Source organism: Salvelinus namaycush, chromosome 14 (assembly GCF_016432855.1).
Source record: "Salvelinus namaycush isolate Seneca chromosome 14, SaNama_1.0, whole genome shotgun sequence".
In the NCBI taxonomy this organism is placed as follows: domain Eukaryota; kingdom Metazoa; phylum Chordata; class Actinopteri; order Salmoniformes; family Salmonidae; genus Salvelinus; species Salvelinus namaycush.
In genome coordinates, this window is record NC_052320.1 from 1,989,822 (window position 1) to 2,134,000 (window position 144,179).

Below are 144,179 nucleotides of genomic sequence, written 5' to 3' on the forward strand. Positions count from 1 at the left end.
GGCAAACGGCCTTCTCTCATCAACCCCCGGCCTTCTAGCTGCTGCCGAACCTACTGCTGGCAAACGGCCTTCTCTCATCAACCCGGGACTTGTCTCGTCATCATTACACACACCTGGTTCCAATCCCTACTCTATCACTGTATATATATATACTCCCTCTGCCATTTGTCGATCATTGTAAATGTTACTTGTTTTCCTTAGAGGAATCTCTCCTACTATTTCCTGAGTACTTTATACAGTGGGGCAAAAAAGTATTTAGTCAGCCACCAATTGTGCAAGTTCTCCCACTTAAAAAGATGAGAGAGGCCTGTAATTTTCATCATAGGTACACTTCAACTATGACAGACAAAATCCAGAAAATCACATTGTAGGATTTTTAATGAATTTATTTGCAAATTATGGTGGAAAATAAGTATTTGGTCAATAACAAAAGTTTCTCAATACTTTGTTATATACCCTTTTTTTGGCAATGACAGAGGTCAAACGTTTTCTGTAAGTCTTCACAAGGTTTTCACACACTGTTGCTGGTATTTTGGCCCATTCCTCCATGCAGATCTCCTCTAGAGCAGTGATGTTTTGGGGCTGTTGCTGGGCAACACGGACTTTCAACTCCCTCCAAAGATTTTCTATGGGGTTGAGATCTGGAGACTGGCTAGGCCACTCCAGGACCTTGAAATGCTTCTTACGAAGCCACTCCTTCGTTACCCGGGCGGTGTGTTTGGGATCATTGTCATGCTGAAAGACCCAGCCACGTTTCATCTTCAATGCCCTTGCTGATGGAAGGAGGTTTTCACTCACAATCTCACGATACATGGCCCCATTCATTCTGTCCTTTACACGGATCAGTAGTCCTGGTCCCTTTGCAAAAAAACAGCCTCAAAGCATGATGTTTCCACCCCCATGCTTCACAGTAGGTATGGTGTTCTTTGGATGCAACTCAGCATTCTTTGTCCTCCAAACACGACGAGTTGAGTTTTTACCAAAAAGTAATATTTTGGTTTCATCTGACCATATGACATTCTCCCAATCTTCTTCTGGATCATCCAAATGCTCTCTAGCAAACTTCAGACGGGCCTGGACATGTACTGGCTTAAGCAGGGGGACACGTCTGGCACTGCAGGATTTGAGTCCCTGGCGGCGTAGTGTGTTACTGATGGTAGGCTTTGTTACTTTGGTCCCAGCTCTCTGCAGGTCATTCACTAGGTCCCCCCATGTGGTTCTTGGATTTTTGCTCACCGTTCTTGTGATCATTTTGACCCCACGGGGTGAGATCTTGCGTGGAGCCCCAGATCGAGGGAGATTATCAGTGGTCTTGTATGTCTTCCATTTCCTAATAATTGCTCCCACAGTTGATTTCTTCAAACCAAGCTGCTTACCTATTACAGATTCAGTCTTCCCAGCCTGGTGCAGGTCTACAATTTTGTTTCTGGTGTCCTTTGACAGCTCTTTGGTCTTGGCCATAGTGGAGTTTGGAGTGTGACTGTTTGAGGTTGTGGACAGGTGTCTTTTATACTGATAACAAGTTCAAACAGGTGCCATTAATACAGGTAACGAGTGGAGGACAGAGGAGCCTCTTAAAGAAGAAGTTACAGGTCTGTGAGAGCCAGAAATCTTGCTTGTTTGTAGGTGACCAAATACTTATTTTCCACCATAATTTGCAAATAAATTCATTAAAAATCCTACAATGTGATTTTCTGGATTTTTTTTTCTCATTTTGTCTGTCATAGTTGAAGTGCACCTATGATGAAAATTACAGGCCTCTCTCTAAATACTTTTTTGCCCCACTGTATGTTGTGCTTTGGGTTCGCCCTGTGCCTTTTCATTCATGAAGATATATTTTTGAGAACAACAGCGTTTGGGTTTAGTCCCGCTTTGATCTATGGCTCTTAAATCAATCGATCAGTTCTAAACCTGTGACTGCCTCCTGCTCTCCTGCCTCCTGCTCTCTACACCAGTGACACCGTCTACTGTACATGTCTATTGTCTTCAATATATTTTGAAGTTTATCTTGTTGATATTATACCTTTTAATCCTTTTATTCGGACGATCCTGAGCTCATTTATTAAGGCAATGTTATTATAGCTTAATTACAGAGTCCCTTCATTGTTGCTTTTCCTTTCTACCAGGCCTCAGTATGGAGAGAGCAAACACCGTTAGGAAAAAAATGAGAAGAACTCTACCAGAAAACTAGAGGCAGTTTCTCCACTTTGACCCCTGCTTACCCTGACTCCTAGATTCCAGCGCTGAGGAGGACTCCCTTGGGGAGTCCCTGGCCCAGTTGGCTGTGTTAGTGAAAGAGGAGGAACACATGAGTGTGTTGCTTAGAGGTACCAGAAGCGAAGGAGGAGCTGGATGTATTGTCAGAGCAGTCACGAGACTTGGAGGAGACCCTGGTGCAGTTGGCTGTGTTGGAGGACGTGCTAGTGGAGGAGAAAGAGGGAGGTGGAGGAGGAGCTGATTGTGTCATCACAGCAGAAGCAGTTCTCATGGGGAGAAGGAAATCAAGTTGAGGAGCAGCGCCGTCACACTCAGGACCAACCACAGCTGAAGGAGAGAGGTGGAGGAGGGACTCCGGACCAACCACAGCTGAAGGAGAGAGGTGGAGGAGGGACTCAGGACCAACCACAGCTGAAGGAGAGAGGTGGAGGAGGGACTCAGGACCAACCACAGCTGAAGGAGAGAGGTGGAGGAGGGACTCAGGACCAACCACAGCTGAAGGAGAGAGGTGGAGGAGGGACTCAGGACCAACTACAGCTGAAGGAGAGAGGTGGAGGAGGGACTCAGGACCAACTACAGCTGAAGGAGAGAGGTGGAGGAGGGACTCAGGACCAACCACAGCTGAAGGAGAGAGGTGGAGGAGGGACTCCGGACCAACCACAGCTGAAGGAGAGAGGTGGAGGAGGGACTCAGGACCAACCACAGCTGAAGGAGAGAGGTGGAGGAGGGACTCAGGACCAACTACAGCTGAAGGAGAGAGGTGAGGGAGGAGGGGCTAGTGGAGGAGGATGTGCTCGAGGAGAAGGAGAGAGAGAGGTAAGGGAGGAGGGGAGAGAGGAGAAAGAGAGAGGGGGGAGGGGCTAGTGGAGGAGGACGTGCTAGTGGAGGAGAGGGAGGAGGGGCTAGTGGAGGAGGAGAGGGAGGAGGGGCTAGTGGAGGAGGAGAGGGAGGAGGGGCTAGTGGAGGAGGAGAGAGGTGAGGGAGGGGCTAGTGGAGGAGGAGAGAGAGGTGGGGAGGAGGGGCTAGTGGAGGGTGAGGGAGGTGAGGGAGGAGGGGCTAGTGGAGGAGGAGAGGGAGGTGGGGCTAGTGGAGGAGAGAGAGGTGAGGGAGGAGGGGCTCATAAACCCTCTTTACTGTGCTAAGCCTGATTGTTAAAGCATGAGGAATAGGAGTTATTACATGTTCATTGATCACCTCAAATCATCATCTGAAATGGACCAATAACCGTGAATAGAATGTACAGATGTTTCAATTCAGTTACGAAATTAATAATTTATACACGAGGAAGGTGAAAACAGTGTGTGTGTGTGTGTGTGTGAGGAGCTGCAGAACGAGCTGGAGGCCGTGGAGGCAGAGCGCCAGTCGTGCCAGGTCCGTCTGATGCAGCAGCAGTACAGGGACCATCTCCCTCCATCTATTGTCCCCATGACCTATGTAATGAAATGCATCTCAAATATGCCCCTGACGGCCCAGTTACATCCACTTTGAAGTAAATGTTGTTTTTTATTACTGTGCTTCAGTACAGGTTAATGTTTTAAAGATGTTTCTAGAAGCCCTGTGTCTTGTGGCTGACTGTGTGTGTGCTCCTGCTTCTGCACCTGTCCGTGGTGATGGGTGCCACCTTGTGGGCGTGACTCCCTCCTTTCAGGGAGCAGGTCCAGGACCTGTACTCGGCTGTAGAGCAACACATAGAGGGCTATCTACTGCAGGCAGCTTCAGCACAACACTCTGGCTGTTTCAAGCCTATCTGACCACAGCTCTCTGGCTGCTTCAGGCCTATCTGACCACAGCTCTCTGGCTGCTTCAGGCCTATCTGACCACAGCTCTCTGGCTGCTTCAGGCCTATCTGAACACAGCTCTCTGGCTGCTTCAAGCCTATCTGAACACAGCTCTCTGGCTGCTTCAGGCCTATCTGACCACAGCTCTCTGGCTGCTTCCGGCCTATCTGGCCACAACACTAGCCTGAGTCCCAGGTGGGTGTATGCTCTCTTGCCAACTCAATTACAGAGGAGGCTATCTTGCCAGGTCAATGAAATAGGAGGTTCTCTTGCCAACTCTATGACAATGGAAGCTGTCTTGCCAACTCTATGACATTGGAAGCGCTCTAGCCAACTCTATGATATTGGAAGCTGTCTTGCCAACTCTATGATATTGGAAGCTCTCTAGCCAACTCTATGACACTGGAAGCTGTCTTCCCAACTCTATGACATTGGAAGCTCTCTAGCCAACTGTACGACATTGGACTTGGCAAGACAGTACGAAGAGATCTGGGACTCAGGCTACCACAGCACAGCTCAGGAATAGGAGTTTGTTTGGTGTAAATTAGGAGTTTCTCTTCAGGTATTAAACATTTATTTAATTTGTATCTCAGAACTGTTGGGTTCCTTTATAGATGAATGACGACTGAGAATCCGTTTTTTTCATTTCAACTTTAAAGAAGTCACTGCGTATAGCTTGATTTAGAGTACTTAAATGTTTACAATATGTTACACATTAAGAAAACTCAAGGACTAAAAGTACAATATACTGCCAATATGCATCAATATGTAATAATTGTTCAATAGCTGTGTTTAAAATGATTAGATTTGGCAACATATTTTACTTGGACAAAAATCAGTGCAGTTCATGAAAATCAGTTTATAAGTTTTCTGTTTGTTTGATAAAGAAAGTTCTGGATGGGTGTTTCCACACTTTAATGTTAATTATTTTCTGTACATTGTTTTCTAACATCTCATCTACAAACTACTCCTTTTTGTAGAACTTGAATAAAATGCCTGTAAGGTTTAATAATATGCCGAACCATTTCCAATGAGTTGTCGTTTTTTTGTTTGTTGCCTTTGTTGTAAACAGTTGTAAAATATATATATTTTTTAAATTAACTCTATTAAAAGACATTAAATCAAAGGAGGAGGAGGCTGGAGAGGCCGACTGCTTCTGTTGTGGAGTCTCTGCAGCAGGATCTTTTGAAATACAAATTATTTATGAAACAATGATACTGTCACTGTGTGTCACGTTCGTCGTATGGAGGAAGAGAGGAGGACCAAGGCGCAGCGTGATAGTAATACATTCTTCTATTTATTTACCGACACGAAGAACACTTGACAAACTATACAAAAAACAACAAAACGAACGTGAAGCTATATACGAAAAGTGCAGACACAGGCAACTTACACATAGACAATAACCCACGAAATCCCTAAAGAATATGGCTGCCTAAATATGGTTCCCAATCAGAGACAATGATAAACAGCTGCCTCTAATTGAGAACCAATCTAGGCAACCATAGACATACAAACACCTAGACTAGAAAACACCCCATAAACATACAAAACCCCTAGACAAGACCAAACACATAAATCCCCCATGTCACACCCTGACCTAACCAAAATAATAAAGAAAACAAAGATAACTAAGGCCAGGGCGTAACAATGTGAAATACATAGGCTAATGTTCTCACAGAAAAGAGACTCACTGGCAGGATAGCTGCATTCATACCTCACTTCTAAATATTTTCCAAATTGCCGGACATGGATCCCCAAAAACAGAGTTTGTTGGAGAGGCTGCACATTGGCTGTGGCCATTACACCTATCATTTTTTTTAAAACCGAGCTGCTATGTACAACTGGCAGACTGTTACCCAGTGTGTACGAACTGACACGGGACATCCATGGACGTTAATCATTGATTGAAATGTGGATGGTCTGAATGTCCATAGAAGTTGATTATTGGGCTTGATTTGATATCTAAACTCAGCAGAAAAAAGAAACGTCCTCTCACTGTCAACTGCGTTTATTTTCAGCAAACTTAGCATGTGTAAATATTTGTATGAACGTAAGATTCAACAACTGAGACATAAACTGAACAAGTTCCACAGACATGTGACTAACAGAAATTGAATAATGTGTCCCTGAACAAAGGGGGGTCAAAATCAAAAGTAACAGTCAGTATCTGGTGTGGCCACCAGCTGCATTAAGTGCTGCAGTGCATCTCCTCCCCATGGACTGCACCAGATTTGCAAGTTCTTGCTGTGAGATGTTACCCCGCTCTTCCACCAAGGTACCTGCAAGTTCCCGGACATTTCTGGGGGGAATGGCCCTCGCCCTCACCCTCTGCTCCAACAGGTCCCAGACGTGCTCAATGGAATTGAGATCCGGGCTCTTCGCTGGCCATGGTAGAACACTGACATTCCTGTCTTGCAGGAAATCACGCATAGATTGAGCAGTATGGCTGGTGGCATTGTCATGTTGGAGGGTCATGTCAGGATGAGCCTGCAGGAAGGGTACCACGTGAGGGAGGAGAATGCCTTCCCTGTAACGCACAGCGTTGAGATGGCCTGCAATGACAACAAGCTCAGTCTGATGATGCTGTGACACACCGCCCCAGACCATGACGGACCTACCACCTCCAAATCGATCCCGCTCCAGAGTACAGTCCTCGGTGTAACGCACATACCTGCCTTACAATAGGCCTACAAGCCCTCAGTCCAGCCTCTCTCAGCCTATTGCAGAGAGTCTGAGCACTGATGGAGGGATTGTGCGTTCCTGGTGTAACTCGGGCAGTTGTTGTTGCCATCCTGTACCGATCCTGTGCAGGTGTTGTTACACGTGGTCTGCCACTGCGAGGTGGTAACAGTTGGTATTAGTTATACGCCATGTATCCCAAATGCCATGTGAGCAAACCCAACTATGTGTCCTTCCATAGTTGGCTTGACCTTTATGGTTCCCCAGTCTGACCTTTATGGTTCCCCAGTCTGACCTCTATGGTTCCCCAGTCTGACCTTTATGGTTCCCCAGTCTGACCTCTATGGTTCCCCAGTCTGACCTCTATGGTTCCCCAGTCTGACCTTTATGGTTCCCCAGTCTGACCTCTATGGTTCCCCAGTCTGACCTTTATGGTTCCCCAGTCTGACCTTTATGGTTCCCCCGTCTGACCTTTATGGTTCCGCAGTCTGACCTTTATGGTTCCCCAGTCTGACCTTTATGGTTCCCCAGTCTGACCTTTATGGTTCCCCCGTCTGACCTTTATGGTTCCCCAGTCTGACCTTTATGGTTCCCCAGTCTGACCTTTATGGTTCCCCAGTCTGACCTTTATGGTTCCCCAGTCTGACCTTTATGGTTCCCCAGTCTGACCTTTATGGTTCCCCCGTCTGACCTTTATGGTTCCCCCGTCTGACCTTTATGGTTCCCCAGTCTGACCTTTATGGTTCCCCAGTCTGACCTTTATGGTTCCCCAGTCTGACCTTTATGGTTCCCCAGTCTGACCTTTATGGTTCCCCAGTCTGACCTCTATGGTTCCCCAGTCTGACCTCTATGGTTCCCCAGTCTGACCTTTATGGTTCCCCAGTCTGACCTTTATGGTTCCCCAGTCTGACCTTTATGGTTCCCCAGTCTGACCTCTATGGTTCCCCAGTCTGACCTTTATGGTTCCCCAGTCTGACCTTTATGGTTCCCCAGTCTGACCTTTATGGTTCCCCAGTCTGACCTTTATGGTTCCCCAGTCTGACCTTTATGGTTCCCCAGTCTGACCTTTATGGTTCCCCAGTCTGACCTTTATGGTTCCGCAGTCTGACCTTTATGGTTCCCCAGTCTGACCTTTATGGTTCCGCAGTCTGACCTTTATGGTTCCCCAGTCTGACCTCTATGGTTCCCCAGTCTGACCTTTATGGTTCCCCAGTCTGACCTTTATGGTTCCCCAGTCTGACCTTTATGGTTCCCCAGTCTGACCTCTATGGTTCCCCAGTCTGACCTTTATGGTTCCCCAGTCTGACCTTTATGGTTCCCCAGTCTGACCTTTATGGTTCCCCAGTCTGACCTTTATGGTTCCGCAGTCTGACCTTTATGGTTCCCCAGTCTGACCTTTATGGTTCCGCAGTCTGACCTTTATGGTTCCCCAGTCTGACCTTTATGGTTCCCCAGTCTGACCTTTATGGTTCCCCAGTCTGACCTTTATGGTTCCCCAGTCTGACCTTTATGGTTCCCCAGTCTGACCTTTATGGTTCCCCAGTCTGACCTTTATGGTTCCGCAGTCTGACCTTTATGGTTCCCCAGTCTGACCTTTATGGTTCCGCAGTCTGACCTTTATGGTTCCCCAGTCTGACCTTTATGGTTCCCCAGTCTGACCTTTATGGTTCCCCAGTCTGACCTTTATGGTTCCCCAGTCTGACCTTTATGGTTCCCCCGTCTGTGGTAAAACAATACATTTACTGGAAAAGTCCAGAATCGTCTCACAAATGACAGAAATGTCATAACTTCCAGAGCTGGTTTATCCAGACACATATTAAACCCAGTCCTGGACTAAGGAGCCCTTTCATTTGAGGAGTCCTTCTTAGTCCAGGACTGGGTTTAATTTCATCTGTCCTGGAAATCGGCCCCAAATGTTCAAAACAATACAGCTGTTTACAGCTGAAACAGGCTCCTATCAGAACTTACTACGATCAAGAGGAGCGGAATTCCCTTCACAAGCTTGAACAATCTTATCTGAAAATCGTGACAAAAATAAACAAAAGTCGTTTTTTCACATATTATGTATACACTTGTATGGTGCTGTAAAAAATGGATAAGAGTTTCAAGTGGTGAAGGGCCCCTTTAAGTATTTTTTTTTAAATTTTTATTAAATCCATTTTATGTTGTAATGTATCTACTTGTTGAGCTTTTATTGTTTGATAAAAAAAATGCTTAAAAGATCCTGTATTGTAAGCTATTTCAAATATGATCGTAGTAAAATGAATCCACATCGTGTTTCATGTTAGAAGCGTACAATTATAAATGTAATGCAACAAACAGATTCTCTCTAAACTGGCAAAAATAAACACTAAAAGTGAGAAAAATACACGTTTTGTCAAAGAACAAGAAACGATTTACTTAAAATATGCACAAAAATATATACTTTTACTTAAAGACCAGTTTCCTTACTCAGCGCTAACAACGGGATACTACACACTTGATTGTCTAGTAATCATTGACAGAATTGGCCATAGACCCACAGTGTATTCCTTATTATAGTGTCTGAGTGGTAATTCACAAACACTACAAAGTGAAAGATATTTTTTTTTACTAGATGAGCTGAAAACACAACTATTTCCTTGTACCTTAACTACCCCTCTGAAATCTTAAAATGTAACGTCTAACGACTACAATGCAAAGGGTTAAAATATTTTGTTGGGTGTTCTCGGACAGGGGCTGATCATAGTTGGGGGTCCTTGACATGAAAAAGATTGAAAACCCCTGATCTAGCTCACAGATTCAGAAGAATGATTGCCAGTCTTTTATTCATAGTCCTAGTATCACAGGGCTCTCTCTGGTCTATTGATGGTCAGTACTCCACCTTTGAGACAATAGTCGGTCAGAAGCAGAAGTTTCTGAATGGGTGATGGGAGTCCATTGAGCCACTGTGTTCAGTGGTATAGCAAACGTTTCCAGATAGAGCTCCATTCTGAATTTCCCACTGACACAGCACAACAGACCCTGCCCTCTGCCCCTGTCTCCGTCCCAAATGGCACCCTGTTCCCTATATAGTGCACTACTTTTGACCAGAGCCCTATGGGTAAAAGACAGTAGGGGCTAATGGAATAGGGTGCCGTTTGGGACGCAGACCTCATGTCTTTCACCCTCGGTGTTACCTGTATGTCCCAATATACCACAGGACAGGACATTCAGGAGACGGCTCTTCAATCCACTAGGGCTGACCTACCTGAGAAACTGGCACAGAGGGTAAGAGATATTCTGATTTCATATGAGTAATATTAATGATGTCTAATTTGATGAATATTACAGATTATTACACAATGTGAATTACATATTATACAACGGAAATATAAACTTTAAGCTACACAGCTGATCTAGTACAAACTTAGTTATGGATGATTATCTATAACCCCAGACAATTACAGGTCCAAGAATATGTTTTTATGTTGTCACAATTCAAACATAATTTTGAGCAACTCTACTGTTTTACCGTGTTTACAGAATTCCTATTCAAAACAGAATGAAGTGGCCAGTTCTTGTGACGTGTTTTGTGGGACTGTGGCATGTTGCAATGTCACTGAAAATTTGTGCCTTCAACGTTCAGAGCTTTGGGGAGGCGAAAGCCAACAACAAAAAGGTTATGGGAATTCTGATCAAGGTAGGTGTAAGAGACAAGAACTGTGAAGATAGCTACAACTAAACAACTAAACTAGACAGCTACCACTAAACTAGACAGCTACCACTAAACTAGACAGCTACAACTAAACAACTAAACTAGACAGCTACCACTAAACTAGACAGCTACCACTAAACTAGACAGCTACCACTAAACCAGACAGCTACCACTAAACCAGACAGCTACCACTAAACTAGACAGCTACCACTAAACTAGACAGCTACCACTAAACTAGACAGCTACCACCAAACTAGACTGCTACCACTAAACTAGACAGCTACCACTAAACCAGACAGCTACCACTAAACCAGACAGCTACCACTAAACTAGACCGCTACAACTAAACTAGACAGCTACAACTAAACTAGACAGCTACCACTAAACTAGACAGCTACCACCAAACTAGACAGCTACAACTAAACTACACAGCTACCACTAAACTAGACAGCTACCACCAAACTAGACAGCTACAACTAAACAACTAAACTAGACAGCTACCACTAAACTAGACAGCTACTACTAAACTAGACAGCTACCACTAAACTAGACAGCTACCACTAAACTAGACAGCTACTACTAAACTAGACAGCTACCACTAAACTAGACAGCTGCTACTAAACCAGACAGCTACTACTAAACTAGACAGCTACTACTAAACTAGACAGCTACCACTAAACTAGACAGCTACCACTAAACTAGACAGCTACCACTAAACTAGACAGCTACCACTAAACTAGACAGCTACTACTAAACTAGACAGCTACTACTAAACTAGACAGCTACCACTAAACTAGACAGCTACCACTAAACTAGACAGCTACTACTAAACTAGACAGCTACCACTAAACTAGACAGCTACAACTAAACTAGACAGCTACCACCAAACTAGACAGCTACTAATAAACTAGACAGCTACTACTAAACTAGACGGCTACAACTAAACTAGACAGCTACCACTAAACTAGACAGCTACTACTAAACAACTAAACTAGACAGCTACTACTAAACAACTAAACTAGACAGCTACTACTAAACAACTAAACTAGACAGCTACCACTAAACTAGACAGCTACCACCAAACTAGACAGCTACCACCAAACTAGACAGCTACCACCAAACTAGACAGCTACACTAAACTAGACAGCTACTAATAAACAACTAAACTAGACAGCTACCACTAAACTAGACAGCTACCACTAAACTAGACAGCTACCACTAAACAACTAAACTAGACAGCTACTACTAAACAACTAAACTAGACAGCTACAACTAAACTAGACAGCTACCACTAAACTAGACAGCTACCACTAAACAACTAAACTAGACAGCTACCACTAAACAACTAAACTAGACAGCTACTACTAAACAACTAAACTAGACAGCTACTACTAAACAACTAAACTAGACAGCTACTACTAAACAACTAAACTAGACAGCTACTACTAAACAACTAAACTAGACAGCTACTACTAAACAACTAAACTAGACAGCTACTACTAAACTAGACAGCTACCACTAAACTAGACAGCTACCACCAAACTAGACAGCTACACTAAACTAGACAGCTACTACTAAACAACTAAACTAGACAGCTACAACTAAACTAGACAGCTACCACTAAACTAGACAGCTACCACTAAACAACTAAACTAGACAGCTACCACTAAACAACTAAACTAGACAGCTACCACTAAACTAGACAGCTACAACTAAACAACTAAACTAGACAGCTACAACTAAACTAGACAGCTACTACTAAACAACTAAACTAGACAGCTACAACTAAACTAGACAGCTACTACTAAACAACTAAACTAGACAGCTACAACTAAACAACTAAACTAGACAGCTACAACTAAACTAGACAGCTACTACTAAACAACTAAACTAGACAGCTACAACTAAACTAGACAGCTACCACTAAACTAGACAGCTACTACTAAACTAGACAGCTACAGCTAAACTAGACAGCTACTACTAAACAACTAAACTAGACAGCTACAACTAAACAACTAAACTAGACAGCTACAACTAAACTAGACAGCTACTACTAAACAACTAAACTAGACAGCTACTAATAAACAACTAAACTAGACAGCTACAACTAAACTAGACAGCTACTACTAAACAACTAAACTAGACAGCTACAACTAAACAACTAAACTAGACAGCTACAACTAAACTAGACAGCTACAACTAAACAACTAAACTAGACAGCTACAACTAAACTAGACAGCTACTACTAAACAACTAAACTAGACAGCTACTACTAAACAACTAAACTAGACAGCTACAACTAAACAACTAAACTAGACAGCTACAACTAAACAACTAAACTAGACAGCTACAACTAAACAGCTACTACTAAACAACTAAACTAGACAGCTACAACTAAACAACTAAACTAGACAGCTACAACTAAACAAGACAGCTACAGCTAAACTAGACAGCTACTACTAAACAACTAAACTAGACAGCTACTAATAAACAACTAAACTAGACAGCTACAACTAAACTAGACAGCTACAACTAAACAACTAAACTAGACAGCTACAACTAAATAACTAAACTAGACAGCTACTAATAAACAACTAAACTAGACAGCTACCACTAAACTAGACAGCTACAACTAAACAACTAAACTAGACAGCTACAACTAAACTAGACAGCTACAACTAAACAACTAAACTAGACAGCTACAACTAAACAAGACAGCTACTACTAAACAACTAAACTAGACAGCTACAACTAAACTAGACAGCTACAACTAAACAACTAAACTAGACAGCTACAACTAAACAAGACAGCTACTAATAAACAACTAAACTAGACAGCTACCACTAAACAACTAAACAAGACAGCTACTACTAAACAACTAAACTACACAGCTACCACTAAACAACTAAACTAGACAGCTACCACTAAACTAGACAGCTACTACTAAACTAGACAGCTACCACTAAACAACTAAACTAGACAGCTACCACTAAACAAGACAGCTACTAATAAACAACTAAACTAGACAACTATGTGAAAACAAGAATGAAGAGGGACCAAACTTACACTACATGTACCAAACTAGCATTGAATTAGAACGTCACAACCAGAGTATGTGAGCTGAGCGGGGCTGGAGCAGAGCAAGGAGCAGAGTGCCCAATTTGACTGGAACCTGGTGCGAGATTCCCAAAGGCTGGAGGTAGGCCTTCTCGCCCGCTACAATAGGCTCCAGTGTCGCTTACTTCAGGAGCTCAGGGCATGCCCGCCCCAGCATGCAATTGTAGTCTACTTGTGTGCTGCTAATAGCCAACTAATAGTTTAGTTGTTTTCATAAAGAAACCAAGAGCAAGAGAGGGAGTGCGGTGATGTACTGTCCACTGTTATGTGTAAGACTTGGATGCCACCTGCTGGTATGGTGCTAAACTGTTTAGTTACAAACTGGATTCCGTTGTTCGGGATATGACAGTTGTTACACGTTCATGAAACATCCACAACTAAAGAATCATTGTGGAATCTGAAAATACACTTATCCCAAAAGTATGATGGTGTACTTACTGCGTGCACATGCTAAAAGAACGGAATGAGGTGGGTAGTAAGTGTAAGTAACTAAGTGTGTCATTGTAGCAAAGTATTTATAAGCTAAAAATCATATCTCTTAAACCAGGTGTCACCAACCTTTTCTGAGTCAAGATCACTTTCGAAATCAAAAAGCAAGTTGGGATCTACAGCTCAGTTGTTTTTTTTACATTAACCTGACACAAACAGTTTTGTAAGAATGAGGTTTGGGCAGTAGGCCTAATACATTATCACAGCATATTGGCTATATGATTGGCCTGCCAATATTGTTAATCAGACCATAATATTTTTCAAAACTCGAGCTTTGATAACAAAATAGATCAGTTGGTTTAGCACTTGTGAGGCACTGTGGAGCATGAATTGAAATAATTCACTTTTTTATTTTACTGGACTGATGGTACCTGCATCTGGTGGTCAACGACGTCAAATCACCACGTCAGTGATCTTCAGGTCGAAAAGTCGGAGCTCTAGAAAGATGCCCGAGTTTCCGACTTGGAATTCCGAGTTGGATGACCGTTCAAAACGATTTTTCCCAACCGCCTCTCACCGTCCCTGCTCTCTCCTTCCTTTCCTCCGGTGAGACTGACCAGAGAGAGGGGACACCGTCTTCCACCTGATGGCGAAACTCGAGTCGCACCGCATCTGCCTCATGCACAAATTCATGTTGTTCCTATGACCAGAGAAAGTGAAATATTTCTTAATATTAAAATCGACACGACGAGCTGCTAATAATAAAACGCAGGGCTATCGGTACTTGGCTACTCATTCAGCTGCAGCCCGAGCGGAAGTACGGAGAAGCGCGTTTTGTAATAGTGTTGAAGATGAACTCACTCGTAAAAACAGCAGCTCTTTGATGTATTCGTTGACAGTCTCTCTGTGGTCATAATTTGAAAGGTTATTACATAGGCTGTTAAACTTGGCTGTGGCCAGGGTCATGGAAGCTCTATAGCCACGATGATTTGAGCTATCCGATTGGGCAGCCCAGTAGGTGCACTCGATTTAGTCACAGATCTGCCGGTCCGCCGGGTAGGCGGAGTTTGTCTCATGGGAACACTTTGCTACCCGGTGCGCAGGACTTTTGAATCAAGTGCACCTACCGTCAACAGCTCAACACGATTTTTAAAAAGGAGCGCAAGCCTTTATCGTTCGTTGGCTTTTCTACATAAATATTTGGTGTTCGACTAGGAATGCCTTAAAGATCGACCGGTCGATTGGCGACCACTGTGTTTAACGTTTCGTTCATTTTCTAAACAATAGGCCATAATTGATTTTGGCCCAATGAGCCTGACATATTCCCACGCTCAAGGAGATTTCCGTTTTGATTGAGTTATTTTGTCTAAAAACCTTTAGGCCTACCTATAGAAATGTGTAAAAACAACTCTGCATCTCTGCCTAGCCTGGCAAGACTGGCCAAAAGGCTCTTTAGCATCCCCAGTAGCTCTGCAGATGTGGAGAGAACACACAGTCACCGCTGCTAGCCGGTGTTGTGCCGAAAGTCCCCCCCCCCCCCCCCCCCGCCAGAATTCCCCCCTTCGCGTGAACGCGCACGCACTCAATTCTTCAGTGATGCGACTTGCTTGAAAGATGAGATTTCTGTTCATGTTAGGCTACGTTTCATTTTAATATCATTCTCCCCTTCTAATTGTCTTAATTTTGTGGCTAGAGTCAAATACTTTCTGTGGCACACATCAGAGTCAAATACTTTTTATAGAACAAACTTCGCGTCAGGATAGGCAACCGAAATGAATAATTAATGTATGTGTGCGTGTTATATTAAACATAGAGGAGGGAGTAAAATGTAAGCAAGCAATAAACATTTCAGAACAACTACTTGTGGAATAAGACATGGGAGAGATTACGAATTTTGTCAAAGATATACATTTATAGACTAATACACTTGAAACAAATAGCCATCACAACACCTGTTCTCCAAGCACCATCGCATGAGCCTGACGTCACAGACTGGTCAAACTCGTGTTTCTAAAAAGGAATTCCCCCTGTGCACATGGAGCGTTTTTAGTGGAGGCCTGGAGCGGTAGGAAAATACAAGAAGCACCATGAGCGATGCGCGTGATTTCCAACTGCTCATCTCGGCTCACGTACTCTGGTCACAACTATTCTGTGTTCATTATTATGGTATTTTGATATCTAACAATATAACCAAAAGCTGTTTCCCTCCCCCTTCCCAGATTCTTGCTCGCTGTGACCTGTGTTTGATCCAGGAGGTTCGAGATACAAAAGGTGAAGCCATACCTACACTGGTGAAAGATCTTAACAGGTACATAAACACGGGGGGATCTTGAAATTGCTTTGTTGACCTTTTTAAAATGTGTATTATGTTTTTAGATATGGATGATGCAGAGAGAGTGAGTCCGGTTAACATGTTTACTGAAGTAATATGGCAACAATACAGGCTTATATATACAGGCGGGGTCCACCATTACAGAATGAATCCTTTATAAGATATTTACAGTATGTACAGATTGTCTTATCATGGTTAGGGTTCTAATCGTCACCTGATGTCTGTTTGTCATTCCACCATCAGCTTTGACAAATCACATGCATACTCCTACGTGGCGAGTAAGAGACTGGGGAAGAAAACGTACAAAGAGCAATATGTCTACATTTATAAGTAAGCCATTACATATTTACACAGGCTTTACATGAAACTTTACATTTTAGATAAGAATCTTTAAAACACTGCAGCACTCCTCATTTCTAGTATACTCTCTCTCCTTTGATTGGTCGGTTGGTTGATTGATTAATTGTCTTGAATCATCTCTAGGAAAGATGTGCTGCAGGTCCGAGAGCATTGCCAGTATCCTGAGCTAGAGGGAGGAGAGGGGACGAATAACGACACTGAGGTTTTCTCCAGAGAGCCTTTCATTGTCCGGTTTCACTCACCCACTACCTGTGAGAACCTTCAATATATCAATCACTGTCTTAACTTATAATGTGATATCATCTCAAATCATGCAATTTGGAGACAGGAACATATGTAACAGTATAGCTTTACGGCGTCCCCTCGCCCCGACCCGGGCGCGAACCAGGGACCCTTTGCACACATCAACTACAGTGACCCACGAAGCATCGTTACCCATCGCTCCACAAAAGCCGCGGCCCTTGCAGAGCAAGGGGAACCATTACTTCAAGGTCTCAAAGCGAGTGACGTAACCGATTGAAACGCTATTAGCGCGCACCACCGCTAACTAGCTAGCCATTTCACATCTGTTACACATGCCATGTGTTAAAGGATTTTAGGATACCTTAGACAGATAGTCCTAGCCTGGTCTCACATCTGTTTGTGCTGTCTTGCCAGCCATGTGACCATATGGGTTGTCAAGACAGCACAAACCAGTGTTGTTTTCGTGTCTACCTAAAGCGAGACCGATTCAAGACCTAGACCGGAGGGGGGCGAGACCGATTCAAGACCTAGACCGGATGGGGGCGAGACCGATTCAAGACCTAGACCGGAGGGGGCGAGACCGATTCAAGACCTAGACCGGAAGGGGGCGAGACCGAGTCAAGACCTAGACCGGAGGGGGGTGAGACCGATTCAAGACCTAGACCGGAGGGGGACGAGACCGATTCAAGACCTAGACCGGAGGGGGCGAGACCGAGTCAAGACCTAGACCGGAGGGGGGTGAGACCGATTCAAGACCTAGACCGGAGGGGGACGAGACCGATTCAAGACCGGAGGGGGGCGAGACCGATTCAAGACCGGAGGGGGGCGAGACCGATTCAAGACCGGAGGGGGGCGAGACCGATTCAAGACCGGAGGGGGGCGAGACCGATTCAAGACCAGAGGGGGGCGAGACCGATTCAAGACCGGAGGGGGGCGAGACCGATTCAAGACCGGAAGGGCGCGAGACCGATTCAAGACCGGAGGGGCACGAGACCGATTCAAGACCGGAGGGGGGCGAGACCGATTCAAGACCGGAGGGGGGCGAGACCGATTCAAGACCGGAGGGGGGCGAGACCGATTCAAGACCGGAAGGGCGCGAGACCGATTCAAGACCGGAGGGGGGCGAGACCGATTCAAGACCGGAGGGGGCGAGACCGATTCAAGACCGGAGGGGCGCGAGACCGATTCAAGACCTAGACTGGAGGGGGACGAGACCGGTTCAAGACCGGAGGGGGATGAGACCGATTCAAGACCGGAGGGGGGGGCGAGACCGATTCAAGACCTAGACCGGAGGGGGGCGAGACCGATTCAAGACCTAGACCGGAGGGGGGTGAGACCGATTCAAGACCTAAACCGGAGGGGGGCAAGACCGATTCAAGACCGGAGGGGGACGAGACCGATTCAAGACCGGAGGGGGACGAGACCGATTCAAGACTGGAGGGGGACGAGACCGATTCAAGACCTAGACCGGAGGGGGGCGAGACCGATTCAAGACCTAGACCGGAGGGGTGCGAGACCGATTCAAGACCTAGACCGGAGGGGGGCGAGACCGATTCAAGACCGGAGGGGGATGAGACCGATTCAAGACCGGAGGGGGATGAGACCGATTCAAGACCGGAGGGGGATGAGACCAATTCAAGACCGGAGGGGGATGAGACCGATTCAAGACCTAGACACCTTGAACAGAAAAGTGTGAGTTCAACTCAAGACCATGATTGTAATTTTGTCAAATCGTCAACATAATAAGACTTCAACATGTCCAGGATTTCCATGTTCATATTTCAGAAGAACATTTGGATTCTTCAGACATACAGAATGGTGAAAATAATTAGTTCTTAACTGATTCCCCTAGTTAAATAAAGAACAATTATATCGGTCTGATGTGTTTTACAAAAAGTGCACTCCTATATGGAGTGCGCTGGTATTATGTGTAACAGTATAACTTTAGACCGTCCCCTCGCCCATACCTGGGCGCGAACCAGGGACCTTCTGCACACATCAACAACAGTCACCCACGAAGCGTCGTTACCCATCGCTCCACAAAAGCCGCGGCCCTTGCAGAGCAAAGGGAAACACTACTTCTAGGTTTCAGAGCAAGTGACGTAACTGATTGAAACGCTTCTAGCGCGTACCTGCTAACTAGCTAGCCATTTCACATCCGTTACATATGGGCGCTGTCTTTACAGCATCACGAGCTCGTTACACACATCCTTGGACGTGTCGCTTTTGGTGATAGTGTGAAAGTGATTGTGTTAGGCTACCATAGGGTTGTGTAAACAGTGTGGTTGTTGCTTTCGGTATTTTATTAGGATCCCCATTAGCTGTTGCATAAAAAGCCGCAGCTTCCTGGAGTCCACACAGAACATGAAACATGACATAGTACAGAACGTTAATAGACAACAGCTTAAGGACAGAACTACATAAGTTTAAAAAGACATCCATATCAAAACATACATACAAACTGTCTAGGTCAAATACGGGAGAGGCTTTGTGCCATGAGGTGTTGCTTTATCCATTTTTTGAAACCAGGTTTGCTGTTCATTTGAGCAATATGAGATGGACGGGAGTTCCATGCAATAATGGCTCTATATAATATTGTATCATGACACAAGGTGAGACCCAGATGCAGACACAGGAGGCAGATGGTTGGAGTCTTACAATGTTTATTAATCCAAAAGGAGTAGGCAAGAGAACGGTCGTGGACAGGCAAACGGTCAAAACCAGATCAGAGTCTAGGAGGTTCAGAGTAGCAGACAGGCTCACGGTCAAGGCAGGCAGAATGGTCAGGCAGGAGGGTACAGAGTCCAGAAACAGGCAAGGGCCAAAATCGTGAGGACTAGAAAAAGGAGAATAGCAAAAAGCAGGAAAATGGGACAAAACGCTGGTTGACTTGTAAAAACATACAAGAAGAACTGGCACAGAGAGACAGGAAACACAGGGATAAATACACTGGGGAAAAATCAGCGACACCTGGAGGGGGTGGAGACAATCACAAGGACAGGTGAAACCGATCAGGGCGTGACAATATTGTAGCTTTCTTGAATTTATTCTGGATTTAGGGACTGTGTTGTTGGACTATGGGGACTATGTTGTTGGAAGCATTATCCCTGTGGGTGCTATCTCTGTTTGAGTGGCAGCTCGAAGCTCGGGTCAGCCTCAGGCCGGTGTGACTCCTTTCGGTGCATTAAGTGATTCTATGTTTCAGTTCTTTTCATGATTTTTTAAATTTGGTACAACGTGTTGGAAGGTCCAATAGCCACGGTTCGCCACTGCCCAAACATGTCTATATATAAAGACTGTTACAATTCCCCCGGGGGGGGTCTCTCCTTACTAATAGTGAATGCGCAACTTTCAAACAATTCCCCCCACTCTTCCCTACCAGCCAGATGATGTGAGCTGAGTGGAGCTGGAGCAGAGTGCCCAATTTGACTGGAGCCCGCTCCAGTAGCGCTTACTTCAGGAGCTCAGGGCATGCCCGCGCCAGCATGCAATTGTAGTCTAATTGTGAGCTGCTAATAGCCCCTTGCTTTAGCTACTGTCATAGAGTTCGCTAAATATTTTCATAAAGAAACCAAGAGCAAGAGAGGGAGTGCGGTGATGCACTGTCCACTGTTATGTGTAAGGCTTGGATGCCACCTGCTGGTATGGTGCTAAACTGTTAGGTTACAGACCGGATGCCGTTGTTCTAACCGTGGGATATGACAGTTGTTACATGCTGGCTACATGAAACATCCACAAGTAAAGAATCAGAGAAGACACATGTCAAAAGTATGATGGTGTACTTACTACGTGCACATGCTGGAATAAAGGAATTAGGTGGGTAGATAACTACGTGTGTTATTGTAGAGAAGTATTTATAAGCTAAAAAATCATATCTATTACATTTTTCGTTCATTTTCGTTCTATTATCTATACAATAGGCCATAATTGATTTTGAACCAATAGGCCTGGCATATTCCCACGTTCAAGGAGCTTTCCATTTGATCTGCCCAGCCTGGCAAGAGAGGCCAAAGGGGTGTTTCGCATCCCCAGTGTATCTGCAAGTCAGTGTATCTGCAAGTGTGTAGAGGAAATTCTCCGCTGTTGGCCGGTGCTGTGCCGAAAATCTCCCCCATGCTAGAATTCCCCCCTTCTAATTTCCTTAATTTTGTGGCTAATACTTCAATACTTAGTCCAATACTTTCTGTGGCTCACATCAGAGCCAAATACTTTCTATAGAACAAACTTCGCGTCAGGTTAGGCAACCGGAATGAATAATGAATGTATATGTGTTATATTAAACAAAGGAGGGAGTAAAATGTTGACAAGCAATAAAATGTTGGCAAGCAAGTGCGCCATATACACTTGAAACAAATAGCCAAACCGAAAACTGCAGACAGAAATGCTTTCTAAGATCAGTGAAATGTAGGCTAAACTGACAGCTGAGTGAAGAGCAGAAATCTCAACTAGCAAGCAAGTCGCAGCAATGAAGAACGCGAAGGGGGGAGGGGGGATTCTGACAGGGGTTGATTTTCAGCACAACACCTGTTCTCCTTGCACCGTCGCATGAGCCTGACGTCACAGACTGGCCAAACTCGTGTTTCTAAAAATGAATTCAAGATGAAGGAAAAAAGAAACCGCACACTGCTCTTGATAGTATCACTGATCTTTAATAAGCTTTACGTATCGGCCTTTGTCAGAGCTTTTGAGAGTTAAAAAAAAAAAAAAGTGCACCCTTATGTAGACCTAGCCCCACCCACATCCGTGCCACGCATCGAAAGGGGTTGGAGGCGAAGGAAAAACAAATAAGTGCTACCAAATATAACAATATGCATTTTATAAATATTCAAATAAAGTGTGTAAATAAGATGTATTAAACACGTCTGTAAAACCACAATGAGGACATAGACCTACCGAGCAAGTTTTCATTAAACGTCAGAGTCATCTGAAATAGGGGCAAAATTCATGTTCAAATTCACAACATAACATACATAGGCATTTCATCATTAAGTCCTTTAGGAAATAATGTCTGGAGGGTGAAAATCCCAAAACTTTCTCTTTTACTCAGAGTATTATTAATATCACCTCCCCTGTCTGATATCTTAACTTTCTCTATGCCACAAAATCTAAAAGGTAGAAATGTCATGCTTTAGGTCATTAAAATGTACTGCATCCAGTCGTTTCTCCTGATTGAACTTTTGTGTTCCCTGATTCGCTGTTTGAGAGAACGAGAGGTTTTACCTAAATAGCACAGCCCACATGGACATGTAATAATGTAAATAACATGGGTGGTGGAGCACCTAATAATGTAATCTATTTGGAACCGTTTTCCTGTGTGTGGGTGGCAGACATATTCACACGTCATCATATTGTTGCACTGTGCGCATCCTCTGCATTTAAAGCTACCATTTGGAAGAGGGCGTAAAAGAGCCTGATACCATCAAGAACAGTGTGAGGTTTCTTTTTTCCTTCATCCAGTATACAAGAAAGTAGCTTTCCCAGCATTACTCCTGAACCTGTATAAGCACACATCAGCAACACCTGATCTGGTGCTGTGATTGTGTGCATCCCTAACACGAGGAAAGTAACTCACTTAAATATCTGGGCGCAGGACCATAAATACTCCTGTAAACCAAACCTAGTCTAATGTGGGACACCCTAGCCTCAACAGGCAGCCAGTTTAGTTCCTGAAAGCAGCTCCTTTCTATGTGAGTACGTGGACTCACCTTCAATACTACCCTGATCAACTTATTCTGGGCTATCTGGAGCTTCCCCTTCATACATTTAGATAAGCCCCCAAACCAGGAAGTACTAGCATAGTCAAAATGGCATTGAATGAGGGCAGTAGCTAGCACTTTCATGGAGTCCTTATCAAGCAGCTTGGACTTTCTAGCCAAGTCACAGCCTATATGCGCAATGTATAGACTATAATTATTTAATACAACGACATTTTGTTTAAATGCTGCGCGCTTTATGTCCCTACCAGCCAATTATGTCGCACTCGCAGATACTTCACAATGTATTTCTTTGTAGGCTATAGCTTTGAACTAATTGAAATAATATAGCCTGAATAATTCATTTGCGTTCCTTCTTAGGCTCCCTGTCTGGCTCCTGACCTATCTAGAGTGTTTATTTAATTTATCCTTTATTTAACTAGGCAAGTCAGTTAAGAACACATTCGTATTTACAATATATATCGTATTTATTTTATTTTTAGTATGGACCCGTTTTTAGCAGAGCATTAGTAAAGGACATGGAGCTGTGCGCATGAGTGATGAGTTGTATTCCCAACCGCTCAACTCCGCTGAGCTACCAGAAAGAGAGAGACAAAGTTTTGAGGATATTTTTCAATGAAAGTAAAGAACAGTAATATAACGAGTAAAGTAGGAGGCCCAGGTTTCAATAGGCGTTAAGATATTGTTTCATGAATGTGTCTATATTGGGCTCCCGAGTGTCACAGTGGTCTAAGGCACTGCATCTCAGTGCTAGAGGCGTCACTACAGACCCTGGTTTGATCCCGGGCTGTATCACAACCGGCTGTGATCGATCGAGAGTCCCATAGCACAATTGGCCCAGCATCGTCAGGGGAGGGTTTAGCTGGGGTAGGCCTTCATTGTAAATAAGAATTTGTTCTTAACTGACTTGCCTAGTTAAATAAAGGTTAAATAAAAACATATATATTTGGCCCGGTGAAGCAGTTTTATGCGCTGACTGAATGAAAGCTGATAATTACTGTATGAGTTTTTTACTCCTTCTACTTCACCAGCTGTCAGCTGCAGCTCTGTGGTGAGAAACATCTCTGTTCCCAGGGGGGAAACCCTATACTATCCTGGAGCACGAGTACAGGACATTACAAGGCTGCTTCCTACCATTCTACGACAGCTGCTGGGGGCCGACGTTGTCGTAGTCCATGTTGGGGTCAAACGACATTAGGAGGGCTAGCTCGGAACTGCTGAAAATTGATTTTAAAGAACTGATTCTAGGTCTGAAAGATTTTTCTTTTTAAAGCGGCCAATTATTGCAGGCCCGATACCGTCGCTGGGCCGCTGCTGTGAAATATTCATCAAGCTACTGGCATTAAGTCTACTGTAGCGTTGTTGGCATAACTTCTATAAATAACACTTTTGGAAACAGAAGATGTTGTACAGAAATGATGGAGTCCATCCAAATCATCTTGGCTCCTGGACCCTGTCCTCGCATTCCAAGGCTGCGTTGAGACAAGGACTTATCAGTGACCCAAGCCCTGCTCAGATAATCCCTACCATTGTGTCGCTGAGTTGTCATAGTGCTGCTGCAAATGTACATTGTCCCAGGGGCGTTGGCAATAATGTAAGTAACCTAATTTATGTCTCCTCTTAACTCCCCTGAATACCTCTGTCAACCCTACTGTCACGTTCCTGACCTGTTTTCTGTTGTTTTTGTATGTGTTTAGTTGGTCAGGGCGTGAGTTGGGGTGGGCATTCTATGTTATGTGTTTCTATGTTGGGTTAAATGTGTTGCCTGATATGGTTCTCAATTAGAGGCAGGTGTTTGACGTTTCCTCTGATTGAGAACCATATTAAGGTAGGCTGTTCTCACTGTTTGTTTGTGGGTGATTGTTCCTGTGTCTGTGTCTACCACACGGGACTGTTTCGTTTGTTCGTTCGTTTGGCTAGTCTTTCCTGTTCGTGCGTTCTTCGTGTCTATGTAAGTTCTCAAGTTCAGGTCTGTCTACATCGTTTTGTTGTTTTGTATTCTATTCAAGTGTATTTCGTGTCAGTGTTCGTCTTGTTAAATAAATTCTTTATGTCTGCATACCTCGCTGCGTGTTGGTCCGATCCATGCTCCTCCTCATCCGAGGAGGAGGAATATGACGAACGTTACACCTACAGATATTGTATGCAGTAATCTTGCGCCTATGAACCTGAGTTATACTGTTAGCACTGAGGCGGTGGGCCCTATTAGGAGGTCCACTGTGTGCAGCTCACCCTGCACTATCAGCTCAAACAAAAATAACACTGTCATGTCTACCTCTAAGTCTCCCTGTAAAGCGATTAAAAACAATCAAGATTCCCAGAAAAGTGCTAAAAATAGAACACTTATTTAACTAGGCAAGTCAGTTAAGAACAAATTCTTATTTACAATGACGGTCTACCGGGGAACAGGCTTGTTCAGGGGCAGAACGACAGATTTTTTACCTTGTCAGCTCGAGGATTCAATCCAGAAACCTTTCGGTTACTGGCCCAATGCTCTAACCACTAGGCTACCTGCCGCACCAAATTAACATATGTAGCCTCATAAACAAGGCTCATGAATTCAATAACTTGCTAGTAACATATAACATTCTGACTATCTCTTAAACTCACTTAGATAATAGCTTTGATGATACAGTGGTAGCAAAACATGGTTTCAACATCTTCAGAAGAGACAGGAATTCCAATGGTGGAGGTGTTGCCGTTCATGTTCAGAGTCATGTTCCTGTCAAGCTTAGAGAGGATCTCATGTCAAATGCTGTAATATGGTAACAGGTTCACCTGCCTCACCTAAAGCCCATTTTTGTAGGAGGCTGCTATAGACCACCAAGTGCTAACAGTCAGTATCTGGATAATAAACTCAGCAAAAAAATAAACGTCCTTTCACTGTCAACTGCGTTTATTTTCAGCAAACTTAACATGTGTAAATATTTGTATGAACATAACAAGATTCAACAACTGAGAAATAAACTGAAAAAGTTCCACAGACATGTGACTAACAAATGGAATAATGTGTCCCTGAACAAAGGGGGGGTCAAAATAAAAAGTAACAGTCAGTATCTGGTGTGGCCACCAGCTGCATTAAGTACTGCAGTGCATCTCCTCCTCATGGACTGCAACAGATTTGCCAGTTCTTGCTGTGAGATGTTACCCCACTCTTCCACCAAGGCACCTGCAAGTTCCCGGACATTTCTGGGGGGAATGGCCCTCGCCCTCACCCTCCGATCCAACAGGTCCCAGACGTGCTCAATGGGATTGAGATCTGCTCCACAGAACGAGCAGTATGGCTGGTGGCATTGTCATGCTGGAGGGTCATGTCAGGATGAGCCTGCAGGAAGGGTACCACATGAGGGAGGAGGATGTCTTCCCTCTAACACACAGCATTGAGATTGCCTGCAATGACAACAAGCTCAGTCCGATGATGCTGTGACACACCGCACCAGACCATGACGGACCCTCCACCTCCAAATCGATCCCGCTCCAGAGTACAAGCCTCGGTGTAACGCTCATTCCTTCATTGATAAACGCGAATCCGACCATCACCCCTGGTGAGACAAAACCGTGACTCGTCAGTGAAGAGCACTTTTTGCCAGTCCTGTCTGGTTCAGCGATGGTGGGTTTGTGCCCATAGGCGACGTTGTTGTCGGTGATGTCTGGTGAGGACCTGCCTTACAACAGGCCTACAAGCCCTCAATCCAGCCTCTCTCAGCCTATTGCGGACAGTCTGAGCACGGATGGAGGGATTGTGCGTTCCTGGTGTAACTCGGGCAGTTGTTGTTGCCATCCTGTACCTGTCCCGCAGGTGTGATGTTCGGATGTACCGATCCTGTGCAGGTGTTGTTACACGTGGTCTGCCACTGCGAGGCCGATCAGCTGTCCATCCTTTCTCCCTGTAGCTCTGCCTTAGGCGTCTCACAGTACGGACATTGCAATTTATTTCCCTGGCCACATCTGCAGTCCATTCTAGAGGAATGTAGGAATGTATCAATGGGAGGCAAACAGTACTACATAGAACCATGACTACATGTAACTCTATTCCACATCAAATAACTCATGCAAGCAGTAGAATTTGCTTTTTTTTTTTAAACAGATAAAAAATACACCTTATGGAACAGCAGAGACTGTGAAGAGACACACACACATGATAACATACGCACTATACACACATGTACACATGGATTTTGTGTTGTAGATATGTAGTAGTAGAGTAGTGGCCTGAGGGAACACACTTTAATGTGTTGCGAAATCTGTTGTGAAATGTAATGGGGATCCATAATAAATACAAATACAAATATTCCGCTGGTCTCGGGAGGAAATGACAAGTCCTCACTGTCCGAGACCGAGTCAAGACTGAGTAAAAATCTGGGACAAGGGATCTGGGACAAAGCTAAGATAGTCCTATCAAACTCCCAAAATTATAAAATGATATGAGAGGAATTTCTTTTAAATCTCTCCTTCTGCAGTGGTGAAGGATTTTGTCTTGGTGGGCCAACACACCTGTCCCAAAACGGCAATGAAAGAGATCGATGAACTCTACACTGTTTTCAATGGGATCTGCAAGAAGTGGAAGACTGAGGTTAGTTGAGTTTAAATCATTGATATCACATAACTCCTCAGATTTCTAGCATCTTATTCCTTCCTCTTCCCTTGATAATAACTAACTATTCCATCGAGGTCAATTTACTGTAACTTCCTGTTTTTTGTGTTTATTTGTTTGATACTGTTCATTTGTCTTCCTCTAGAATGTGGTGATCTTAGGGGACCTGAACGCAGCCTGTAACTACATCACCATCAAGGGCTTTAGAGCTGTGCGTTTGAGAAGCGACCCCAAGTTCCGCTGGCTGATTGGAGATGAACAGGATACAACCGTCCGGCAGAAGACACACTGCGCTTACGACAGGTCAGTGACCCATACAATAGAATCATTGTACAAGACTTGGATGTGTGCTGGCGCATGTGTTCTGTATGTTTATCTGTGGGCGAAGAAGCTTCTTCTTCTTACTATGATCATGATATGCCTCCTCTCTCTATACGTCATACTCCAGGATAGTTATCCATGGAAAAGAGATGATGTCTGGGATAGTTCCAGATTCAGCTAAACCCTTCAACTTTAAAGAAGAGTTCCACCTTACTGAAGACGAGGTAACTTAACTTCTCAGACATTTGAAATCAGTTGATATGTAATGATATAAGTTTAAGTTAACCTGTATTCTTTTGATTGACCGATTTGATTATTTGTTTGTTTACATTTAGGCCTTGGAAGTCAGCGACCACTTCCCAGTAGAAGTTGACCTGAAGCCCATCCATCGCTATCTCCTGCGCCATGAACTTTAGACCCCACTGCACCATCAACATGACCAACAATCATGTTTTTACTCCCAATTATTTCAGTTGTATTTATTTATTTCAATTTATTTTAGGTACTTAAATTAAATTATGTAGGAGTTTAGAAAAAAATGATAGTGATTTTTGTTGGAATTTATACTGTACCAAACTGTATATACTATTAAGGAAAATAAACATACTGTATCTTTGTCTGCAGAGACTAATAAACGTAATTTATTGGATATCTAACTATTGTGATGTAGAATGAATTCTACTTTGGATTAATCCCTAACTCAGACTAACATAAGGAAATCAGTCAATTTAAATAAATTCATTAGGCCCGTATCTATGGATTTCACATGACTGTGCAGGGGCGTAGCCATGGGTGGGCCTGGGAGGGAATAGGCCCACCCACTTTGAAGCCAGGCCCAGCCAATCAGAATGAGTTTTTCCCCACAAAAGGGCTTTATTACAGACAGAAATACTCCTCAGTTTCATCAGCTGTCCGGGTGGCTGGTCTCAGAAGATCCCGCATGTAAAGAAGCCGGATGTGGAGGTCCTGGGCAGGCTTATGGTAGAGAAATTAACATTAAATTCTCAGTTAACAGTTCTGGTGGACATTCCTACAGTCAGCATGGCAATTGTACGCTTCCTCAAAACTTGAGACATCTTTGACATTGTGTTGTGTGACAAAACTGCACATTTTTAGTGGCCTTTTATTGTCCCCAACACAGGGTTCACCCGTGTAATGATCATGCTGTTCAGCTTCTTGATATGCCTCACCTGTCAGGTGCATAGATTATCTTGGTAAAGGAGAAATGCTCACTAACAGTGATGTAAACACATTTGTGCACAAAATTTGAGAGAAATAAGCTTTTTGTGTGTATGGAACATTTCTGGGATGTTTTATTTAAGCTCATGAAACATGGGACCAACACATTACATGTTGCGTTTATATTTTTGTTCAGTATAAATTAGGGCCTGCCCTATACAGACGATGCTTCATTTGATAGAGCCAGACACAGGCAGGGTGGAAGTGGTAGCTTACATCTCGGAGGGAGGGAGGGAGGGAGGGAGGGAGGGAGGGAGGGAGGGCTGGGGCTTGTGTTAGACATCGGAAAGTAAACCACAGCACGGCTTATGTGCTAAATCTACGGTGAGTACATCAACATCTTCCTACGTGTGACTTTATTTATGAACAACCAAATCCTTTTAACAGACTTGGATTTTGTGACATTTCAATTTGCATATTTTATTTATTTTGTTGTTCTCTTTGTCCTGTCTGTCACTACTTGTCGATGTGTTTTGATCTATTTCTGCATCCCCTATTTTGACAGGAAGCTAGTTGAAGCAATAACAGACGAAAAAACCTCACACACTCTCTTCCTGTCAGAAATCAGAAGAATTTTGTTGTAAAAGATGCTTTCAAATGTTGCCAAAACGTGTCTCTTGGTAAACTGAATAACTTAAAAGGCACAGAAATCTTATGACATGTAGTTTGACTTAACCTATTACCTAGAGAAGATGGAACAGAACTTTGCTGATTTGCTAACGGATGCATTTTCAGGTGAGCATTATGCAGGTCGAAGCTAGAGCACTGCAACTTCACTGACATTTAGTACAATCATTTCCTGAAAGTTACAAGAAATATATTATTGCTTGGGGTTTTCTGTCTGTCATTATTCGCCATGTTGATGTTGTTGTTACAGATACATCCCTCCCATCTTTCCCTGAAGGAGGGTTCGACTTTGAGCCTCTTTATTTTGACGAAGCCAAGACAGAAATGTCCTCTGCAAGATTACCAGTGCTGAGAGAGGAAGAGGAAGATGTGGATGAAGGACAGGAAGAGGAAGAGCCTGGTGGAGAAACTGGAACTGTACCTGACCATATCTCAGTGAAGACATATGATGTGAGTTTGACTGAAGAGGATACACAACATATTGATGATGAGGAGAAGTGGGAGGAGGAGGGCAAGGAGGAGGAAGAGGAGGAGGAAGAGGAGGAGGAGGAGGGCAAGGAAGAGGAGGAGGGCAAGGAGGAGAAAGAGGAGGGCAAAGAGGAGGAGGAGGGCAAGGAGGAGGAAGAGGAGGAGGAGGAGGGCAAGGAGGAGGAAGAGGAGGGCAAGGAGGAGAAAGAGGAGGGCAATGAGGAGGAAGATGAGGAGGAGGAGGGCAAGGAGGAGGAGGAGGAAGAGGAGGAGGAAGAAGAGGAGGAGGAGGGCAAGGAGGAAGAGGAGGAAGAGGAGGAGGAAGAGGAGGAGGAAGATGAAGAGGAGATGGACTCAGGAGAAGAAGACGACACAGGAATAGAGAACATTGGCTCCCCAGGGGGTAGGTCTGTGGTTGTTCACTACGACAAAGAGAATATAGAAAATATCGTAACTACAGGACAACCTTTTGCCCAAGAGGAGAGGGAAAACCCTAACATCAGAAACATAGAGCAAGGTGCTTACGAGAACAGTGATGAGAGTTGTTTTGAGGGTGTTACTGAAGATGACACCATGAAGATCACAGCAGATATAAGTGAAGGGATTGAAGAAGAGGAGAGACCGACGGCTGAAGAAAACCAAGAGAAATCATCTGATTCAGACCTGGAGGTCCTGACAAGCTCTATCACTGAAAACCAGAGAGAAGAGGGAAAGAAAGAAGTGAACTTACTCTCCCCACATTTTCCCCAGGAGAATGAAGAGGAAGAAGAGGAAGATGAACATGGTGCTCCAGAGATTGTTTCTGATTGTCCTGATCCCGCAGCAACACAGAATCTGCAATCTCTTATGGTCAATACCTTTGTGGAACACCCGCTTGAGGAGAAAATTAAGGACTTCCTAGGGGACGACCACCAAGAGGCGGGTGAAAGCTTTGCAGATTACCCCTCTGACTTCTCTCCAAGTGAATACGACAAGGATGGAGGGAAAGGGAGAGAGCAAAACAAAAATGGGAGCACACTGTCTAGTCCCTCTGATGGTTATTTAAAGATAGATGAGAATGTCTACCCGGAGGGAGAGATAACCGAGCAGAAGGATAGCCATGTACAGGGAGAGGAAGACGAAAAGGAAGATGCGAGACCTGCTATCTCTCTGAGCGTAGAAGGCAAACAAGATTTTGCAGATTGTGCGATGTGTAATATCAATATTGACAGCATGGGCAAGATTATTGAAGACAATCTTGAAGCTGATAGCTCCAGTAAGGATGAGAAGGATGAAGACCCAGAGAAGCATAATGAAGAACACCCAGCCCTGCCAAGATACCAGGGTATTCCTCAGAGAGACTGCGGATCTGATGTTTCACCTCTACCTGACAGGGAGGGTGGAGAGGAGAACAGCTCCAAGCAGAGTGTTGCTGACCTGCATCTTTCAGACACCATCTCCGATGTCCCCACTTTTACCCTTCACAGTGAGGCTGGACCCAGTACAGCAGAGGTAACCAGGTGTAACAGGGGTAAGAGGAGTACAGGCAACATGTCATCATCTGACTCTGAGGATAATTTTCCCGGAGAATTTTGTACGTTGGAGACTGAACTAAGAAAGAACAAAGGGGAAACTTGCATTTGGGGTAAAGAGGAGTATCTTGGAGAAATCCCGCCGGAGCTAGAAGGAAAGTTGGAGAACCACCTTCACACCAATATAAGCTGGGACACAGGGGATAATAACGTGGACAGGAGTGGTTTCATTCTAGATTACAAGTATGAGGGGAGCGGAATCACAGTCGGAGAGGAACAATTTGCAGATGATGAAGAAGAGGAGGAGAGGAGTTGGAAACAAGAGAGAGTGAGAATCGAGGCATTCTACAAGTTTTATAATGACGAAGAGGAGAAGGAGGCCATGGAAACGGAAGGTGCTTTTTCAGGGAGGAAGCCTAGAGTTCAGTTCTGCATGGATCCCCTGCCTCAAGTCATTGAATATACAGACAGGTAAGGGAAATTGCCTCCATAAAATTACTCAAGACACTCGCCAACCAGGAAATGCCTATTTCTACTTGAACAAGACATGTTATTTGTACTGTCACTGTGGTAGATAGATAAGTGAAATAATTTCCTATATTACTGTCTGTCTACTACGTTCTTAGCAGCAGTGACACGGATTTGGTCGACAGCTCATCTGACAGAGATGAGGACCTGGATTCTACAGCAAGGCTTGAAGTGAGATCTCTCTCTCTCTCTCTCTCTCTCTCTCTCTCTCTCTCTCTCTCTCTCTCTCTCGCTCTCTCGCTCTCTCTCTCTCTCTCTCTCTCTCTCTCTCTCAGCCACCAGCAGCACATGACAATGCAGTGTGTCTATTTCAGGAGCAGCGGGAGCCTGAGAGTCAGAAGCCACAAGGAGAACTACAAGATCTCAGCAAAATACCTCGGACACACAGCAAGAGAGACCGAGTAAGTCTTTAACCCACAACTTTCTGTAAAAAGGGCTTCATGAAATTGATGGATTCCTCTGACACACTGTGTTTGTGTAGTGTCTGAGGGTGCTGAAGTTCCTGCTGAAGATGGCCCTTTTGACATTGATTGGACTTTTGACATTCTGGTGGACAACAGACCTACTGGACTTGGACTGGTGATCTGGACCAAATACAGTTTTTGCTAACGACTGTACTAGAGGTCGACCGATTATGATTTTTCAACACCGATACCGATTATTGGAGGACCAAAAAAAGCCCGATACCGATTAATCGGCCGATTTTTAAAAATGTATTTGTAATAATGACAATTACAACAATACTGAATGAACACTTATTTTAACTTAATATAATACATCAATAAAATCTATTTAGCCTCAAATAAATAATGAAACATGTTCAATTTGGTTTAAATAATGCAAAAACAAAGTGTTGGAGAAGAAAGTAAAAGTGCAATATGTGCCATGTAAGAAAGCTAACGTTTAAGTTCCTTGCTCAGAACATGAGAACATATGAAAGCTGGTGGTTCCTTTTAACATGAGTCTTCAATATTCCCAGGTAAGAAGTTTTAGGTTGTAGTTGTTATTATAGGAACTATAGGACTATTTCTCTCTATACGATTTGTATTTCATATACCTTTGACTATTGGATGTTCTTATAGGCACTTTAGTATTGCCAGTGTAACAGTATAGCTTCCATCCCTCTCCTCGCCGCTACCTGGGCTCGAACCAGGAAAACACCGACAACAGCCACCCGCGAAGCAGCGTTACCCATGCAGAGCAAGGGGAACAACTACTCCAAGTCTCAGAGCGAGTGACATTTGAAACGCTATCAGCGCGCACCCCGCTAACTAGCTAGCCATTTCACATCGGTTACACCAGCCTAATCTCGGGAGTTGATAGGCTTGAATTCATAAACAGCAGAGCTGCTGGCAAAACGCACGAAAGTGCTGTTTGAATGAATGCTTACGAGCCTGCTGGTGCCTACCATCGCTCAGTCAGACTGCTCTATCAAATCATAGACTTAATTATAACATAATAACACACAGAAATACGAGCCTTAGGTCATTAATATGGTCGAATCCGGAAACTATCATCTCGAAAACAAAACATTTATTCTTTCAGTGAAATACGGAACCGTTCCGTATTTTATCTAACGGGTGGCATCCATAAGTCAAAATATTCCTGTTACATTGCACAACCTTCAATGTTATGTCATAATTACGTAAAATTCTGGCAAACTAGTTCGCAATGAGCCAGGCGGCCCAAACTGTTGCATATACCCTGACTCTACGTGCAATGAACGCAAGAGATGTGACACAATTTCACCTGGTTAATATTGCCTGCTAACCTGGATTTCTTTTAGCTAAATATGCAGGTTTAAAAATATATACTTCTGTGTATTGATTTTAAGAAAGGCATTGATGTTTATGGTTAGGTACACGTTGGAGCAACGACAGTCCTTTTTCGCGAATGCGCACTGCATCGATTATATGCAACGCAGGACACGCTAGATAAACTAGTAATATCATCAACCATGTGTAGTTATAACTAGTGATTATGATTGATTGATTGTTTTTTATAAGATAAGTTTAATGCTAGCTAGCAACTTACCTTGGCTTCTTACTGCATTCGCGTAACAGGCAGGCTCCTCGTGGAGTGCAATGAGAGGCAGGTGGTTAGAGCGTTGGACTAGTTAGCCGTAAGGTTGCAAGATTGAATCCCTGAGCTGACAAGGTAAAAATCTGTCGTTCTGCCCCTGAACAAGGCAGTTAACCCACCGTTCCTAGGCCGTCATTGAAAATAAGAATGTGTTCTTAACTGACTTGCCTAGTTAAAAAAGGTGTAAAAAAATTAATAAAAAATCGGCGTCCAAAATTACCGATTTCCGATTGTTATGAAAACTTGAAATCGACCCTAATTAATCGGCCATTTTGATTAATCGGTCGACCTCTAGACTGTACTGTATTGTCAATATGCCTGAAAATAATTAGATAATAAAGTAGCAGCAGCTAAGTAAAAAATGCTTACTTGTAAAGAGAATACTATCTCCTTATACTGTAGTTACTGTCACTTTCATTTTCATCATGTCTTCATCTGTAACATGTCTTCATCTGTTTGATGGATAATAAAAAGGGGTCTATTTATATTCCCATTTAACTTTAAGGTTCAGTATTTTATATATTGTTTTACATCAAAGATACAGAAAGCTTTTCCACACAAATATAAGCCTTATTGTCTAAATTCTCTGGTACTATGTGACTCTTGCCAGAGCATAAGATATACCTAAGAACCTGCTGTCACGGGTAAATTATTATTTTAAAAAAAGAAAAGAGGAACCTGAAACAACGTTGTAACAATCATATAAATAGAATGAATCAAACGGACATCCGCCATTCAAGTCAATGACGGTATAATGATCGGACTGGTGGTCATTGGGAGTGTACCCACCCATGGGAGCAAAGCAGGAAGTGCACCCATCAATATAAATCAAATTAATTTTATTTGTCACATGCTTTGTAAACAACAGGTGTAGACCAACAGTGAAATGCTTACTTATGCTGTGATTAGCTAATCTCATGCGTTAGAAACACGTCGTCGGGTCTAAAGGTCGTCTCGCACCGAACTGCGCATGTGCAAACCGTCAATTCAAATGCACTCCTTCGATAAAATGTTGTTTTTGACGAAAATGAAAAACTGTTTGTTCCCGTTTCATAAGCGTTCCCGGAAGTCTCGCGATGTTACCCTTCCGGGTTTTAGAAACTTTGTGGTTAGAGGGTCCAAGGCCGTTCTATTCATAATATTTCTATGGTAGCAATGTGTGGAAGTGGGTGGTGCCAGAACATTGTTGATTTTTGCAAATTAAACTGTAGTTAATGTAGCCAGTCAACACGAGTAATTTTCCGTTGCAATCAAAGAGCAAAATATATAGCCGACAGTATGGCCACACTGAGAAGTAAGTCTGACCAAGAAATCAGGGAACTGTTGGACGAGTATGAAATTAAGCACGGACCTATCGTTGGTAAGACATGCTTTCATTTTTCAACGTTAACGATAGCTAGATATGCTTACCCAGCCCTTAGCTGAATAATGTTTTAGCTAGCTACTGTAGCTAATAATTCCTAGCCTACTGAGTAGGCTAATAGACTAACGTTATGTCTATGACCAGACGGTCTCAAATGTATTGATGATATTATAATAGTCATGTAGCAATGGTTTCATTGCATTACTGAGCCACATCTAACATTTCTGCATTTTTGGAGACACTACAAGGCCCCTGTATGAGAAGAAGCTAAAAGAGGCCATGGCCAAAGACAAGAAAGTCACAAAACCATCCTCAGACAAAACCTTCTACAGAGAAGAGCGTAAGTTATACATACATGATAGCACAATGCTACATTATGCATACATATACTATCTTTAGACTGAGCTAAGTGGAAATCAGGAATTATATTTTTGTCGTTTAGCAGATGCTTTTATCCAGAGCAATGAAGGTTAAGTGCATTGCTCAAGGGGCACAGCGACAGGTTTTTAACCTTGTCGGCTCGGGGATTCGAACCAGCGACCATTGGGTTACTGGATCGACGCTCTAACACCTAGGTTACCTGACTGAATGTTTGTTTGTTTACTTTTTCTTCATTTCAGAGGAAGAAGTCACTTATGTTACCTATCGGACACCAGTAAGTATTCAACCTTGGGTTGATTAATTTGTTCGGAGTTGCTTCTACATTGTAAATAAGAATTTGTTCTTAACTGACTTGCCTAGTTAAATAAAAAATAAACACATTTTATAGATGGAAAATCAAACAGTCTTACCATCAATATTATTCTGTTTCTCATATTTGCAGGTTATAAGTGAAGTGCCTTCAGGAGATGGAAAACCCTACATGAGGTCAAGACCAGAGTATAGTGAGAGGGACTTTGTGGATGAGTACGTTTGTTCACAGATTTTTATGTTATCCAGTGTTTTTTTTTATGGTCAGTTGATTTTAAGTGGACCAATAAAAACGAATCCACTTATTTCTCTATCCTTTGCAGCAAACTCTATTCAAGATCAAGACCAGAGTACAGCAGCGGAAGACAATACGTTGATGAGTGAGTCTCGTTTTGAAAGATTTCAAATTGTTTATGTATAATAATGTTTTCATAGTTTGGTCCCAGATCTGTTTTTTTTTTATGCCAAGTCCTATGGTCGTTGTCATGCCGACAAGAACCATATGACAAACAGATACTGAAACTATGCTAATGTTCAGGGATGTGATTCCTGCTTTTCTGACATTTATCCTCCATTCATATTCCGTGCCTTCCGAAGGTATTCATACCCCTCGACTTATTCCACATTGTTGTTACAGCCTGAATTCAAAATTGTTTAAATATTTGTGTTTTTTTCTCACCCATCTACACACAATACCCCATAATGACAAAGTGTGAACACGTTTTGAGCCATTTTTGCAACTGTTTTAAATGGAATACAGAAATATCTCATTTACATAAGTATTCACACCCCTGAGTCAATACATTTTAGAATCACCTTTGGCAGCGATTACAGCTGTGAGTCTTTCTGGGTAAGTCCTAAGATCTTTGCACACTGATTGTACAATATTTTCCCATTATTCTTTTCAAAATTCTTCAAGCTCTGTCAAATTAGTTGTTGATCATTGCTAGGCAACCATTTAAGTCTTGCCATAGATTTAAGAAGATTTAAGTCAAAACTGTAATTTAGGAATATTCACTTTCTTCTTGGTAAGCAACTCCAGTGTAGATTTAGCCTTGTTTCAGGTTATTGTCTTGCTAAAAGATGAATTAGTCTCCCAGTGGATAGCAAACTGAACCAGGTTTTCCTCTAGTTTTGCCTGTACTTAGCTCCATTCAGTAAACATTTTTATCAACAAAAAAAACTCCCCAGTCCTTAACGATTACAAGCATACCCATAATATGATGCAGCCACCACTATGGTTGAACATATGGAGAATGGTACTCAATGTGTTTTGGAATGTTTTCTATTCTGTACAGGCTTCCTTCTTTTCACTGTGAATTAGGTTAGTATTGTTGCTCTATCCTCAGTTTTCTCCTATCACAGCCATTATACTCTCTTTTAAAGTCACCATTGGTCTCATGGTTAAATCCCTGTGCGGTTTCCTTCCTCCCCAGCAACTGAGTTAGGAAGGATGCCTGTATCTTTGTAGTGACTGGGTGTATTGATACAACATCCAAAGTGTAATAAATAACTTCACCACGCTCAAAGGGATATTCAATGTCTGCTTTTTTTTTAATGTTTACCCATCCACCAATAGGTGTCCTTCTCTGTGAGGCATTGGAAAACCTCCCTGGTCTTTGTGGTTGAATCTGTATTTTGAAATTAACTTCTCGACTGATTATCTGTATGTGTGGGGTACAGAGATGAGGTAGTCATTCAAAAATCATGTTCAACACTTACTGCACAGAGTGAGTCCATGCAGCTTATGTGACTTGTTAAGCACATTGTTACTCCTGAACTGATTTAGACTTGAAAACTTATTGACTGGAGATATTTCAGCTTTTCCTTTATTATTTGTAAAATAAAAAATAAAATAAAAAATAAACATTCCACCCTCACATGTGGTATTGTGTGTAGGCCAGTGATACAATCTGAATTTAATACATTTTTAATAACATAATGTGGAAAAAGTCAAGGGCTGTGAATACTTTCTGAAGGCACTGTATATACAGTTGAGCATACAAAACATTAAGAACACTCTTTCCATGACAGCATTCACCTAGTCAGTCTATTGGTCACTTATAAATCCACTTCAATCAGTGTAGATGAAGGGGAGGAGATGGGTTAAAGAATGATGTTTTTAAGCTTTGAGATTAAATGAGACATGGATTGTGTAGGTGTGTCATTGAGGGTGAATGGTCAAGACAAAAGATTAGTGCCTTTTGAACGGGTTTTGGTAGGTGCCCCAACCCACCGGTTTGTCAGGACTGCAACGCTGCTGTGTTTTTCCACACTCAACCGTTTCCCGTGTGTATCAGGAATGGTCCACCACCCAAAGGACATCCAGCCAACTTGACACAACTGTGGGAAGCATTGGAGTCAACCACAGGAGGTTGTTGGCACCTTAATTGGGGAGGACAGGCTCGTGGTAATGGCTGGAGCAGAATAAGTAGAGTGGTATCAAATACATCACATGGTTTCCGTGTGTTTGATGCCATTCCAGCCAGTATTATGAGCCATCCTCCCCTCAGCAGCCTCCACTGCAATCAACATGGGCCAGCATCCTGGCGGAATGCTTTCGACACCTCGTAGAGTCCACGTCCCTGATAAAATTGAGGCTGTTCTGAAGGCAAAAGGGGGGAGGGGTGCAACCTAATATTAGGAAGTTGTTCACAATGTTCGGTATACTCAGTGTATATGGAAACTGACCTATCCCTTAGCTAAGAGCCTGCTTTTCTATGTTCTGATCACATACCTGAATGTAGTCATGTGAGACTAAACCCCCCCCCCCCTGTTTTCAGGCCCCATGTCTACAACACACCATCATACTCCTCTTACTCCAAACCAATGCCTGTGGTGAAGGCTGGAGGTGTCGTTGTGAAGGAGGAAATAACAGAGAGCTCTGGGAAACTGGTCCCTCTCTGGATCCAGTTACTGGTCTTCCTGATCGTAGCAGGGTTCCTGTACTTCATATTTATCAACATGGAGTCCGTAGAGAGTAACCCCTTTAACAGAATCCAATAATCACATTTTTCCAAAATCTGGGATGTGTTCATTAGGCAGAACATTTTTAAGAAAACAGTCCAAAATGGGGAAGTACTAATAATAAAATCGCAAATTTTCCTATTGGACAACATTTTTAAAATGAATGAATATGTCCCAGTGTTCAAATTTTGACATATGTATTAAGGCAAATCCCATGCCTGTCATTCTTTGTGCTTGTGGTTTATATAAAAAAGGTGACTGACATTGGATTCTGCCAAAGGAAAGCCAGAACATTTCCTCCCGTCCAGACTCGTATTTAGCTACTAGATGATGTATAGTATTCTTTTATCATACAACTATGTTACCAAAATAGGGTGCTTCTACTATGGGTAATAGTGATGACACTTTCTCACAGTACTGTCTTCATCATCTCCCAAAAAATGTAGTGTCCACAGCTCATAGTAAATACATTTACATATATATATACACTGCTCAAAAAAATAAAGGGAACACTTAAACAACACAATGTAACTCCAAGTCAATCACACTTCTGTGAAATCAAACTGTCCACTTAGGAAGCAACACTGATTGACAATAAATTTCACATGCTGTTGTGCAAATGGAATAGACAAAAGGTGGAAATTATAGGCAATTAGCAAGACACCCCCCAAAACAGGAGTGATTCTGCAGGTGGTGACCACAGACCACTTCTCAGTTCCTATGCTTCCTGGCTGATGTTTTGGTCACTTTTGAATGCTGGCGGTGCTCTCACTCTAGTGGTAGCATGAGACGGAGTCTACAACCCACACAAGTGGCTCAGGTAGTGCAGTTCATCCAGGATGGCACATCAATGCGAACTGTGGCAAAAAGGTTTGCTGTGTCTGTCAGCGTAGTGTCCAGAGCATGCAGGCGCTACCAGGAGACAGGCCAGTACATCAGGAGACGTGGAGGAGGCCGTAGGAGGGCAACAACCCAGCAGCAGGACCGCTACCTCCGACTTTGTGCAAGGAGGTGCACTGCCAGCGCCCTGCAAAATGACCTCCAGCAGGCCACAAATGTGCATGTGTCTGCTCAAACGGTCAGAAACAGACTCCATGAGGGTGGTATGAGAGCCCGACGTCCACAGGTGGGGGTTGTGCTTACAGCCCAACACCGTGCAGGACGTTTGGCATTTGCCAGAGAACACCAAGATTGGCAAATTCGCCACTGGCGCCCTGTGCTCTTCACAGATGAAAGCAGGTTCACACTGAGCACATGAGCACATGTGACAGACGTGACAGAGTCTGGAGACGCCGTGGAGAACGTTCTGCTGCCTGCAACATCCTCCAGCATGACCGGTTTGGCGATGGGTCAGTCATTGTGTGGGGTGGCAATTCTTTGTGGGGCCGCACAGCCCTCCATGTGCTCGCCAGAGGTAGCCTGACTGCCATTAGGTACCGAGATGAGATCCTCAGACCCCTTGTGAGACCATATGCTGACACATGCACATTTGTGGCCTGCTGGAGGTCATTTTGCAGGGCGCTGGCAGTGCACCTCCTTGCACAAAGTCGGAGGTAGCGGTCCTGCTGCTGGGTTGTTGCCCTCCTACGGCCTCCTCCACGTCTCCTGATGTACTGGCCTGTCTCCTGGTAGCGCCTGCATGCTCTGGACACTACGCTGACAGACACAGCAAACCTTTTTGCCACAGTTCGCATTGATGTGCCATCCTGGATGAACTGCACTACCTGAGCCACTTGTGTGGGTTGTAGACTCTGTCTCATGCTGCCACTAGAGTGAGAGCACCGCCAGCATTCAAAAGTGACCAAAACATCAGCCAGGAAGCATAGGAACTGAGAAGTGGTCTGTGGTCACCACCTGCAGAATCACTCCTGTTTTGGAGGGTGTCTTGCTAATTGCCTATAATTTCCACCTTTTGTCTATTCCATTTGCACAACAGCATGTGAAATTTATTGTCAATCAGTGTTGCTTCCTAAGTGGACAGTTTGATTTCACAGAAGTGTGATTGACTTGGAGTTACATTGTGTTTTTTAAGTGTTCCCTTTATTTTTTTGAGCAGTGTATATTGTATCAAATCAGAAATACACTATATACACAAAAGTATGTGGTCACCCCTTCAAATTGTTGGATTGGGCTATTTGTTGTTGATGGGTATAAAATCGAGCACACCGCCATGCAATCTCCATAGACAAACAGTAGAATGGCCACTTTCAACGTCAGTTCCTCAAACTTTTGCCCTGCTAGAGCTGCCCTGGTTAACTGTAAGTGCTGTTATTGTGAAGTGGAAACGTCTAGGAGCAACAACAGCCCAGCCACAAAGTGGTAGACCACACAAGCTCACAGAACGGGACCGCCGAGTGCTGAAGCGCCTAGAGTGTAAAAATGGTCTGTCCTCGGTTGCAGCACTCACTACCGAATTCCAAACTGCCCCTGGAAGCAACGCCAGCACAAGAACTGTTCGTCAGGAGATTCATGAAATGGGTTTCCATGGCCGAGCAGCCACACACACACAAGTATAAAGCTCACTGCCATTGGACTGAAGCAGTGGAAATCAGTTCTCTGAAGTGATGAATCACACTTCACCATCTGGGTTTGGCGGATGCCAGATCGCTACCTGCCCCAATGCATAGTGCCAACTGTAAAGTTTGGTGGAGGAATAATTGTCAGGGCTGTTTTTCATGGTTCTAGGCCCCTTAATTCCGGTGAAGGGAAATCTTAACGCTACAGCATACAATGACATTCTAGACCATTCTGTGTTTCAAACTTTGTGGCAACAGTTTGAGGAAGGCCCTTACCTGTTTCAACATGACTATGCCCCTGTGCACCAAGCGAGGTCCATACAGAAATGGTTTGTCGACATTGGTGTGGAAGAACTTGACTGGCCTACACAGAGCCCTGACCTCAACCTCATCGAACACCTTTGGGATGACGCCGACTGCGAGCAAGGCTTAATCGCCAACCTCACTAATCCTTGTGGCTGAATGGAAGCAAGTCCCTGCAGCAATGTTCCAACATCTAGTGGAAAGCCTTCCCAGAAGAGTGGAGGCTGTTATAGCAGCAAAGGGGGGGACCAACTCCATATTAATATCCATGATATTGGAAAGAGATGTTCGACGAGCAGGTGTACACATACTTTTGGTCATGTAGTGTATTATGATTTGGTAATGGCTATTTGTGTAAATGTCCTGACACAATGTGCTATCTAGTTGTATAGTCTGGCTTAGTCAGCCATACGCAGTATCCTCGGATTCTCTTTGCGTCCTGGGGGGGGTATACTACAAAGCAGCAACAATGACTCTTGCCTAACTATTGTGAAAAACTGTATTTGGAAGATAAGCTTGAAATGGGCATGGTCTATTTGAATCAAAAACACAAGTTAAGCTTTCTTCATGAACAAGAAAATCAATTGTTATGTTTGGATTGTTTAAATTACATTAAAGTTCTAAATTACAAGGTTCTAAATGGCATTAAAGTTCTAAATTACAAGGTTCTAAATGGCATTAAAGTTGAAAATGAAGTGCCTTAGCATTTTGACCTGTTAATGGTTCCATTCACACTATTATACAAATGCAATTGTTGTGATAGGTCGTATTGTCATTCAAATGTTCCGTGTGTGAGGTGGTTCTGTTAGATGTCTTATGGTGACATCACGAGAACATGTTTCTACACCTGCAGTATCATTTTGTAATACTCACTTTGACGTTTACCAGACACTTGTCTGTTTTTATCAGAGATCACTTTGGTCACACAAGAATGTTTATTGAGCATGGGCTGCATCCCATATGGCACCCTATTCCCTATATAGTGCACTACTTTTGTAGTTCGCGTGCACTATATAGGGAATAAATAGGATGCAGTCTACAAGTAAATACTTTTCAGCAAGACAGTAACTGTTCACATATTTTGTATCCAGCCATTTTGAGTCATTCCTATGAATCTCCCAACTTTTTAAATAAATGTTTCTGTATCAAACAGGATTTCTGTCATTTCTTTCTTTAACTTATTGAATACAGGTTAGTAGAGAATAAAATGTGATCACAGAATATAAATATTTCGTATTTATTCCCAGCAACATACGGTGAACAGAACTTACAGCGATACCGGCGAATGTGGTAACTGAGTGAAATATAAAACCCTGGCACCCATAGAATCTAGATACTGAAAGGCAAACTTTATCTACTAGAGATGGACATCAGCTAGTCAGTCTCTACTAGAGATGGACATCAACTAGTCAGTCTCTAGTGGAGATGGACATCAGCTAGTCAGTCTCTACTAGAGATGGACATCAGCTAGTCAGTCTCTACTAGAGATGGACATCAACTAGTCAGTCTCTACTAGAGATGGACATCAACTAGTCAGTCTCTACTAGAGATGGACATCAACTAGTCAGTCTCTACTAGAGATGGACATCAACTAGTCAGTCTCTACTAGAGATGGACATCAACTAGTCAGTCTCTAGTGGAGATGGACATCGGCTAGTCAGTCTACTAGAGATGGACATCAACTAGTCAGTCTACTAGAGATGGACATCAACTAGTCAGTCTAGTAGAGATGGACATCGGCTAGTCAGTCTCTAGTGGAGATGGACATCAGCTAGTCAGTCTCTAGTGGAGATGGACATCGGCTAGTCAGTCTCTACTGGAGATGGACATCAACTAGTCAGTCTCTACTAGAGATGGACATCAGCTAGTCAGTCTCTAGTGGAGATGGACATCAACTAGTCAGTCTCTACTAGAGATGGACATCAACTAGTCAGTCTCTACTAGAGATGGACATCAACTAGTCAGTCTACTAGAGATGGACATCAACTAGTCAGTCTCTAGTGGAGATGGACATCAACTAGTCAGTCTCTAGTGGAGATGGACATCAACTAGTCAGTCTACTAGAGATGGACATCAACTAGTCAGTCTCTACTGGAGATGGACATCAACTAGTCAGTCTCTAGTGGAGATGGACATCAACTAGTCAGTCTCTACTAGAGATGGACATCAACTAGTCAGTCTACTAGAGATGGACATCAGCTAGTCAGTCTCTAGTGGAGATGGACATCAACTAGTCAGTCTCTAGTGGAGATGGACATCAACTAGTCAGTCTCTACTAGAGATGGACATCAACTAGTCAGTCTCTAGTGGAGATGGACATCAACTAGTCAGTCTCTACTGGAGATGGACATCAACTAGTCAGTCTCTAGTGGAGATGGACATCAGCTAGTCAGTCTCTAGTGGAGATGGACATCAGCTAGTCAGTCTCTAGTGGAGATGGACATCAGCTAGTCAGTCTACTAGAGATGGACATCAGCTAGTCAGTCTCTAGTGGAGATGGACATCAGCTAGTCAGTCTACTAGAGATGGACATCAGCTAGTCAGTCTACTAGAGATGGACATCAGCTAGTCAGTCTCTAGTGGAGATGGACATCAACTAGTCAGTCTCTAGTGGAGATGGACATCAACTAGTCAGTCTCTAGTGGAGATGGACATCAACTAGTCAGTCTCTAGTGGAGATGGACATCGGCTAGTCAGTCTCTAGTGGAGATGGACATCAACTAGTCAGTCTCTAGTGGAGATGGACATCAACTAGTCAGTCTCTAGTGGAGATGGACATCAACTAGTCAGTCTCTAGTGGAGATGGACATCAGCTAGTCAGTCTACTAGAGATGGACATCGGCTAGTCAGTCTCTATTGGAGATGGACATCAACTAGTCAGTCTCTAGTGGAGATGGACATCAGCTAGTCAGTCTCTAGTGGAGATGGACATCAGCTAGTCAGTCTACTAGAGATGGACATCGGCTAGTCAGTCTCTATTGGAGATGGACATCAACTAGTCAATCATAATGGGATGAACGAGTGACGAATTTCCGGGCAAGGGCGGTCTATTTAAAAATCATTCCTTCCTCCCTCGCCCTCCAAGTGTATACTCGTCAGTTGTCATGACACGTCATCAGAAGTGTCCACTTAATTTGAGTGCTGAGGGGATAGGGTGCTTTTCGGTCTTCAACCCGACATGTTGTCATGCATTTTTTTCCATTGCGAAATACTGCACCAAACATCTTAGTTAGATGTAAAAATTACGCGACTAAAGTCTCCTGAGCAAAAACGTCAAAAATACAGATTTCTTGAGTTACTGTATCTTAGATTAATTCAGACTATTTTGAGGAAGTGTATACTGGCTACGGCGTCTCAAACTGGACAAACAGTACTACTGCCTCTTGTTTTTCAAGCGAAGGTCTTTTAAGGGAGTACACGACCTCACTCGTTCGGTTGGCCTAGCCGACTTCGGCTAACCGAACTGAAGTATGCTGAGGCCTTAAAGTTAATCTTTCTTCAGTCCAACAAGTGTTTGCTGTTCTCTTGTTGACGTCAATAGTGAAATAGTTTAACTGACCGTCAGTCTTATTCAACCATCATTTAACAATTAAAATCATTGGCATTGGAACTTAGTGCTCAGTCGAATTCATGTCCAGTCTCGTCAGTTGTAGCTGATTTTTGGCATAAGAACTGGCCTAGAAAGGCCAAAGTGTCCAATAGGGTCATTGTAGTCATTGTCCTTTTATAGTTAGTTGATTGTAGTGTTCATTACAGTGTGCCTGGTATATGGATGATGGCTTAACAAATCTACCTACAAGTGTTGTCATGTTCTAATGCAGGATTCTACCAGGTTCTAGTAGATGTCGTGTGTATGGCTCCTATGTAGTGCTTTGGTACTTGTCTTGTGTCACTATCTCTGTCTGTGACCCATCCCTGAGGAAGGTTGTCAGCTCAGGAATGTCTGCATTGTGGGTTCCATCTTGATGGTTCTCTCACAAACACATGGTCCTTCTCTTTATCCAATATATCTGCCCAGCTCATCATCCCAAGGCAACGTACATGTTGTCCACACCTGTTGGTCATATCAGACATGTTAATAGACACGTCAGTCTGTTAGTGGTTATACAGGATGATTCTTCTAAATTAACTTGACAGTGGTAAGCAAAGATGGCCAGGAATCCAAACTGATAAGCCCAGTTTCACCAGTGTTTCTATCCGTAAGGATTCCAGCAGAGTTTAAGTCAAATTATTTTCAATGAGGGAAAATATGAAATTGGGTTTACTTTCTGAGTTGACTGGAATTGAAATGGAACTGACCCCAACCTGGATTCCAGGATAAAAGCTAGGAGTGGGACGATACAAGACAAGGACTCACAGGTTCTGGTCTCTAGCTCTAGCGCCAAGGGGTTCTCCTGTCTCTTGCAGAGCTTAACTCTGGCAACGATGATGATGATGATGACGACGACGAGAGCCACGAGGAAGGCCAGAGCAGAAGCTAGGCAGCTGATCACCATAGGGCTCAACACTGGGTCTGGGTCTGAGGGGCACAGAACCCAGATGGACAGACAATATGAGAAGTGATAAATGTTTTATATTACGGTTAATATCGTCCAGGTCTGAGGGTGGGTGGACGCAACCAATGATGTACACAAACAAACATGAATATACACTACGTGACCAAAAGTATGTGGACACCTGCACGTCGAACATCTTCCAAAATCATGGGCATTAATGTGTACTTGGTACCCTTCCCCAGATCTGTGCCTCAACACAATCCTGTCTCGGAGCTCTACGGACAATTCTTTCGACCTCATGGCTTGTGTTTTGCTCTGACATGCACTGTCAACTGTGGGACCTTAAAAAGACAGGTGTGAGCCTTTCCAAATCATGTCCAATCAATTGAATTTACAACAGGTGGAAACATCTCAGGGATGATCAATGGAAACAGGATGCACTGGAGCTCAATTTAGAACCTCATAGCAAAGGGTCTGAATACTTATGTAAATAAGCTGTTTATGTTCAATACAGTCTCAGTCAAAAGTTTGGACACACCTAATCATTCAAGGGTTTTTCTTTATTTTTACTCTTTTCTACATTGCTGCTACTCTCTGTTTATCATATATGCATAGTCACTTTAACTATACATTCATGTACATACTACCTAAATTGGCTCGACCAACCAGTGCTCCCGCACATTGGCTAACCGGGCTATCTACATTGTGTCCCACCACCTGCCAACCCCTCTTTTTACGCTTCTGCTACTCTCTGTTCATCATATATGCATAGTCACTTTAACCATACCTACATGTACTTACTACCTCAATAAGCCTGACTAACAGGTCTGTATATAGCCTTGCTACTCTTTTTTCAAATGTCTTTTTACTGTTGTTTTATTTCTTTACTTACCTACACACACACACATACCTTCTTTTTCCCCCGCACAATTGGTAAGTAAGCATTTCACTGTAAGGTCTACACCTGTTGTATTCGGCGCACGTGACAAATAAACTTTGATTTGATATAGTGAAGACACTATGAAGTAACACATATGGAATCATGTAGTAACCAAAAAAAATGAGTTGAATGAGTGTTGAATGAGTTCCCACATATGCTGAGCACTTGTTGGCTGCTTTGCTTTCACTCTACGGTCCAACTCATCCCAAACCATCTCAATTGGGTTGAGGTAGGGTGATTGTGGAGGCCAGGTCATCTGATGCAGCACTCCATCACTCTCCTTCTTGGTCAAATAGCCCTTACAGCCTCCCGAGTGGCGCAGCGGTCTAAGGCACTGCATCGCAGTGCCAGCTGCATCACTACAGATCCTGGTCGATCCCAGGCTGTGTTGCAGCCTGCTGTGACCTGGAGACCCATAAGGTGGCGCACAATTGGCCCAGCGTTGTCCTGGTTAGGGGGGGGGGAGGGCTTGGCCGGCTGGTGTGTCCTTGTCCCATTGCGCTCTAGCGACTCCTGTGATGGGCCGGGCGCAGTGCACACTAACACGGTCGCCAGGTGTACTGTGTTTCCTCTGACACATTGATGTGGCTGGCTTCCGGATTAAGCAAGCATTGTGTCAAGAAGCAGTGCGGCTTGGCAGGGTCGTGTTTCGGAGGACACACGGCTCTTGACCTTCGCCTCTCCCGAGTCCGTACGGGAGTTGCAGCAATGGGACAAGACTGTAACTACCAATTGGATATCATGAAATTGTGTAGAAAAGGGGGTAAAAATATAATTAAAATATATTAATATAAAAAAAATAGCCCGTACACAGTGTTGGGTCATTGTCCTGTTGGAAAACAAATATTAGTCCCACTAAGCCCAAACCAGATGGGATGACGTATCACTGCAGAATGCTGTGGTAGCCATGCTGGTTAAGTGTGCCTAGAATTCTAAATAAATCACAGACCGTGTCAACAGCAAAGCACCATCACACCTCCTCCTCCATGGTTCACAGTGGGAACCACACATGCAGAGATCATCCTTTCACCTACTGTGCGTCTTACAGCGGTTGGAACCAAAAATCGCACCTTTAGACAGATTTCCACTGGTCTAATGTCCATTGCTCGTGTTTCTTGGCCCAAGCAAGGCTCTTCTTATTGGTGTCTGTTTCTATGCAACAATTCGAAGGCCTGATTCACACAGTCTCCACTGAACAGTTGATGTTGAGATGTGTCTGTTACTTGAACTCTTCATTTGGGTTGCAATTTCTGAGGCTGGTAACTCTAATGAATGTATCCTCTGCAGCAGAGGTAACTCTGGGTCTTTCTTTCCTGTGGCAGTTCTCATGAGAGCCAGTTTAATCTCGCTTTATGTTTTTTCAAAGTTTCAAAGTTCTTGAAATGTTCCGGATTGACTGACCTTCATGTCTTAAAGTAATGATGGACTTTCTCTTTGCTTATTTGAGCTGTTCTTGCCATAATATGTACGTGGTCTTTTACCAAATAGGGCTATCTTCTCTATACCAACCCTACTTTGTCACAACACAACTGATTGGCTCAAACACATTAGGGAAAGAAATTCAACAAATTAACTTTTAACAAGGCACACAAATCTTGAAATGCATTCCAGGTGACTACCTCATGAAGCTGGTTGAGAGAATGCCAAGAGTGTGTAAAGCTGTCATCAAGGCAAAGGGTTCCTACTTTGAAGAATCTCAAATATAAAATATATATTTTAACACTTTTTTGGTTACTACATGATTCCATATGTGTTATTTCATAGTGTTGATGTGTTCACTATTATTCTACAATGTAGAAAATAGTACAAATAAAGAAAAACCCTGGAATAAGTAGGTGTTCAAACTTTTGACTGGTACTGTACATTTGCAAAAATGTCTAAAAACCTGTTTTTGCTTTGTCATTATGGGCTATTGTGTATAGATTGATGAGGATTTTTTTTTTTTTTAAGAAAATGTATGAATCAATTTTAGAACAAGGCTGTAACGTAATAAAATGTGGAAAAAGGGAAGGGGTCCGAATACTTCCCGAATGAACTGTACATCTATGGACACAACCGAGATGGACAGACAGTCATTATATGGACATTGAGAAATTGTTGCAGTTTTAAAGTAAGTTTGCTGCAATTCTACACATTTTGCCATGGGGAGAAATGTTTGCAGTTTTTAATGATATGAGTGAGACTGACTAACAAAATCAATGGGGGGCCCCCCGGGCCAGTAATTCAACCATGATAACAAGTTTAGATAGCTGGCCGCTAAACTAATTTAGCAATCCCCCCTAAAAAATATTGCTGACATGGCTAATTGACTGACTATCAGTGACATAACAACAAACAAACTGCTGATGCACACCAACATTTTGAAATTGCATATTTTCTATTCTACTATTTTGAGGGAAATTGATCCGAGGGCTTCAAAAGGGGAACCGCCAGTTGCCCATCCCTGCCGTAGATGCTGACTGGCCTGCCCTCACCTCTGATGGAGACAGGGAGCGGTTGGCTCTCCCGGGACATGAAGGTTCTCCCGTCCAGCTGGACCATATAGAGGCAGTAATAGCAGCCCTCGTTGGAGAGCTGTGCGTTTGAGAAGCTGAAGGTGACAGCGGGAGTGAGGGCGGGCAGCGACTGGTGTACCGTGTCGTTGGAGCGGATCAGACGCAGCTGGAAGGAACCTCAATAAGGAAATAAAACAATCTTTAATATTGTGTTATCCTGGATAGATTTAGTAAATGTAGCTATGTACTGCTTGTTCTTGCCTATACGGGCCAGTTTTCCGGAGACAGCTTAGCACTAGACTGAAAAGCTTGCTTATTGGAGAATCTCCATTGAAAGAGCTATTTAGTCCAGGCCTAGGCTTAATGTCCAAGAAACCAGACAAATTAGTATTTTTTTTTTTTAAATGGTAAAATAAATCAAAATCAATTAATGTATCAATCAATTAAGCTACCTCCAGGATACTGCTTCTCAGTGAAGCAGGTGATGTTGAAGCTGTGGCCTTTGATGACAGAGCCTGTGGGAGCCTCGTTGGACGTGTTGTACCAGCGAAGAGGGGTGAGCAGCTCCACTGACGAGATGGGAGGGAGACAGGGGGTTGTGGATCAATTTGACCCGTCATACAGGACAGATCAAAACGAAGTCAGACTTTTTTTTTTTTTGTTACTGGAAAAGATGTCAGGATCTCATGACAAAACCAAAATGATAAAAGATGAGTTCAGTAGGGAGAACAGAGTGAAACGAGGCAGTACTACCTGTCCTGAACTCGTCCAATAAGAAAAAACAAGTTGTCCCTTTTTATGTTGCAAAAACATTTCTCTACGTTGTGCCCTAATGAACTTTAAAGCATACTGTAGCAAATCCCTTTTTCCTCTTCCATTGGAGCAAATCCTTCCTCTAACTGAACAGGCCCTAGATGACTCACCCACAGTGATGTTGATAAAGTTGCTGGGTGGAGAGGTGAGCGTGGAGGAGGAGGGAGAGATACCCTTGATCCCGTACAGACAGCTATAGCTGCCCTGTTGAGTAGTCTTCAGGATTGACAGAGTAAACTCCACCCTAGACTGGGCAAAGGTCACCCACTGAGTCATCAACGGGGTGTCTATGCCCCTCGTAGACAGGTTGAAGTAATTCAGGTGGTGGCCCGGTACCACAGTGCAGCTGAAGCGAACCGCCTCCCCGGGAGATAAGACGGTGTGAGGGGAGAGCAGGGACAGGGTGGGCATCAACAGTGCACCTGTCAGGGAGATAGATACAGTGCTTTCAGAAAGTATTCATACCCATGGACTTATTCCACATTTTGTTATGTTACAGCCTGAATTCAAAATGGATTCAATATTTATTTTTTTTCCTCACCAATCTACCCACAATTAAAAATGTTTTTAGAAAATGTTGCCTATTTATTGACAATGAAATACTGAAATCTCATTTACATAAATATTCACACCCCTGAGTCAATACATGTTAGAATCACCTTTGGCAGAGATTACAGCTGTGAGGTCTTTCTGGGTAACTCGAAGAACATTCCACAACTGGACTGTGCAACATTTGCCCATTATTCAAACTCTGTCAAATTGGTTGTTGATCATTGCTAGACAACCATTTTCATGTCTTGCCATAGATTTAAAACCTCTACAGGATGGGTGGGTCCCCCACGGGACGGTTGAGCTAACTGTCACGTTCCTGACCTGTTTTCTGTTCATTTTGTATGTGTTTAGTTGGTCAGGGCGTGAGTTGGGGTGGGCATTCTATGTTTTGTGTTTCTATGTTTAGGTCAGGTGTAATTAGCCTTATATGGTTCTCAATCAGGGACAGGTGTTTGACGTTTCCTCTGATTGAGAACCATATAAAGGTAGGCTGTTCACACTGTTTGTTTGTGGGTGATTGTCTCCTGTGTCCGTTTATGTTACCACACGGGACTGTATTGTTTGTTTGTAGTATGTACCTGTTCGTGCGTTCTTCGTTATATGTAAGTTCACATGTTTTAGGTCTGTCTACGTTCGTTTGTTATTTTGTAGTTTGTTGAAGTGTTTTCGGTTTTCGTCTTTACTTTAATAAACTTCATTATGTCAAATTATCACGCTGCGCTTTGGTCCAATCCCTACTCCTCCTCTTCATCCGAAGAGGAGGAGGACAGCCGTTACACTAACGAAGGCTAATGCGATTAGAATGAGGTTGTAAGTAACAAGAACATTTCCCAGGACATAGACATATCTGATATTGGCAGAAAGCTTAAATTCTTGTTAATCTAACTGCACTGTCCAATTTACAGTACCTATTACAGTGAAAGAATACCATGCTATTGTTTAGAGAGTGCACAATTATGAACTTGAAAAGTTATTAATAAACTAATTAGGCACATTTGGGCAGTCTTGATACAACATTTTGAACAGAAATGTAATGGTTAATTGGATCAGTCTAAAACTGTGCACATACACTGCTGCCATCTAGTGGCCAAACTCTAAATAGCACCTGGGCTGGAATAATACATTACGGCCTTTCTTTTGCATTTCAAAGATGGTACAAAAAAAATACAAAACATGGTTGTTTTTTTCTTTGTATTATCTTTTACCAGATCTAATGTGTTATAATATTCTCCTACATTAATTTCACATTTCCACAAACTTTAAAGTGTTTCCTTTCAAATGGTATCAATAATATGCGTATCCTTGCTTCAGGTCCTAAGCTACAGGCAGTTAGATTTGCGTGTCATTTTAGGAGATTTAAAAAAAAAAAAGGGGACGGATCCTTAAGAGGTAGATTTAAGTCAAAACTGTAACTCGGCCACTCAGGAATATTCACTGTCTTCTTGGTGAGCAACTCCAGTGTAGATTTGGCCTTGTGTTTTAGGTTATTGTCCTGATGAAAGGTGAATTCACCTCCCGGTGTCTGGTGGAAAGCAGACAGAACCAGGTTTCCCTCTAGGATTTTGCTTGTGCTTAGCTCCATTCTGTTTCTTTTTTTATCTTGAAACTCCCCAGTACTTAACAAATACAAGCATACCCATAACATGATGCAGCTACCACTATGCTTAAAAATATGGAGAGTGGTACTCAGTAATGTGTTGTGTTGGATTTGCCCCAAATGTAACATTTTGTATTCAGGACAAAAAATGTATTGCTTTGTCACATTTTTTGCAGTATTACTTCAGTCCCTTGTTGCAAACGGGATATATTTTTTTGAATGTTTTTTATTCTATACACAGGATTCCTTTTTAATTCTGTCAATTGGGTAGTATTATGGAGTAACTACAATGTTATTGATCCATCCTCAGTTTCCTCCTATCAAAGCCATTAAACTCTGTAACTCTTTTAAAATCCACCACTGGCCTCATGGTGAAATCCCTGTGCAGGTTCCTTCCTCTCAGGCATCTGAGTTACGCCTGTATCTTTGTAGTGACTGGGTATGTTAATACACCATCCAAAGTGTAATTAAATAACTTCACCATGCTCTAAGAGATATTTTTTTTTACCCATCTACCAATAGGTGACCTTCTTTGCGAGGTTTTGGAGGGGGGGAAAAATGGTCTTTGTGGTTGAATCTGTGTTTCACTGAATGAATGAGGTCAATTGATGAATGGGTGAAAACCAGATAGAATCTGATAATTGTGCACATGACTTCATGAATAAATTTGAATGACCTGAATAATGAGGATGATTGAGTTTAGAACAACAGTGTAAGAATTGCTCTTCCTCTGTCCCGAGCGCACAAAGGCTCACACCTGGAAAAATACATTTTTTTTTTTTACTTTGTCAGAAGAAGCTGTAACTGGACTGTAGAATATGACTTACTATAACTGTTGTTACACTGTAACGTTTTTTTAAAAGAGAAACTAAATTGTTCCATTATATTCTTACTGTAAAATATGTGTGTTGACTGAATATACGCGATTGGTGTCTCTGCTAAATGAATCTATATATCCTCGGCTACTAAGCACAGATAAATACATCTCAAAACATGCTATTCTGTTCTTTTGAAATACATTGTCTTAGTATCATGTTTTTTTATGACCTTCCTAAATGAAAGCCTCATATGGAGGTAGACAATGTGGTCTTGAATAGAGTGAGGGGTGCAGAGAAATAAATAAAAAGAGTCGTCTGGTCTCTTTGAAGCGAGAGGAATTCAACAAGAGCCCCAAGTATTCTTTCACAATAGCTGGCCTTATGTTATCTACAGTTTTGCGCTGGGAACTGTCCCACTCCATGGTGGATAGCAACCTCTCCACGAGCATCCACTCTTTGTTTATGTAATGGGCTGTATCCTATTTTTTGAAAATCGTCAGTCCACGTGAAGTGTAATTGCGCCATTACTCAACTTCTCTCAACTACCCGCCAGCTGATTCTTTTTGTCCCGATGCAGGACTATAAGTGCGAGAGGAGAGAGACTCTCAGACAGAAACATTCACACCTCCATTCATTTACAAAGGGATAGGTGTGAAAATCCCACAATTTGTGCCAGGAATGGGTTTATCCTGCTGATGAATGAATAAATGATTATGTTATGTTACCGAACAGATGACAACGATAGAAAGAAGCATCATGTAGCATCTTGATTTACAGCATTTCCCTCTGTCAGACATCAACACATTTTGCAAAAGTAGCCCAATTAGTTAGAGGGATGGGGCATCTTCTTGTTACGTGGTGCTGAAGTTTCTAACTGCTGTCAGCCACACCCATACAGCGCTGTGAAACGGAGAACGGGCTACCACTAAAATAAATAAAATATCAACAAGAGAATGTAGAATGGAACAAGTCACATTTGAATTGAAATAACCAGATTTAATTGAAACGACCAAATGTCGGCCTTTAACCGTCCAAATATTTCATACAATATTCTGCCCATGTTGGGACTCGGCTTGCTTGATCTTCTTCCTTTTCGCTTCCCATTGACCAAAAATGAAATATATAATTCAATTTTAATCATGAAGTGTACTCACAATTAGAGGTCGACCGATTATGATTTTTCAACGCCGATACCGATTATTGGAGGGCCAGGCAACGCCGATACCGATTAAATCGGCCGATTTTTTAAACATGTATTTATTTATTTGCAATAATGACAATTACAACAATACTGAATGAACACTTATTTTAACTTAATATAATACATCAATAAAATCAATTTAGCCTCAAATAAATAATGAAACATGTTCAACTTGGTTTAAATAATGCAAAAACAAAGTGTTGGAGAAGAAAGTAAAAGTGCAATATGTGCCATGTAAAAAATCTAACGTTTAAGTTCTTTGCTCAGAACATATGAAAGCTGGTGGTTCCTTTTAACAATATTCCCAGGTAAGAAGTTTTAGGTTGTAGTTATTATAGGAATTATAGGACTATTTCTCTCTATACGATTTGTATTTCATATACCTTTGACTATTGGATGTTCTTATAGGCACTTTAGTATTGCCAGTGTAACAGTATAGCTTCCGTCCCTCTCCTCGCCCCTACCTGGGCTCGAACCAGGAACACATCGACAACAGACACCCTCGAAGCATCGTTACCCATCGCTCCACAAAAGCAGCAGCCGCGGGAACAACTACTTCAAGGTCTCAGAGTGAGTGACGTCACCGATTGAAACGCTATCAGCGCACACCCCGCTAACTAGCTAGCCATTTCACATCGGTTACACCAGCCTAATCTCAGGAGTTGATAGGCTTGAAGTCATAAACAGCTCAATGCTTGAAGCACAGCGAAGAGCTGCTGGCAAACACACGAAAGTTCTGTTTGAATGAATGCTTATGAGCCTGCTGCTGCCTACCACCACTCAGTCAGACTGCTCTATCAAATATCAAATCATAGACTTAATTATAACATAATAAACACACAGAAATACGAGCCTTAGGTCATTAATATGGTCAAATCAGGAAACTATCATTTCGAAAACAAAACGTTTATTCTTTCAGTGAAATACGGAACCGTTCCGTATTTTATCTAACGGGTGGCATCCCTAAGTCTAAATATTCCTGTTACATTGCACAACCTTCAATGTTATGTCATAATTACGTAAAATTCTGGAAAATGAGTTCGCAACGAGCCAGGCGGCCCAAACTGTTGCATATACCCTGACTCTGCGTGCAATGAACGCAAGAGAAGTGACACAATTTCCCTAGTTTAATATTGCCTGCTAACCTGGGTTTCTTTTAACTAAATATGCAGGTTTAAAAAAATATACTTCTGTGTATTGATTTTAAGAAAGGCATGTATGTTTATGGTTAGGTACATTCGTGCAACGATTGTGATTTTTTCGCAAATGCGCTTTTGTTAAATCATCCCCCGTTTGGCGAAGTAGGCTGTGATTCGATGATAAATTAACAGGCACCGCATCGATTATATGCAACGCAGGACAAGCTAGATAAACTAGTAATATCATCAACCTTGTGTAGTTAACTAGTGATTATGTTAAGATTGATTGTTTTTTATAAGATACGTTTAATGCTAGCTAGCACCTTACCTTGGCTCCTTGCTGCACTCGCATAACAGGTAGTCAGCCTGCCACGCAGTCTCCTCGTGGAGTGCAATGTAATCGGCCATGATCGATGTTCAAAAATGACAATTACCGATTGTTATGAAAACTTGAAATCGGCCCTAATTAATCGGCCATTCCGATTAATCGGTCGACCTCTACTCACAATTGCATGGCATGGTGATCTCTGCTCAGCTTCAAAAGCCCTTATGAATAAATGGAGTAGAAGTGCTCAAAGACGCCCTCTGGTGGTTTGTACGAGCATTAACGGCAAGCACTAACACATATGATGCAACTTTTAATTGAGGAACCACTGTACAAACACCTCACAGCATATGATCAATTCTTACAACGTTACTATTGTTAAGATGTATTACTTAATTACATTCCAACGTGGAACTGTTTTCTGTCCCATAACAAAACCCCCACTATTTTAGCATGGGGGCCCCAGATCTGTTTAAACAATTTCAACTGATCTGTACCAGGCTATCCTCCTGGGACTCAGTCTCACCTGAACATTTCACCCCAGCGTCATTATCATGGGTGCAGGTGGGGTTCCCGTTGACGGCCCTGGGACTGTGGAGAACCCTGGGACATTGCGTCAGGCTCGCCTCGTGGCCCGAACACTGGACGTGAGTCAGCCAGATCTCTCCGGTGCCCCTTCCAAACGCAGCTCTACGGATGGCTTTATCGGCCAGCCCACAGCCCAGCTCCTTGCACAACACGTCAGCATCTGTCAGGTCCCAGCCTTTGTCACACACTGTCCCCCACTGATTCCCGTGTAGCAGCTCCACGCGCCCCGCACAGTCACTGTCCCCATGGACTAGACGGATGAACGAAAAGCCATCTGCAGCTGGTACTATTCTGAGTGACTCACCGTCTGCACCTACCCCATCCCAAGTAACAAGAGCACAGCCTGTATAACAAGAGCACAGCCTGTACAACAAGAGCACAGCCTGTACAACAAGAGCACAGCCTGTATAACAAGAGCACAGCCTGTATAACAAGAGCACAGCCTGTACAACAAGAGCACAGCCTGTATGGGAACAGCAAGAGAAAGACTGAGGAAAAGTGTAAATTTGATCTCCAAATCTTGAAAATACTTCAGCAAAGCAGTCATATCGATGTTAGCTGCTACAGTATCAGTACTCAAGGTTGTCTCTGATACTTAACTCATCACACAAGCATATTGAAATACTTAAACTAGCTCATTCTAAAATTAACAAATTACACCACACAGAAAAGAAAAAATATCGAATGATCACTGACCTAGCGTTGTAAGGACAAGTAGAATATGCAGCATCTTTGTCACCATTTCATTTGACCGCAAGTCGAGAGATGATTCTGCTGACGTTGAGCTTGATGCGGTTTTCGGGGGGGAAACGGTCTACTCAAACTGCACCCAAAAGTGGAGTGGAGACCTTGAACTTGAGACCACTATAGTTGGCTAACTAGTCAAATTACCGCAATACTATCTGAAGGATTTCGGTGTGTTAGCCTGTAGTATTGCTGGCTACAACATGCCTACTCGCTGCTACCAGGCATCTAGCTAAATTCCTTCAGTCACTGACACTGTTTGATCATGCCTGGTTAGTTTAGCTGGTTAACTTCAGGTCAGTCCTGGTCCATCCTTTCACATTTCATAACGTAAATCAAACATATACAAATATTAAGCCGAGAAATCTACTCCATGTCGTAACTATGCATATTCTTTAACTACAAAACCTTGTTTTAAAGAACGCGAAAGTTCTATAGTTAAAAACATTAATTATTCAATATGTAGATACAGTATTATTTGTCATCGATATATAATCACGTCAAGCTATCAGGGAATCATATCGAAAGATTTGTTGTTTAAATTAAAATTTAGAAAAAAGTTTAAAAAGATTTATTGTTTTCGGTAAAAACAAGCAAGACACATATCCGCCTGGCGTTGCATTTACGTAATTACGTATTTACGTACGGAATTATACCAGTGTTTTGGGAACTACATTACCGTGAGCAACTATAGTGGAATCGGAGGTTCGCCTTCAAAATAAATAGCCCCCAATGAAACATGTAAACTGATCAAAAAAAATAGTGGAATCATGCCACAATTAGAGTAAATAATGGTGAAAGAGTTTGGATTGTTGTTACATATATTCAACAAAACAAAATAATGAGTTAATTTGACCCCCCAAAATCTGTGCAAATCGAACTGTGGATGTATTTGGATTCAGAATTTCGTTGGGGGCTTATATGCCTAGCCCTTGATCATCAAATCAAATTGTATTTACACATATTTAGTAGATGGGTGTAGCGAAATGCTTGTGTTCCTAGGTCCAACGGTGCAGTAGTATCTAACAATTCAAAACAATACACACATATAAAAAATAAAATTATGGAATTAAGAAATATATAAATATTAGGACAAGCAACGTCGGAGTAGCATTGAATAAAATACAGTAGAATAGAATACAGAATATACATATGAGATGAGTAAAGCAGTATGTAACATTATTAAAGTGACTAGTGTTCCATTATTAAAGTAGCAGTCTCTAAGGTGGAGGGTTGAGTAACATTATTAAAGTGGCCAGTGATTCCATGTCTATGTATATAGGGCAGCAGCCTCTAAGGTGGAGGGTTGAGTAACATTATTAAAGTGGCCAGTGATTCCATGTCTATGTATACGGGGCAGCAGCGTCTAAGGTGGAGGGTTGAGTAACCGGGTGGAAGCCAACTAGTGATGGTTATTTAATAGTCTGATGGCCTTGAGATAGAAGCTGTTTTTCAGTCTCTCCGTGTCCGTTTTGATGCACCTGTACTGAACTCGCCTTCTGGATGATAGTGGGGTAAAGAGGCCGTGGCTGATGTCCTTGATGATCTTTTGGGCCTTCCTGTGACATCAGGTGCTGTCGGTGTCCTGGAGGGCAGGTAGTTTGACCCCGGTGATGCGTTGGGACGACCGCACCACCCTCTGGAGAGCCCTGCAGTTGCTGACTGTGCAGTTGCCGTACCAGGCGGTGATACAACCCGACAGGATGGTCTTAATTGTGTGTAACGGATGTGAAATGGCTAGCTAGTTAGCGGGTACGCGCTAATAGCGTTTCAATCAGTTACGTCACTTGCTCTGAAACCTAGAAGTAGTGTTTCCCCTTGCTCTGCAAGGGCCGCGGCTTTTGTGGAGCGATGGGTAGCGACGCTTCGTGGGTGACTGTTGTTGATGTGTGCAGAGGGTCCCTGGTTTGCGCCCGAGGTCGGGGCGAGGGGACGTATTAAAGTTATACTGTTACATTGATGCTGTTGACCCGGATCACTGGTTGCTGCGGAAAAGGTGGAGGTTGAAAGGGGGGTGAGTGTAACGGATGTGAAATGGCTAGCTAGTTAGCGGGTACGCGCTAATAGCGTTTCAATCAGTTACGTCACTTGCTCTGAAACCTAGAAGTAGTGTTTCCCCTTGTTTCCCCTCCCCCGCAGCTTTTGTCGAGCGATGGGTAACGACGCTTCGTGGGTGACTGTTGTTGATGTGTGCAGAGGGTCCCTGGTTCGCGTCGGGGCGAGGGGACGTACTAAAGTTATACTGTTACATGTGCATCTGTAAAAGTTTGCCAAGCCAAATTTCTTCAGCCTCCTGAGGTCGTTCTGTGCGTGATTTCCTTTCACTGTAAGGTTTCACTGTAAGGAATACCTGTTGTATTCGGTGCATGTGACAAATACAATTTTATTTTATTATTATGTACATATCTACCTCCATTACCTTGTACCACTGCGCATCGACTCGGTACTGGTACCCAGTGTGTACAGCCAAGTTATCATTACTCAATGTATATTTATTCCTTGTGTTATTATTTTCTTCTATTTTTGTCTCTTCCCGCATTGTTGGGAAGGGTCCCTAAGTAAGCATTTCATTGGTAGTCTACAAAGTGTTCAGAGGTTGTTTTCTCTGAAGTCAATGACATGTGACTATAGAATTAGTATTCTCTATGTGTGACCATCATCCTACAGACAGAGGTCACTCATTCACCACTAGCTACTCTGCTACAATGTATCCATATCATACTGTATGTCAGTGGATGAACCTATATACCTCAGTGGTACTAACCAGGCACAAATTGTAGAGGAAAATAGCCTATCTTCTGTACCAAAAAGAAGAAGCTATCTGTGTGCAAGCAGGTGTACATGCAGGTCTGTGTACATGTAGCCATATACATCACCAGTCAAAAGTTTGGACACACCTACTCATTCAAGGGTTTTTCTTTATTTTTACTATTTTCTACATGGTAGAATAATAGTGAAGACATCAAAACTATGAAATAACACATATGGAATCATGTAGTAACCAAAAAAGTGTTAAACAAAACAAAATATTATTTTATATTTGAGATGCTTCAAAGTAGACACCCTTTGCCTTGATGACAGCTTTGCACACTCTTGGCATTCTCTCAACAAAAAATAAAGAAAAACCCTTGAATGAGTAGGTGTTCTAAAACTTTTGACCGGAGGTGTATATAGATTGTGTATAGGCTTGTCTCCCATTTGAATCTTCTTTTTCTGCCAGACTGGGTTCAAATGCCTTATTTAATTTTTCTGTATATGTTATGTGTATGTATACAGTGTATATGTACGTATGTAAACTCGGCAAAAAAATGTCCCTTTTGCAGGATCCTGTCTTTGAAAGATAATTCGTAAAAATCTAAATAACTTCACAGATCTTCATTGTACAGGGTTTAACACTGTTTCCCATGCTTGCTCAATGAACCATAAACAATTAATGAACATGCACCTGTGGAACGGTCATTAAGACACTAACAGCTTACAGACGGTAGGCAATTAAGGTCACAGTTATGAAAACGTAGGACACTAAAGAGGTCTTTCTGCTGACTTTGAAAAACACCAAAAGAAATATGCCCAGGGTCCCTGCTCATCTGCGTGAACGTGCCTTAGGCATGCTGCAAGGAGGCATGAGGACTGCAGATGTGGCCTGGGCAATAAATTGCAATGTCAGTACAGTGAGACGCCTAAGACAGCGCTACAGGGAGACAGGACGGACAGCTGATCGTCCTCGCAGTGGCAGACAACGTGTAACCTGCGGGACAGGTACAGGATGGCAACAACAACTGCCCGAGTTACACCAGGAACGCACAATCCCTCCATCAGTGCTGACTGTCCGCAATAGGCTGAGAGGCTGGACTGAGGGCTTGTAGGCCTGTTGTAAGGCAGGTCCTCACCAGACATCACCGGCAACAACATCGCCTATGGGCAAACCCACCGTCGCTGGACCAGACAGGACTGGCAAAAAGTGCTCTTCACTGACTTGTCTCACCAGGGGTGATGGTCGGATTCACATTTATCGTCGAAGGAATGAGCGTTACACCGAGGCTTGTACTCTGGAGTGGGATCGATTTGGAGGTGGAGGGTCCGTCATGGTCTGGGGTGGTGTGTCACAGCATCATTGGACTGAGCTTGTTGTCATTGCAGGCAATCTCAATGCTGTGTGTTAGAGGGAAGACATCCTCCTCCCTCATGTGGTACCCTTCCTGCAGGCTCATCCTGACATGACCCTCCAGCATGACAATGCCACCAGCCATACAGCTCGTTCTGTGCGTGATTTCCTGCAAGACAGGAATGTCAGTGTTCTGCCATGGCCAGCGAAGAGCCTGGATCTCAATGCCATTGAGCACGTCTGGGACCTGTTGGATCGGAGGGTGAGGGCTAGGGCCATTCCCCCCAGAAATGTCCGGGAATATGCAGGTGCCTTGGTGGAAGAGTGGGGTAACATCTCACAGCAAGAACTGGCAAATCTGGTGCAGTCCAAGAGGAGCAGATGCACTGCAGTAATTAATGCAGCTGGTGGCCACACCAGATACTGACTGTTACTTTTGATTTTGACCCCCCCCCCCTTTGTTCAGGAACACATTATTCAATTTCTGTTAGTCACGTCTGCAGAACTTGTTCAGTTTGTGTCTGCTGTTGATACAAATATTGACACGTTAAGTTTGCTGAAAATGAACAAGGTTGACAGTGAGAGGACGTTTCTATTTTTGCAGAGTTGATATTCTTTTACTGCTCTTGGGATATAATTCGTTTTGATAAACTTATTTACTATTATTTATCGAATTGTTTCACTCTTTATGCGATGCACCCTGCAGAGAACACCACAAGAAGAATTATCAGTGAATTGTAAAGTTTGTTTGTGTCAATTCATTCCATAAGGGATGGGTTGCAAAATTGGCGATTTGACATGAAAACAAGTTGTTTCATTCATTCACCGTATGAATAGTGGTTACCGACGCACCGTATGAACAGGGATTACCGTATGAACAGTGATTACCGACGCACCGTATGAACAGGGATTACCGACGCACCGTATGAACAGTGATTACCGACGCACCGTATGAACAGGGATTACCGACGCACCGTATGAACAGGGATTACCGACGCACCGTATGAACAGGGATTACCGACGCACCGTATGAACAGGGATTACCGACGCACCGTATGAACAGGGATTACCGACGCACCGTATGAACAGGGATTACCGACGCACCGTATGAACAGGGATTACCGACGCACCGTATGAACAGGGATTACCGACGCACCTTATGAACAGTGATTACCGACGCACCGTATGAACAGTGATTACCGACGCACCGTATGAACAGTGATTACCGACGCACCGTATGAACAGTGATTACCGACGCACCGTATGAACAGTGATTACCGACACACCGTATGAACAGTGATTACCGACACACCGTATGAACAGTGATTACCGACGCACCGTATGAACAGTGATTACTGACACACCGTATGAACAGTGATTACCGACACACCGTATGAACAGTGATTACCGACACACCGTATGAACAGTGATTACCGACGCACCGTATGAACAGTGATTACTGACACACCGTATGAACAGTGATTACTGACGCACCGTATGAACAGTGATTACCGTATGAACAGTGATTACCGACACACCGTATGAACAGTGATTACTGACGCACCGTATGAACAGTGATTACCGTATGAACAGTGATTACCGACACACCGTATGAACAGTGATTACTGACGCACCGTATGAACGGTGATTACCGACGCACCGTATGTACAGTGATTACCGACGCACCGTATGAACAGTGATTACGACGCACCGTATGAACAGTGATTACCGACGCACCGTATGAACAGTGATTACCGACACACCGTATGAACAGTGATTACCGACGCACCGTACGAACAGTGATTACCGACGCACCGTATGAACAGTGATTACCGACGCACCGTATGAAGTGATTACCGACACACCGTATGAACAGGGATTACCGACACACCGTATGAACAGTGATTACCGACGCACCGTATGAACAGTGATTACTGACACACTGTATGAACAGTGATAAGTACTGATACCTTCATTCATACAATGTATTATAATCACAATTAAATGTTAGACTTTGGATACAAACCCATGGGATTGCATTCCAAATCCACTAAATGTATTTTACTTGTAATTATTTTAGCAGGGGTAGACTTTGCAAGCCACAGTATTTTAGTGTCCACAGAATCCTCTCCAAACAGTTTACACAACATGTTATGGTAATCAGAAATGGCATTGGATAAAGATTAATAGACAATCACTAATATTTACCTTTCAAAGTACAGTCATGTAATACTCTCAATCAGGCATAGTGGTTCAATCAAAAGTGAAAAGTATTTATTTAAGTGTAGTTTGATTTGTATTGTGAAGCTGTGAGGAAACCCAGGTGACATTTTCAGCACCTTTTTACTAAAGACCACCAAGTGAAATCTGAACACCACTCGTCCAGTCCATCTTTCTCAACCAGATTACTGTAGTTTTACACCCTTCAAAAAACAATGAACCGAACACTTGAGCAGACTTTTATTGAGCCCCTGGTCAAATAAGCTTTCACGTTGTCATTATATTGTAAAAAAAAAAGAAAAAAGAAGGCGATTATGTTCTTTAACACAATATATAAATTAACCTGTATTTGTCATGGAAAATAATTAATTAAAATAATACTTCAAAAATCACTATGGTAGTAAATGAATAAGCAGGAACTATCATGATGGATGCTGTGTGGTGGCTCACAAGGAACAATTCTAGCTAAGCGTTGATCTTCCTTAATTAGCGTAAAATGAAATAACCTGTAGCCCAAGACCTTGACGTATCTTTGGACATTCAACATTGATAAGCATCAGAGAAAGTCAGACAATATAATAACAAAATATACAAAATAATTTAGTTCCAATTTAAAACAGTACTCTTCTATTCAGATGACCTCTTTATCTTGTATAACAACAACTAGTTATTCTCATATGGTCCTAGCCTGAATCCCAGATACGTTTGTGCCGTCTTGCCAACTCAACTCATGACAGCAATGGAGTTGGCGATACAACACAGATGTGAGACTCAGGCTAGAGTTGTCCTGTCAGTAGTACCACAATTCTTGAGAGCTTAAATTCTTCTGAACAACTTCTAAATAACATGCATCAATTAAAACAAACAAAAAAAGTGTCAAGAGTCCAAAATGGCCCCTTATACAGTGCACTACATTTGACTAGCGCCCTATGGACCCTGGTCAAAAGTAGTGCACTAAATAGGGGATAGTTTGCTATTTAGGACGTATCCTAAAAATCAGTTACAGTTCATTGGATAACAGTAAAACCTGCCTTCAAATTCCCTCAAGAGAAACCAACAGTCTCTACACCAGTCTTTCCAACAAAACAGAAATTTAGTTTCTTCTGCAATTTCACAATTGTCTCTTTCTTGCCCAACGTGCCTTGGGATATAACTACATTGTGTTGCCCTTCCATCTAGGATGGGCCGACCAAAACTGGTCTTTTCCTTAGCTACCATGTTGTTGTCGTCATTGTTGTTGTTGGGTGTCGATCACTGCGAGGAGTCTCCCATCAGGTGGACAATGAGTTCGTAGGTGGAGAGGACGATGGCTGTGTTGGGGATCTGTCTGATAAGCTGAGGAATGAGTCCTCTGTAAAAAGCAGCGTAGCCCTCCTCCACTGCAACCAACCGTGCTGTCTGGAAGAAGTACTGGTATTTGCTGCCCTCTTCTCGTAGCCTTGTCCGAATCACCTCTGACGAAGGGAAGAAATGCAGAGAGAGAGAGAGAGAGAGAAGGGGAGAAACGCAGAGAGAGAGAGAGAAGGGGAGAAACGCAGAGAGAAGGGGAGAAACGCAGAGAGAGAGAGAGAAGGGGAGAAACGCAGAGAGAGAGAGAGAAGGGGAGAAATTAAGACGAATTAGAATTAAAAGGTGATTTTGAATGCAGTTTACAGAGTATTTTGACTAAAAGACGGAAGGGAATGTGTTGAGTTTTACTAAAGGCTTCTCACTCAAGTTAACATTTGAGTCATGGGTGTATGCTGTGCTACTGTACAGTAGACAGTTGTAGATTGGGCCATCGTCAATTAAAAAGCTGTTCTTTTGCCTCTTACGTCAATGTGTGTTGTTGTAGTTTGAGGTATGACAAGTTAATACCGTAGCATTTATTTGACTCATACCCATGAATCCCCATGCTTACCGTGTGGGTAGGCTATGCAAGAAGCACAACCCTTAGCGAAAGCAGCCGCCATCATCAGGCCGAGGAAATCCAACGCCCCTTTTTCAGTTTCGCTGTTCGGCGAAGCGAAGCGCGCTTCATTCAGGCGTTTTTTCAGCGTCTCGTAGATCAGGAAACAGATCATGGTCTCGGAGATGCCGGCGTAGGACGCCGTCAGGCCCCGGTAGAAACCTCTCATGCCCTCGGTCTTGTAAACGTAACGGGCACACTGCAGCGCGTTGGTCTTCTTCTCCCCTCGTACCCTGGAGGAAAAGACAGTCATTATTGATCTAAAACCCGACATCAGCAGGTGGCACAAAAGTGTTTTTTGGCAGAAGATTTAGAGAAGAGGTTCAACTGGATCAGAAAAACATTTTCCTGCAGGAACGTCATTTTGTGGGTGGTAACCTACTATCTGAACTTGTTCTATAAGAGAGGTTTTGCTATATTTTGTTAATGTGTGCCCTAATGCAGATGACCAGGAACAGAGGTATCAGGGGCACAACAGCCAGCAAACACAACCTCAAGCAGATCAAGTGTCATACCTCACACTCCAGTCTTGTGACAAATAATCAAGAGACATCCTGTATTGTAATGTCCACTGTTACTTAACAAAAATAATAATATGAAATGTGCATTTAGCATGATACAATTGAAATATATATTCCTATTTTTCATCTACCATATTACCCCCCCCCCCCCCCCCCCACTAGTTAACTATAGTTTGAGTGACTACCTATATGAACAAGTCTGCAGGGTAAATAGGTCACCAGACATGCTTGTTCCCTGTAACGGTGAACTCACATGGTTCTATTGCTCCCTGCGTTCCAAACGCCACCTCATTTCCTACATAGGGTCACTACTGTGGAACATGTTTCTGGTCAAAAGTAGTGCCCCTATACGGGGCGCCATTTGGGATACAGCTTCTGTGTAAATATAGCCTCTCCCTCCAACGCAGCCTAATGCATCAGCAGCTAGGGTATTTATGGATCCGTCTGGTCACGTTACAAAACGCAAACTGCGTAACTCAAGGACAGGACAGCAGCCAAGATGGGGGGCCCGTCAAAGATCACATTCAAATGGTGGTGGTGACTGGTGACAGAACTGTAATTACACACAACCTACAGTAACCCTTTAATGAATGTTCTGACACCATTAGCACAAAACTAGCATCTAAAATATGTCTGCATTTAAAGCCTTTAAAAAGCTTTTAAAGAGACTTAATAAAAGTAAATGAAATAGGAAGAAGTGTAGAATAATATAAATGTACATACTTCCTCTCCAGCTGCATCCTGGTCTTAACCATCCAGACGGGGTTCATGAGGGAGTTAGTAACAAAAGCTGAAACAGGAAGTAGAAACAGAGAGTTGTGTCATATCACTGGATGGAGCAAGAGAAAGGGACAGAGTTCATTTTATATCTCTGGATGGGAGTTCAGGGAAAGAACAGGTCAGGGAGGGCAAATCCTCCAGGATTCCTGACAGAGCAGAAATTCAATCATTATACAACACGTTATAGAGTTATATAATAAATACGTGGATTATATATACACACACATTTTGGTGGACAAAATGCCAAAAAAATGTCATCACATTTGGGCGCAACAAAAACTTTACTCTTGTTTACCCAGCAGGCATAGAACCTACATGGTTTACCCAGCAGGCATAGAACCTACATGGTTTACCCAGCAGGCATAGAACCTACATGGTTTACCCAGCAGGCATAGAACCTACATGGTTTACCCAGCAGGCATAGAACCTACATGGTTTACCCAGCAGGCATAGAACCCACATGGTTTACCCAGCAGGCATAGAACCCACATGGTTTACCCAGCAGGCATAGAACCCACATGGCTTACCCAGCAGGCATAGAACCCACATGGCTTACCCAGCAGGCATAGAACCCACATGGCTTACCCAGCAGGCATAGAACCCACATGGCTTACCCAGCAGGCATAGAACCCACATGGTTTACCCAGCAGGCATAGAACCTACATGGTTTACCCAGCAGGCATAGAACCTACATGGTTTACCCAGCAGGCATAGAACCCACATGGTTTACCCAGCAGGCATATAACCTACATGGTTTACCCAGCAGGCATATAACCTACATGGTTTACCCAGCAGGCATATAACCTACATGGTTTACCCAGCAGGCATAGAACCTACATGGTTTACCCAGCAGGCATAGAACCCACATGGTTTACCCAGCAGGCATAGAACCCACATGGCTTACCCAGCAGGCATAGAACCTACATGGTTTACCCAGCAGGCATAGAACCTACATGGCTCTATTGCTTTGTGTTTCATACAGAATGAGGGTAGAGTGCTCCCATAGACGCTGGTGTCTCCGTCCCCCCTACGCCGGCGCCTCCGTCCCCCCTACGCCGGCGCCTCCGTCCCCCCTACGCCGGCGTCTCCGTCCCCCCTACGCCGGCGTGTCCGTCCCCCCTACGCCGGCGTCTCCGTGGTTTGCTTCAGACGGTCTCACCTGCAAAGCCAGCTGAGGACATGTGCACCACTCCACTGTTAGGGACGAAGATGCCATTGAACGTCTCCTTAGACCTCTTGTAGGCAGCAAAATAAATAGCTCTACAAGAAAAACAGAAGATAAAAAAAAGGGTGAGAAATCAGATTCCCTCTTTAAAATGTATAAACAAATGTATCTACCAGTATATTTCTCAGTGAGTGGGTGTCCATCTTTCACTGTGTTTTATAAAGCGGCAGTGCGTGTTTATGTAACATCATGTTTCCAGGCGCTGCCTGAAACCTGTGAAGCAGTAACAGCAGCCGTTGACAGAGCCAGCTAAGCGTGCCACGTGCGTCCTGTCCAGAGCAGTCTGCTATGCTTCTGGAACAGTCCATCCCATACAGTGTGTGTGTGTGTGTGTGTGTGTGTGTGTATCACAGGCAGCAGCAGAATGGGTTGAATAAGCACCGAGGCAGGGCCAGGGGGTGGTCGAGAGAGAGATGGGTCTGGACTAGTGCTATTCTCATTCTGAATGCAAGGCAGGGTTTGGAAGCTGGCTGATAGCATGGGGGCGGGTCAGCTGGCTGATAGCATAGGGGCGGGTCAGCTGGCTGACAGCGCGGCTCAGCTGGCTGACAGCTGACCATCCCTCTGCCCCATGCTAACTATTTCTGGGAGTGAAATAATTTTGACGGTACGTTGGTGAGTTTCCAGAGTGACTCCCCCCCCCCCCCCCCCATTCCCACCCTGCTTACTGAGGACTGTATACTACGTTACTGTACAAACCCAAGGAGTGTAAAAATGTCTTATTTATCTGAATGGCAGCACTTGTAAGTTGGGCGATGGCATAATGCAGAGAGAGGGGGACAGACAAACCCCTTAGTGAGGACTGTATACCATGTACTGTATACCATGTACTGTATACGGTGCATTCTGCAAGTATTCAGACCCCTTCACCTTTTCCACATTTTGTGGACTCGAGGCTGTAATCGCTGCAAAAGGTGCTTCAACTAAGTACTGAGCAAAAAGTCTGAATACTTATGTAAATGTGATTTTTAAATTGTTTACTTTTAATACATTTACAAAAATTTCAAAAAACCTGTTTTTGCTTTGTCATTATGGGGTATTGTGTGTAGATTGATGAGGGGGGGGGGGGAAACAATTTAATACATTTTAGAATAAGGCTGAAACGTAACAAAATGTGGAAAAAGTCAAGGGGTCTGAATACTTTACGAATGCACTGTAGAATCCCCATTTACGGCCACCGTTCTGTCCTCCCTCACCCCACCGCTCTGACCTCGTATGACTTAATTAAACAACACAGCAGTAATAATATGTTGCAGTCTAAAAGCTGGTCCTCGGTAATGACATGATAAAAGGGTGAGTGTGTAGGTTGTTACGGGTGTGGACATACAAAACACATCCACACCCAAACATTACTTACACCAAAACGAATCCACCCTTTCAAATGCAGTCCGTGTCTCATTTAGCAGGCTTACCTTGAAGGGGCCACCCCAACAAGATTGGGACCCAGTCCCCGGAAAAGCGACCGTGGTCCCTCTTTTTCTAGAATTGACCTAGAAAACGGGAAGAAAAACAAACCAGTTAATTGAATATACACTTTAAAAAATGTTTGCATGACAAGAACATCTATTTAGGACGTGTATTCAGTAGTAGGGACCACTGTGGTAGGGTTCAAGACGTTTGTATGGTCAATCCGACGTCTGCATTGGCCACACAGCATGTACTGCCATGGGTATATTGTTCAATTTATCGTTAGTGATAATTCAGTTAATTAATCGTGATATAAATCTCTTTCCCCCCCTCCATATCACCCACCTCTACAGAGTTTGTTTTGGACAAGACCCTACTCTCAACCCAGTACCCTTTGAAACTGGAGATGCACTGTGAACTCTGTCGCCTCTGTGGGATTGACTTCACACACACACACACACACTTAGTCCAGTAGCAGACAAACAGGCCGGGTGAGAGGACACACAGGGACACAACAGGACTGATACATTAGTCCCGCACTCTGCTGTAAAACAAACTTTATTTAAAAGGACTCTGTTATTCCCACCGTTTGTTTTCCCACCCTGTAACGACGTCATTTTGTTCCAATAGATTAAAAAAAAACACCCTTCAGGCTAAGGAAATAAAAGGATTTTAAAAAGTTAACATGTTATGACTCAACAGGATATGGATTTACAGAGTTCAAAGAGTATTAACATTTTACCTTTGAAACAGACCAACCACGGCGTTTGGAAGCGAGTCGTTGTAATTCCAAGTGACTCTACAAACCTTCAAGCAACCTTATACTGTCGTTACAGACAACACTGGATAAACAAGGATTTTGGAGAGAAGAGGTTCATTCAACAATTATTGGCGAAATTAACCAAAATGGATGCCCGAAGGTTGTAGAGTCACTTGGAATTACAATGGCTCACCTCCAAATGCCATTGTTGGTCAGTTTCAAAGGTAAAAATGTAAAAACTACACTGGGTGAACAGGTTGAGAATACTATTTGAGCCATTCCCCTCTGAACCATTCAGCTGAGTCCAGTCCAGACTGGTTCAGTCACATTCAGCCAAAGGCCTCCAGCACTAAACCCTTGAGGCGAGAAACATGAGAAACCACATTTCGGGGACGTCAGTCGGCACGGCTCCCTCCTCGTGTTCAATTTTGGCAGAGGCACAGTCACACCATCACTCTCACCCAGTCTGTGGTCTGAGGCAACCCTCCCTGGGCCTCGGGGGTGAGGGACATTTCCACAGGTGGCATCAGCACTTACATAAGTGTCCTCGCTGCACTGTGCGTCAGTGCGTGTGCGTGCGTTCCCCACAGCTGGCAAACAGCTCTTAGATTAGAACAAGATACTCTTTAATCTCTAGTATTTGTGTATAAAACAGGATAACGGTAATGGCCTTTAAATTAATAGCGTCAGACGTCAGAGCCAGAATATGCTAGTGTATAGACGGGCCCCCATCAGACAACGGGCCCCCGTCAGGCAGGGTAGAGACAGGCCCGTTTCCTCCTCTTTAGACAGGCCCGTTTCCTCCTCTTTAGACAGAGTGGTAGAGTAAAGACACAGGCCCGTTTCCTCCTCTTTAGACAGGCCCGTTTCCTCCTCTTTAGACAGGCCCGTTTCCTCCTCTTTAGACAGAGTGGTAGAGTAAAGACACAGGCCCGTTTCCTCCTCTTTAGACAGGCCCGTTTCCTCCTCTTTAGACAGGCCCGTTTCCTCCTCTTTAGACAGAGTGGTAGAGTAAAGACACAGGCCCGTTTCCTCCTCTTTAGACAGGCCCGTTTCCTCCTCTTTAGACAGAGTGGTAGAGTAAAGACACAGGCCCGTTTCCTCCTCTTTAGACAGGCCCGTTTCCTCCTCTTTAGACAGAGTGGTAGAGTAAAGACACAGGCCCGTTTCCTCCTCTTTAGACAGGCCTGTTTCCTCCTCTTTAGACAGGCCCGTTTCCTCCTCTTTAGACAGAGTGGTAGAGTAAAGACACAGGCCCGTTTCCTCCTCTTTAGACAGAGTGGTAGAGTAAAGACACAGGCCCGTTTCCTCCTCTTTAGACAGGCCCGTTTCCTCCTCTTTAGACAGAGTGGTAGAGTAAAGACACAGGCCCGTTTCCTCCTCTTTAGACAGGCCCGTTTCCTCCTCTTTAGACAGAGCGGTAGAGTAAAGACACAGGCCCGTTTCCTCCTCTTTAGACAGGCCCGTTTCCTCCTCTTTAGACAGAGTGGTAGAGTAAAGACACAGGCCCGTTTCCTCCTCTTTAGACAGAGTGGTAGAGTAAAGACACAGGCCCGTTTCCTCCTCTTTAGACAGGCCTGTTTCCTCCTCTTTAGACAGGCCTGTTTCCTCCTCTTTAGACAGGCCCGTTTCCTCCTCTTTAGACAGAGTGGTAGAGTAAAGACACAGGCCCGTTTCCTCCTCTTTAGACAGGCCCGTTTCCTCCTCTTTAGACAGAGTGGTAGAGTAAAGACACAGGCCCGTTTCCTCCTCTTTAGACAGGCCCGTTTCCTCCTCTTTAGACAGAGTGGTAGAGTAAAGACACAGGCCCGTTTCCTCCTCTTTAGACAGAGTGGTAGAGTAAAGACACAGGCCTATTCACACAACTAGGGCAACATCCCAAATTGCACCCTATGCCCTACAGTACACTACTTCTGACCAGGGAACATAGGACAAAACATTCTTAGCCTAGTCATCCCTTGTGGCCTGGCAGCCCCGTGGGTGGCCTGGCACAACCACAGATCCCGAAGGCTACATTCTGCAGCAAGACAATGATCCAAAACACAAGTCTACATGAAAATGGTTAAAAAGCAACACATTTTTACATTTTGGAATGGCCCAGTCAAAGTCCAGACCTAATTCCAATTGAGATGTTGTGACAGGACTTGAAAGGAGCAGCTCATGATTGAAAACCCACAAATGTCTCTGAGTTAAAGCAGTTGTGCATGGAAGAGCGGGCCGACTTCCTCCACAGCGATGTGAGAGACTGATCAACAACTACAGGAAGTATTTGGTTGGAGTCATTGCAGCTAAAGATGTCACAACAAGTTGCTGTTTATATTCAGAACTACATTCCTTTAAAGCTTAGACAGGATCTCACGTTAAATACTGTTGAAGTAATATGACTACAGGTTCATCCGCCTCACCTAAAGCCCATTCTGGTGGGAAGCTGCTATAGACCACCAAGTGTTAATTATTAACAGTCAGTATCTGGATAATATGTATGAAATGCTTGATAGTGTATGTGATACCAATTGAGAGGTATATTTTCTGGTTGATTTAAATATTAACTAGCTTTCATCAGGCTGTCCACTCAAGACAAAGATTCAAACTGTAACCAGTGCCTGTAACCTGGTTCAGGTTATCAGTCAAACTACCAGGGTAGCAACAAACAGCAGAGGAATGAAATCATCAACATGTATTGATCACATCTTTATTAACGCTGCAGAAAGGTGCTTTAAAGCAGTGTCCAAATCCATTGGATGTAGTGATCACAATACAGTAGCCATATCTAGGAAAACCAAAGTTCCAAAGGCTGGGGCTAATATAGTGTATAAGAGGTCATACAATACGTTTCGTAGTGAATCCTATGTTGTTTGATGTAAAGAATGTGTTGGTCTGTGGTGTGTAATGAGCAAACAGACATTGATCTTAACACATTTATGAAATTATTTAACCCAGTTACTAATAAGCATGCACCTATTAAGAAAATTACTGAAAACTTAAATCCCAGTGGATTGATGAGGAAAAAAGATTGGCAAATAAGTCTGGTTGGACAACCGATTGGCAAACGTACTGCAAATAGAGAAATCATGTGACTAAACTGAACACCGACTGATATTGAAAAATTCCTTAAAGTAGTTGGCATCGGCAAGATTAGTAAACTTAGGCATGACATGCCAGCAACAAATGCTGACACTACACATCCAAGTATATCTCACCAAATTATTAAAAACAAGAATTGTAATTTAAAATTCCGTAAAAGTGAGTGTGGAAGAGGTGAAAAAATTATTGTTGTCTATCAACAATGACAAGCCACCTGGGTCTGACAACTTGGATGGAAAATGACTGAGGACGGTATTGAGGATGATAGTGGACGATGATAGTGGGCGATGATAGTGGACGATGATATTGGGGATGATAGTGGACGATGATATTGGGGATGATAGTGGACGATGATAGTGGACGATGATATTGGGGACGATGATAGTGGACGATGATATTGGGGACGATAGTGGGGACGATGATATTGGGGACGATAGTGGGGACGATGATATTGGGGACGATGATATTGGGGACGATAGTGGGGACGATGATATTGGGGACGATAGTGGGGACGATGATATTGGGGACGATAGTGGGGACGATGATATTGGGGACGATAGTGGGGACGATGATATTGGGGATGATAGTGGGGACGATGATATTGGGGATGATAGTGGGGACGATGATATTGGGGATGATAGTGGACGATGATATTGGGGATGATAGTGGACGATGATAGTGGACGATGATATTGGGGATGATATTGGAGATGATATTGCCACTCCTATAAGCTATCTCTTCAATCGAAGCCTACTAGAAAGTGTGTACCCTCAGGTTTGGAGGGAAGCAAAAGTCACTCTACCTAAGAAGAGTAAAGCCCCCTTTACTGGCTCAAACAGCCAACCAATCAGCCTGTTACCAACACTTAAAGTTTAGGGGGGGAAAAATTGTGTTTGACCAGATACAACATTATTTTACAGTAAACAAATTGACAAACTTTCAGCATGCTTATAGGGACATTCAACAAACACAGCACTTACACAAATAACTGATGATTGGCTGAGAGAAGTTGCTGATAAAAAGATTGTGGAGGGCTGTTTTGTTAGACTTCAGTGCGGTATTTCGACATTATCGATCAGCCTGCTGCTGGTAAAACTGATGTGTTATGGCTTTACACCCCCTGCTATATTGTGGATAAAGAGTTGCCTGTCTAACAGAACACAGAGGGTGTTCTTTAATGGAAGCCTCTCAAACATAATCCAGGCAGAATCAGGAATTCCACAGGGCAGCTGTCTAGACCCCTTCCTTTTTTCAATCTTTAACGACATGCCACTGGCATGACTCAACATTATACACGTCAACTCTTACAGCAACTGAAATGACTGCAACACTTAAAGAGATGCAGATAGTTTCAGAATGGGTGGCAAGGAATAAGTTAGTCCTAAATATTAAAATACTAAAAGCACAGTACTTGGGACAAATCATTTACTAAACCCGAAACCTCAACTCAATCTTGTTATAAATAAATGTGGAAATTTAGCAAGTTAAGGTGACTAAACTCCTTGGAGTAACCCTGGATTGTAAACTGTCATGGTCAAAACATTGATACAACAGTAGCTAAGACGGGGAGAAGTCTGTCCATGATACAGCACTGCTCTACTTTCTTAACAACACTATAAACAAGGCCGGTCCTACAGGCCCTAGCTGTCGCACCTGGACTACTGTTCAGTTGTGTGGTCAGGTGCCACAAGAGGGACTTAACAATAGGGGGTGCTGTTTGCACTTTGTAAAAATTTCGTTCCCAAATTAAACTGCCTCGTACTCAATTCTTGCTCGTACAATATGCATATTATTATTACTATTGGATAGAAAACACTCTCTAGTTTCTAAAACCGTTTGAATTATATCTGTGAGTAAAACAGAACTCGAGTTGGAGCAATCTTCCTGTCAGCAACTGAGAAATCTGAAATCAGCCAGGCTGTTCTGAGGTCAGTTTATTAATTTGCATGTCTTCTATTGGTTGAGATGCACTGCATACGCCTTCCCCTGGATGTCAGCAAATAGTGAGAATTGGAATGGAGTTGCTAGGCAGATCTGAGGCCATATAAATGGACTGGGAACGTGGGGTCCACTCTTTCCTTCATTCGCCATGACGCAAGACAGACCTCAGGATGGCGTTCTAGAAAGCTCCCGTTATAGCCCTTAGATATATCCGGCTCTGATTTTATTCGATATAGGTCTTAAAGACATCATAATGTTGTTATTTTAAACCGAGTTATATCAGTTTATATCAGTATATTGCGATTTTCGGATATTTCTTTGTGTTGCGTTCTAGTGAGTTGGGCACGTCTGGGCCACATGGCTAATGTTTACTGCTAATTCCAAAGTTGAAGGCGACAATCTACAACCGAGCAACGATTCTTTTGGACAAAGGACAACTTGCCCAAGATTCTGATGAAAGTTCATCAAAAAGTAAGAACTATTTATGATGTTAATTCGTTGTTCTGTTGAAAAATGTAAAACTCATATTCCGCCATTAATTTCGGTGCGGTCTCGCTTTAACGCACGCTGTAGGTCGTAGTAACGTTAATTTTAAAAATCTAACACAGCGGTTGCATTAAGAACTAATGTATCTTTCATTTGCTGTCCAACCTGTATTTTTTTGTCAAGTTTATGATTAGTTACTGATTAGATTAGGTGCCTCTCCCAAGATTTCTCCCGACATATTGTTGGCAGCTTGGCTACTATTCTCATTGTATAACCACGATTTGTGCCGCTAAATATGCACATTTTCGAACAAACTCTATATGTATTGTGTAATATGATGTTATAGGACTGTCATCTGAAGAACTTTGAGAAGGTTAGTGAAAAAATTAATATCTTTTGATGGTTTATTCGTTATCGCTATTGTTGGCTTGAATCAATGCTGTTGTGTGGTTGGCTATTGTAGTAAGCTAATATAATGCTATATTGTGTTTTCGCTGTAAAACACTTAAAAAATCTGAAATTGGCTGGATTCACAAGATCTTTGTCTTTCATTTGCTGTACGCTGTGTATTTTTCATAAATGTTTTATGATGAGTATTTAGGTAATTCAAGTTGGTCTCTGTAGTTATTCTAGTTGCTTTGGTGAGAGTTGTGATGGTGGCTGCAATGTAAAACTATGATTTATACCTGAAATATGCACATTTTTCTAACAAAACATATGCTATACAATAAATATGTTATCAGACTGTCATCTGATGAAGTTGTTTCTTGGTTAGTGACTATTTCTATCTTTATTTGGTCGAAATTGTGATAGCTACCTATGCAGGAAAAAAATGGTGGAAAAAAAAGTTGTGTCTTTTGCTATCGTGGTTAGCTAATAGATTTACATATTGTGTCTTCCCTGTAAAACATTTTAAAAATCAGAAATGATGGCTGGATTCACAAGATGTGTATCTTTCATCTGGTGTCTTGGACTTGTGATTTAATGATATTTAGATGCTAGTATTTACTTGTGACGCTATGCTAGGCTACGCTAGTCAGCTTTTTTACTGATGGGGGTGCTCCCGGATCCGGGATTGTGATGAAGTAGAAGTTAAGAAAATTGCGATTGGCTCAGAACAGGGTAGCATATCCGGGCCTTGGATGTACACAGAAAGCTAAAATGAATAATATGCATGTCACAGGTCCCCCGGGTGGCGCAGTGGTCTAAGGCACTGCGTCGCAGTGCTAGCTGTGCCACCAGAGACTCTGTGTTCGAGCCCAGGCTCTGTCGCAGCCGGCCGCGACCGGGAGGCCCATGGGGCGGCGCACAATTGGCCTAGCGTCGTCCGGGTTAGGGAGGGTTTGGCCGGCAGGGATATCCTTGTCTCATCGCGCACTAGCGACTCCTGTGGCGGGCCGGGCGCAGTGCACGCTGACACGGTCGCCAGGTGTACGGTGTTTCCTCCGACACATTGGTGCGGCTGGCTTCTGGGTTGGATGCGTGCTGTGTTAAGAAGCAGTGCGGCTTGGTTGGGTTGTGTTTCGGAGGACGCATGGCTCTCGACCTTCGCCTCTCCCGAGTCCGTGCGGGAGTTGTAGCGATGAGACAAGACAGTAACTACTAACAATTGGATACCACAAAATTGGGGAGAAAAAGGGTGTAACATTTAAAAAAAAATAATAATAATAATAATCTCCTCTGGCTCAAAGTAGAGGAGAGATTGACTTCATCACTACTTGTATTGACATGTTGAAAGTACCGTCCTGTCTGTTTACAGCTCAGACACCCGTGCATACCCCACAAGACATGCCACCAGAGGTCTCTTCACAGTCCCCAAGTCCAGAACAGACTACATAGAACTCTATTCCACATCAAGTAACTGATGCAAGCAGTAGAATCAGATAAAAATACACCTTATGGTTCAGTGGGGACTGTGAAGCAACACAAACATAGAAACAAACACATGCACACACACACACACACACACACGTACACATGGATTTTGTGTTGTAGATATGTGGTAGTGGAGTATGGGTCCGAGGGGCCACACTGTGTTGTGAATTCTGTAATGAATGTATTGTAATGTTTTTTCAATTGTATAACTGCCTTAATTCTGCCGGACCCCAGGAAGAGTAGCTGCTGCCTTGGCAGGAACTAATGGGGATCCTTAATAAACCCCAGGAAGAGTAGCTGCTGCCTTGACAGGACCTAATGGGGATCCTTAATAAACCCCAGGAAGAGTCGCTGCTGCCTTGGCAGGAACTAATGGGGATCTATAATAAACCCCAGGAAGAGTAGCTGCTGCCTTGGCAGGAAGTAATGGGGATCCATAAAAAATACTAATTGAGTGGAAATAGGGTGTTGAATACCTTTGTTATTTTATTTAATTAAGTATATTTGTTTTTGTTATTTGTAAACTCAGGGTCCCTTTATCTAATATTAGGTGTTTGTTGAAGATCTGATGGTAACATTCAGTATCAAAAATATAGAAAATCAGAAAGGGGACAAATACTTTTTCACAGCACTGTACACAACATGGTGAAGCCATTACCACAAGACCTGTAGCAGCCCCACACTTATAAGAGCCCCTTACCATAAGACCCATAGTAGACTAGCCCCACTCCAATACAAGGAGGGACAACCCCTTACCGTAAGAACCATAGTAGACTAGCCCCACTCCAATACGAAGGAGGGACAACCCCTTACTGTAAGAACCATAGTAGACTAGCCACACGCTAAGAATAAGAAGAGGGACAACCCCTTACCGTAAGACCCATAGTAGACTAGCCCCACTCCAATACGAAGGAGGGACAACCCATAACCGTAAGACCCATAGTAGACTAGCCCCACTCCAATACGAAGGAGGGACAACCCTTTACCGTAAGTACCATAGTAGACTAGCCTCATTCCAATACAAAGGAGGGACAACCCCTAACCGTAAGACCCATAGTAGACTAGCCCCATTCCAATACGAAGGAGGGAAAACCCCTAACCGTAAGACCCATAGTAGACTAGCCCCACTCCAATACGAAGGAGGGACAACCCCTAACAGTAAGAACCATAGTAGACTAGCCCCATTCCAATAAGAAGGAGGGACAACCCCTAACCGTAAGACCCATAGTAGACTAGCCCCACTCCAATACGAAGGAGGGACAACCCCTTAACGTAAGAACCATCGTAGACTAGCCCCACTCCAAAACGAAGGAGGGGACAAACCCTTACCGTAAGACCCATAGTAGACTAGCCCCATTCCAATACAAGGAGGGACAACCCCTTACCGTAAGAACCATAGTAGACTAGCCCCACTCCAATACGAAGGAGGGACAACCCCTTACCGTAAGAACCATAGTAGACTAGCCACATGCTAAGAATAAGAAGAGGGACAATCCCTTACCGTAAGACCTGCACCAGGCCAGGTGGCGTAACGGTGCCCGAGCCTGGTCTGATGACCCCAGTACCATTGAGCGTGCCCAGCTGGACCTGGAACACGGGCCGGAGCGCGAGGCCTGACGACTGCAGCCTGGTCTTCAGCACCTCCAGAGGACAGGTCACGATGGCTCCCACCGTGCCGCTACATCTGCAGAGAGAAAGATGGGAAAATACAGTAACATTTATAATACAGTAATAATATATACTAATCTCAGGTCATTTAAAGTTAGGTTTACAACATCTACACAGAGAATAGGAAAACATTAATACGGCATTAATTAATTAACATGGCGAATGACAATGGAGATTGGTAATCCTTTCCACCGTTTTTGGAGCTCAAATAGATTTCAGAAAGTGGAGAGCCTTAGTTGTTGCCCTATGCACCTGAACCAGCCTTTTGTCAGGGCATGGTAGACTATAAAAATACAAAAACATGTATTTACATTTGTGCAATTTGTAGTGTGGTATGATTATACCGGGTGAAGTAGTCCTGCTGTCTGTTAGTGTTATCAGTGAGATTCAAGTTGGGTCACAGTTCTCCTGGATTTCCGCAGAATTGTTTTTTATTTCTCCCTCTATCAGGGAATGTAATTTACCATCAATATAAAGAACAGTAGCAGCTACACAGTACTTTTATGGCATTACTAAAAGAGACAGTGTCATGAACAGGCTCTCACATTTACTCTATACACATCTGGTACAAAAGGTCATTGAACCAAGAAGCTCTAATTTGACTAAAGCTACAGAGAGAAGAGGTCTTACAGCCTAAGCCTACATAGCCGTTTAAAAATGTCCAAATCATGCACTTAAATGGATGAACTAAAAAAAATGTTTTTTAAAAGGTGAGGAATAGTCTTGCGTCACAGAAGATATTAACCTCTCTACAACCCCTGTCCATCCAAGACAAGGCGTGACAGAGGGAATTATATTCATTTTGCCCCGAGGGGGCCCCGCATTCCGTCTTCCAACAAGGTCCAGAGGTTATTTTCTTGCTGTTTCGGTGATTATTAGCGAGCTAGACACAGTTCGGATTTGGTTTTAGTGATAAAAAAATATATATATTTATATTAACTTTAAAAACGTACAGGGCCTTCAGAAAGTATTCATATTACTTGACTTTTTCCACATTTTGTTACGTTACATATATTAAATATAAAAAAAAAAAATCCCTTGCCTATTTACACACAATACCCCACAATGACATCACAATACCCCATAATGACATCACAATACCCCACAATGACAAAGTGCAAACACGTCTATTGATATGTTTGCAAATGTATTGAAAATCTAAATGTACATAAGTATTCACACCCCTGAGTCAATACATGCTAAAAAATAATCACATTTGGCAACAATTACAGCTTGCGAGTCTTTTTGGGTAAGTCTAAGAGCTTTGCACACCTGGATTTTTTTAAAGTCTTCAAGCTCTGCCAAGTCTGTCGTTGATCATTGCAAGACAGCCGTTTTCAAGTCTTACCATAGATTTTCAAGAGGATCCATCCTCAGCTCTACCATCACAGCCATTAAACTATGTAACTGTTTTAAAAAGTCACCGTTGGTCTCCTGGTGAAATCCCTGAGCGGTTTCCTTCCTCTCCGGCAACTGAGTTAGGAAGGACGCCTGTATCCTTGTAGTGACTGGGTGTATTGATACACCATCCAAAGTGTAATTAATGACTTCACCATGCTCAAAGGGATATTCAATGTATTCTTTTTACATTTTTTACCCATCTACCAATAGGTGCCCTTCTTTGCAAGGCTTTGGAAAACCTCCCTGGTCTTTGTGGTTGAATCTGTTTGAAATTCACTGCTTCGACTGAGGGACCTTACATATAATTTTGTGTGTGGGGTACAGAGATGAAGAAGTCATTCAAAAATCATGTTAAATTGCACACAGAGTGGGTGTATGTCAATTATTGTGAGACTTGAGCACATTTTTACCACCTTACTTTAGGCTTGAATACTTACTTTTCATTTTTAATTGATTTGTAAACATTTTTGACATTATGAGGTAGTGTGTATACATTACAGACGTATTCTAAAATAGATTTAATTTGAATTCTCCATCAATCTACACACAACACCCCATAATGACAAAGCGAAAACTGGTTTAGACATTTGTAAAAATGTATTAACAATAAAACAGAAAACCTTAATTACATAAGTACTCAGACCCTTGGCTATGACACTGAAAATTGAGCTCATGTGCATTGTGTTTCCATTGATCCATCCTTGAGATGGTTTCTACAACTTGATTGGAGTCCACCTGTGGTAAATTCAATTGATTGGACATGATTTGGAAAGGCACACACCTGTCTATATAAAGGTCTCACAGTTGACGGTATGTCAGAGCAAAAACCAAGCCGAAGGAATTGTCCGTAGAGCTCTGAGAAAAGCTTGTTGAGGCACAGATCTGGGGAAGGGTATCAAAAAATGTCTGCAGCAATGAAGTTCCCCAAGAACACAGTGGCCTCCATCATTCTTAAAATGGTAGAAGTTTGGAACCACCAATACTCTTCCTAGAGCTGTCCGCCCGGCCAAACTGAGCAATCGGGGAGAAGGGCCTGCTCTAAGAGGTGACCAAAAACCCGATGGTCACTCTGACAGAGTTCCAGGGTTCCTCTGTGGAGATGGGAGAACCTTCCAGTAGGACAACCATCTCTGCAGCACTCCACCAATCAGGCCTTTATGGTAGAGTGGCCAGACGGAAGCCACTCCTCAGTAAAAAGACACATGACAACGTGCTTGGAGTTTGCCAATAGGACTGACAATGAGAAACAAGATTCTCTGGTCTGATGAAACCAAGATTGAACTCTTTGGCCTGAATGCCAAGTGTCACGTCTGGAGGAAACCTGGCACCATCCCTATGGTAAAGCATGGTGGTGGCAGCAGTATCATGCTGTGGGGGTGTTTCTCAGCAGCAGGGACTGGGAGACTAGTCAGGATCGAGGGAAAGATGAACAGAGCAAAGTACAAAGAGATCCTTGAGGAAACCTGCTCCAGAACGCTCAGGACCCCAGACTGGGGCAACGGTTCACCTTCCAACAGGACAACAACCCTAAGCACACAGCCAAGACAACCCAGGAGTGGTTTCGGGACAAGTCTCTGAATGTCCTTGAGTGGCCCAGCCAGAGCCGGGACTTGAACCCGATCTAAACACCTCTGGAAAGACTTAAAAACAGCTGTGCAGCGACGCTCCCCATCCAACCTGACAGAGCTTGAGAGGATCTGCAGAGAAGAATGAGAGGATCTCCCCTAAATACAAGTGTGCCAAGCTTGTAGCGTCATACCCAAGAAGACTCTGGGTTTGTAATCGCTGCCAAATGTGCTTCAAAAATGTACTGAGTAAAGGGTCTGAATACTTACATAAATGTGATATTTCCGTTGGAAAAATTTCAAAAAACCTGTTTTTGCTTTGGGGTATTGTGTGTAGATTAGTATTTTTTTTTAATGAGGCTGTAACGTTACAAAATGTGGAAACCGTGAAAGGGTCTGAATACTTTCCGAATGCACTGTGTGTGTATGTACACACACACACACACACACACACACACACACATTTATAATACACTGAACAAAAATATAAAACGCAACAATGTAAATTGTTGGTCCCATGTTTCATGAGATTAAAATTTTAAAATCCTATAAATGTTCCATATGTAGAAGAACCTCTTAAATTGTGTACAAATTTGTTTACATCCCTGTTAGTGAGCATTTCTCCTTTGCCAAGATAATCCATCCACCTGACAGGTGTGGCATATCAAGAAGCTGATTAAACAGCATGACAATTACACAGGTGCACCTTATGCTGGGGACAATAAAGGGTTAATCTAAAATGTGCCGTTTTGTCACACAACAATGCCACGTCTCAAGTTGAGGGGGCGGACAATTGGCATGCTGATTGCAGGAATGTCCACCAGAGCTGTTGCCAGAGAATTTAATGTTAATTTCTCTACCATAAGCTGCCTCCTACGTCGTTTTAGAGAACTTGGCAGTACGTCCAACCAGCCTTACAACCGCAGACCACGTGTAACAACGCCACACAGCCAAGACTATGGGAGGCGCAAGACCTGCTGAGGAGTATTTCTGTCTGTAATAAAGCCCTTTTGTGGGGAAAAACAAATTCTGATTGGCTGGGCCTGGCTGCCAAGTAGGTGGACCTATGCCCTCCCAAGACCACTCATGGCTGCACCCCTGCCCAGTCATGTGAAATCCATAGATAAGGCCTAAATCATTTTCCCAATTGACTGATTTCCTTATATGAACTGTAACTCTGTAAAATATTTGTTAATTTGTGCATGTTGCATTCATATTTTTGTTCAGGATAATATTATATATTTTGTTTTTTTTACTCAAACCACCCGCAGGCCGGATATGTTTGACACAGATTTAGGTCGGCCGTTTTGGTCAGGGATCTCGTCAACCATGGTTTGCCAGTGCTGTGATAAGATAGTGTAAAATAATGAATTTGAGGAATTTATCTGCACTGTATATTTGTTACCAATGCTAGCCGGACAGTTTCAGGAATGATCCCGCTAATGATTCAACTTTTCAAATTAACTGCCAATATGCCAACATTCCATTCAAACAATTCCGCTAAATCCTCAGTTCGGAACATGTCTTAGCACCAGCCTCCCTCTTTGGCGTGACTGAAGTGAGTTCGGAACATGTCTTAGCACCAGCCTCCCTCTTTGGCGTGACTGAAGTGAGTTCGGGACATGTCTTAGCACCAGCCTCCCTCTTTGGCGTGACTGAAGTGAGTTCGGAACATGTCTTAGCACCAGCCTCCCTCTTTGGCGTGACTGAAGTGAGTTCGGAACATGTCTTAGCACCAGCCTCCCTCTTTGGCGTGACTGAAGTGAGTTCGGAACATGTCTTAGCACCAGCCTCCCTCTTTGGCGTGACTGAAGTGAGTTCGGGAACAACTGAATGTATGCGTACTAGAAGTTGTTTTCACATACAAACGTTACATTTCTGAACTCAGAATAAAATATGCTTCCCAAAAATAGCACGTTGGCTGTGGAAGAACATTTATTCAGATTGGCGATTTTCTGCATCTATCAAAGCGGCATAAAGTAGCCTGATTTCAGATATGTCCATGTAAAACAGGAGTATCATGGGATTCGTTCCTCTTACAAAGCATGTAAAAGTTTTAAACTTAGAATCTGACTATCCAAAATAATCACATTACTGCATGTAACTGTACTCTGTGACATTTATAGTATGTTACATATTTTAGAAGCTATTTAGACAGAACATTTGTATCAAACCGATATAAACTATTTATAATTATATGACAATATTTTAGATTGACAATTATATTACACAATTTCTGATATATCACATCTGATTGGTGGAGTGCTACAGAGATGGTTGTCCTTCTGGAAGGTTCTCTCGCATCTCCACAGAGGAACTCCGGAGCTCTGTTAGAGTGACGAGACGTCTAAAGGGCACGTCGTGCCGAATGCGACTGCGTCCGATAACAAACACATAGCTATCCATTCACTCGGCTTATCATAATAATCTCCTAGCGGTCTGGGACACCATGAGAAAAACCATACTGTGAACGAGACAGAGTTCCATAACCCTACATGTGACAGTGATATGCATGCTAAACACGGTATGGCAACAGGCCATATCATGGTGTCCTCCAAAGTTAACATTTTGAATCAGTTCAAATGTGAAACCAGAAGCCACCATTAAATAGGGCATTAATTTACTAGCTCAGAAGAGACCATGGCATGTAACAGCCTGTGTAAATACAGTTCTCGATGTTATGTCTGCAGTCAGTGTGCAGCTTGGAAAGGCAGGCTAGACTCTTGGATCGCAATCCTAAAATAAATGTACTATTGCCTTGACAATGATATTCAGTGTGAGCTTGTCATTTATGAGGTTTGCTCTATTCTACTAATAGCGACTAATATTTTTTTTTCAACTGTAATATTATGTTCTGATTTTATAAATAAAGTAAGGGTTATTACCATTATCCTCACCACTATGGTACTTCTTAACATTGGCTGTTCTAAGAAATATAGGGCCTATATAGACATAACTATATGACTGCCATTTCTATTCCTCTGTGGGTCCAATACAGGATCATATATCCCCAACTAAATGGAATATCAGGTCTAGGTTTTGAATAGTGCTTTCCCAAATGTCAATAGATGTCAATGGGTGACCTTGAGTGACAAAACCCCTATTAGCTTCCAAAAAATCTTGATAAACTTCCAAGTTCAAGCCGGATAATATTTTCTAATGAATTGCTAGCTACATATTAGCTCAAATACATTTTAGGTAACTTTTGAAAATCTTTTATACATCTTAGAATATAATATATCGCTAGCTATAAATATAGTAGATTCCTCTATTCTAAGCTGCAGTAGATAACACGAGACAGCTTGCTAGCTGCAGCACTTTACATGGTCACATTGATTGACTGGGAAAGATTATGTAACTGGAGGACATATTTTAAGGTCAGAATAGACTGCGACACTTGCCAGTTAGCTAATGCCACATCAAATGAAAACATTAATACTATTGGTTGTATTCGAGTTCATATCTCAAGTGTTAGGACCTTCGTAGAAATAGAGGTCATTACAAATGGCTAGGATTTCCACATTTCCTGTATAAAGTTAACTGTTAACGCTAGATGGATAGGTAAACTAGCGACGCTTCATAAATCAATATCCGGTTGATTAGCCTAGCTAGCAGTGAGAAGGACAATAGTTGGCCACCTGACATTGCATAACTAGACGAATGATACAGTAAACAATAAACACTTGTTAGCCAGTTAAAATACTGTTCTGTTACCTTTGGCAAAATTGCTAAAATCACACTGTACACCATTAGAGTTAGCTCGCAACCTCATGCTGTAGCGAGCGAGGCCTCCTCACTCCTTGAGTTGAGGGCGAGTAACGTTAGCTTGTTAATCACATTTCGGTATGGCGAGAATATGACTCGTTTGGTCAAGATGGGGCACAAATATCCTAAAACGTCAACGCAAGCTGCCGAGTACCCATTATTCTAACACAATAGCTAACAATTTACCACGACAAAAGCAGAAGCCGCTAGACTATTTTAAAATATTCAGCTATACTAATGCTAGCCAGATAAAAATTTCGTAAAGGAACACTTACCCCCCTGCGAAGAGATGTAATAGCGTATTATTATTATGTGCCATTTTTAAAAAATATAACCATAATCTTCTTTGTCTTCTCGTAACTGTGGTTTATCTTGCTCATCAGCTGTTGTCACTAGCCAGACGTCCACCCGGCTTTCTCTGAAGCGTTCCAAAATCTCACTAGTATTCAGCCAGCAGCACAAACGATGACGTCAGTTGCGTATGGTAACGAAGAAACCTTCAAAAATAATAGCCTGCATTTTGAAAGCATTGCAATCTGGATAACTCATTCAAAAAAAGATTTAATTTTAATCTATGGACACTTTTATTGTGCCAACATAAAAATTCAATAAGTAATTTCTGAAAACAAATATAAAATATATATATATTTTTTTTAAAGACAAATAATGAACAAATATGTTGACATTGGTATGTTGAGAATGTTGGGTTGTAGAGGGAAACCTTTTCTACCTGTCTCAGCTAAAGTGGGGTGGAAAATACTCAGTAGAGTCTCTAACCGAATATGGTTTGTTTTGGAGGGGGACTGGAGTCAATAAGTATCCCATATACCATGTATTGCATTGCAGTGAACAGAGTGGGTGGAGTTAAAGCCAATTTATGCTTGATCCGAAAATGTGCTCGGAGGCTTCGTATGGAAGGTGTGACACGATGCATGCAGAGGCCAAATCAAGCTTCACCTGCATCGCCGTGTGCCTCTCACATGTTTTAACAATGCGGAGGGCTCGGAAGACTCTGTATAGCTCTGCATTGACATGATTGGTTGACGGTAGGTGGTGGCAGTACATCCTGTATAAACACAAACTTACTTCCATGACAACTTCCTTCACAATAGCTCTGCTCTGCTAAGCACAAGAAGTATGAAAGCCCTGACGTCTGCGGAGGCTGCATCGCAGTAAATGACCATGCAGAGCCTTTAAGGACTCACCAGCACTCTGTATTAAACCCGTTGCTCAGCACAAGAGACCCATTTACATTTTGCAGACTCTATTGAGTATGTCCAATAACACATTTGTATTTCATTAAAAGTGTATTTCTTTAAATATAGCCTACACAAATGCTTTCAACATAACAGTATTTGTGTAAACTTTCAAAAGAAATGCTGATATAAATAATACACTATTAAAATGAAGATTTCAAATTATCCATTTATTTTTTCAAAGGTGGTTTCAGTGCTGTGAAAAACAGTTCTATTGCACAGCAATTTTTTTTGTTGATATTCCCAGTTTAGTGTTTCTTTGCAAGGGGACTCTTATGTTGAAAAAAAATCCGCGATCATGCTAGCAGGATAATATCCTACTGCTAGGAGAACAGTAATCAAATTCTGAAGAATCGAATTTGCGTCATAGGGGCTGGTCGGGGTAGTTGACGGTGACGTGGAGAGGTCTGGCAACAACTCAGATCGGGCCTCTATTTATTTATGGCAAAAAGATTGACCAATTGATTGACAGAACAGTTGACCACGGAGAGAGATAAATCATTTATTCAACCCAAAGGAGTGCATCGGATGTCCTATCCTGCCCCTCTTTTAGTCCAGGTTACTGATAAGAACTGGGCAGGTGGAAATAATTGTAAAGGGTTATATACCTTATAACATGTTACTTTCACTTAGCCCGTGTCCTAAGTGAGTACATAAAGATTTTATGCATTTTTAGATAATTGATGTTAAAGATAAAAATACATTTTTATTAAAAATTATAATAATCAAGAAATTATCAAATAGTTTGACAACCCTGTTTGAAAACGTTTTGATATCACCGTTAGCTCTTCCAGTGATGAAGAAAAGGTCAACTCTGAGTGAGCATCTCTCCGAAATATTTTGTCATTCAGATCCAAACAGTTATTTTCTAACTACTTCTACCAAGGGCAAATATGTATAGATAGTTTCATTCAAATCAAAAGGGGGTGAGGTCAAAAATGGATTGAAATCAAATGGAACAACCCAGAGGGGTTAGCAACAGGAGGTCTTGATGCATACAGTGATTCAACTAGTGGACAGACCAGACAAGGCTAGCTTTAAATCCATAGAGCTGTATGTCTACACCGGGTCACTAAACCTGATGACCACACTTCAAAGAAATCATATGGCAAGTGCCCAATTCAAAATTCCAATCCAAGTCCCTTACCCCCTACCCTTCAGCACAATCATTGACCTTACCCCCCAAGTCACTCTAAGAATTGAAAGGACATTTAGTCAGCAGGCCTGGTAGAACATCAGAATCCACCCTGGTAGAACATCAGAATCCACCCTGGTAGAACATCAGAATCCACCCTGGTAGAACATCAGAATCCACCCTGGTAAAACATCAGAATCCCCCTGGTAGAACATCAGAATCCACCCTGGTAGAACATCAGAATCCACCCTGGTAGAACATCAGAACCCACCCTGGTAGAACATCAGAATCCACCCTGGTAGAACATCAGAATCCATCCTGGTAGAACATCAGAATCCATCCTGGTAGAACATCAGAATCCCCCTGGTAGAACATCAGAATCCCCCTGGTAGAACATCAGAATCCCCCTGGTAGAACATCAGAATTATAAACCCAGTCAAACAACCCCTAGCACGCTGTCCTGTGTGGCGCAGTTGGTAGAGCATTGCACTTGCAACACCTGGAGCGTACGTTCAGTTCCTGCTGGGGCCACCCATTAGAAAATGTGTGCATGCATTACTGTAGGTCACTTTGAAAAACAGATGCTAAATAGCCTATAATTATTATAGTATTATAACTAACCCACAGCAGAGGCCATGAGGGTACACATGGGGGACAGCTATTCGCTTTGTCCTTTGTAAAACAGCTTGATTCAGAATGGCAAACAATCAAAACTGCAATGAGGGTAGTTGAAATACAATAGTTGCAAAATAATTGTGTAGTTTATTTTTCTTATTATAAAAAGTGCTAATGTTGTAAACCACACGGTCACGTGTCCTCTCCTTGTCTTGGTATGTGTGACTGGGAGCGTGTGTCTATACAGATGTGTTGCCTGTGTTCCGTTTGTTGTCGTGAGAGGTCCGTGTGACGTGACCCGGAAGAACTCTGGTCTCCATTTCCCTGTGACGGGAACCCAAGCACTATTGGAAATCATTTTAAAATACTTTTTTGATTGAGATTGTCTGTTGTTCTGGAACCAATAGAAAAGCCATCTGGCACACCAGACAGGCTAAAGCAAACGCTTGACGTATTTGAAAGATTTTGAATTGCGTTTGAACCCAGTTCCGGAGGTGTAAGAGAAAGTGGTATGTCATTGGATAACTCACATTCTTACTAAGGGGAAATAAACCTTTCCTGTTAACACAAATTAGTTCACACACACAAAACAATGAACAGACACAGAACTTCTCTGATGACTCTGCTATAGTAATGTGTCAGACGGTACAAAGCTCATCACAGGGATACAACGGAGGAGTCCTTTGTGAAATGGTGTGAGGCCAACTACCTGCAGCAGAATGGGTCGAGGCCATCTCCATTTTGAAATAGTACATTTTCTTTTCCTGATTGGCCGATTCCTCATGACCTCAATTGGACATGACTCCAACAGGGTCACCAGAAGGGATCAGCCAATGAAGTTCAAAGTCCCACCCAGTTGACTACATTAAAAAAAATGGTGGAAGCCCTAAAAATGGTGCTGCCCATGCGATTACAGCCTTTTGGCTATTGGAGGCCTCGACCATTCTCTATGAGTGAAAACGCCAACAGCATTTAACACCTTTAAAAAAAACAGGACTCTTCTTACATGGCTACACATGTGCAGGTGCATTTGTGTGTGTGTTTTCTTGTCATAGTTACATGTTTTGTCCTTGTGATTTGATGCGGAGTGATTAAACAATTTCTTAAAGTACTACTTTACATGGTATCAAGCTTCATATCCTATGGAGTACAGACAGAAGTCATTCAACCACGTGGTAATTGGGTTGTTTGAAAGTGGAAATCTGCTGACTTGTCAGTTTAAAAAAAAAAAAAAGATCATTGTTTACTCTGGGCACAAATACACCTTGTCTGTTGATTTTTATATTGGACGTAGGACTTTCACGGTTTGGTTTTTGTTTGCAGTAAGCAACACTGCAGAAATTATTTTGAGTGGATATCTGTATTGATACAAAGGTCTTCATTATGACACACATTGTTAAGCCGCTACAGTAAACCTTTCACTTTGGGGTTTAAATGTTGAATAAAAATAGGTTATTTTGACTTTTGTGATTTAACTAAAAGTCATAAGGTAGTTGGTGCAGTAAGGCCAGTATCTGTTCTTTGGCGCCCCCTGAAGGCTAGATAAGGAAAATGCTACTAAATCAGAAGCCTTTAGATAAAGTGGATATTTTTCGTTTGGGTGGCCCCACCGGGAATCAAACCTATGATCACAGCAAAACGACAGAGGTTGAAATATCGTCACAGAATTCAGTTCCATTTCGGTTCCCCACTTGCTTCTGCTACCTTGCTGATTCTTTGAGCGCCAATGAAATCATTTACATTTACGTCATTTAGCAGACGCTCTTATCCAGAGCGACTTACAGTAGAGTGCATACATTTTATATACTGAGACAAGGATATCCCTACCGGCCAAACCCTCCCTAACCCGGACGACGCTATGCCAATTGTGCGTCGCCCCACGGACCTCCCGGTTGCGGCCGGCTGCGACAGAGCCTGGGCGCGAACCCAGCCCAGCCTGGGCGCGAACCCAGAGACTCTGGTGGCGCAGCTAGCACTGCGATGCAGTGCCCTAGACCACTGCGCCACCCGGGAAATCATACAGAACAAAGTCACTTGACAGCACAAAATATATACATTTGAAATAAACTTTTATTATATAGTTACAAACCATTTCATCAAGGAACACAAACAGAACAAGCGGTTTGCAAGTGAGATGGAAATAAAAACGATTGGCGCAGCATAGCCAAGACTTGACACAATGCCAAACTTGGACCACATCTGGACATTTAAAAATTACTCAAATTAAAAAAAAAAATCTCATAATTTGACAATATGCTGTCAATTTGTAACCTCTTGGCATCACGAGGCAGAAGCACGTGTGAATTGGCTTGTCTCCATTATTACTTCACTGTTGTTCATCCCAAATCACACCCTATTCAGTGCACTATTGACCAGAGCCCTATGGACCCTTGTCAAAAGTAGTGCACTATGTAGGGAATAGGGTGCCATTTGAACCTATGATTTTCCAACAAACTATAGCTAATTAATTAAGACCCCATTCCATCCAATGACCCCCCCCCCCCCCAACACACACACACCGTCACATTTCAGGATCCACGACCCCTCCACCCAAACAAGTCCTCTAAAATACATTGCGCAATATGTACGGTTCCCAAAGCAGGAAGAGAAATCATGAACATGGACAGTGATTGGCTTGGCGGGCAATGAGAAAACATCAGTTGCTGGTGCATGCTACAAATGATCACAGCGATGTCATCCTTCAGTTTATATTAAAAAAAGCTCTCCAATAAAATATAAAGTCTTAAATCAGTCGTGCCCCCAACAGTACATAAAACAGCTAGGCACTTCAAATATTACAGAAAGAAAAACCTGAGTGCAGCAGAGTAGAGTTAAAGGGATTGTTCATAGAAAATACTAAACATCATGGTTTCCTTACCCTATACGTATTCTATGGACAAGGGGAGGCTAGCTAAACTAACCCAAAGCGTGGATTGCACTAGAATGATTGGGAACTAAATATGTAATTTGGTTGAACTATCCCTTTTAAAGGATTGGGGTGGGGGGGGGGGGGGGTCACCTTGAGATAAATGGTGGTAGTAATGGGGGGTGCTTCCAGGAGAATCTGTATTCTATCACCTCATCAACATTAGACGTCAGTTCTGGTCTGTCCAGCCTACCGGGCCTAGCAGATAGCACTGCAGTATAAACACACACAGCTAAATCCCCCCCCAGAGAGTACACACACAGAGCTAAATCCCCCCCCCCAGAGAGTACACACACACAGCTAAATCCCCCCCCCAGAGAGTACACACACACAGCTAAATCCCCCCCCAGAGAGTACACACACAGGGCTAAATCCCCCCGAATAGTACACAGGGCTAAATCCCCCCCCCCCCCCCCCCGAAGAGTACACACAGGGCTAAATCCCCCCCCCCCCGAAGAGTACACACAGGGCTAAATCCCCCCCCCCCCCCCGGAGAGATCAACCACCTTCCACACTGATGAGAGTGAGGATGGTGAACAGTAACTTCATAAAACCATTAAGAAAATCTCTCAATCTCTGTCTCTCACCAAGTAAACAAAGGAGCACCATTTCCTGGTCGTCCTCTGTAGCGCCGTTGGTATAGCATGGTGCTTGTAACGACAGGGTAATGGGTTCAATTCCCGGGTACACCCATACGTAAAATATATTCACGCATGACTAAGTCGCTTTGGATAAAAGAGTGCTAAACAGCATATTATTATTATTATTATGGACCATCGACAAGAGGAATTGTAAAGACAAGAGAAATGGCGACACCTTGTGGTCAGAAAGTGTTAGGAAAATAATTATTTAAGAAGCTCAGCACTTCAATGGGGGTCATAAATTAAATAAAAATGAATCTATTATGCCACCCCTCCACCAAACATCTATTCTACCACACAACCGCCCCGCCAACGAACTTAGGGAGTGACAGGTTTGATTCCAACACAATATTCCAACTTTTTACCAACAGGACATGTCATACAGCCATCACGTGATTGAATTTTAAATTTCAAAGGCAAACTTAAAACAAAAAAAAGAGAGAAAAGTAAAATCACAAGGTGTTGCAGTCAAAACAGACTGACACAGCGTCAAACTCATTGCACTTCAACACGGACACACACCAACTTTATCCTCTACATCAGGGGTGTCAAACTCATTCCACGGAGGGCCGAGTGTCTGCAGGTTTTTGGTTTTTCCTTTCAATAAAGCCCTAGACAACCAGGTGTGGGGAGTTCCTAACTAATTAGTGATGTTAATTCATCAATCAAGTACAAGGGAGGAGCGAAAACCCGCAGACACTCGGCCCTCCGTGGAATGAGTTTGACACCTGTGCTCTACATGGTAGTCCTCAGGAACAGCACAGATATGTATAAAGTCCTCTGTCTGCATGTCATGTCCGTCACAGCCGTGGATGTCCAAGTATATGATTAAAGTAAGCCATAAACACTGGATTATAAGACAGGGCCTAAAATGTGGTTTTTGGTTCAGAAGTCATTGTTGCAGGTATAAACAAATCGACCAGTCACTAATTCTTTAACCAGCTGAAATATTTTGGCCATAATTACAACAACAAAAACTGACGCTCATGCTTTGTAATGTTTCTATAACAAGAAATGTGTTAGTAAGAAGTACAATTTAATTTAAAAAATTGTGACCTTTTAAATCAAAATATCTGAGACAAAATGTTCAGCTACCCCTTTAAGGGTGGGAAGTTACCGTAGTAACGGGGCCACTCGCATTTTGTCTTATATGTGTGTGTGTGTGTGAGAGAGAGTGAGTTTTGGGCTCTGACTAGGGAGTTTCTTTGCTATCCTTGAAGTAGTGGACTCAAAACGAACGTTGAAAAACAACCAAGCTTGTGAACAATATTTAAATAGCCAAAAAACACAGGGACAACGTCTCACTTTGTAGACTTGAGTAAATTAGACCAACGTTCATGCCTGTGAGCATGAATCTATCAGCACTTCACTCAGTAAGCTCAGCTCCCCTGCCAGGCAGTGTTGCTGCTCCAGGTGGGATATAGAATGTGAGCTCAGCTCTCCTGCCAGGCAGTGTTGCTGCTCCAGGTGGGATATAGAATGTGAGCTCAGCTCCCCGGCCAGACAGTGTTGCCGCTCCAGGTGGGATATAGAATGTGAGCTCAGCTCCCCGGCCAGACAGTGTTGCTGCTCCAGGTGGGATATAGAATGTGAGCTCAGCTCCCAGGCAGTGTTGCTGCTCCAGGTGGGATATAGAATGTGAGCTCAGCTCCCCTGCCAGGCAGTGTTGCTGCTCCAGGTGGGATATAGAATGTGAGCTCAGCTCCCCTGCCAGGCAGTGTTGCTGCTCCAGGTGGGATATAGAATGTGAGCTCAGCTCCCCGGCCAGGCAGTGTTGCTGCTCCAGGTGGGATATAGAATGTGAGCTCAGCTCTCCTGCCAGGCAGTGTTGCTGCTCCAGGTGGGATATAGAATGTGAGCTCAGCTCCCCTGCCAGGCAGTGTTGCTGCTCCAGGTGGGATATAGAATGTGAGCTCAGCTCTCCTGCCAGACAGTGTTGCTGCTCCAGGTGGGATATAGAATGTGAGCTCAGCTCCCCTGCCAGGCAGTGTTGCTGCTCCAGGTGGGATATAGAATGTGAGCTCAGCTCCCCTGCCAGGCAGTGTTGCTGCTCCAGGTGGGATATAGAATGTGAGCTCAGCTCCCCTGCCAGGCAGTGTTGCTGCTCCAGGTGGGATATAGAATGTGAGCTCAGCTCCCCGGCCAGGCAGTGTTGCTGCTCCAGGTGGGATATAGAATGTGAGCTCAGCTCTCCTGCCAGACAGTGTTGCTGCTCCAGGTGGGATATAGAATGTGAGCTCAGCTCCCCGGCCAGACAGTGTTGCCGCTCCAGGTGGGATATAGAATGTGAGCTCAGCTCCCAGGCAGTGTTGCTGCTCCAGGTGGGATATAGAATGTGAGCTCAGCTCTCCTGCCAGGCAGTGTTGCTGCTCCAGGTGGGATATAGAATGTGAGCTCAGCTCCCCGGCCAGACAGTGTTGCTGCTCCAGGTGGGATATAGAATGTGAGCTCAGCTCCCCGGCCAGGCAGTGTTGCCGCTCCAGGTGGGATATAGAATGTGAGCTCAGCTCCCCGGCCAGGCAGTGTTGCCGCTCCAGGTGGGATATAGAATGTGAGCTCAGCTCCCAGGCAGTGTTGCCGCTCCAGGTGGGATATAGAATGTGAGCTCAGCTCCCCGGCCAGGCAGTGTTGCTGCTCCAGGTGGGATATAGAATGTGAGCTCAGCTCCCCGGCCAGGCAGTGTTGCTGCTCCAGGTGGGATATAGAATGTGAGCTCAGCTCCCAGGCAGTGTTGCCGCTCCAGGTGGGATATAGAATGTGAGCTCAGCTCCCCGGCCAGGCAGTGTTGCTGCTCCAGGTGGGATATAGAATGTGAGCTCAGCTCCCCGGCCAGGCAGTGTTGCTGCTCCAGGTGGGATATAGAATGTGAGCTCAGCTCCCCGGCCAGGCAGTGTTGCCGCTCCAGGTGGGATATAGAATGTGAGCTCAGCTCTCCGGCCAGGCAGTGTTGCCGCTCCAGGTGGGATATAGAATGTGAGCTCAGCTCTCCGGCCAGGCAGTGTTGCCGCTCCAGGTGGGATATAGAATGTGAGCTCAGCTCCCCGGCCAGGCAGTGTCGCCGCTCCAGGTGGGATATAGAATGTAAGCTCAGCTCCCCGGCCAGGCAGTGTTGCTGCTCCAGGTGGGATATAGAATGTGAGCTCAGCTCCCCGGCCAGGCAGTGTTGCTGCTCCAGGTGGGATATAGAATGTGAGCTCAGCTCCCCGGCCAGGCAGTGTTGCTGCTCCAGGTGAGATATAGAATGTGAGCTCAGCTCCCCGGCCAGGCAGTGTTGCTGCTCCAGGTGGGATATAGAATGTGAGCTCAGCTCTCCGGCCAGGCAGTGTTGCCGCTCCAGGTGGGATATAGAATGTGAGCTCAGCTCTCCGGCCAGGCAGTGTTGCCGCTCCAGGTGGGATATAGGATTAGTATTTATTAGCACAATTAGCAGCTACGAAACAAAACAGAAATACTTTGAAAACAGCTATTGCAGGATTCTTCTAACATGTGCATACTTGACTATTTTTTAATTGGTGAATTTAACACGGCCACTGTAGAGCCCTGCAAATTGACCACCCGACAATAACTCAATCTTGCCGCATTTGGCGAGTGTTCATTGTATGCGCCGATTATTTAAAACTAAAAAAGACCTGACCCAACACCAACCACTGTCTCTATAGCTTCCTGAACACGTCAAGCATCACACAACGGGTTTCTCACCTCTGTGGTGTCATGTGATTAGTACAAATGAGCCCTGAGGGCTGGGTTGGGAGGATTAGTCATGAAGCTGAAACAGACGCTGGAGTTATGTTGGGTTGTTGAACTGGTTAGTTTACCCTCAGTGGGAACAATCCCAAAGACGCTGAGCGAGGGTGAAGCGTGCTCTGTGTATGTATTGGAGGGTAGAGACGGGGCAGTCAGGGTGAGGCCTGCTCTGTGTATGTATTGGAGGGTACAGACAGGGCAGTCAGGGTGAGGCCTGCTCTGTGTATGTATTGGAGGGTAGAGACGGGGCAGTCAGGGGAGAGAGAGATGAGAGAGAGTCCAAGACAGTCCCGTGGTCATTGGTAGTTCTTGATCGAGGCCGGTAAGGGGGGGGCTGTGGTTCTGAGCCTGTGCTCAGTGTACAAGATGAGGGTTGTAAAGGGACATGGCAGTCCCTAGTGAGGGGACAGGACAGTCCCTTGAGTTGTAATTGGTAGTAGTTGATTAGGGACAGCCCTATGGACAGAGGCTGACAGTGACGCTCAGTGTAGATTGTGAGAGGGCACAGGGCAGCCCCTTGGTAGCTCTTGATTGAGGCCGGCAGCGGCAGCCGACGGATCGGAGGCGTGTTCTATGTTGTGCTTCGGGTCCCGGGGTCATTGGTAGAGCAGGTAATTCTTGAGAGAGGCCGGTAGAGGCAGACCATGGATCTCACTCAGTCGTTCTCTGCCCAGAGCTACCCTCACAGAGCGCCGACACAGCTCCAGCAGAGGGAGAGGCTCAGCTGGAGAGAGAGAGACATTTAGAGTACAGCAATACTTTCACATTTAGTTTACTTTAAATATCAGAGAGACAGACAGACAGAGAGCATAAACCCCCCCCCCCCTCCATGTCCAATCATAACTGTCCTGTTTTGATGCACATTTACTAATGTGCTTATTCATATTAGTGTACACGGAGTGAATTGCTCCAGTACAACAACATGTTTTGATAAACATTCTCATTAGAAATCACATTACCCCGAGAGCAGCAGTCATGAGGGCCAGTCAGTCCAGTGGGAGGCATTTCCACACTTGTCAAGCATCGTGTTTTGTTATCTAATCTAGGAGCCAGAGACTGTGTCATCTAAACTAGAGAGAATCTAGGAGCCAGAGACTGTGTCATCTAAACTAGAGAGAATCTAGGAGCCAGAGACTGTGTCATCTAAACTAGAGAGAATCTAGGAGCCAGAGACTGTGTCATCTAAACTAGAGAGAATCTAGGAGCCAGAGACGGTGTCATCTAAACTAGAGAGAATCTAGGAGCCAGAGACGGTGTCATCTAAACTAGAGAGAATCTAGGAGCCAGAGACGGTGTCATCTAAACTAGAGAGAATCTAGGAGCCAGAGACGGTGTCATCTAAACTAGAGAGAATCTAGGAGCCAGAGACGGTGTCATCTAAACTAGAGAGAATCTAGGAGCCAGAGACGGTGTCATCTAAACTAGAGAGAATCTAGGAGCCAGAGACGGTGTCATCTAAACTAGAGAGAATCTAGGAGCCAGAGACGGTGTCATCTAAACTAGAGAGAATCTAGGAGCCAGAGACGGTGTCATCTAAACTAGAGAGAATCTAGGAGCCAGAGACGGTGTCATCTAAACTAGAGAGAATCTAGGAGCCAGAGACGGTGTCATCTAAACTAGAGAGAATCTAGGAGCCAGAGACGGTGTCATCTAAACTAGAGAGAATCTAGGAGCCAGAGACGGTGTCATCTAAACTAGAGAGAATCTAGGAGCCAGAGACGGTGTCATCTAAACTAGAGAGAATCTAGGAGCCAGAGACGGTGTCATCTAAACTAGAGAGAATCTAGGAGCCAGAGACGGTGTCATCTAAACTAGAGAGAATCTAGGAGCCAGAGACGGTGTCATCTAAACTAGAGAGAATCTAGGAGCCAGAGACGGTGTCATCTAAACTAGAGAGAATCTAGGAGCCAGAGACGGTGTCATCTAAACTAGAGAGAATCTAGGAGCCAGAGACGGTGTCATCTAAACTAGAGAGAATCTAGGAGCCAGAGACGGTGTCATCTAAACTAGAGAGAATCTAGGAGCCAGAGACGGTGTCATCTAAACTAGAGAGAATCTAGGAGCCAGAGACGGTGTCATCTAAACTAGAGAGAATCTAGGAGCCAGAGACGGTGTCATCTAAACTAGAGAGAATCTAGGAGCCAGAGACGGTGTCATCTAAACTAGAGAGAATCTAGGAGCCAGAGACGGTGTCATCTAAACTAGAGAGAATCTAGGAGCCAGAGACGGTGTCATCTAAACTAGAGAGAATCTAGGAGCCAGAGACGGTGTCATCTAAACTAGAGAGAATCTAGGAGCCAGAGACGGTGTCATCTAAACTAGAGAGAATCTAGGAGCCAGAGACGGTGTCATCTAAACTAGAGAGAATCTAGGAGCCAGAGACGGTGTCATCTAAACTAGAGAGAATCTAGGAGCCAGAGACGGTGTCATCTAAACTAGAGAGAATCTAGGAGCCAGAGACGGTGTCATCTAAACTAGAGAGAATCTAGGAGCCAGAGACGGTGTCATCTAAACTAGAGAGAATCTAGGAGCCAGAGACGGTGTCATCTAAACTAGAGAGAATCTAGGAGCCAGAGACGGTGTCATCTAAACTAGAGAGAATCTAGGAGCCAGAGACGGTGTCATCTAAACTAGAGAGAATCTAGGAGCCAGAGACGGTGTCATCTAAACTAGAGAGAATCTAGGAGCCAGAGACGGTGTCATCTAAACTAGAGAGAATCTAGGAGCCAGAGACGGTGTCATCTAAACTAGAGAGAATCTAGGAGCCAGAGACGGTGTCATCTAAACTAGAGAGAATCTAGGAGCCAGAGACGGTGTCATCTAAACTAGAGAGAATCTAGGAGCCAGAGACGGTGTCATCTAAACTAGAGAGAATCTAGGAGCCAGAGACTGTGTCATCTAAACTAGAGAGAATCTAGGAGCCAGAGACTGTGTCATCTAAACTAGAGAGAATCTAGGAGCCAGAGACTGTGTCATCTAAACTAGAGAGAATCTAGGAGCCAGAGACTGTGTCATCTAAACTAGAGAGAATCTAGGAGCCAGAGACTGTGTCATCTAAACTAGAGAGAATCTAGGAGCCAGAGACTGTGTCATCTAAACTAGAGAGAATCTAGGAGCCAGAGACTGTGTCATCTAAACTAGAGAGAATCTAGGAGCCAGAGACTGTGTCATCTACACTAGAGAGAATCTAGGAGCCAGAGACTGTGTCATCTAAACTAGAGAGAATCTAGGAGCCAGAGACTGTGTCATCTAAACTAGAGATTATCTAGGAGCCAGAGACTGTGTCATCTAAACTAGAGAGAATCTAGGAGCCAGAGACGGTGTCATCTAAACTAGAGAGAATCTAGGAGCCAGAGACGGTGTCATCTAAACTAGAGAGAATCTAGGAGCCAGAGACGGTGTCATCTAAACTAGAGAGAATCTAGGAGCCAGAGACGGTGTCATCTAAACTAGAGAGAATCTAGGAGCCAGAGACGGTGTCATCTAAACTAGAGAGAATCTAGGAGCCAGAGACGTTATCTAAACTAGAGAGAATCTAGGAGCCAGAGACGTTATCTAAACTAGAGAGAATCTAGGAGCCAGAGACGTTATCTAAACTAGAGAGAATCTAGGAGCCAGAGACGTTATCTAAACTAGAGAGAATCTAGGAGCCAGAGACGTTATCTAAACTAGAGAGAATCTAGGAGCCAGAGACGTTATCTAAACTAGAGAGAATCTAGGAGCCAGAGACGTTATCTAAACTAGAGAGAATCTAGGAGCCAGAGACGTTATCTAAACTAGAGAGAATCTAGGAGCCAGAGACGTTATCTAAACTAGAGAGAATCTAGGAGCCAGAGACGTTATCTAAACTAGAGAGAATCTAGGAGCCAGAGACGTTATCTAAACTAGAGAGAATCTAGGAGCCAGAGACGTTATCTAAACTAGAGAGAATCTAGGAGCCAGAGACGTTATCTAAACTAGAGAGAATCTAGGAGCCAGAGACGTTATCTAAACTAGAGAGAATCTAGGAGCCAGAGACGTTATCTAAACTAGAGAGAATCTAGGAGCCAGAGATTTGCATGGTGAAAACTGTTTGAATACTCGTGAAATGCATGCTTCCTTCCACGCTTCTCTGACATGACATCATTGTGAAAGCAAGGCAATGGAAAGCTTGCTTACAGTACACCATTCTACTTCTGTCAGATCAGTGACTATTTTAAGGGATCATTCTCGTGACTCCTTACTGCAGACAATGCTACCCAAAGCGAGAGACAGCACAGTCAAGCCCTGAGACAGCACAGTCAAGATGGTAGATAAGAAAATAAATGTGATCCAACAGGTTTGTTTAATTATTAATTTACCGTCGTCTCTGGGGCATAGGTCAGAGAGATGAAGTGATGTCATCATGCCAGTGGCACCTTATCACGTAGTGCCCAACTGTCTGGGATAATAGTTAGGATCAATGGCTCTGTTAGCACAAACTGATCTGGGACCAGGCTGTCTTGCTGAATTGGCAAGCTCCAGTTTGAGAGAACAGCACAAACAGATCTGGGACCATGCTAGCTTAACTGTAGTCTGTAAGCCTCTAACCTGATCCCAGATCTGTTTGTGCCATTTTTTGTTGTTGTTAACTCCTCTGTTCATAGTCACGACCAGCAAGAGAAAATGTGCGAAAAATATAAAATAAATAAGCAAGAGAGCACAAACTGATCTGGGAACAGGCAAGAAAGCCTCAATGCCCTGGTGTAACCTTGGTGTGCAGTAATAACGGCCCAACCTTAGAATGTACAGTTACGCTCAAGTTCATTACATCAATAAAACACTGCAATTGTGTGTACGTCCCAAACAAATGGCACCCTATATAGTGCACTACTTTTGAACAGAGCCCTATCAAAAGTAGTGCACTACATAGGGAGTCATTAGGGACGCAAGACAAAAATTGTGTCTGACGTAGTTATGAATCATGTCATGTCTGTACAACGAAAAGACCAGAGCGAGCTGCTAAAGTTCCCTAGGAGGAAGTGTTCATGGGATAGCTAGAAACACGGGCAGTATAACCCTAACGTTACAGATCAAAACAGTCATGAACAGAGCCAACATTATTCCTTATCCTACTGCATGTCAGAGAGGCACGCTTGATCTACATAGCAGGTTTCTATCTGACCGTTACAAAAATGTTGTGTAGTGTTGGCCCGTGAGACACCCCGGCGCCCCACAGGCCCGTGAGACACCCCGGCGCCCCACAGGCCCGTGAGACACCCCGGCCCCCCACAGGCCCGTGAGACACCCCGGCCCCCCACAGGCCCGTGAGACACCCCGGCCCCCCACAGGCCCGTGAGACACCCCGGCGCCCCACAGGCCCGTGAGACACCCCGGCGCCCCACAGGCCCGTGAGACACCCCGGCGCCCCACAGGCCCGTGAGACACCCCGGCGCCCCACAGGCCCGTGAGACACCCCGGCGCCCCACAGGCCCGTGAGACACCCCGGCGCCCCACAGGCCCGTGAGACACCCCGGCGCCCCACAGGCCCGTGAGACACCCCGGCGCCCCACAGGCCCGTGAGACACCCCGGCGCCCCACAGGCCCGTGAGACACCCCGGCGCCCCACAGGCCCGTGAGACACTCCGGCACCCCACAGGCCCGTGAGACACTCCGGCGCCCTACAGTGAGACTCCTATGGCGTTTAGAAAGTCTAAACCAATGTCTCTGGTAGGGCTGCACGATTAATCCAATTCAGATCCAAATTGTGATATTGACATGTGTAATATCCATATAGCAAGAGACTGCCATTTCCTGCTTCCTGAGACACTCTTAATACAACAAAAAACTAGACTACGGTACCTACTCCAATGAGATGCCTAGACTCATTACCTTTCTACATGCACAAGAAGATGCTGACCAATCACACGCGGGCTCTCTAACTCTGCATGGCATGTCGGCCAATCACACTTCAGCCACCTATGTTAACAAGGCATTGATTGCCAATGCGTTTTAAGTGTAACACCCCTATGACAAAACATCCCGTAGACATAGGCGATAACCCTCCGTGATTTCTATCACTGAGCCAGACATTATTTTGCCTCTATGGCCTATTTATTGCCTTACCTCCCTACGTTTGCACACACTGTACATAGCTTTTTCTCTTGTGTTATTGACTGTATGTTTGTTTACGTGTAACTGTGTTGTTGTTTGTGTTGCACTGCTTTGCTTTATCTTGGCCAGGATGCAGTTGTAAATGAGAACTTGTTCTCAACTGGTCTACCTGGTTAAATAAAGGTGTGAAAAAATAAAATAAAAAATAAAATGGTACCTATCTATTTGTAAGTAAGCATTTCACGGTCAGGTCTACTACACCTGTTGTATTCAGTGCATGTGACAGTCAGTTTCTAGAAGATCATAAACAAGATAGACAGGAAATACAAGATTCCATCTTGCACAGATTTCTAAAATTAGGTCCTTAATTCATAAAACGCAATATCTGGCCAAAGAACTTTGTAATTATACACTTTGTCCAAACGGTGCAGCCCTAGTCTCAGAGCAAAGACTAAAGCCAAACCTGAACCCCTTAAAATATACTTACGATCGAGTCCATTGATGTACCGGATTCGTATTTCACAGTGCCCCCACACAGCACTGACGACAGGGTACAGCTTCCTCCCTTTGAGTCCTCTGAAAGCCACCCCAAGGTACTGTCCGTCCACTATATAACTCAGAGTGCCCTCGTCCATGTCCAACACTACCAGGAATGAATCGGGGACTAGAAACGTCTCATCCGGCTCCAGGAACGAAGGGTATGCCTTACTGGGCTGGTTCTTCCCATCGTGGTACAGTTTATTTCGTCCCAGGTCCCAGCCCCAGGACTCGTGGTTATTACCCACCAGGGTCATGTAGCCTACAGAATGTAACGGCGCGTCTCCTGTCGCCACGCCGACGATGGCGTGCGTTCCCCGCTGTCTCATGGCCCAGCTGATCTCCCAGACGTGGAGCCCCCGGGTGTAGCCGATACAGGCCCGGATGGCATCTGTGCTCTGAGCCACGGGGTGCCGATGGAAGACCAGTTTGTTGTCGTCCTTGACGAAGATGTTTAGGGATCGGTCATTGTTGTTCCACGAGTGCTGCATTTGGACATCCTGTCCAGCAGGGGGCATGTCCAGCAGCAGATCCAGCCTGGAGGGTTTGGCGTGGTCCAAAGCTGCCAACTCCAGCTTCAGAGGCCTGAACGCCGGGTCCCTCATGTCAATAGTCTTTATGCCTCCAGGGACACTCTGCCCCATGCCCGTCTGGGAAGTGAGCCCAAGTCCTCCTGCTCCTCCCCCTCCTAAAAAAAATACTAATATAAAGGGGGGAACAAATCAAATCAGTTGATTGTTAGTTTCCCCCTCTCCACAGCCAATCAGGAGGGTGGATTGGTGCCCCTGCTACTGGTTGCCAGTTAACAGGTTCAGGCCAGCTGCTGGTTCAATCCCACCTGCGAAGAGATGGGGAAGGAGAAGAGAGGTAGAACAATCATTACACCAGCTAATGAAACCAACACTTTACATGTTGCGTTTATATTTGTGTTTAGTGCATGTTCTCGTCCTGCTGAAAGGTGGACTTGTCTCCTAATGTCTGTTGGAAAGCAGACTGAGCAAGGTTTTCCTGTAGGATTTTGCCTGCGCTTAAACTACATTCCCTTTCTTTTTTATCCTGGAAAAACTCCCAAGAGCTTAATGATTACAAGCACACCCATAACATGCTGCTGCCACCACTATGCTTAAAAATATGGTAGAGTGGTACTCAATAATGTGTTGTATTTGCCCCAAACAGTCTGTTTTTGTTTTTAACCAATCTACCAATAGTTGCCCTTCTTTGCGAGGCATTGGAAAGCCTCTTTTTTTTTTGTCATCGAAACTGTGCTTGAAATTCACTGTTCGACTGAGGGACCTTACAGATAAATGTATGCGAGGTGGTACAGAGACGAGGTAAATGTATGCGAGGTGGTACAGAGACGAGGTAGGTAGATGTGTGGGTGGTACAGAGATGAGGTAGTCATTGAATAATCATGTTAAACATCATTAGTGCACCGAGTTTGACTACAAAACTCATCTGACTAAAGCAAATGTTTCCTCCTGAACTTATTTAGGCTTGCCATAAAGAAAAAAGGGGCAGACTACTTAATTGACTTCAGACATTTCATTTGTGTAGATCAGTGGCAAAATCTAAAATTATTCAATTTTAAAAATGCAGGCTATAACAACGAAATGTGGAAGAAGACAAAAGGGGTGAATACTTTGAGAAGCCACTGTATCAGAGCCGACACAGTAGAGGCCTATCATTCAGCCATAGTGTGTGACGAAGGTTATGGGCGAGTGCAGCATACAGCATCGTCTAACCAGAATAGATATTTAAAGCAAGCATCGAAACAACTTCAGGGACATATTCACAAAGCAAGATTACTGATCCAGGATCAGGTCTCTCTCCCCCCCCCTCATCCATATAATTATAATAATTAAAACAAAGGCTAAAATGTATCCTAAATCAGGGCTCGTATCCATAGAAGCTTCTCTGAGTAAGAGTGCTGTTCTAGGATCAGTTTAGCCTTTTTAGTTCATAATGAGTAAGATTGTGTGGTCAGATCCTAGATCTGCCCTCCTACTCCGAGAAGCTTTAGAGGATACGGGACCAGGTGTCATCAATTCATGGGATACTGGTGTCCACGGAACACATTAAGGCTTTATGAAATCACGTCTTCAGAATATTTTGAAAAATTCCGTTACAATTATTCCAAGAAATGCTTGAAGAAAGGGTTGAGGGCAACATCATAGCTCATTGCCGAAAGAAATCCCCCTCCTGGAAAGGCATAGTAGGCCTAACTAACTCAATAATGGTGCATAAAAGTACAACTGAGCTCAACGGTCAGCAATTTGATGCAAAGAGAATTGATTAGCTGAACCCGATTTAATGTTCCCCCCCAGCTAAATTTAGGTCCTTAAAATGATCAGAAATTACTCAAACAACTGACACAGCCTTCAAGACAGACAACTAGGGAAGACTGGGTGTGTAAACCAACACTTATTTGTGGTTTCACATACAGCGAGTGGGAAAAACATAACTGCATTATTTGCAACTGAGGCCCTGCTAGTGTAAACAGACAGAGAAGACAGCTGCTAAGGCCTAGTTTTCCATCTCTGCAGTAAACTTAAATATTCAAACTAAAACTATGCCCACAAATAGGAAATAAGGGCAGAAAGTAGTTTCCTATTACAGTCGTCTGGCCAGGGCTAGCCGTTTACAGTCGTCTGGCCAGGGCTAGCCGTTTACAGTCGTCTGGCCAGGGCTAGCTGTTCACTATTATAGTTAACAGGAAAAGCAATCAAAACTTTGGTCTTAAAAATATAAAAACACACTGTTACTGTCTGTTGTTTTCAAGGGCAGGATAACACAAGGCTACTGGTCTGGCTACACTGACCGACTACTACTGGACAGCGCTACAACCCTACAAACCCCAACAGAGCTACAAACCCCAACAGAGCTACAAACCCCAACAGAGCTACAAACCCCAACAGAGCTACAAACCCCAACAGAGCTACAAACCCTACTGACTTTGCACCAAGTCCTCAGTGAAAGCCTGATGCACTGCACTGAGAAATTCAACCATACAATGCAGTGTGTAGGACTAGATGGACACCATGTTCAGATACAGGTAACTCACATAAGACCTTACTTTTTAATCAATGAATAGGAGGATTTCTTGACTGACTAAAACGCTGTAATCGTATGCAATAACAGTTGGCATAGCTTGGAACATAACGCACCCATAACTAACAACTCAATGCTTTTTGCAACATTTGTTTTGTTTGTTGCTTTGAGTTCAGAACGTCTCACAGGAAGTACCATGAACAAAATGATTCACTTTACTGGAACACCTCAGATGTCATTTCCCCCATCGGCAGGTTTGATTGAATCTATTTCTGTCCATGTTGCTAGGAGGTCATGAAGACAAACAGGAAACTAATTACACACAGGGAACTGTGCTGTTATCATCACACAGCCAGGGAGCTATATAGACAGCCAGGGAGCTATATAGACAGCCAGGGAACTGTGGCATCATCACACAGCCAGGGAGAGCTATATAGACAGCCAGGGAGAGCTATATAGACAGCCAGGGAGAGCTATATAGACAGCCAGGGAGAGCTATATAGACAGCCAGGGAGAGCTATATAGACAGCCAGGGAGAGCTATATAGACAGCCAGAGAACTGTGGCATCATCACACAGCCAGAGAGCTATATAGACAGCCAGGGAGCTATATAGACAGCCAGAGAACTGTGGCATCATCACACAGCCAGGGAGCTATCGACAGCCAGGGAACTGTGGCATCATCACACAGCCAGGGAGCTATATAGACAGCCAGGGAGCTATATAGACAGCCAGGGAGCTATATAGACAGCCAGGGAGCTATATAGACAGCCAGGGAGCTATATAGACAGCCAGGGAACTGTGGCATCATCACACAGCCAGAGAGCTATAGACAGCCAGGGAACTGTGGCATCATCACACAGCCAGGGAGCTATCGACAGCCAGGGAACTGTGGCATCATCACACAGCCAGGGAGCTATATAGACAGCCAGGGAGCTATATAGACAGCCAGGGAGCTATATAGACAGCCAGGGAGCTATATAGACAGCCAGGGAGCTATATAGACAGCCAGGGAGCTATATAGACAGCCAGGGAGCTATATAGACAGCCAGGGAGCTATATAGACAGCCAGGGAGCTATATAGACAGCCAGGGAGCTATATAGACAGCCAGGGAGCTATATAGACAGCCAGGGAGCTATATAGACAGCCAGGGAGCTATATAGACAGCCAGGGAGCTATAGCATCAAAAACTAAACTGTGCAAGCTGCTGCTGAGAAGGGAAAGGCCCGACTAATTTAATTGTAGACAAGAGTTCATTGAGAAGTGTTTTGGCTCTTTTTCTAATGCAAGTAAACAACTAATTTAAGTGGGTCATGTCTCCTCAGTGATGGCCAAAACAGAGGAAGAATAGCCCTGCAGCGGGTGGCCACATGTCTCAAACGGCACCCTTTTCCTTACATAGAGCCCTACTTTTGACCAGAGCTGTAACGAGTCCTGGTCAAAAGTAGGGCACTAAATAGAGAGGCGTTTACAATCACAGCCTGGTTTAATCAATCATCCCTCTCAATGCCTGTCCAGCCTTCAGGGCCTCATGTTAAATTTGCACACACTGTGCTGGAGACTTAATGTCACCCCCCCCTATGTAGAGCACTACTTTTGACCACAGCCCTATCAAAAGTAGTGCACTATATAGGAAATTTGGGATGCAAACAACCATTCATGCTTCTTTCTCAGAAGAACCACCACCGCTGTGCTGAAGTACTGAATTTCAAACCAAACACTTCATAAACGTGGGATTAAAGTAGAAATACACTGAACTAAAATTAAAAAATGTAAACGCAACATGTAAAGTGTTGGTCCCATGTTTCATGAGCTGAAATAAAACATCACAGAAATGTTCCATACGCACAAAATTTGTATCTCTCTCAAATTGTGCGCACAAATGTGTTAACATCCCTGTTAGTGAGCATTTCTCCTTTGCCAAGATAATCCATCCACCTGACAGGTGTGGTATATCAAGAAGCTGATTAAAACGGCATGATCATTACACAGGTGCACCTTGTGCTGGGGACAATAGAAGGCTACTAAAACATGCAGTGTTGTCGCACTTCGCCACAGGTGTCCCAAGCTGAGGGAGCGTATAATTGGCATGCTGACTGCTCGGAATGTCCACCAGAGCTGTTGCCAGAGAATTGAATGTTCATTTCTCTACCATAAGCCACCTCCAAGGTTGTTTTAGAGAATATGGCAGTACGTCCAACCAGCCTCAACCGCAGACCACATGTAGAGTGCCGTGTGGGTGAGTCCTGGTGCCCCATGGTGGTGGTGGGGTTATGGTATGGGCAGGCATAAGCTACGGACAACAAACACAACTGCATTTTATCGATGGCAATTTTAATGTTAGAGATACTGTGACGAGATCCTGAGGCCCATTGTCGTGCCATTCATCCGCCGCCATCGCCTCATGTTTCAGTATGATAAATACACGGCCCCATGTTGCAAGGATCTATACACAATTCCTGGAAGCTGAAAATGTCCCAGTTCTTCCATTGCCTGCATAAATCACCAGACATGTCACCCATTGATCTGTTTGGGATGCTCTGGATCGACGTTTACAACATCATGTTCCAGCTCCCGCCAATATCCAGCAACTTCGTACGGCCATTGAAGAGGAGTAGGGACAACATTCCACAATTAACAGCCTGATCAACTCTATGCGAACGAGATGTGTCGAGCTGCATGAGGCAAATGGATCACACCAGATACCGACTGGTTCTGATCCACGCCCCTACCTTTAAAAAAAAAAAAAGGTATCTGTATTCCCAGTCATGTAAAATCCATAGACGAGGGCCTAATTTATTTATTTCCTTATGAACTGTAAGTCAATAAAATCATTTATATTTTTGTTCAGTATAGAACACACATTTCAAATGAGGGATTAGTGACAGTTGGTTTGTACTACCCTTCGATGGTGGTCCGCCAATAGCAGAAACGTTAAAGTAAATTCCTTCATTTTTGGTCTTAGGTTGAATAAGGACGTGTGTTGAACATGACCTATTTGATTGTTTATTCAATGTGTTCGTACCTGTCCCTATTCATACCATCCATAAATGAATGCGAGGGGAGGTGGAAGGTGAGAGTCTTGGTGTAATAATCCTACAGCTGGGCTTGTTGGGGTTTCTGGGCTCCTGGGTTAGTAAGGAGCTGATTGAGATGTGGAGGGGACTAAAGGATTTAGCTGAGCCAAAGGAACACTAGTCTCTCGCATTGACCAAGTCCGCATCTCATCTCTTGCGTTGATCAAGTCCACATTTAGGCCAAAACACTAACTATGTAGATGTCACGGCACTTTTACGCTTCCATCTACCTCCAGTTTCTGAATCCTGGGTTGCTATTAGAGTACAAAGAGTAAAATGAAAGAAGCCAACTGCAATAAGCAGGTTGAACCTGCTGGGGAAGTCCCTGGTATAGATAGATACATTGGGTGTAGAACGCTTTATTCAATGTGGAGCAATATCTTTGCTACAGATTTTCATGTGAATATTACAAATATACATGGGAAAAAATATGCGCATTTCCACACCAGAATTGCTTTGTTGCAGATAAAAGGCTGTGTGTGATGATGTACTGTACACCAAAACACTTTTGCGCTTAAGCTATGTCCCAAATTAAAAAAACTCAGTTTTTATTTGTATTTAATGCATTTCCATTGCATTTTCCAATCTATCAATAGTTGTCACACCAACTGCGGTAATAAAAGTCAAACTTTCCTAATCTGGTTCACGCATGCTCTCTAGACAATAGTCTGCTGATAAAGTAGCCTGTCCAGTCTACACTTTATGAGATGGATTAGAGCAAGAACATTTTGATGTGTTAATAGGCAGCTAAGCACCAATCATCATGTCACTAGCATACAAATGAAGACCCGTGATATTTATTGGAAAGGAGCATCAAGCTCATCATCACCGTGCACTTTCACCCCCTTGTAGCCTAAACTGTGCATGCTTTTTCAAGTCGCAGTGGGAGGACCACACAACATAGCTGTGCGTGACTGCAAATTTAACTCAAAATGGTGGTTATTCTATCAACAATTGCACAATAAAAAAATGTTCCACTTCAATTCATTGCATAGTTAAAATTACCAAAACAAATAGATGACAATTTGTTCGTTTGACAGTGGCAACATTTATAAAATTGTTGCTATTTAAATTTTGTACAGCAGAACTTTACTCGCATAAATATTGGATGGAAAATGCTCTGTTAAAACGATAGTTTTATTCTAACTTTCTGTAAAAAAAATGTATGTTACCACAAATTCTAAAGAAACTTCGATTTAACAGAACACCGTAAACTTTACAGTAACGTACTGTTAAACCAACGTTTCTTTGGAATTCCTGGTAACATACTGTACTAATTATTACAGTAATCTCCAGGTAATTGGCTGCCTGTAAATGACCGTAAAAACATGTGTTTTACAGTGTGGTTTATAACTATGGGATTACGTTTTACAAATCGAAGTTCATTACGTTCAAACACGAGTTAAATTCTTAGCTAGGCAGTAGCCAGAATCCGACTAGATGTTCATTACATACTGTAGTTGGAACAAGGATAAACCCCTATCAGTACAGGTCTGAGCCGGCGAGAGATACGGCTCTGAAAACGTACCTCAATCCAAGGATGGGAGATGGCAGTGTAATCCTAATTATCCCATTATCCCAACTGGCAAATCGAGAAGATTATAATACTCCCTAGTTTTTAAATGACTGATAGTTTTTTGTCAGTATGCTAGGCTAGCTAATGTTACAATACATTGGGATTCGACAACACTTCCGGTGGCTTCTCACCCCAACACTAAGAGTCACATTTTCATGGAATGCAATGGGCTGTTATACCATTAGCTAACCTAGTATGCAGAGGACAAACTAGCAGTATTTCAATCTACTCAATTAGTCAGTCGGGATAATTAGAGTACACTGCCATCCCTGGATTGAGATACGTTTTCCAAACCATATCTCACGCCGGCAGCGCTGTCCTGATCGTGGCATAGACGCGTTTTGACTAGAGAGAATAATGAACGTCTAGCGGGATTCCGGTGATTCCGGTCTGCTCCTGGCTAGTAGTTATACCGTAACATTCACTCCAGCTGGAAGTAAACTGTGACACTGCGCCACTTGAGTTCCATGTGCGAGCGTATCTCTAGCACCTAGCAAGGTGAAGGTACTTCACAGTGACTTTGTAGTAAACAGAGGAAGTGTGTCAAAAAGAGTAGATTCACTGTTGAAAATATAATACAACTGACTTCATGGCATTTGATACTTGTTAAGTTATCAACTGCTCTCATGACATGTTCTGTTGTTTGCGACTAAAAACATTGAATGTCAATTAGCGATCTAGACATGAAAACAGCATAAGTAAAACCGAAAACAAAAGCTCCAAAAACACGAACTAAATAAAACTCACCTTTGCTTGGTAACTTTTTTTTTTTTTTTGTCAACCAATAGAACCTGCAGAGGATTTGAAAAGCGACGTTTTGCGATTGAAACAAAACTCCTAAACTACACCATTGCTGTTCGTTTTATCCTCTCCAGTCCTCGCACCCCTTTCCCATTTTGGGTTGGACATGAATTAGGTAAAACGATGGCTGTCCTAACCAGTCACGTGGTCCAATAGCGCCCAGATGCTTTGCTGGGGTAAATTCATTAGGAACCAAACGGGGAGGAACTACCCGCATTTGTCTAATAACAAACGCTCGCTTTCGTAGCAAAACGTTTTCTTACCGTTTGGAGGGAATCAGCCAATTAAATTGGAAATCCCAACCTGTTTACTACATTAAAATGGTGGAAGCCCTCAATAGAGCCCCACAGTGGAGGTGTCATAATACCCATAAAACCTAGTGGTCAAACAGGGAGTTAAACAGGGATATTCCAATCGTTTATCCACCATTCATTTTTCCCATGGTGGATTTTAGAAACACTTAAAATAAGGTCTGTTTTTTCGTGTAGGCTTACCTTGGCGTTTTTATAACCATGTAAATCTCTCTCAGACTAGGTGTCTTGTCAATATATTTGCCTGTATTTACCCCCATCAAATGAAATGTTAATATCCTGCTAACGTGGCTATCATAAAGAACTTCAAATGCCAGGGTAATCTGAACGAGACTGCCAAATCGAGGCAAAGGTAAGAATCTCTGGAATAACTATCTAATGTTAGCTAAATCTAGTAATTAATACATTGACAACATTTCTTTAAACATACCTGTTAGCATAGGTGCCAGGTAGAGATGAGGTGCAAATCAAATTGATTTATATAGCCCTTCTTACATCAGCTGATATCTCAAAGTGCTGTACAGAAACCTAGCCTAAAACCCCAAACAGCAAGCAATGCAGGTGTAGAAGCACGGTGGCTAGGAAAAACTCCCTAGAAAGGCCAAAACCTAGGAAGAAACCTAGAGAGGAACCAGGCTATGAGGGGTTGCCAGTCCTCTTCTGGCTGTACCGGGTGGAGATTATAACAGGACATGGCCAAGATGTTCAAATGTTCATAAATTACCAGCATGGTCAAATAATAATAATCACAGTAGTTGTCGAGGGTGCAGCAAGTCAGCACCTCAGGAGTAAATGTCAGTTGGCTTTTCATAGCCGATCATTAAGAGTATCTTTACCGCTCCTGCGGTCTCTAGAGAGTTGAAAACAGCAGGTCTGGGACAGGTAGCACGTCCGGTGAACAGGTCAGGGTTCCATAGCCGCAGGCGGAACAGTTGAAACTGGAGCAGCAGCACGGCCAGTTGGACTGGGGACAGCAAGGAGTCATCATGCCAGGTAGTCCTGAGGCATGGTCCTTGGGCTCAGGTCCTCCGAGAGAGAGAAAGAAAGAGAGAATTAGAGAGAGCATACTTAAATTCACACAGGACACCAGATAAGACAGGAGAAATACTCCAGATATAACAAACTGACCCTAGCCCCCCGACACATAAACTACTGCAGCATAAATACTGGAGGCTGAGACAGGAGGGGTCAGGAGACACTGTGGCCCCATCCGATGATACCCCCGGACAGGGCCAAACAGGAAGGATATAACCCCCCCCACTTTGCCAAAGCACAGCCCCCACACCACTAGAGGGATATCTTCAACCACCAACTTACCATCCTGAGACAAGGCCGAGTATAGCCCACAAAGATCTCTACGGCACAACCCAAGGGGGGGGCGCCAACCCAGACAGGAAGATCGCGTCAGTGACTCAACCCACTCAAGTGACGCACCCCTCCTAGGGACGGCATGAAAGAGCACCAGATTTGTAATCTTGCATGATGTCTACTTTGATGCTAGTTAACATTTTTGAATCTGGGAATAAATAGAGCCAAATATATTGATAAAAGTCACCTTGTCCGAGAGAGATTTACATGGTTATCAAAACGTCACGTCAGGGTAAGCCTACACGAAACACAGGCCTTATTAAGTGTTTCTAAAATCCCCTATGGGAAAAATGTATGGTGGAAAAATTATTATATCCATTTCCCTGTTTGACCGTTGGGCTTTAGGGGCATTATGACTCATACAGTGGTACTCTATGGTGCTGCTCATGACTCATACAGTGGTACTCTATGGTGCTGCTCATGACTCATACAGTGGTACTCTATGGTGCTGCTCATGACTCATACAGTGGTACTCTATGGTGCTGCTCATGACTCATACAGTGGTACTCTATGGTGCTGCTCATGACTCAAAACAAATGAGATGATCGTGGACTTCAGGAAACAGCAGAGGGAGCAGCCCCCTATCCACATCGACGGGACAGTGGTCGAGAAGGTGTAAAGTTTTAAGTTCCTCGGCGTACACATCACGGACAAACTGTAATGGTCCACCCACACAGACAGCGTTGTGAAGAAGGCGCAGCAGCGCCTCTTCAACCTCAGGAGGCTGAAGAAATTCAGCTTGTCACCAAAAGCACTCACAAACTTCTACAGATGCACAATCGAGAGCATCCTGTCGGGCTGTATCACCGCCTGGTACGGCAACTGCTCCGCCCACAACCGTAAGGCTCTCCAGAGGGTAGTGAGGTCTGCACAACGCATCACCTGGGGCAAACTACCTGCCCTCCAGGACACCTACACCACCCGATGTCACAGGAAGGCCAAAAAGATCATCAAGGACAACAACCACCCGAGCCACTGCCTGTTCACCCCGCTATCATCCAGAAGGTGAGGTCAGTGCATGTGCATCAAAGCGGGGACCGAGAGACTGTAAAACAGCTTCTATCTCAAGGCCATCAGACTGTTAAACAGCCATCACTAACATTGAGTGGCTGCTGCCAACATACTGACTCATCTCTAGCCACTTTAATAATGAAACATTTATGTAATACATGTATCACTAGCCACTTTAAACAATGCCACTTTATATAATGTTTACATACCCTATATTACTCATCTCATATGTATATAATGTACTCTATACCATCTACTGCATCTTGCCTATGCTGTTCGGCCATCGCTCATGCATATATTTTGATGTACATATTCTTATTCATTTCTTTACACTTGTGTGTGTGTATAAGGTAGTTGTTGTGAAATTGTTAGGTTAGATTACTTGTTAGATATTACTGCATGGTCGGAACTAGAAGCACAAGCATTTCGCTACACTCTCATTATCATCTGCTAACCATGTGTATGTGACAAATAAAATTAGATTTGATGACTCATACAGTGGTACTCTATAGTGCTGCCCATTTTTAAAATGGCCTATTGGCCACTAGAGGCCTCTATCACTCTCCGGTGTCAAACTCATTCCACTGAGCACTGAGTGTCTGCACGTTTTCTCTCCTCCCTTGTACTTGATTGACGAGGTAAGGTCACTAATTAGTAAATAACTACCCTCACCTGGTTGTCTAGGTCTTAATTGAAAAGGAAAACCAAATAAAACAGTAGGCCCTCCATGGAAGGAGTTGGGACACCGCTGCTCTAGTCTATGGCGTCTCCCTACTGAGCAACTCACCATAGAAAAGTTCCTCGGTCTCCAGGAGAGAATCTCAATCGAATACTCCTCATGTCCTCTTCCCTCTCGTCCTACTCAAAACCCATTGGAAGAGAAGGTCCGAGGGGAGGGACATCTGGCTTTCTCATCCAATGGTTTTGAGAAGGACGCGAGTGAGGACGCGAGGAGTATGCAATAGAGATTCTCCCTAGGACTTCACGGCCCGAAACATTGCATGGAATACTGTCAAAATATGCTCTTCATTCTTAGGCCCCAGAGCCTGTAGGGATCGGAGTTGATATTTGAATCTGACCTAAAGGAGCACATAGATTTTTGTTACTTAGTTTTTTGTTAATTGTTTGCGAACAATATGAGTGTCCCTCTGAATACTAACCCATACACTGTGTGGCAGCATGCACCTTTAATGTTTGCAGACTGCCATAATACCACAGAAGAAGAATACTTTTTATTTTTATTTATGGAACTATTTATTACAACAAGGTCCTGAGATGACTTGTGCTGTAGAAAACACTTGGTTCAGATCTCACTGCGGTGACTGTGCAGTTAACTCCCTGGGGTGTTAGTTTGGACTGTGGAATGAACTCACTGGGGTGTTAGTTTGGACTGTGAAATTAACTCCCTGGGTAGTTAGTTTGGACTGTGGAATTAACTCCCTGGGGTGTTAGTTTGGACTGTGGAATTAACTCCCTGGGTAGTTAGTTTGGACTGTGGAATTAACTCCCTGGGGTGTTAGTTTGGACTGTGGAATTAACTCCCTGGGTAGTTAGTTTGGACTGTGAAATTAACTCCCTGAGGTGTTAGTTTGGACTGTGGAATTAACTCCCTGAGGTGTTAGTTTGGACTGTGGAATTAACTCCCTGGGTAGTTAGTTTGGACTGTGGAATTAACTCCCTGGGTAGTTAGTTTGGACTGTGGAATTAACTCCCTGGGGTGTTAGTTTGGACTGTGAAATTAACTCCCTGGGGTGTTAGTTTGGACTGTGGAATTAACTCCCTGGGGTGTTAGTTTGGACTGTGGAATTAACTCCCTGAGGTGTTAGTTTGGACTGTGGAATTAACTCCCTGAGGTGTTAGTTTGGACTGTGGAATTAACTCCCTGAGGTGTTAGTTTGGACTGTGGAATTAACTCCCTGAGGTGTTAGTTTGGACTGTGGAATTAACTCCCTGAGGTGTTAGTTTGGACTGTGGAATTAACTCCCTGAGGTGTTAGTTTGGACTGTGAAATTAACTCCCTGGGTAGTTAGTTTGGACTGTGGAATTAACTCCCTGGGGTGTTAGTTTGGACTGTGGAATTAACTCCCTGGGGTGTTAGTTTGGACTGTGGAATTAACTCCCTGAGGTGTTAGTTTGGACTGTGAAATTAACTCCCTGGGTAGTTAGTTTGGACTGTGAAATTAACTCCCTGGGGTGTTAGTTTGGACTGTGGAATTAACTCCCTGGGGTGTTAGTTTGGACTGTGGAATTAACTCCCTGAGGTGTTAGTTTGCACTGTGGAATTAACTCCCTGAGGTGTTAGTTTGTACTGTGGAATTAACTCCCTGGGTAGTTAGTTTGTACTGTGGAATTAACTCCCTGGGGTGTTAGTTTGGACTGTGGAATTAACTCCCTGGGGTGTTAGTTTGGACTGTGGAATTAACTCCCTGAGGTGTTAGTTTGGACTGTGGAATTAACTCCCTGAGGTGTTAGTTTGGACTGTGGAATTAACTCCCTAAGGTGTTAGTTTGGACTGTGGAATTAACTCCCTGAGGTGTTAGTTTGGACTGTGAAATTAACTCCCTGGGGTGTTAGTTTGGACTGTGGAATTAACTCCCTGAGGTGTTAGTTTGGATGGTGGAATTAACTCTCTGAGGTGTTAGTTTGGACTGTGGAATGAACTCCATGGGATGTTAGTTTGGACTGTGGAATGAACTCCCTGGGAGAGTTAGATTGGACTGTGGAATGAACTCTCTGGGGGAGTTAGATTGTGACAATAAGATATAATTAGTCAGGGCTCCTTGCACATGTCATTCTGGGTCCTTATGTGCTGTCCCAGTCATGTCTAACCCTATTGATATGGTATATGAACACAACACTTCACAACGACCCCACTAAGTGTTTCAAGGTATTCCTTATGTAGATGTCAAGTGTACTTGATATCATTCCTTCCTACTTAAGTTAAGCTAGTTTTCTATTTGATTCAGATGTACTGTGTTGCACCGATGACTTTACTCTATGTATTTGATATGATACACCGGTTGAAGGACTCTACTGCCATCTAGTGGCTTCAATGCACACATTTCTAAGATTATACCTTAGTTTGCGTTAAGAGACACTTTTATTCAAAGTAACTGACTTGGAATCCTGTGCAAATAATAGGAGACAGACACAGACAAGTCACTTAACGTGATAATGATTTATAAAAGTATAAAATTCCAGTTACTTCCTTCCTTACATCCGGCTAATGCTGATTCTTTTCACCTGATCATAATAGCATGTTAATTTGACCTATAACAAGGCCAATAAATAACCTTATGTGTCCATGAATGTGCAACATGATGAAGTGTTGTCTGGAAGTAAATCAGCTCTTGTTCCATGTTCCGGACCAGAATTACTCTCCACTTAGCTGTCCGGGAGCACAAATCCTATTTTCCCCTGTGTGGGTGGGTGTGTGGGTGTGGCTGGCTATAGAGCAATGTGCTGAGAATGCTGATATATCTCTGGCTATAGCCTCACCAAGCCGAGTCCGGCCTCACCGTGTGTGTGTGTGTGTGTGTGTGTGTGTGTGTGTGTGTGTGTGTGTGTGTGTGTGTGTGTGTGTGTGTGTGTGTGTGTGTGTGTGTGTGTGTGTGTGTGTGTGTGTGTGTGTGTGTGTGTGTGTGTGTGTGTGTGTGTGTGTACGAACGAACGAACCGGACGACAGCTGAGATGTGCTTACAGCGCTCCTCTTTTATTTTCTGCCTGTCTGTCTTTTTAAAAAAAGCATCATTTCAGGATCGATAGAACGTCCCAGTCTACACACTGTGTTTCTATTGGAGAGAGAGAGAGAGACAGAGAGAGAGAGAGAGGAAGTGTTATATTGCAGGGAGAGGGAGGGAGAGAGAGAGAGAGAGAAAGGTAGTGTTGTATTGCAGTGAGAGAGAGAGGTAGAGTTATATTTCAGTGTGAGAGAGAGAGAGATAGAGTGTTGTATTTCAGTGAGAGAGAGAGATAGAGAGACACTGTGCTTCTATTGGAGAGCGAGAGAAAGAGAAACACACACATTTCTTTCCACAGGGTCGTGGGGTGAGGCAGGGATGCAGCTTAAGCCCCACCCTCTTCAACATATATATCAACAAATTGGCAAGGGCACTAGAACAATCTGCAGCACCCAGCCTCACCCTACTAGAATCTGAAGTCAAATGTCTACTGTTTGCTGATGATCTGGTGCTTCAGTCACCAACCAAGGAGGGCCTACAGCAGCACGTAGATCTTCTGCACAGATTCTGCCAGACCTGGGCCCTGACACTAAATCTCGGTAAGACCAAAATAATGGTGTTCCAAAAAAGGTCCAGTCGCCAGGATCACAAATACAAATTCCATCTAGACACCGTTGGCCGAGAGCACACAAAAAACTATACAGACCTCGGCCTAAACTTCAGCGATACAGGTAACATCCACAGAGCTGTGAACGATCTGAGAGACAAAGCAAGAAGGGCAATCTATACCATCAAAAGGAACATAAAATTCGACATACCAATTAGGATCTGGCTAAAAATACTTGAATCAGTTATAGAACCCATTGCCCTTTATGATTGTAAGTTCTGGGCCGCTCACCAACCAAGAATTCACAAATTGGGACAAACACCAAATTGAGACTGCATGTAGAATTCGGCAAAAATATCCTCCGTGTACAACATAAAACACCAAATAATGCATGCAGAGCAGAATTAGGCCGTGTCATGATGTTGCCTGCTTGGGTACTGCAAACCCCATCCCCCTCTCCCTGCCTCTCCCTTTCCTACCACAACCCATGCGGTGATCACAGAGAGATGTCGTAAATTCCTGAGAATCTCCTCATGGCCAAACACTATTAAGAGAGAGGGTAAACTTTCAGGACAAAGGAATTCTCTTCCACCTCACAGAACTTGAGGACCCGCCCCTGAGCCAGTTGGGTCAGAGACCATGGGACAGCCCCTCTCTGCTATCTGAATAAAAGCCAACTCTAAGAAATTACCATTAAACCATGTTTTTCTCCATTAGGAGGAGAATGAAGGTTGAGTACCATTGCTGAATCTTTAACCATACCACGTGGTTAAACTCTTAAGACGAATAAGAACAAGTCGTTGATATTGACTACTAGTCTGCAGCTAGGAATTCGGTATCATTGAACGCGAAGAAAGACAACCGCCGAAACATCCATTCTATAACGAATGTCACTCTGAACTCTCCACAATAACTACGACAGAAGGAACTCTAACAAAAACGAACTTCTCTCCAACGATCAAGACGACACACAATGAGCGTAAATATATATATATTGATTGCAATTGTTCCCGAATGAGTGAGCGTTCATGTGTAAGGATTAGCATGTCAATTGTTATAAAGAGTATACTCTGTAGTGACTTCTGAATCGACCCCCCCATCCATCCCTTTTGTCTAACAAGCCGCTATGCCGGTTCAGCCCACTAGGGCATATTTCTCCTATCATTTCATGTAACTATTTTAAGTTTGTGTGTTTGTTTATGCATTTCTGTGAATTAATTAGTTAGTAATAAATAAATTATTTAAGACAATTGATGTATGGATGACTCATAGTGAAGACTGGGTTCGTGCAGATAATCAACAATTTACGACGTTTGGAATGAGACTAACGTGAGGTAAAGTAAATAAATCATTAATTAGAAGACTATTGATCAGATATGAAAATATCTGAAAGGTTATATTGGGAAATTATAACTTTGTAATCTAATAACTTTCCCTGGTGCCCTCGAATTCATAGTTAATTAGTTACGTTATTACTCAAGTGATCGCGTAATCCCTAATTACAGGAATCTTTGATAAAAACTATAAGTCTTCAATTTAACGATAGCAAAGACACGACAGCCGATACCCGCTAATTATCAAAATCCAGAAAAGTGACGTTAAATTCTACAACCACCTAAAAGGAAGCGATTCCCAAACCTTCCATAACAAAGACATCACCTACAGAGAGATGAACCTGGCGAAGAGTCCCCTAAGCAAGCTGGTCCTGGGGCTCTGTTCACAAACACAAACACACCCCACAGAGCCCCAGGACAGCAACACAATTAGACCCAACCAAATCATGAGAAAACAAAAAGATAATTACTTGACACATTGGAAATAATTCACACAAAAAACAGAGCAAACTAGAATGCTATTTGGCCCCAAATAGAGAGTACACAGTGGCAGAATACCTGACCACTGTGACTGACCCAAACTTAAGGAAAGGTTTGACTATGTACAGACTCAGTGAGCATAACCTTGCTATTGAGAAAGGCCGCCATAGGCAGACATGGCTCTCAAGAGAAGACAGGTTATGTGCACACTGCCCACAAAATGAGGTGGAAACTGAGCTGCACTTCCTAACCTCTTGACAAATGTATGACCATATTAGAGACACGTATTTCCCTCAGATTACACAGACCCACCAAAAATGTGAAAATAAACCTAATTTTGATAAACTCCCATATCTACTGGGTGAAATACCACAGTGTGCCACTACAGCAGAAATATTTGTGACCTGTTGCCACAAGTAAAGGGCAACCAGTGAAGAACAAACACCATTGTAAATACAACCCATATTTATGTTTATTTATTTTCCCTTTTGTACATTAACTATTTGTACATCGTTACAACATTGTGTATAGCCATAATATGACATTTGAAATGTTGGCAGATAGCCTAGTGGTTAGAGCATTGGGCCAGAAACCAAAAGGTTGGTAGATCAAACAAGCTATAAATCTGTCGTTCTGCACCTGAACAGACTGTTCCTAGGCCGTCATTGTAAATAAGAATTTGTTCTTAATTGACTTGCCTAGTTAAAATAGAATAAAAACATATATTTTGGAACTTCTGTGAGTGTAATGTTAACTGTACATGTTTTTTGTTTATTTCACTTTTGTTTATTATCTATTTCTCTTGCTTTGGAAATGTTAACATGTATTTCACATGCCAATAAAGCCCATTGAATTGAAAGGTAGAGGGTATTATATTGCAGTAAGATGGAGAGAAGGAGAGCGAGAGAGAAAGAGAGAGAAAGGTAGTGTTATATTGCAGTGAGATGGAGGGGGAGAGAGAGAGAGAGAGACAAGGAGAGAAACAGAGAGAGAGAGAGAGAAGGAGAGGGAGGGAGGGAGACAGGTAGAGAGAGAGCGAGAGAGACAAGGAGAAAGGTAGAGCATTCTATTGCAGTGAGGGATAGAGAGTAACTTTTGTGAGTGTAATATATATACTGTTAATTTCTGATTATTTATTTCACTTGTGTTTTATTATCTATTTCACTTGCTTTGGCAATGTAAACATGTTTTCCCCATGCCAATAAAGCCCTTTTGAATTGAAAGAGACAGAGAGAGTGATTTATATTGGCCTGACTCAGAGGAGAGCATGTGTATCTGGATGATGATGGCGTCACCTAGAGGAGAGAGTCGCAGTCAGGACCACAGAGCCAAGAAGATCTGCGTCACAAATGGCACCCTATTCCCTATACAGTGCACTACTTTTGACCATGGCGCATAGGTCTCTGGTCAAAGGTAGTGCGCTATATAGGGAATAGGGTGCCATTTGGGACAAAGCCAAGGTGAATGAAGACATGCTGCGTCAGACAGAGAGCCAGCTCACAGCTTGTATAGGACAGGACTCTTTACAAGGTGCAGTTTCAAGTTAAAGCCAGTGGGTGGATACTAGCCCCAAGGCAGGCTGTGGTTATACTTGCTGCAGGACAGCACCACCCAACCAACGGAGAGGATAGCTCTGGTCCAGGGCATTAGTGCTCATTGTTCAACCTGGAGGAAACTGCATTAACACCCTGGACCAGAGCTCAAGACAGTAGTACTTGTTTAGGAAGCTAGTGATTTTAAAACTCATTTTCTCGAATTTACAGCAGCTGTGGGAAGAGAGAGGCTAGACTGGAGTAAATCAACTAAAGGACTGTACTAGCAGTAGCGTTCCCAGTACCTTGGTTAGAGAGCAATGTAGCAGTAGTGTTCCCACGACCTTGGTTAGAGAGCAATGTAGCAGTAGTGTTCCCAGCACCTTGGTTAGAGAGCAATGTAGCAGTAGTATTCCCAGCACCTTGGTTAGAGAGCAATGTAGCAGTAGTGTTCCCAGCACCTTGGTTAGAGAGCAATGTAGCAGTAGTGTTCCCAGCACCTTGGTTAGAGAGCAATGTAGCAGTAGTGTTCCCAGCACCTTGGTTAGAGAGTGAGGTAGCAGTAGTGTTCCCAGCACCTTGGTTAGAGAGCGAGGTAGCAGTAGTGTTCCCAGCACCTTGGTTAGAGAGCAAGGTAGCGACAGTGTTCCCAGCACCTTGGTTAGAGAGCAATGTAGCAGTAGTGTTCCCAGCACCTTGGTTAGAGAGCAATGTAGCAGTAGTGTTCCCAGCACCTTGGTTAGAGAGCGATGTAGCAGTAGTGTTCCCAGCACCTTGGTTAGAGAGCGAGGTAGCAGTAGTGTTCCCAGCACCTTGGTTAGAGAGCAAGGTAGCGACAGTGTTCCCAGCACCTTGGTTAGAGAGTGAGGTAGCAGTAGTGTTCCCAGCACCTTGGTTAGAGAGCGAGGTAGCAGTAGTGTTCCCAGCACCTTGGTTAGAGAGCGAGGTAGCAGTAGTGTTCCCAGCACCTTGGTTAGAGAGTGAGGTAGCAGTAGTGTTCCCAGCACCGTGGTTAGAGAGTGAGGTAGCAGTAGTGTTCCCAGCACCTTGGTTCGAGAGCAAAGTAGCAGTAGTGTTCCCAGCACCTTGGTTAGAGAGTGAGGTAGCAGTAGTGTTCCCAGCACCTTGGTTAGAGAGCGAGGTAGCAGTAGTGTTCCCAGCACCTTGGTTAGAGAGTGAGGTAGCAGTAGTGTTCCCAGCACCTTGGTTAGAGAGCGAGGTAGCAGTAGTGTTCCCAGCACCTTGGTTAGAGAGTGAGGTAGCAGTAGTGTTCCCAGCACCTTGGTTAGAGAGCGAGGTAGCAGTAGTGTTCCCAGCACCTTGGTTAGAGAGTGAGGTAGCAGTAGTGTTCCCAGCACCTTGGTTAGAGAGTGAGGTAGCAGTAGTGTTCCCAGCACCTTGGTTAGAGAGTGAGGTAGCAGTAGTGTTCCCAGCACCTTGGTTAGAGAGCAATGTAGCAGTAGTGTTCCCAGCACCTTGGTTAGAGAGCAATGTAGCAGTAGTGTTCCCAGCACCTTGGTTAGAGAGTGAGGTAGCAGTAGTGTTCCCGGCACCTTGGTTAGAGAGCGAGGTAGCAGTAGTGTTCCCAGCACCTTGGTTAGAGAGCAATGTAGCAGTAGTGTTCCCAGCACCTTGGTTAGAGAGTGAGGTAGCAGTAGTGTTCCCGGCACCTTGGTTAGAGAGCGAGGTAGCAGTAGTGTTCCCGGCACCTTGGTTAGAGAGCGAGGTAGCGACAGTGTTCCCATCCTTTTGTTCTAAATTAGACTTCTCTGTTTTCGAAACTCCCACTGATGAAGAAAAACAAATCAGTGACTCATACGTGGTGCAAGTGAGACATAACTCTGTCATGTTAGTGTCTAGGTTTTATATGAGCAGCCTGTATGCACCCACACATCCATGATGTTCGTGGGGTTTAAGCTACCGTCAAGTAGGAGAGAATAGGATTTGATGACACACCAGGGCCGCAGGGGTGGAGAAAAATAGAGATTATAAAGACTACAGAGCAGGGGTGGAGAAAAATAGAGACTATAAAGACTACAGAGCAGGGGTGGAGATAAATAGAGACTATAAAGACTACAGAGCAGGGGTGGAGAAAAATAGAGACTATAAAGACTACAGAGCAGGGGTGGAGATAAATAGAGACTATAAAGACTACAGAGTAGGTGTGGAGATAAATAGAGACTATAAAGACTACAGAGCAGGGGTGGAGAAAAATAGACTATAAAGACTACAGAGCAGTGGTGGAGATAGAGACTATAAGGACTACAGAGCAGGGGTGGAGAAAAATAGACTATAAAGACTACAGAGCCGGTGTGAAGAAAAATAGAGACTATAAAGACTACAGAGCAGGTGTGGAAAAAAATAGAGATTATAAAGACTACAGAGCAGGTGTGGAGATAAATAGAGACTATAAAGACTACAGAGCAGGTGTGGAGATAAATAGAGACTATAAAGACTACAGAGCAGGGGTGGAGATAAAAATAGACTATAAAGACTACAGAGCAGGGGTGGAGATAAATAGAGACTATAAAGACTACAGAGCAGGGGTGGAGATAAATAGACTATAAAGACTACAGAGCAGGGGTGGAGATAAATAGAGACTATAAAGACTATAGTTTCCAGTTGGCTGTAAAATAAATAACATAACAAGACTATATTCCACATGTTTAATTAAATCTATTTTGATGCCAAAATCAATCAATTCCACACGGCTTTAAATCCACACAGAAATGACTCTGCTCCCGCCTGCATGGTGAAGGGTTAAAGACGACTGATACCTGATACCTTTAACAGGTCAGTGAGGGCCAGTGTGTGTGTGTGTGTGTGTGTGTGTGTGTGTGTGTGTGTGTGTGTGTGTGTGTGTGTGTGTGTGCCACATGCACGTCTGTGTGCTTGTGCGTCTGCAATTTATGTCTTTAGGTAAGGGTGTGTGTGCGTCACATCCACTTGTGTGCGTGCGTGCGTGCGTGCGTGCGTGCGTGCGTGCGTGCGTGCGTGCGGACACTCCTGTGTGTATTATTCTGTAGCTGTAAGTATGCAGGGGGAACAATAGAGGGCATCACTCTGTATCCCCGGCTATGCAGGGGGAACAATAGAGGGCATCACTCTGTATCCCTGGCTATGCAGGGGGAACAATAGAGGGCATCACTCTGTATCCCCGGCTATGCAGGGGGAACAATAGAGGGCATCACTCTGTATCCCCGGCTATGCAGGGGGAACAATAGAGGGCATCACTCTGTATCCCCGGCTATGCAGGGGGACCAATAGAGGGCATCACTCTGTCTCCCCGGCTATGCAGGGGGAACAATAGAGGGCATCACTCTGTATCCCCGGCTATGCAGGGGGAACAATAGAGGGCATCACTCTGTATCCCTGGCTATGCAGGGGGAACAATAGAGGGCATCACTCTGTATCCCTGGCTATGCAGGGGGAACAATAGAGGGCATCACTCTGTATCCCCGGCTATGCAGGGGGAACAATAGAGGGCATCACTCTGTATCCCCGGCTATGCAGGGGGAACAATAGAGGGCATCACTCTGTATCCCTGGCTATGCAGGGGGAACAATAGAGGGCATCACTCTGTATCCCCGGCTATGCAGGGGGAACAATAGAGGGCATCACTCTGTATCCCCGGCTATGCAGGGGGAACAATAGAGGGCATCACTCTGTATCCCTGGCTATGCAGGGGGAACAATAGAGGGCATCACTCTGTATCCCCGGCTATGCAGGGGGAACAATAGAGGGCATCACTCTGTATCCCTGGCTATGCAGGGGGAACAATAGAGGGCATCACTCTGTATCCCTGGCTATGCAGGGGGAACAGAGTGATACAGGGCGTAGATTTCCAAGATGGCGTAGCAGTTCAGACGTCTTTGTCTTGTCGTGTCCCGTCTATATATCTTTTTTTCCCCCTTCGTATATATTTCGTATATATTTCGTATATATTTTTAACCTCAGTTTCAACACACTCTCCTGCAACCCGCTTCACCCAATGTGGTATGGATCTGCTTTTTTCTATACTTTAGAACCGGAACCCCCAACAGAAGCTAGCCAGCTAACTAGCTACTACCTAGTAGTCAGTTAGCCACTGCTAGCGGTCATCAGCTAACCTTTAGCACGGTCAACTCCTGCCAGTCTGCACAGCGATTCAACCCAGAGCATACCGGACTGCTTTTTTTTCCACATTTCCGATTTACTACCACAAGCTCTGAACCTTTTCACCTGGATCATCTCAACTAGCTAGCTGCTATCTGAGTGGCTATGCCCTGGCTAACGTCTCTGTCCCGAAGCAAGCACCATTGAGCCTGGAACTAGCCTCGTGCTAGGCCCATCTCCCGGCTAGCTGAAGAGGTCCATCAGCCACTCCTTGGGCTACATTACCTATTTTGCCAATTGGCCTGGACCCCTTGTACTGCCGACACGGAACCCAGCCGATCCATCACGACTGGTCCACCGACGTAATCCGCTAAGGGGGTTCAACAGGCTCCTCCATTGCAACGTCCCCTGAAGGCCCATCCGCTAGCATGCTAGCCGCGGCCCGCTAGTTGTCTAGAGGATATCGGACTGTTTGCTGAAGAGTACCATCAGCCAATTTCTTGGGCTACAATACATATTTTGCCAATTGGCCTGGACCCTTTTACGGCCTACACGGAGCCTTGCCGATCCAACACGACTGGTCTGCCGACGTAACCGTCCGAGGGGGGCTTCAACAGACTCTTCCATCGCGACGTCCCCCTAAGGTCCTTCTGCTAGCCTGCTAGCCCCGGCCCGCTAGCTGTCTGAATCGCCGTGTCTCCAGGTCGCCCAGCTACTCACTGGTCCCTATGATCACTCGGCTACGCATGCCTCTCCCTAATGTCAATATGCCTTGTCCATTGCTGTTTTGGTTAGTGATTATTGTCTTATTTCACTGTAGGGCCTCCAGCCCTGCTCAATATGCCTTAGCTAGCCCTTATGTTTCACCTCCCACAGGTGACCTCACCTGGTCTAAATGATGCCTCTAGAGACAAAACCTCTCTCATCGTCACTCAATGCCTAGGTTTACCTCCATTGTATTCACATCCTACCAGACCCTTGTCTGTACATTATGTCTTGAATCTACTGTTCCGCGCCCAGAAACCTGCTCCTTTTACTCTGTTCCGAATGCACTAGACGACCAGTTCTTATAGCCTTTAGCCATACCCTTATCCTACTCCTCCACTGTTCCTCTGGTGATGTGGAGGTTAACCCAGGCCCTGCAGCCCCCAGCATCACTCCCATCCCCCAGGCGCTCTCATTTGTTGACTTCTGTAACCGTAAAAGCCTTGGTTTCATGCATGTTAACATTAGAAGCCTCCTCCCTAAGTTTTAGTTTTATTCACTGCTTTAGCACACTCCACCAACCCGGATGTCCTAGCCGTGTCTGAATCCTGGCTTAGGAAGGCCACCAAAAATCCTGATATTTCCTTCCCTAACTATAACATTTTCCGACAAGATAGAACTGTCAAAGGAGGTGAAGTTAGCCTGCAGAGTTCTATCATACTATCCAGGTCTGTGCCCAAACAATTCGAGCTTCTACTTCTAAAAATCCACCTTTCCAGAAACAAGTCTCTCACCGTTGCCGCTTGTTATAGACCACCTTCTGCCCCAGCTGTGCCCTGGACACCATATGTGAATTGATTGCCACCCATCTATCTTCAGAGCTCATACTGTTAGGTGACCTAAACTGGGACATGCTTAACACCTCGGGCCGTCCTACAATCTAAGCAAGATGCCCTCAATCTCACACAAATTATCAATGAACCTACCAGGTACAACCCCAAATTCGTCCATGGAGAATAAGAGCACCTCCTCCCAGCTGCCCCCTGCACTGAGGCTAGGAAACACTGTCACCACCGATAAATCCACGATAATTGAGAATTTCAGTAAGCATTTTTCTACGGCTGGCCATGCTTTCCACCTGGCTACCCTTACCCCGGTCAACAGCCCTGCACCCCCCACAGCAACTTGCCCAAGCCTCCCCCATTTCTCCTTCACCCAAATCCAGATAGCTGATGTTCTGAAAGAGTTGCAAAATCTGGACCCCTACAAATCAGCCGGGCTAGACAATCTGGACCCTCTCTTCAAAAATTATCCGCCGCAATTGTTGCAACCCCTATTACTAGCCTGTTCAACCTTTCTTTCGTATCGTCTGAGATCCCCAAAGATTGAAAAGCTGCCGCGGTCATCCCCCTCTTCAAAGGGAGAGAAACTCTAGACCAAAGCTGTTACAGACCTATATCTATCCTACCCTGCCTTTCTAAGGTCTTCAAAAGCCAAGTTAACAAACAGATCCCCGACCATTTCGAATCCCACAGTACCTTCTCCGCTATGCAATCTGGTTTCAGAGCTGGTCATGGGTGCACCTCAGCCACGCTCAAGGTCCTAAACGATATCATAACCGCCATCGATTAAAAGACAATACAGTGCAGCCGTATTCATCGACCTGGCCAAGGCTTTCGACTCTGTGAATCACCACATTCTTATCGGCAGACTCAACAGCCTTGGTTTCTCAAATGACTGCCTCGCCTGGTTCACCAACTACTTCGCAGACAGAGTTCAGTGTGTCAAATCGGAGGGCCTGTTGTCCGGACCTTTGGAAGTCTCTATGGGGGTGCCACAGGGTTCAATTCTCGGGCCGACTCTTTTCTCTGTATACATCAATGATGTCGCTCTTGCTGCGGGTGATTCCCTGATCCACCTCTACGCAGACGACACCATTCTGTATACTTCTGGCCCTTCTTTGGACACTGTGTTAACAAACCTCCAGACGAGCTTCAATGCCATACAACTCCCCTTCCGTGGCCTCCAACTGCTCTTAAATGCAAGTAAAACTAAATGCATGCTCATCAACCGATCGCTGCCCACACCTGCCCGTCCGTCCAGCATCACTACTCTGGACGGTTCTGACTTAGAATATGTGGACAATTACAAATACCTAGGTGTCTGGTTAGACTGTAAACTCTCCTTCCAGACTCACATTAAGCATCTCCAATCTAAAGTTAAATCTACAATCATCTTCCTATTTCGCAACTAAGCCTCCTTCTCTCATGCTGCAAAGCATACCCTCGTAAAACTTACTATCCTACCGATCTTTGACTTCGGCGATGTCATGTAGTCTATCACAGTGCCATCCGTTTTGTCACCAAAGCCCCATATACCACCCACCACTGCGACCTGTATGCTCTCGTCGGCTGGCCCTCGCTACATATTCGTCACCCGACCTACTGGCTCCAGGTCATCTATAAGTCTTTGCTAGGTAAAGCCCCGCCTTATCTCAGCTCACTGGTCACCATAGCAGCACCCACTCGTATCACGCGCTCCAGCAGATATATTTCACTGGTCACTCCCAAAGTCAATTCCTCCTTTGGCTGTCTTTCCTTCCAGGTTTCTGCTGCCAATGACTGAACGAACTGCAAAAATCACTGAAGCTGGAGACTCATATCTCCCTCACTAACTTTAAGCATCAGCTGTCAGACCAGCTCATAGATCATTGCACCTGTACATTGCCCATCTGTAAATAGCCCATCCAACTTCCTCATCCCCATATTGTTATTTGTTTTTTTGCTCCTTTGCACCCCAGTATCTCTACTTGCATATTCATCTTCTGCACATCTATCACTCCGGTGTTTAATTGCTAAATTGTAATTACTTTGCCACTACGGCATATTTATTGCCTTACCTCCCTAATCTTACCTCATTTGCACACACTGTATATAGATTTTTTCTATTGTGTTATTAACTGTATGTTTGTTTATTCCATGTGTCACTCTGTGTTGTTGTTTGTGTCGCACTGCTTTGCTTTGTCTTGGCCAGGTCGCAGTTGTAAATGAGAACTTTTTATCAACTGGCCTATCTGGTTAAATAAAGGTGAAATAAACATTTTTTTAAGGGGGGGGGGGGTCATCAAACGTTAGTTGGGTTGGGTGTTGCAATGCAGTATGGGACAGTGGTACAGTATAGTGCAAGCACCAAGCACCCCTCTCCCCCTGCTCTATTCTCTCCTCTCCCTCTGCCCTATCCTCTCCTCTCCCCCTGCCCTATCCTCTCCTCTCCCCCTGCCCTATTCTCTCCTCTCCCCCTGCCCTATCCCCTCCCCCTGCCCTATCCTCTCCTCTCCCCCTGCCCTATCCTCTCCTCTCCCCCTGCCCTATCCCCTCCCCCTGCCCTATCCTCTCCCCCTGCCCTATCCTCTCCTCTCGCCCTGCTCTATCCTCTCCTCTCGCCCTGCTCTATCCTCTCGTCTCCCCCTTGCTCTATCCTCTCCTCTCCCCCTGCTCTATTCTCTCCTCTCCCCCTGCTCTATCCTCTCCTCTCCCCCTTGCTCTATCCTCTCCTCTCCCCCTGCTCTATTCTCTCCTCTCCCCCTGCTCTATTTTCTCCTCTCCCCCTGCTCTAACCTCTCCTCTTCCGCTGCTCTATCCTCTTCCCCTGCTCTATCCTCTCCTCCTGCTCTATCCTCTTCTCTCCCCCTGCCCTATCCTCTCCTCTCCCCCTGCCCTATCCCCTCCCCCTGCCCTATCCTCTCCCCCTGCCCTATCCTCTCCTCTCGCCCTGCTCTATTCTCTCCTCTCGCCCTGTTCTATCCTCTCGTCTCCCCCTTGTTCTATCCTCTCCTCTCCCCCTGCTCTATTCTCTCCTCTCCCCCTGCTCTATTCTCTCCTCTCCCCCTGCTCTAACCTCTCCTCTTCCGCTGCTCTATCCTCTTCCCCTGCTCTATCCTCTCCTCCTGCTCTATCCTCTTCTCTCCCCTTGCTCTATCATCTCCCCCTGCTCTATTCTCTCCTCTCCCCCAGCTCTATTCTCTCCTATCCCCCTGCTCTATCCTCTCCCCCTGCTCTATTCTCTCCCCCTGCTCTATCCTCTCCTCTCCCCCTGCTCTATCCTCTCCCCCTGCTCTATCCTCTCCCCCTGCTCTATCCTCTCCCCCTGCTCTATTCTCTCCTCTCCCCCTGCTCTATTCTCTCCTCTCCCCCTGCCCTCTCCTCTCCCCCTGCTCTACCCTCTCCTCTCCCCCTGCTCTATCCTCTCCTCTCCCCCTGCTCTATTTTCTCCTCTCCCCCTGCTCTATTTTCTCCTCTCCCCCTGCTCTATTCTCTCCTCTCCCCCTGCCCTCTCCTCTCCCCCTGCCCTCTCCTCTCACCCTGCCCTCTCCTCTCCCCCTGCCCTCTCCTCTCCCCCTGCTCTATCCTCTCCCCCTGCTCTATTCTCTCCTCTCCCCCTGCTCTATTCTCTCCTCTCCCCCTGCCTTCTCCTCTCCCCCTGCTCTATCCTCTCCTCTCCCCCTGCTCTATTCTCTCCTCTCCCCTTGCTCTATCCTCTCCTCTCCCCCTGCTCTATTTTCTCCTCTCCCCCTGCTCTATCCTCTCCTCTCCCCCTGCTCTATTCTCTCCCCCTGCTCTATCCTCTCCCCCTGCTCTATTCTCTCCCCCTGCTTTATCCTCTCCCCCTGCTCTATTCTCTCCCCCTGCTCTATTCTCTCCCCCTGCTCTATCCTCTCCCCCTGCTCTATCCTCTCCTCTCCCCCTGCTCTATCCTCTCCTCTCCCCCTGCTCTATTCTCTCCTCTCCCCTTGCTCTATCCTCTCCTCTCCCTCTGCCCTATCCTATCCTCTCCCCCTGCCCTATCCTCTCCTCTCCCCCTGCCCTATCCCCTCCCCCTGCCCTATCCTCTCCCCCTGCCCTATCCTCTCCTCTCGCCCTGCTCTATCCTCTCCTCTCGCCCTGCTCTATCCTCTCGTCTCCCCCTTGCTCTATCCTCTCCTCTCCCCCTGCTCTATTCTCTCCTCTCCCCCTGCTCTATCCTCTCCTCTCCCCCTTGCTCTATCCTCTCCTCTCCCCCTGCTCTATTCTCTCCTCTCCCCCTGCTCTATCCTCTTCTCTCCCCCTGCCCTATCCTCTCCTCTCCTCTCCCACTGCCCTATCCCCTCCCCCTGCCCTATCCTCTCCCCCTGCCCTATCCTCTCCTCTCGCCCTGCTCTATTCTCTCCTCTCACCCTGTTCTATCCTCTCGTCTCCCCCTTGTTCTATCCTCTCCTCTCCCCCTGCTCTATTCTCTCCTCTCCCCCTGCTCTATTCTCTCCTCTCCCCCTGCTCTAACCTCTCCTCTTCCGCTGCTCTATCCTCTTCCCCTGCTCTATCCTCTCCTCCTGCTCTATCCTCTTCTCTCCCCTTGCTCTATCATCTCCCCCTGCTCTATTCTCTCCTCTCCCCCAGCTCTATTCTCTCCTCTCCCCTTGCTCTATCCTCTCCTCTCCCCCTGCTCTATTTTCTCCTCTCCCCCTGCTCTATCCTCTCCTCTCCCCCTGCTCTATTCTCTCCCCCTGCTCTATCCTCTCCCCCTGCTCTATTCTCTCCCCCTGCTCTATCCTCTCCCCCTGCTCTATTCTCTCCCCCTGCTCTATTCTCTCCCCCTGCTCTATTCTCTCCCCCTGCTCTATCCTCTCCTCTCCCCCTGCTCTATCCTCTCCTCTCCCCCTGCTCTATTCTCTCCTCTCCCCTTGCTCTATCCTCTCCTCTCCCTCTGCCCTATCCTCTCCTCTCCCCCTGCCCTATCCTATCCTCTCCCCCTGCCCTATCCTCTCCTCTCCCCCTGCCCTATCCCCTCCCCCTGCCCTATCCTCTCCCCCTGCCCTATCCTCTCCTCTCGCCCTGCTCTATCCTCTCCTCTCACCCTGCTCTATCCTCTCGTCTCCCCCTTGCTCTATCCTCTCCTCTCCCCCTGCTCTATTCTCTCCTCTCCCCCTGCTCTATCCTCTCCTCTCCCCCTTGCTCTATCCTCTCCTCTCCCCCTGCTCTATTCTCTCCTCTCCCCCTGCTCTATTCTCTCCTCTCCCCCTGCTCTAACCTCTCCTCTTCCGCTGCTCTATCCTCTTCCCCTGCTCTATCCTCTCCTCCTGCTCTATCCTCTTCTCTCCCCCTGCCCTATCCTCTCCTCTCCTCTCCCCCTGCCCTATCCCCTCCCCCTGCCCTATCCTCTCCCCCTGCCCTATCCTCTCCTCTCGCCCTGCTCTATTCTCTCCTCTCGCCCTGTTCTATCCTCTCGTCTCCCCCTTGTTCTATCCTCTCCTCTCCCCCTGCTCTATTCTCTCCTCTCCCCCTGCTCTATTCTCTCCTCTCCCCCTGCTCTAACCTCTCCTCTCCCCCTGCTCTAACCTCTCCTCTTCCGCTGCTCTATCCTCTTCCCCTGCTCTATCCTCTCCTCCTGCTCTATCCTCTTCTCTCCCCTTGCTCTATCATCTCCCCTTGCTCTATTCTCTCCTCTCCCCCAGCTCTATTCTCTCCTATCCCCCTGCTCTATCCTCTCCCCCTGCTCTATTCTCTCCCCCTGCTCTATCCTCTCCTCTCCCCCTGCTCTATCCTCTCCCCTGCTCTATCCTCTCCCCCTGCTCTATCCTCTCCCCCTGCTCTATTCTCTCCTCTCCCCCTGCTCTATTCTCTCCTCTCCCCCTGCCCTCTCCTCTCCCCCTGCTCTACCCTCTCCTCTCCCCCTGCTCTATTTTCTCCTCTCCCCCTGCTCTATCCTCTCCTCTCCCCCTGCTCTATTTTCTCCTCTCCCCCTACTCTATTCTCTCCTCTCCCCCTGCCCTCTCCTCTCCCCCTGCTCTATCCTCTCCTCTCCCCCTGCTCTATCCTCTCCCCCTGCTCTATTCTCTCCTCTCCCCCTGCTCTATTCTCTCCTCTCCCCCTGCTCTATTCTCTCCTCTCCCCCTGCTCTATTCTCTCCTCTCCCCCTGCCTTCTCCTCTCCCCCTGCTCTATCCTCTCCTCTCCCCCTGCTCTATTCTCTCCTCTCCCCTTGCTCTATCCTCTCCTCTCCCCCTGCTCTATTTTCTCCTCTCCCCCTGCTCTATCCTCTCCCCCTGCTCTATCCTCTCCTCTCCCCCTGCTCTATCCTCTCCTCTCCCCCTGCTCTATTCTCTCCCCCTGCTCTATCCTCTCCCCCTGCTCTATTCTCTCCCCCTGCTCTATCCTCTCCCCCTGCTCTATTCTCTCCCCCTGCTCTATTCTCTCCCCCTGCTCTATTCTCTCCTCTCCCCCTGCTCTATTCTCTCCTCTACCCCTGCTCTATTCTCTCCTCTCCCCTTGCTCTATCCTCTCCTCTCCCCCTGCTCTATCCTCTCCTCTCCCCCTGCTCTATTCTCTCCTCTCCCCTTGCTCTGTCCTCTCCTCTCCCCCTGCTCTATCCTCTCCTCTCCCCCTGCTCTATCCTCTCCTCTCCCCCTGCCCTATCCTCTCCTCTCCCCCTGCTCTATTCTCTCCTCTCCCCCTGCCCTATCCTCTCCTCTCCCCCTGCCCTATCCCCTCCCCCTGCCCTATCCTCTCCCCCTGCCCTATCCTCTCCTCTCCCCCTGCTCTATCCTCTCCTCTCCCCCTGCCCTATCCTCTCCTCTCCCCCTGCTCTATCCTCTCCTCTCCCCCTGCTCTATCCTCTCCTCTCCCCCTGCTCTATCCTCTCCTCTCCCCCTGCTCTATTCTCTCCTCTCCCCCTGCCCTATCCTCTCCTCTCCCCCTGCCCTATCCCCTCCCCCTGCCCTATCCTCTCCCCCTGCCCTATCCTCTCCTCTCGCCCTGCTCTATTCTCTCCTCTCGCCCTGTTCTATCCTCTCGTCTCCCCCTTGCTCTATCCTCTCCTCTCCCCCTGCTCTATCCTCTCGTCTCCCCCTTGCTCTATCCTCTCCTCTCCCCCTGCTCTATCCTCTCCTCTCCCCCTGCTCTATCCTCTCCTCTCCCCCTGCTCTATCCTCTCCTCTCCCCCTGCTCTATCCTCTCCTCTCCCCCTGCTCTCCTCTCCTCTCCTCTTCTCCGCTCCTATCCCTTTGCTACTCATTTGTCAAGTTGCCTGCAGTGTAGACTTGAGTGGTGCATTGCTGCTGAAACAGAAGCAATGTAGTGTGCATCCCAAAATAGCACCCTAGTTCCTATATATTGCACAACTTTTGACCAGAGCCCCATGGACCTATATGGCTCTGGTCAAACAGTATTGCTCTATAATAGGGAAAGTCAGTGATTTACAAATTGGACTGTGGACCCCCAGTATCCTTAGGTGAGCTAGATATCTAGAGGCTACATTGGCATCAGGGAGGAGGATTAAAATGAGATGTCATACTGTGCTGTCAGGCAGCATGTTGGTAGTTGCATGTTTGAGTGTTTGTCTCTCAGAACTAACATATTATGATCTGCTTTGTCTTAGTATTACATTGTTTTCATAGTGTATAGATGGAAATGGAGAAAAGTATAGCTGAGGGGGAATACAATAGTATTTGTCATCATATAATCTTTATTACAGAACATTTCAGTAGGTTAGGCACTTTTTCTCAGAGTCGAGAGACTTTAGTCTTGTATTGTAGCAATGCAGCCATTTTCTCCGTGTGGGTGGGTACACGTGGTGACAGCCCAGAGCTGTCACAGCATTCACCATGGGTTTGTTCTGGTCATCGATATGGCGGTACACCGGTAGACCCATGGAGTTCACTTAATAATAATTTAATATACATTTCATTATATTTTAGCAGAATTTTTTTTATCCAACAATGATTTGATTTAATTACTATTTCATTTCAGTGATCCTACTCTGGAATGAATATGCTCGTGGAGTATATTATGTTCAACAATATATTGAAAAATGTACAAAAGAGATGTTAGATCGGGTTCAAGTCCGGGCCACTCAAGGACATTCAGAGACTTATCCTGAAGCCACTCTTGTGTTGTTTTGGCTGTGTGCTTAGGGTCGTTGTCCTGTTGGAAGGTGAGCCTTCAACCCAGTCTGAGGTCCTGAGGGCTCTGGAGCAGGTTTTCATCAAGGATCTCTCTGTACTTTTCTCCATTCATCTTTCCCTCGATCCTGACTAGTCTCCCAGTCCCTGTCACTAAAAAACATCCCCACAGCATTGTCATGACGTTGGCAGTGGGCGTAGGTTTATGACAGTCATAAATACCTCTTTCCCCCTTTTTCTCTCTCCCTACTATAACTGATGTGACATAAGGAAACCCATGGGTTAACATAGAGATTCTGCGTAACATCAGAAGTTGGGGGAAATGAACTATATTCTGGTAATCCGACCAACTGAACATATGCGGTGGTACTTAAGGTACTTTATGTCAGTTCGGTTGCCCTCTGACACATTCTCATCAATGATAGAATGACATAAACTCTACTGTGGAAAGTCTAAACGTCAGAGGTATCGGATTCACATGGAATTCTTGTTTAATTCAAATGTTTGAATATGAAATTATTTGTGAAGAGGTGAAATGTAATTTTAGCTTCCAAATGAGAGATCTGGACTTTCATAAGTTTTCCTCTGCTCACAGTGGCCCGCCCCTGTGAAGAGGCATGGGTTATAAACTTTTCAGACACACCCCTCTCCCTCCACTATAGAAGCCATTGACAAGAATATAACTTTCTGTTCCGGGCACACCAGGATGACGATCCGGTGTCAGAATGGTTCAGATAATAACTACAGAACTAAGCCAACAGCAGCATGGACTTTGATTGTGAATGGTATGAACTTTGAACTCGTATTCACTACAGAAGTGATATCTCCTAGCCGTTGAGTTAGCAACAGTTGCTACAAACGCAGGTTAGGAAGGACAGTCCGAGTATCCCGTCTACTACACACAACGTTACTCCAACGTATCCAGTGACTACCAGAGACATTCTTCAAAGGACAGAGGACTCGGGTTGGCGACACGGTCCATCTACCACCAACCTACTGAAGCGCAGCTCAGAGTAAATATTTATTGCATTTTCCTTTTCAAATGGGCGGTAATTTAGAATGCATAAGATACTGTATTTATGATAACACAGCTTCGCCTATGTTCCAGTCTCCTGCTCTTTCACTAAAATCCCGGCCCCTTTTCTTTGTGTAACAAGCTGTCATATCTATTCCGCCCGCTAGGGACGTTTTTCTGTATGACGGCACTTTGTAATCAAGTTATGATTTAATTGTGTATGTGTGTTTCTGTGTGATTAGTTAGGTATTTAGTAAATAAATAATTAAACCCAATTTTGTATTGCTGATTCAACTTGTTAGCCAGGATTCTTGCAGATAACCAAGGACTTACAACTTTCAGATGAGACTGAATAAACTGACGATTTATGTGACTGCTATGGATGTAAAATATTACTAAATCTTTAAGAGTTTATTCGGAAGATAACAGCTCTATAAATATTCTTTCGTGGTGTCCCTCTCTAGTTAATTAATATTTACATGATTAGTTCAATCAGGTAATATTAATTACGGAGAAATTATTTTATAGAATAGCATGTCATAGCAATTAATCTGGCATAGTCAAAGACACGACAGCATGATGCTGCCACCACCATGCTTCACCGTAGGGATGGTGCCAGGTTTCCTCCAGACGTTCTACTGAGGAGTGGCTTCCGTCTGGCCACTCTACCGTAAAGGCTTGATTGATGGAGTGCTGCAGAGATGGTTGTACTTCTGGAAGGTTCTCCCATCTCTACAGAGGATCTCTGGAGCTCTGTCAGAGTGACCATCGGGTTCTTGGTCATCGCCCTTCTCCCCCGATTGCTCAGTTTGGCTGGGCGGCCAGCTCTAGGAAGAGTCTTGGTGGTTCCAAACTTCTTCCAATTAAGAATGATGGAGGCCACTGTGTTCTTGGGGACCTTCAATGCTGCATACATTTTTTGGTACCCTTCTCCAGATCTGTGCCTCGGCACAATCCTGTCTCGCAGCTTTACAGACAATTCCTTCGACCTCATGGCTTGGTTTCTGCTCTGTCAACTGTGGGACCTTATATAGACAGGTGTGTGCCTTTCCAAATCATGTCCAATCAATTGAATTTACCACAGGTGGACTCCAATCAAGTTGTTGAAACCTCTCAAGGATGATCAATGGAAACAGGATGCACCTGAGCTCAATTTTGAGTGTCATAGCAAAGGGTCTGAATACTTATGTAAATAAGGTATTTCTGCTTTTTATTTTTAATACATTTGCAAAAAATTCTAAAACCTGTTTTTGCTTTGTCATTATGGGCTATTGTGTGTGTATAGATTGATGAGGGGAAAAAAATGTATTACATTCTTGGGGAAGAGGGTGTCCATGTCAGAGTATCAGGGTTCTTGGGGAAGAGGGTGTCCATGTCAGAGTATCAGGGTTCTTGGGGAAGAGGGTGTCCATGTCAGAGTATCAGGGTTCTTGGGGAAGAGGGTGTCCATGTCAGAGTATCAGGGTTCTTGGGGAAGAGGGTGTCCATGTCAGAGTATCAGGGTTCTTGGGGAAGAGGGTGTCCATGTCAGGAAAAGCATCTGATCTGTTGCTGGACAACTTTTAAAAAGAGATATAACATATAACAACAGAATAAGTTATTGTCTCCGTCCCAAGTTGTGCCCTATTCCCTACGTGGTGCACTACATTAGACCAGAGCTCTATGGACCCTAATCAAAAGTAGTGCGCTAGATAGGGAATAGGTTGCCATTTGGGATAGCCGCGCACCTTTTATTTATTTTTACTTCAAGTGCCATACCTCTTTCTGACGGTACAAACAACGATGCTGAACGTTGGACCAAGAGACAACACATCCTTCCAGATGACATGAGTTACTGTAGAGAATATGCAACACACCTCCAAGAACCTGGAAGACACACTGTCAGCATACAGTGTATGGGGGGCAATGCTCGATGTAAAGAGAGGCCTAAAACACTACAGAAAGAGTAGCCACTTATAGTTCCCAAAATGTATACATAGTAAACAACAACAACAATAAAGTTGATTGGTGAAAAAAAGATTTGAGATTGAACTGTTAATTTCAGCTCGAATCTATGAATTCTCACGTGGTTTCTGTTTGAGTACTGCTATTTCAGCTATCATTATTTTGGATATAAAAAAAGCATTACAGTTATGGATTGTGGGAGTTCCTTCTAGAGTGTACTTTTCAACGTGAACAGCTGCTTGAAAGCTTTTCAGAACGATTATCTTGCGAAAAGACGGTAGGCTATTCCACTGTTGTGGAAGTTACAAAACACTGGTACACTGACAGACAAGGACAGTCACACAATTTTAAAAATGCAACAGTAAACAAAGAATATGTGTGTGTGTGTGTGTGTGTGTGTGTGTGTGTGTGTGTGTGTGTGTGTGTGTGTGTGTGTGTGTGTGTGTGTGTGTGTGTGTGTGTGTGTGTGTCACCTCACAGTCCTCACCCATTCCATGAGATGCAGTTTAATAAAAAAAATGTAAATGTACATTTTGCTGTTTGTTTGAGTAATTGGATATGGAAGGGAGTTCCATGTGATCACGGCTCTGTATGATACCGTGCGTTGCCGTGAATTAATTCTGGACTTGGAGACTGAAGAGACCCCTGGTGGCATGTCTTGTGGGGGGTATGTATGGGGTGTCTGAAGAGACCCCTGTGGCATGTATTGTGGGGTATGTACGGGGTGTCTGAAGAGACCCTTCGTGGCATGTCTTGTGGGGGGTATGTACGGGGTGTCTGAAGAGACCCCTGGTGGCATGTCTTGTGGGGGTATGTATGGGGTGTCTGAAGAGACCCCCGGTGGCATGTCTTGTGGGGGGTATGTACGGGGTGTCTGAAGAGACCCTTCGTGGCATGTCTTGTGGGGGGTATGTACGGGGTGTCTGAAGAGACCCCTGGTGGCATGTCTTGGGTATGTATGAGGTGTCTGAAGAGACCCCTGGTGGCATGTCTTGTGGGGGGTATGTATGGGGTGTCTGAAGAGACCCCTGGTGGCATGTCTTGTGGGGGGTATGTATGGGGTGTCTGAAGGGACCCCTGGTGGCATGTCTTGTGGGGTATGTATGGGGTGTCTGAAGAGACCCCTGGTGGCATGTCTTGTGGGGGGTATGTATGGGGTGTCTGAAGGGACCCCTGGTGGCATGTCTTGTGGGGTATGTATGGGGTGTCTGAAGAGACCCTTGGTGGCATGTCTTGTAGGGGGTATGTATGGGGTGTCTGAAGAGACCCCTGGTGGCATGTCTTGTGGGGTATGTATGGGGTGTCTGAAGAGACCCCTGGTGGCATGTCTTGTGGGGTATGTATGGGGTGTCTGAAGAGACCCTTGGTGGCATGTCTTGTATGTACGGGTGTCCGAGCTGAATTTATTATTTGCTTATGCAGACAATCTGGAATTTACATTTAAGTAATATTCTCCTAAAATCAAGAAGAGCAAGTTAATCGCTCATCAACACTCAACCAGGAAAGACTGGCCTGCATGTTGTTGATATTAGTTCAATGTGTGCAGTTAAGGGAAAGGCGTGCTGCTCTGTTTTGAGCCAGCTACAGATTTGCTAGGTCTTCCTTTGCCGTACAGTTAATCAAGATGGGGACAAGACCAGAGCCTGAAAAACTAGTACTGTTGATCTTTGTGTCAAAAACACAGAACATCTTTTTTATAACAGACATACAGTTGAAGTCGGAAGTTTACATACACTTAGGTTGGAGTCATTAAAACTTGTTTTTCAACCACTCCACAAATTTCTTGTTAACAAACTATAGTTTTGGCAAGTCGGTTAGGACATCTACATTGTGCATGACACAAGTAATTTTTCCAACAATTGTTTACAGACAGATTATTTCACTTATAATTCACTGTATCACAATTCCAGTGGGTCAGAAGTTTACATATACTAATTTGACTGTGCCTTTAAACAGCTTGGAAAATTCCAGAAAATTATATCATGGCTTTAGAAGCTTCTGATAGGCTACTTGACATAATTTGAGTCAGTTGGAGGTGGGCCAAAATGGGCCAAAATTCACCCAATTTATTGTGGGAAGCTTGTGGAAGGCTACACGAAATGGTTGACCCAAGTTAAACAATTTAAAGGCAATACTACCAAATACTAATTGAGTGTATGTAAACTTCTGACCCACTGGGAATGTGATGAAAGAAATAAAAGCTGAAATAAATCATTCTCTCTACTATTATTCTGACATTTCACATTCTTAAAATAAAGTGGTGATCCTAACTGACCTAAGACAGGGAATGTTTACTAGGATTAAATGTCAGGAATAGTGAAGAACTGTGTTTAAATGTAATTGGCTAAGGTGTATGTAAACTTCCAACTTCAACTGTACCTCTCCCCATCTTCACAACAACTTTGACAATATGACTTGACCATGATAATAGACCATTCAATGTTATTCCTAGGAGTTTACATTCTTCATGATAATAGACGATTCAATGTTATTCCTAGGAGTTTACATTCTTCAACTTGCTAAATAGTCACACCCTTTATATACAACTCCAGTTGACGTTTAGGTCTTACAGAATGTTTTTGAACCAAATACAATACTTTTAGTTTTATATTTAGTTAACCTGTCTTCTATTCCTATGTTGCGAAGTGGTGCCGGATGCTCTGACAGTTTACAAAGTCCGAGCTCGTGACCAACATGGAGCAGCCAGTCTGTCACGAATCCCGCCGAAGATGGTGCCTCTTCCTGTACGGGCGGCGTTCGGCGGTCGTCGTCGCCGGCCTACTAGCTGCCACCAATCCCCTTTTCTGTTTCAGTTAGTTTTGTCTGATTAGTTTCACCTGTTTCTTGTTTGGGTTTTGTTTTGGGCTATTTAAACCCGGTAGGCCCGCCGGCTTTTGTGCGGGCTTGTTTTTCTGTTCATGGTGTGTGGATTATTGTGGATTCCGTTTTCCTGGACAGTTTCGTCCTATTTGTTGGACTGGGTATTTTATGCGTCCTTGTGTTTTGGCGTGACCGTTACTCTGTTCTTGGAATAAAGATCCACGTTTTGAACTACCCTGCTCTCTGTGCCTGACTCCTCCACCCACTACTCCTAGAAGCCATTACACAGTCACAGAGCTGTAGGCCCTAGACCAGCCAGTCACAGAGCTGTAGGCCCTAGACCAGCCAGCCACAGAGCTGCAGGCCCTAGACCAGCCAGTCACAGAGCTGTAGGCCCTAGACCAGCCAGTCACAGAGCTGTAGGCCCTAGACCAGCCAGTCACAGAGCTGTAGGCCCTAGACCAGCCAGCCACAGAGCTGCAGGCCCTAGACCAGCCAGTCACAGAGCTGTAGGCCCTAGACCAGCCAGCCACAGAGCTGTAGGCCCTAGACCAGCCAGTCACAGAGCTGTAGGCCCTAGACCAGCCAGTCACAGAGCTGCAGGCCCTAGACCATCCAGTCACAGAGCTGTAGGCCCTAGACCAGCCAGCCACAGAGCTGCAGGCCCTAGACCAGCCAGTCACAGAGCTGTAGGCCCTAGACCAGCCAGTCACATAGCTGTAGGCCCCAGACCAGCCAGTCACAGAGCTGTAGGCCCTAGACCAGCCAGTCACAGAGCTGTAGGCCCTAGACCAGCCAGCCACAGAGCTGTAGGCCCTAAACCAGCCAGTCACAGAGCTGTAGGCCCTAGACCAGCCAGTCACAGAGCTGTAGGCCCTAGACTTATATCATCAGCCACTTGGAGTAGCACGGGGGGGTGTTACTCCAATCTCTTTAATGCTGAGTGAGACATAGAGGCCTGTTTTTTTAAACACACACAGAGACACACACACAGAGACACACACAGAGACACACACACACACACACACACACACAGAGCTGACGGGACTTTTAAAGCGCCTGACACTTAACCTATTTAAGATCATTATGAATTCTAGTCCAGGGGCGGCAGGTAGTCTAGTGGTTGGCGCGTTGGGCCAGTAAGCGAAAGGTTACTCGAATCCCCGAGCTGACAAGGTAAAGCTGACAAGGTAAAAATCTGTCGTTCTGCCCCTGAACAGGCAGTTAAGTTAACCCACTGTTCCTAGGCCGTCATTGTAAATAAGAGTTTGTTCTTAACTGACTTGCCTAGTTAAATAAAATAAAAAAGATCAGCATTAACCTTTGCTAAAACATAGCCAGAGTGTATATATATATATATACATTATTATTCCTGCATGATGTATGAAAAGTACGCTTCCAGGTGAAATCACTGGAACACTGGAAACACTGCTCTGCCTATTCTGTTTCCTACCAACTCAACACTGCATCTGCCTGTCTGTCTGATACCAACTCAACACTGCATCTGTCTGTCTGTCTGATACCAACTCAACACTGCATCTGTCTGTCTGTCTGATACCAACTCAACACTCCATCAGTCTGTCTGTCTGATACTAACTCAACTCGCTCTTGCTGCGGGTGTCGCTCTTGCTGCGGGTGATTCCTTGGTCCACCTCTACGCAGACGACACCATTCTGTATACATCTGGCCCTTCTTTGGACACTGTGTTAACTAACCTCCAAACGAGCTTCAATGCCATACAACACTCCTTCCGTGGCCTCCAACTGCTCTTAAACGCTAGTAAAACCAAATGCATGCTTTTCAACCGTTTCAACCGTTTCAACCTCCAATCCAAAATGAAATCTAGAATCGGCTTCCTATTTCGCAACAAAGCCTCCTTCACTCATGCTGCCAAACATACCCTCGTAAAACTGACTATCCTACCGATCCTCGACTTCGCCGATGCCATTTACAAAATAGCCTCCAACACCCTACTCAGGAAACTGGATGCAGTCTATCACAGTGCCATCCGTTCTGTCACCGAAGCCCCATATACCACCAACCACTGCGACCTGTATGCTCTCGTCGGCTGACCCTCGCTACATATTCGTCACCAGACCCACTGGCTCCAGGTCATCTATAAGTCTTTGCTAGGTAAAGCTCCGCCTTATCTCAGCTCACTGGTCACCATAACAACACCCACCCGTAGCACGCGCTCCAGCAGGTATATCTCACTGGTCATCCCCAAAGCCAACACCCCCTTTGGCCGCCTTTCCTTCCAGTTGTCTGCTGCCAATGACTGAAACGAATTGCAAAAATCGCTGAAGTTGGAGACTTATTTCTCCCTCACTAACTTTAAACATCAGCTATCTGAGCAGCTTACCGATCGCTGCAGCTGTACACAGCCCATCTGTAAATAGCCCACCCAATCTACCTACCTCATCCCCATATTGTTTTTAATTGCTTTTTTTCTCACCAGTATTTCTACTTGCACATCATCATCTGCACATCTATCACTCCTGTGTTAATTTGCTAAATTGTAATTACTTCGCTACTATGGCCTTACCTCCTTTCTACATTTGTACTCATTGCATAAATATTTTTCTATTGTGTTACTGACTGTACGTTTGTTTATATGTAACTCTGTGTTGTTGTTTTTTGTCGCACTGCTTTGCTTTATCTTGGCCAGGTCACAGTTGTAAATGAGAACTTGTTCTCAACTG

General features: G+C 44.4%; 6 protein-coding genes across 6 annotated transcripts; 3 read left to right on the plus strand and 3 right to left on the minus strand.

Annotated features, from left to right (window-relative positions):
- Positions 1-10,200: 10,200 nt before the first annotated feature.
- On the plus strand, positions 10,201-27,911 carry dnase1l1l (deoxyribonuclease I-like 1-like). The gene is made up of 8 exons (XM_039008678.1): positions 10,201-10,338; positions 16,119-16,207; positions 16,475-16,561; positions 16,715-16,842; positions 27,009-27,121; positions 27,288-27,445; positions 27,591-27,687; positions 27,799-27,911. The coding sequence occupies exons 1-8, from the start codon at positions 10,201-10,203 to the stop codon at positions 27,877-27,879; spliced, it is 891 nt and encodes a 296-aa protein (XP_038864606.1). The 3' UTR covers positions 27,880-27,911.
- Positions 27,912-30,145: 2,234 nt separating this feature from the next.
- LOC120058774 lies at positions 30,146-32,489 on the plus strand. The gene is made up of 4 exons (XM_039007513.1): positions 30,146-31,779; positions 31,938-32,007; positions 32,151-32,237; positions 32,318-32,489. Exons 1-4 carry the CDS (start codon positions 30,146-30,148, stop codon positions 32,417-32,419), a joined length of 1,893 nt encoding a protein of 630 aa, XP_038863441.1. The 3' UTR covers positions 32,420-32,489.
- Positions 32,490-34,999: 2,510 nt separating this feature from the next.
- On the plus strand, positions 35,000-39,461 carry LOC120059032 (emerin-like). The gene is made up of 6 exons (XM_039007797.1): positions 35,000-35,278; positions 35,520-35,621; positions 35,902-35,936; positions 36,105-36,187; positions 36,295-36,351; positions 38,755-39,461. The coding sequence occupies exons 1-6, from the start codon at positions 35,197-35,199 to the stop codon at positions 38,975-38,977; spliced, it is 582 nt and encodes a 193-aa protein (XP_038863725.1). The 5' UTR covers positions 35,000-35,196; the 3' UTR covers positions 38,978-39,461.
- A 2,543-nt stretch (positions 39,462-42,004) lies between these two features.
- LOC120059033 lies at positions 42,005-58,083 on the minus strand. The gene is made up of 7 exons (XM_039007798.1): positions 57,418-58,083; positions 56,660-57,034; positions 50,612-50,923; positions 50,141-50,257; positions 49,668-49,865; positions 46,115-46,276; positions 42,005-45,811 (listed from the first exon to the last, which is right to left on the minus strand). The coding sequence occupies exons 1-7, from the start codon at positions 57,461-57,463 to the stop codon at positions 45,780-45,782; spliced, it is 1,242 nt and encodes a 413-aa protein (XP_038863726.1). The 5' UTR covers positions 57,464-58,083; the 3' UTR covers positions 42,005-45,779.
- A 5,928-nt stretch (positions 58,084-64,011) lies between these two features.
- LOC120059034 (solute carrier family 25 member 33-like) lies at positions 64,012-86,659 on the minus strand. The gene is made up of 7 exons (XM_039007799.1): positions 86,492-86,659; positions 79,319-79,501; positions 69,677-69,754; positions 68,199-68,299; positions 66,983-67,049; positions 65,691-65,971; positions 64,012-65,244 (listed from the first exon to the last, which is right to left on the minus strand). The coding sequence occupies exons 1-7, from the start codon at positions 86,533-86,535 to the stop codon at positions 65,042-65,044; spliced, it is 957 nt and encodes a 318-aa protein (XP_038863727.1). The 5' UTR covers positions 86,536-86,659; the 3' UTR covers positions 64,012-65,041.
- Positions 86,660-96,184: 9,525 nt separating this feature from the next.
- On the minus strand, positions 96,185-111,737 carry LOC120059035 (SPRY domain-containing SOCS box protein 1). The gene is made up of 3 exons (XM_039007800.1): positions 111,591-111,737; positions 103,093-103,980; positions 96,185-97,257 (listed from the first exon to the last, which is right to left on the minus strand). The coding sequence occupies exons 2-3, from the start codon at positions 103,784-103,786 to the stop codon at positions 97,130-97,132; spliced, it is 822 nt and encodes a 273-aa protein (XP_038863728.1). The 5' UTR covers positions 103,787-103,980; positions 111,591-111,737; the 3' UTR covers positions 96,185-97,129.
- Positions 111,738-144,179: the final 32,442 nt, after the last annotated feature.

Excerpts from the sequence above, each read along its gene's own strand:
- LOC120059034 (XM_039007799.1), bottom strand. The coding sequence starts at position 86,535 with ATGGCACATAATAATAATACGCTATTACATCTCTTCGCAGGGGG. Across the intron at positions 65,972-66,982 it reads AGGATGCAGCTGGAGAGGAA|GGTACGAGGGGAGAAGAAGA; the intron begins GTATGTACATTT and ends CTTTTCCTCCAG. Across the intron at positions 65,245-65,690 it reads TTGCATAGCCTACCCACACG|AGGTGATTCGGACAAGGCTA; the intron begins GTAAGCATGGGG and ends TCCCTTCGTCAG.
- LOC120059032 (XM_039007797.1), top strand. The coding sequence starts at position 35,197 with ATGGCCACACTGAGAAGTAAGTCTGACCAAGAAATCAGGGAACTGTTG. Across the intron at positions 35,622-35,901 it reads AACCTTCTACAGAGAAGAGC|AGGAAGAAGTCACTTATGTT; the intron begins GTAAGTTATACA and ends TCTTCATTTCAG. Across the intron at positions 35,937-36,104 it reads ATGTTACCTATCGGACACCA|GTTATAAGTGAAGTGCCTTC; the intron begins GTAAGTATTCAA and ends TCATATTTGCAG.
- dnase1l1l (XM_039008678.1), top strand. The coding sequence starts at position 10,201 with ATGAAGTGGCCAGTTCTTGTGACGTGTTTTGTGGGACTGTGGCATGTT. Across the intron at positions 16,562-16,714 it reads CAATATGTCTACATTTATAA|GAAAGATGTGCTGCAGGTCC; the intron begins GTAAGCCATTAC and ends AATCATCTCTAG. Across the intron at positions 16,843-27,008 it reads GTTTCACTCACCCACTACCT|TGGTGAAGGATTTTGTCTTG; the intron begins GTGAGAACCTTC and ends CTCCTTCTGCAG.
- LOC120059033 (XM_039007798.1), bottom strand. The coding sequence starts at position 57,463 with ATGGTGACAAAGATGCTGCATATTCTACTTGTCCTTACAACGCTAG. Across the intron at positions 50,924-56,659 it reads CGCTGGGGTGAAATGTTCAG|GTGCACTGTTGATGCCCACC; the intron begins GTGAGACTGAGT and ends TCTCCCTGACAG. Across the intron at positions 50,258-50,611 it reads CTTTATCAACATCACTGTGG|TGGAGCTGCTCACCCCTCTT; the intron begins GTGAGTCATCTA and ends CCATCTCGTCAG.
- LOC120058774 (XM_039007513.1), top strand. The coding sequence starts at position 30,146 with ATGGACTCAGGAGAAGAAGACGACACAGGAATAGAGAACATTGGCTCC. Across the intron at positions 32,008-32,150 it reads ATTCTACAGCAAGGCTTGAA|GAGCAGCGGGAGCCTGAGAG; the intron begins GTGAGATCTCTC and ends TGTCTATTTCAG. Across the intron at positions 32,238-32,317 it reads CACACAGCAAGAGAGACCGA|TGTCTGAGGGTGCTGAAGTT; the intron begins GTAAGTCTTTAA and ends GTGTTTGTGTAG.
- LOC120059035 (XM_039007800.1), bottom strand. The coding sequence starts at position 103,786 with ATGGGGCAGAGTGTCCCTGGAGGCATAAAGACTATTGACATGAGGGAC. Across the intron at positions 97,258-103,092 it reads GTACATCAATGGACTCGATC|CTGAGCCTCTCCCTCTGCTG; the intron begins GTAAGTATATTT and ends CTCTCTCTCCAG.